The 142,789-nt window shown below is 45.7% G+C and overlaps 5 protein-coding genes and 1 non-coding gene across 12 annotated transcripts in view; 4 read left to right on the plus strand and 2 right to left on the minus strand.

The window, feature by feature from the left end:
- The first annotated feature begins 17,101 nt into the window (after positions 1–17,101).
- Positions 17,102–17,179, plus strand: TRNAT-UGU (transfer RNA threonine (anticodon UGU)). The gene has a single exon. It is a non-coding gene; the product is annotated as a tRNA-Thr (tRNA).
- Positions 17,180–36,923: 19,744 nt separating this feature from the next.
- Positions 36,924–53,148, minus strand: CCNE1 (cyclin E1). Its single transcript, XM_053271371.1, has 12 exons — positions 53,001–53,148; positions 52,090–52,140; positions 51,485–51,575; positions 50,804–50,872; positions 45,903–46,045; positions 45,615–45,750; positions 43,542–43,688; positions 42,308–42,403; positions 40,206–40,340; positions 39,080–39,191; positions 38,835–38,992; positions 36,924–37,475 (listed from the first exon to the last, which is right to left on the minus strand). The coding sequence occupies exons 2-12, from the start codon at positions 52,101–52,103 to the stop codon at positions 37,329–37,331; spliced, it is 1,248 nt and encodes a 415-aa protein (XP_053127346.1). The 5' UTR covers positions 52,104–52,140; positions 53,001–53,148; the 3' UTR covers positions 36,924–37,328.
- Positions 53,144–96,940, plus strand: LOC128334499 (uncharacterized protein F13E9.13, mitochondrial-like). 3 transcript variants are annotated; one of them, XM_053271373.1, is made up of 8 exons: positions 53,144–53,270; positions 55,932–56,007; positions 57,411–57,493; positions 67,954–68,134; positions 77,833–77,983; positions 79,571–79,698; positions 83,188–83,361; positions 95,874–96,940. In XM_053271373.1, exons 1-8 carry the CDS (start codon positions 53,265–53,267, stop codon positions 95,987–95,989), a joined length of 915 nt encoding a protein of 304 aa, XP_053127348.1. In that variant the 5' UTR covers positions 53,144–53,264; the 3' UTR covers positions 95,990–96,940. The 3 variants fall into 3 exon arrangements, with proteins under 3 accessions (XP_053127348.1, XP_053127349.1, XP_053127347.1); XM_053271374.1 differs by lacking the exon at positions 53,144–53,270 and adding an exon at positions 53,378–53,415 and having other exon boundaries at positions 95,874–96,939; XM_053271372.1 differs by lacking the exon at positions 53,144–53,270 and adding an exon at positions 53,425–53,683 and having other exon boundaries at positions 95,874–96,939.
- A 7,066-nt stretch (positions 96,941–104,006) lies between these two features.
- Positions 104,007–112,732, plus strand: C9H19orf12 (chromosome 9 C19orf12 homolog). Of its 4 annotated transcripts, none has more exons than XR_008311328.1 (4): positions 104,007–104,345; positions 106,354–106,529; positions 108,950–109,567; positions 110,118–112,732. XR_008311328.1 is itself a non-coding variant. In XM_053271517.1 (3 exons), the coding sequence occupies exons 2-3, from the start codon at positions 106,370–106,372 to the stop codon at positions 109,213–109,215; spliced, it is 426 nt and encodes a 141-aa protein (XP_053127492.1). In that variant the 5' UTR covers positions 104,007–104,345; positions 106,354–106,369; the 3' UTR covers positions 109,216–112,732. The 4 variants fall into 4 exon arrangements, 2 of the variants coding, with proteins under 2 accessions (XP_053127492.1, XP_053127493.1); XR_008311327.1 differs by having other exon boundaries at positions 110,147–112,732; XM_053271517.1 differs by having other exon boundaries at positions 108,950–112,732.
- Positions 112,733–114,414: 1,682 nt separating this feature from the next.
- Positions 114,415–121,286, plus strand: LOC128334426 (protein C19orf12 homolog). Of its 2 annotated transcripts, XM_053271258.1 has the most exons (3): positions 114,415–114,671; positions 116,687–116,862; positions 119,943–121,286. In XM_053271258.1, the coding sequence occupies exons 2-3, from the start codon at positions 116,703–116,705 to the stop codon at positions 120,206–120,208; spliced, it is 426 nt and encodes a 141-aa protein (XP_053127233.1). In that variant the 5' UTR covers positions 114,415–114,671; positions 116,687–116,702; the 3' UTR covers positions 120,209–121,286. The 2 variants fall into 2 exon arrangements, with proteins under 2 accessions (XP_053127233.1, XP_053127234.1); XM_053271259.1 differs by lacking the exon at positions 116,687–116,862.
- Positions 121,287–134,614: 13,328 nt separating this feature from the next.
- Positions 134,615–142,789, minus strand: part of PLEKHF1 (pleckstrin homology and FYVE domain containing 1) — a 16,065-nt gene continuing 7,890 nt past the window's right edge. Inside the window, exon 2 of the mRNA XM_053270386.1 lies at positions 134,615–139,038. Coding sequence (XP_053126361.1) covers positions 138,207–139,025 — 819 coding nt within the window. The 5' untranslated portion in view covers positions 139,026–139,038 and the 3' untranslated portion in view covers positions 134,615–138,206. The remainder of the gene's footprint in view (positions 139,039–142,789) is intronic.

Genomic DNA, 142,789 nt, shown 5'->3' on the forward strand with positions numbered 1-142,789 from the left:
TTTTTAAAATTGACTCGGCAGCCGTTAGAGCACAAAAGCAGCATGAAGTAAACAAACGAGACAGAGTGCCATAAATTTATGTCAACAAACGCCATTTTGCATCTGTTGAATACAGTGAGAATGCACACAAATGGCTCCAGTTCTACCAATGTATAGAACTTTTCACCAGTAGGTGTGCCACTAATCTTTGGTTTAGTGACTGAAATGCACTGCTTTTGTACTGCATTTCAGCACTGGCAATTGGCAAAATGTGCAAGGTGTGTCTCTTTGTCAGACTAGTGACTATATGGCCATCAATCTCCGAACCATGGGGTGGTTTCTGGAACTGTCTTTACTTAATCTGCCAAAGGAAAAATAAATAGCTGTGTCAGGCAGATGCCACTTAAGAATATGAAACATGTCTTTAGGCCAAAATCCAGTGTGTACTTAGTTTAACCCGTGAAATTCTTACATGCAGAGCTTGTAAGGATGGGTTCTGCTTGGTCTAGAATAAAGCAGATTAACGCAGGGACTTATTTTCAGCCTCTTAGTCTTCCTTTGCTAATAAAATCTCATACAAAGCATTAAAAAATAAAGCTTCAGAAGTAACACAAAACATGCCAAAATGTTTTTATTCCCGCTCCAACAACATAATTAGTGGTTAGTCCACACTGAACACAGGAGACAGGATTGTTGAATCCAGTTGATTATTAGGCAGATGGGATGAAATGGAAATCAGACTTGGAAACCTGGGGGAAATGTTTACACACCAATTTGGCTGATTGGCATGACGTTTGAATCCAGAGTTTGGGGTTTCTAAAATGTAACAGACCACCCCAGTCGCACAGGTAACCATTTCCATGCCTGGCGAGTGCCTCTAATTCCATTTGGTCCTGATTTGCTATCAGTGTGAAAACGGAGTGGTTAATTTGTATGCCTTCTAGTTCCTCTGGGTCTGATTAGTATCACCTGAAATTCCAGCTTTTCTATATTGAGTCTCACATGGGAAGAATCCTGTTTCAGATAAGATTAGTGTCACTTTAGTGGTCCTTTCCCATATTTTCTGTGTTAAAGAGGCAAACTGCTTGAACTTGTCAGTTTCTTTCAAAGGTAGACAGGTGGACATATCCGAAAGTGGTCTAAATCTCTGTTCACTTAGGATGGATAGGCTTTTGTGGGGGGCAAGAGCTTTTCATACACAGCTGGGTAGCTGGTACGCCAGCTGCAACCCGACTTGGAGAAGTCGGACCTGACCTCAGTCACTCATGTTTTGGTAACATCCAGATTGGACTACTGCAATGTGTGCTACGTGGGGCTGCCCTTGAAGACAGTTTGGAAGCATTAACCAGTCCAGAATGCTGCTGCAAGGGTGCTCATATGAACACATATGAACCTGCCAAGGCCCTCTGTTCACCATCTCAGGCCCTGCTCATGGCCCCGCCATGAACAGAGATCCAGTTGACAGGAACTAGAGACAGGGCCTTTTCATGTGTGGTCCCTCGGCTTTGGAACGCCCTCCCTGAAGAGCTTTGTCATGCTCCCTCTCAGAGTTTTTAAAACAACAACTAAAAACACATCTTTTTAAAGAGGCTTTTTAATGCTCCATCTTTGGTTATATCTAGTAGGTTTTTTAGTTTTTAGTTTTTATAATTCTTAATTTTTAAAATTTTTTAATTAATTTATTATAATTAATTTTGATTTTATAATTCTTAATTTTAAAATAACTTTTTATTTGAAACTTATTTCTGATTGTGGTTTTAGCCTGGACCTTTAACTCGTTTACTTAAGTTGGTTCATTTTATTAGTTTTATTTTACATTGTAGCTATTTTATTGTTGTGAGCTGCCCCGAACAGCAGTGTACTGGAGTAGTGTATTTTAAAATATTCTAGAATAAATATTTTACATACATACATACACACACAGTGCAGTCTCCGAGCCTGCTATTTGAAATTTATTTTATTGGGTCTACTCATGAGTAACTTAATTTGGATGCCAGCCAGTTAAATTCATCATGTGCCATAGCTGGGCGCCAAAAAAACCCCCTCCTACGTATTCCCTGTTGCCATAATTCAAATGGGACTCCCAGAAAATGCCCTATGACATGGTCAGACAGGCGTATTTGGGGGAAATGGCCCTTCATTCGTGTACTTGAAATTAAGCTTGTGTGGAGTCTAGTGTGGGGCGGATGGAGTTTCCCAACTCCTTTCCACATGTGTCCTTTGCACACTGAAAATGGCTTTCCAAAGCTGTGCTTTCCCCCCCAGGGAAAAAGATACAAATACCAGTATCTTTTTTCTAGGAGGGGAAAAGCAGCTCGGTTGGGGGTAGTTTTCTCCCCACTGCCCCAAAGATAACAACAGTGCAACAGGAAAGGGTTCAGAAACCATTCTCCACTATGTAGGCTTTCCACTTCAAATTGCAGTCTCAGTGGCTGCATTGTGTTTAAAAAGGCTTTTCAAGAATCACTAAACGACACATACTTCCACTCTTGTATTGTATTTCAAAAACTGCTTTTAGCTGATGCCACCTGTTCAGAGTGATGTAACCGAAACAAAAGCTGGGTCTTGAGCTCTCCAGGAGGATACTTCAACACCTGTGCTAGTTTTTAATACCTTACAAATATTGCCCAGGACAAATACTCCTGGTCACCTTAAGTGGCACAGCAGGGAAATGCTTGACTAACAAGCAGAAGGTTGCTGGTTCGAATCCCTGCTGTCAGCAGCAATATAGGAAGATGCTGAAAGGCATCATCTCATACTGCGCGGGAGATGGCAATGGTAAACCCCTCCTGTATTCATCCAAAAGAAAACCACAGGGTTCTGTGGGCGCCAGGAGTCAAAATCGACTTGATGGCACACTTTTACTTTAAATATTCCAGGCATTTTAGGACCTTGAAGATAGAGATGCTTTGCAGGTGTTCTTTCATTTTGCTATAGGGAAAACGAGGTTTTAAAGAAGGCCAGATGTGTGGTGATGTGTCAAGGCCGTTTGCTGAAAAATAACCTTCTGCCCATGTATAGAAGATAAAACATTTGCCATCCCAAAGAAGATGTGTGATTGCAATTGTCACTATACCAAAGATCTGGCTGCTGCTGCTGCTGCTGATGATGATGATGATGATTAATTTGATTTCTATACTGCCCTTCCAAAAATGGCTCAGGGCAGTTTACAGAGAGAAATAACAAATACATAAGATGGATCCCTGTGCCCAAAGGGCTCACAATCTAAAAGAAACATCAGATAGACACCAGCAACAGTCACTGGAGGTACTGTACTGTGGGTGGATAGGGCCATTTGCTCTCCTCCTGCTAAATAAAGAGCATCACCACGTTAAAAGGTGCCTCTTTGCCCAGTCTGCAGGGGATGCATTTACCAATGCATTGTGTGAACTAAGGGAGAAAGTGATACACCATCTGCTCTGCTTATGGATCACCAGGTGCAAGCCCACGAGGTTAATCAAACCCAAGATGTGGGTGCAAATTGGTAAGACCTGCCACCATCAAGTGGATGCAAGACGCAAGAGCTTTTTGCGATGTTGATGGTTATGGATGCAGCTGTAAGTGGGTTCCCTTACAGCTGAATGAATGAATGAATGAATGAACTGTCATTTCATTCCAGGCAGTTAGGATGATTCCACGTTCAAAGGGTTGACTCTTTAATTTGTATTTCTGACTCACGAAGACTAGGGCTGCCTAACCAATAGTCAAGCTGCTGCTTCTCAGGCACGCAAGGGTCTTCTTTTCAGCAAGGAAGTTCTCAAAGAGGTTCACAAAGCCAAATTATATGAAAATGGCTCCCTCTTCCCAAAAGGCCTGTTTCACAGCTGCTCCCCTCATAGACACAAAGACATCTTATGTATATTTAACTAAGAGTTTATTCAGAAACCATTCCATTCTCTCCTTCTCCTTCCCCTCCCTTTTCCTTTCTGACCCCACCCCCATACTCTCTACAGGATCCCCACTGGGACAAATTTCTAATCAACAAAACATAAAGGACTGCTAGACAGAATACAACAGGGTCCACTATCTAAAATGAAACACAAGTTGTTCGAGTAAGAACTAATCTGCCTACTTTCCTTTCACTATCCCTACAACTGGACTAAACTTGGTTCAAATCAGTTAGGTGGTCCACAAGTTAGAGTTCTTGTGCCTCACCTGTTCAAGCTTCTGCCATCTTGGATCAGGGTGAATAACTTCATCACACACTACGCCACTGAGATGTCCCTGTGGGTCACTCACTACAACTGTACCTAATTTGGTTCAAATCGGTTAGACAGTCCATAAGTTAGGCCACTTGTGCCTCAAAAGTTTACACGTCCGCCATCTTGAATTGGGCTGGATGACATCACCACAAACTATGCCATTGAGGCATTCCTATGTGTCCCTGTTCATATTGGTCCAGGTGTTGTGAAGTTGATGGTGGGGATGCACACACAAATGGACACACGGACACACGGAATGACAGGTGATCTCATAAGCCTACTGGAAGGTAGGCTAACAAGGGAGATGCCAGCAATAGCTACTTGAGCAGTGATTCTCAAACTTGGGTCCTCAGGTGTTATTGGACTTCAACTCCCATAATCCCCAACCAAAGGCCACTGAGGCTGTGGATTATGGGAGTTGAAGTCCAATAACACCTGAGGACCCAAGTTTGAGAATCCCTGCACTTGAGCAATAGCTACACAGGATTGGATAGGGCCAGTTGCTTGCTCTGGCCAAATATAAGAGAATCACCACTTTAAAACGTGCCTCTTTGCTCCATTAGCAGGGGGTTGAGACCAGCCCCTTGAATTGTGCTTGGAAGCTAACATTCAACCCATGCAGCTCCATAAGAACAGGTATAATGTCATCCCTCCTGCTATCCCCTGGTAACAAGCCAAAGAAGCACTTTCCAAAGTGGTGATGCTCTGCTATTTAGCAGGGGGAGAGCAACTGGCCCTGTCCAACCCCAGCACAGCATCCCTCCAATGGCTGTTGCTGGTGTCTACCTTATGTTTCTTCTTAGATGGTGTACCCTTTGGCAGGCATGTACTAGAGGGGGGGACGGACAGGGACAGAGCGCCGGGACTTCTTGGCTTCTCTGGCTGCTGGGGTGGACATGGCCATGTGGGCTGTCATGGAGAGTGCCCTCACTTCTGAATTTGCAACTACATCACTGCCCTTTGGGGACAGGGAACCTCCTCCTCCCTTTGTAAATTGCTTTGAGAGCTTTTTTGTCAAAAATTAATAATAATATATGATGTCAAAAGATAGTGTATTATGTCGAAAAGAGAAATAATAGTAGTAGCAATAGTAGCAGTAACTCAAGACAGGAGCCTTCGTGACAGTGCTACCTTCTGAACCAGCTGTAGTTTCCAAGTAGTCTTCAAAAGCAAGATATCTCTATTAGCAGCATACTGGAGAACAGGATATTTGTTGAAATAAGGGCCCATGAGACGTAGAGGGGAGATCGGGGGGGGGGATTTGGAAAACTGGATTTTCAAAAACATGGGATATATATTTCTGGAGAAAAGGTCTTTGTTATGGCTAATAGTTGAGGCAGGACATAATTCTCACCCATGGCATGCTGGCATATGATGAAGCAATGCTGAACCTAAGCAGGTCTTAGTCTGGCTACAAGTGCCTGAATGGGAGGGTAAGGCTGCTTAGGAACCCTTTCTCTGCCGCCTTGGAGAAAAGGCTATACATGAAATAAATACAAATGAAAGTGTTTGTATCTTCTGGGGGCCAGAGGTTTAGCAGTGAATTGCTATTGAAGCACTCTCTCTCTCTCTCTCTCTCTCTCTCTCTCTCTTAAACATGCAGTATGTATTCTATGTAGAGCTGGTCTTGTGGCAGCAAGCATGACTTGTCCCCATAGCTAAGCAGGGTCTGCCCTGGTTGCATATGAATGGGAGACTAGAAGTGTGAGAACTGGAAGATATTCCCCTCAGGTGATGGAACAGCTCTGGGAAGAGCAGAAGGTTCAAAGTTCCCTCCCTGGCTTCTTCAAGATAGGGCTGAGAGAAATTCCTGCCTGCAACCTTGGAGAAGCCGCTGCCAGTCTGTGAAGGGCACCTTCCAAATTAGACCCTGCAACAGGATCACATCATATCTCAGAAGTGTGCTTCCACACTTCCTGCATCATGACACCGCAGTCCCTACATGGACAGCAGGGTGCTGTTCACATTTCCAATGCCTTGTTTCGAATTTAATTGCTGCGGTATAGAGCTAGGACGTCATATATCAGCCGTAAAAAAGTTGCTGTTTTGGGGGGTTGTTCGTTTCTGCAAGACTGCTCCCCCTGCTGTTTATGTTTCGAATGCGGCTTGCCTGAACAGAGGCATTTTGCTGCTGTTGAGCAGCTAGCCTGGAACTCACCCAGACAATACTGAGCTTGATAGACCAATGGTCTGACTCAGTATATGGCAGCTTCCTATGTTCCTATGTACCTGCTGGTGGACTGGATCATTCACATGTGACAGCACTTGCAAAATTACAAATTTCTTTCTTGCACATCATCTCTTTCCAAAGCTTCAGAGAGAGATGCTTTATATGCCTCCTCCTTTCTTTTTCTCAGCTCCAAAGGGAGGAATGTTGTGATCTAACCAGTTGCATCTGGTTGCAATCTATTTGCAGAATAGGATGATAAGTTCCAAATGTACATGGTTGTGACTTCACTTTAAGGAAAAGCTGGAACAAGACGTCCCCAGTAAATAAGGTAACAAAGCCATTTGCCTGGGACATCATGAATTCACACTAGCACCTCGCCCGAGAGGAGCAAGAATGGCAAATTCCCAGTTTTCTCGCCTTGAGGCAAGCGTTCAGAATAAACCGCCTCGATGCTAAAGTTTCATTGTTCACTGTTTATTTTTAAAAACTCTTACCTATCCTATTATTTGCGCATTCATTTCTGACAATGACGTGTGCCCTTTGTATATCTTTCCCCTATTCACTTGATATAATATATTCATTAACAAACCCGGTGCTTTTAACAGCTAAAATTCAATCTATTTCCCTTAGTGCCCACTACCCCTTTTATTTCTTTCACCTTTTGTATTGTTCGGGACCATCTGTTCTGTTCTAACAAATCGTATTCTCTTGCCCAAGGCTTCTCCTATTTACTGACTCCCTACCAGTTTTGTTTAATTCTTCCCAGTCAACTTCCAAGAGCGACGGAGTGTTGCATTAATCTTTATTAAAAACAGGAACTGTACTGAGGCTGTGAAACAAATTGAGAGAAACCACATATTCTGTTCTTCTTTATGCCAATACTGAACCCAGTTCGGTGGGTGGCATTTATAATCATCATCATTAAAAAATAAATAAATCCTGAGAAGTGATTTAAGAGCACAAGCCCTTTCTGTCCTTTATAAATTTTGCGGGAAAACAAACACATTTTGCTTGCACAACCCTTGCAAGGTCTTGCGGGATAAATCGTTTTGACAACAGCTTTTCGGGCTTTGCGGGGGATGAGGATTTGCCCGATAAAGATTGCAAAAACAGACTGTGTCAGGAGTAAAGTAAAGGTAAAGTGTGCTGTCGAGTTAATCTCGACTCCTGGCGCCCACAGAGCCCTGTGGTTGTCTTTGGTAGAATACAGGAGAGGTTGACCATTGCCATCTCCCACGCAGTATGAGATTATGCGTTTCAGCATCTTCCTATATCGCTGCTGCCCCATATAGTACCAGTGGGGATTCAAACTGGCAACCGTCTGCTTGTTAGTTAAGCATTTCCCCACTATGCCATTAGGTGGGTCTGTGTCATTAGTACTTGAGTCCAAAGAAAGTCTTGAATAGAGTCTTGAGTCCAAAGAAAGTCTTGACCTGAGGGATGTCAGCCTGAGCAGCATCGGCCAGGGGAAGAACTGCAGAGGGTCCAACCAAGGCTGTGGTTCAGTGGTAGAGCAACTGCTTTGCAGGCAGGAGGTCCCAGGTTCAATCCCGGCTGCCTCCGACTAGGACTGGGAAAGACCCCTGTCTGAAACCCTGCAACCAATACTGAGCAAGAGGAATGATTTGACTTGGCAGAAGGCAGCTTCATATGTTCTTTGATAGGCAAAGCAGATCAGGTTGGCCTAGCGGTAGAAAGCATGAATTGTCCCCTTTGCTAAGCAGGGTCTCCCCTGATATTCATTTGGATGGGCAATATCCCCCTTGGGGGAATATACTGTTTGATATTCCCCTTGGGGGATGGGGCTGTAGCTCAGTGGTGGCGCATCTGCTGGCATGCAAAAGGTCCCAGGTTCAATTCCTGGCAGCATCTCCAGGTAGAGGCTGGGAAACACTCCTGTCTGAAACCTTAGAGAGCTGCTACCAGTCAGTGTAGACAAAACTGAGCTGAATGGACCACTGGTCTGACTCAGTAGAAGGCATCTTCCTCTGTTCCCCTGGGGACAGGACAGAAGCTTTGCTGGGAGGCACCAAGTCCTCCAAGCTCCAGGGCTCCTCTGAGGGGGTCACTGCAGGGGAGACACACACACACACACACACACACACACTCTTCTTGCATATGAGAAGGAAACATGGTTTTGGGGTAGAGAAGTGCCTCATTCAGTTGTTATCATCTCTGGCTAAAGAATCTCAGGTGGTAGGTAGGGCTGGGTGGAAATGCCCAGCTGATTCCCTGGAGAGCGGCTGCCAGGCAGAGCAGACCGACATCTTGACTCAGTATGGCAGCATCATATGTTCATAGGTTCACTGCTTGGTGAAAGTTTCTTCTAAATATGGTGAAAAATAGACCTTGAATGCTGAACGCCAGTCTCCCGGCTGTATGTATGCACAGCATTGATATTTTTATGCAGAAGCTGCGTTTGAATGCTTTCTACGTGCAATTCCTTAATGCATTTTTGCTTTTATATATTTCAATGTGTTATTCTCCTAACACATTAGTAATTTCCCCATAAGCATAATATTACAGCCAACTTCATATTTATACATTGAAAATCCAATAGCACCAATACAAATATTATGAAAGAGATTCATTTGTCTTCCAGCCTTACTCATTTTCTTTGAAATGACCTGTCCTAGATTTTTTAGATTAAAAATAACAAGTATGTAATTCATAAATACCACATGAATTTGATATTTTTTTTAAAAAAATTAAAACCTTACCTACGGTACTTTAGTACCTGACTTGTATATTTATGTGACTATTGTTAGAAGTGACTAATTGGGTTTGATTAGCTTCATCATTAATATTCTGTCCATAATTTAACATGCTTCAATAAAATACCCTAAAGCAGTATAATGATTAGATTTCAGGAATATGTGTTTTGCAATTAAGTTGCTCTTGATTTTGATATGCAGATTAAGAAATGGTGGTCTCATCTAAAAAAAAAAATACTGCCCTTATTAACACAGCAGTATACTCTGAAGATTAGGTAAGAAATCCAAGATTTTCTCTTTGTATATGCTAGTTAAAATGTATTTCAATCAAGCATATGTGAGCAAATCAGATTTGATTAGTTAAGTTCACAGTCATTCTATCTAAATGAATAATGTGTCAGCTAACATTGCAAAAATTTGATTAATAGTTTATCAGTTAATTAAAAATGTGGTTTAATTTTTCTTTCTTTCTTTTTTTTTAGGATAATGCAAGGTAGATAGTCCTTGTGTTCATCACAAATGCAAATAACTTTATCTTGAATCTATTGTTCTTTTTTCATTCCATAGCCAACTGGCAAAGAAATAAAGATCTGAGAGTGATTTCTTTAAGAGCAAAGCAGTAAAACTTTCTTTGCTTACACATATGGTTGCCAGTTGTCTAAATTCAAGCTAAAGAGTCAAAGATTTTTAATCTGTGTCTGGAGTCCGCAGAAATCTCTATTCTTTCCCTACGTTTTCTGGCTCAATTTTGGTGACCTTTAAACATTCTCCCAACCACATGGGAGCCACTTAGCCATGAGCGAATCCCTTGTGGTTAGTGGCCGCATCTAAATGGCTCAGCCATCTGGATAGGGCCATTTGGGTGGGTGTTTCCCAGGGAATCGACATCCATAGAAAAGGCCCGTATGGTTCGCTTCGCACACATGTTTGAGCCATGTGGCACCCAATGCTGTGCATGTTCACTCGGAATTTAGGCCCACAGTCCTCAGTAGGGCATATTCTCGAGTAAATATGGTTAGGGTTACAGCTTTAGCTGTTCTCACATAGGATCCACACATGGATAAGTTGTTCCCACAGCTGGGAGAATGTTTAGAGCAGTGATTCTCAAACTTGGGTCCTCAGGTGTTATTGGACTTCAACTCCCATAATCCCCAACCAAAGGCCACTGAGGCTGGGGATTATGGGAGTTGAAGTCCAATAACACCTGAGGACCCAAGTTTGAGAATCCCTGGTTTAGAGGGTACCCTTGCTAACTGAACAAAGAGGCACCTTTTAAAAGTTGTGATTCTCTTTATTGAGCAGGGGGAGAGCAACTGGCCCTATCCCTCCCCAGCACAGCATCCCTCCAGTGGCTGTTGCTGGCTTGACATAGGTCAAGTCAAGTCAAGTCAATCTTTATCACTGTCTATGCCCAGAACTCAATAATTAGAAACCTCACGATACCTTCTCTCTCTGACATAGCTGCTTACGCCATAAAATTATTCCACATGTCCATGTGTCTTATACATCCAATATATTCCATCTTATGTTTCTTGCGCAAGGTATGCTGGGGCTTCCGGGGACCGGAAGACCCCCGCCACCCCAGCCAGCTCTGTGACAGAGATGTGGGCGGCTGATCCGGCAACCCAGGGCGGACTGCCTACTCGTGTGCAGGGAGAGTGGGTCAAGCCCGCTCTCCCCACAAAACCTTTTCTGGCGCTATACACTGCTCATGTGAAACGCCTCATGGAGTACCAGAGGTCAAGAGGCCCTGCCTTAAGTCATGATCGATCTCATAAACGATAGTCCTTGTTCAAGGACAGCAGCCATCCCAAGTCAGTTGTGAACGTGAGGGTCTTTACCCCATAATTCAGTGGCCAATCTCTTGCCTTGGGTGCACAGCACGGTTGCAAGGATAATTCTGCGTCTGCTAGGGAGGCCTCAGCATCGACAAGACACTAACCGTGGCCTGTGCACTTCAGCTGGGTAGATCTAATCTATGCTGGGCACTTATCCCAGCGATCAATAGGTTGTAGCCTTCCTCTGCTAGGTGGAGCCTGTCTTTTCAGGACAGAGGATGGTCCAGCACAGGCCGCACATGTAAAAAGTCCCAGGTTCATAGAAGACCTCAGCCAATCAGAGTAGATGATACTGATACTGAACTGCCCTGAGCCATTTTGGAAGGGTGGTATACAAATCAAATCAAATCAATAAATAATACTGGACTAATGGTCTGACTTGATGAGGAGAGGAGAGCTGGTCTTCTGGTAGTAAGCATGACTTGTCCTCTTAGCTAAGCAGGGTCCATCCTGATTGCATATGAATGGGAGACTTGATGTGTGAGCACTGTAAGATATTCCCCTCAGGGGATGGAGCCGATCTGGGAAGAGCAGAAGGTTTCAATTTCCCTCCCTGGCTTCTCCAAGATAGGGCTGAGAGAGATTCCTGCCTGCAACCTTGGAGAAGCCGCTGCCAGTCTGTGAAGACAATGTGGAGCTAGATAGACCAATGGTCTAACTCTCTATATGGCAGCTTCCTATGTTCCTATGTAAGGCAGCTTGCTTCATTCAACTGGAAGCCAGAAAGACTCATAGGAACATAGGAAGCTGCCTAATACCGAGTCAGACCATTGGTCCATCTAGCTCAGTATTGCCTACACTGACTGGCAGCAGCTCTCCAAGGTTTCAGGCCAGAGTCCCTCCCAGCCCTACCTGGACATGCTGCTAGAGATTGAACCGGGGACCTTCTGCATGCAAAAAAGATGCTCAACCACTGAACTATGGCCCCACGCCCTAAGGGGAATGTCTTGTAGCAGACAGTACTCATGTGTAGTCACCCATCCAAATGCAAACCCAGACAGATCCTGCTTAACAAAGGGGACCGTCCATGCTCACTACCTGGCTCTCCACTCAGAAAGCAGTGCTGAATTATCTCTGCCAGTGCCACCTCTTTCTGGTTCCTAGAGTTAGAAATGGCATGATTGTCACAGTAGATATGCTGAGAAGGGATGGAAGAGAATTCAACCATCCACAACTGCTACATGGAACTTCATGTCTTAAATGTCAGCATGATGGATGATGGATGATTTCCTCTTTAAGAACATTTGCATATATTTGATTCAGTTTGATATAGTTATATGGTAAATCGGACTTGCATCTTTTGGCATAGTCTTCCTCTTCTCCCCCAAACTAGAAGTGTACCAAGCGGCTCATCATTGAATCCCATAGACAGGAACGTCAGAAGCTGCCTACATTGAGTCATGATACCACTAGTCCATCTAGCTCAGCATTGTCTTAAGAGCGCGTTGGAAGCTCTTTAAGCTCCCCTCTTTCTCTAGCTCAGCGTTGTCTTAAGAGGAGCCTTTCCCAGCCCAACCTGGAGATGCTGCGGTTGAACCTGGGACCTTCTGCATGCAAAGCAGACACTCTCTCTAGGACTGAGCTGCCGCCCCATCCCCAAAGGTGTCATCCATGGGTCTCCCATCCAGGCACTGACCACATCAGGACCTGCTTAGCTTCAGCAAGGTGGTTGTATTGTGTGCCCTGAGACCATGCTCTGGGTCCCTCCATCCTTAAGCATGTCAGAAGACACAGATCTAACAAACCCAAAATGCTATCTATTAATAAAGAGAGACATTTTGGGGCACTGCTATGGTGACTGGGGCACTCTATAGTCTTCCCAAAAATGTGTGCCACACTCACTGTTTTCTCAGGAAAGACTCTCTGATATGATCACTGGCATCTCTGTAGTGTAACTGGAGAGATGAAGCATTCTCTTTGATATGTTTATTAGGTGGACGTATGTTTATATGGACACACACTGAAGCAATCATGCAACTTTCCAAACTTTCTTTTCTTTCAAAGGTGTTCTGACTAAACACCATTAATTTTCATAGTGGTTCCCACCCCATTTCTTTGGCTAGACAATGAAAGACAGACAGATGTTCTGCTTCTATGTATGTAATGCTATCCATGTGATGCTTTTGTTTGCTTGTTTTTGACTTGCTATTAAATTAGCATTCAATTATTGAATAATTATATATATATATATATATATATATATATATATATATATATTCCATTGTAACTGAATAATTTTATTCAAGTATTGAATAAAATTAGCCTTTTAATATTTTTTTAAATACCTATGTAAACTGCTTTGGGAACTTTTGTTGAAAAGCATTATATAAATATTCGTGGTATTCGTATTCAAATATAAATATTCATTTTTTCATCTTCATCATAGCATGGAGTCATCTACAATTACCCACCGACAGGGGGTACTTTCCCAAATCCCCAACTGGCCCTGGTTCTGCTCAAATTAAAATTGCCCAGAGCTGATGTCAGTAATTTAACAGCAAAGCAGAACTTGGGTGGTGGATATGTACGGGTGACTTCTATTTTAGGAGGTCTGGAATGTTCTGCCCATATGACACCATGGGATGGTTTACCATCTGGGTGCAATCTTGCCATATGTGTGTATGAAGAGGTGCACCAAGGTAATTTTGGAACCTGGACCTAAAGGTCTTTGGAGGCCCCCCTGCTGCAGATTAAGCAGCATTTTTTGACACGTAGATATCCGTGCTGGTGTGTTTCCCAGAATATTGGAAACTCCGATATTGGGTAGCAGCTATATAGGAAAGTGCTGAAAGGCATCATCTCATACTGCACGAGAGAAGGCAATGGCAAACCACTCCTGTATTCTACCATGAAAACCACATGGCTCTGTGGTCACCAGGAGCTGACACTGATTCGACGGCACAACCTTTCCTTTCCTTTTCATGAGGAGGGCACCACTCAGGACAGAGGATTTGGGGGGGCCCAGGTGGTGTGGAGGCCCTGGATTTTGGCCCTGAAGTCCAGCGGTAGGAACATAGGGAACATAGCTGCCATATACTGAGTCAGACCATTGGTCTATCTAGCTCAGTATTGTCATCACAGACTGGCAGCAGCTTCTCCAAGGTTGCAGGCAGGAATCTCTCTCAGCCCAATCTTGGCGATGCTGCCAGGGAGGGAACTTGGAACCTTCTGCTATTCCCAGAGCAGCTCCATCTCCTGAGGGGAATCTCTTGCAGTGCTCACACATCGAGTCTCCCATTCATACGCTTTTCCTCGAAGGAGCCCAGAGGAGGGCACATGGTTATATTTATCCTCACAACAACCCTGTGAAGTAGGTTAGGCTGAGAGATACATGACTGGTCCAGAGTCACCCAGTGAGTTTCGTGGTTGAATGGGGATTCGAACACAGGTCTTCCGGGTCCTAATCCAACACTCTAACCACTATGCTATGCTGGTCTGGTGGTAGCGAGCATGACGTGTCCCCTTTGCTAAGCAGGGTCTGCCCTGGTTTGCATTTGAATCGGAAACTACATGCATGCACACTGTGAGATATTCCCCTTAGGGGATGGGGCCGCTCTGGGAAGAGCACCTGCATGCTTGCATGCAGAAGGTTCCAAGTTCCCTCCCTGGTATCATCTCCAAGATTGGGCTGAGAGACACTCTTACCTGTAACCTGGGAGAAGCTGCTGCCAGTCTGTGTAGACAACACTGAGCTGGATGGAGCAATGGTCTGACTCGGTATGTGGCAGCTTCTTATGTTCCTATGCCTTAAAATTGTGGGTTGCTTGCAAATGTTTCCTTCATCCGGAGGAAGAACTCCTACGGGAGGAAGGGAACCTTGGGATACACTCCTAGATGTTTATGCTTCCCTCTCATCTAGGAATTGCGTGTCTCTCCTGTGTACAATTATAGAAAATGACATTGCAGATTATGTGGCGCACACTTCAGTGATAGATCCGTCAAGGTTTCCAGTTGATTTCAATCTTAACTGTGAGTATCCGGCCCTTTGAAAATGCCGGCCCCTAATGACTAGCACTGGATGTGTATACCTGCGACAGATAGCAACTAATTGCTCATGGATAATGATGTAATAGGTTTCCCAACCAACATTAATATGTGGCTATATTAATATATCACAACCTGGTAATGTGGTATGACTAGGATCTATATCAAATGATTATGTCAATGGGCCATTAAGCAAATAGTATATTAAACCCAGAGTACAGCATCAGCCTGTGAATATAAGTGTATGTTAAGAACTTAAGTGAGACGCTAAAAAACATAGAATTGAACATGCCGATGGAGGATAGCCTTGTGATTGTTTCCGCAAGTTCCCCAGGGAATTGCGATTGGATTCTGCCTCCATCCCGTGCAGATTTTAGAATGCTGGAGACAGGGGAGCAATGTCAAGGGTAAAGGAATCAGGTATGCTGCCACCTAATGGTGCAGCAGGGAAATGCTTGACTAACAAGCAGAAGGTTGCCGGTTCGAATCCCCGCTGGTATTATATTGGGCAGCAGCGATACAGGAAGATGCTGAAAGGCATCATCTCACACTGCACGGCAGGAGGCAATGGTAAACCCTTCCTGTATTCTACCAAAGAAAAACCACAGGGCTCTGTGGGCACCAGGATTCGAAATTGACTTGACGGCACACTTTACCTTTACCACTTTTTCTATGACGGTAGCCGTAAGCAAACCTTCAAGCAGACATTATGGATCTCCACTGGCAAGAGAACCTCTCCTACTATAAGATCTTTTTTTAATTGTTATTTTACAAAACCTTTAAATATTATGGATAGTGTCTGAAGCCTGCAAAATACACCAGTAACGAAATCAGAACTTGGGGGCATCATTTCTGATTCCGTTACCGGTGTACTTTGCATGTTTCAGATACTGCTTATAACATTTTAGAGTTTTGTAAAAATACGGCTGTGGCGTTCCTCTGCACAAGCCTCACAACCCCTGGGCATTCAGGCCTCAAAAGGATGGGGAGAGGGTTCTAAGCACCCTCTTCCTCCTCCTCCATCTGCCAGGGAGAGGGAATGCCTTGCTCCTCCCTGGGAGCCTATACAGGCAGCCACCCTCCGTCTCCACTGGCCTCCCCATCACTGGCTTCAAGCCCATTATATATGTTCACAGGGTCAGCCGCCACCCCCCCTTAGCCCCTCCCCTGCCTTCCATCCCCGCCCTCCTGGATTCTGCCTGTTAGCTTTTAAAGGGACGACCTTCCCGGACTCCATTTCCCCTCCCTGCATCACCCCACCCCCCGGGTCTCTGCAGAGCGGAGAGATCTACCAGCTCCTGGCTGCAGCCAGGCAACGGCTTGTGGGGCCATTTTGGCCCAGTCAAGGGCAGCCGTCCTCCTGGCTTCCTCGCCCTCCCCCGCCTCCCAGCATGGTTGCCATTGGCTTCGTGTGTGGCCAGGCAACCCCTGGCTGTTGATTTGTTTGCCACCCGGTCGGGTGAGTGCCCCGCCCTGCTGGGCATTGGGGGAGAGTCCCGGGACGGGCCTTATAGTAGGAGATGTTCTCTTTGTTAAGCAGAGCTCAAACCTTCGTTTGCATTTGGCTGGGTCGCTACTAGCGGTGTACTTTGGATGGGTCGCTACTGGCGGTGTACTTTGGATGGGTCGCTACTAGCGGTGTGCACAAAACTGGGCAGCTCAGTTTGGTTCGAGTTCGGACCATACTCGAACCGGACCATGCATGTTTGGTTTTGCCACTCCAAAATTCCCCCCCACACCAGTTCAGTTCAGTCCGGGTGTGTGTGTGTGTGTGAGCTTTAAAAAACATGGGTTTTTTTAGTTTTTAAAAATAAATTCCACTCACCATGGGCTTATATTCAGGCTGTGGGGTGTGTGTATCCAGAAGGTCCCCCCCCCCGGCCTCCATTATGTGCCAAATTGCTCAGTTCGGGCAGTCTTTGGCCTGTTTCGAGCCTCACCCCCGTGGCAGCGGCCATTTTGGAGGCCACCACACCATCATGGACCTCTGCGTGGCTGGGTCATGGCCCCGGGTTAATTTTTTTTTTAAACCCACAAACCTCCCCCCCCAAAAAAAATGGCCAGGGAGTGGGATCGGTCCGATTCCAAACTGAACCGGGCGGGTTTGGTTTGATATCAGACCATCAGACTGAACAGGTTCAATGTCAAACCTGTTCACCATTGAACCTGTTCTCACTACATGTGAGTACTGTCTGCTGTATGATTTTCTCTTTAGGGGATGGGGCTGGAGCTCAGTGGAAGAGCATCTGCTTTGTATGCAGAAGGCCTCAGGTTCAATTCCTGGCATCTCCAGGTAGGGCTGGGAAAGACCCTCTCTGAAACCCTGGAAAGTTGCCAGTCACTGTAGACCAGGGTTTCTTAGCCTTGGGCCCCCAGATGTTGTTGGACTACATCTCCCAGAATCCCCAGCCACAAAGGCCATGTCTGGGGATTCTGGGAGTTGTAGTCCAACAACATCTGGGGGCCCAAGGTTAAGAAACCCTTCTGTAGACAATACCGAGGTAGATAAGATAAACTGATGCTCTGACTCTGTGTCAGTATAAGGCAGTTTCCGATGTCCCTCTTTTAACGAACTGCTGGCTTTGCCATAATGAACCCAGGGGTCACATTTCACAGTTAGATGTGACTTGCATGATATGTAGGCTTGGCTTGGCTTTATTGGAACGCTTTTGAATCCATCATTAGAAGTTATTCCTGGACTAGGGATCATAATCTTACTGTCATGCTAATACTAGGCTGCCCGTTCCTGCTCCTGATAGGAATCGCAATCAGAGTTAGACATCATAATTGCCGCAACAGCGTATGACATACCTGCCTGGACAAAATCGATTGTCTTCTCGAAAGAAGAGGCTTGAATGATGGCAGACACAGCAGGCCCAGACACTTTGGCCAACTACACTCGCTGAATAAACTGGAAAAAATGTGTTAATTAGCCAGTCACTCAAGGCCTAGTTTTTCCACAGTTGGCCTATAACAAACTGGGCTTAATTTGAAACTGGGCTTAGCCCCAGAACCTCTTCTAGTTAATGTCAGAGCATTATCCTTCATCAGCTGATGGAAGGATACACAAAAAAGTATCTCTGAGTCTCGGCTTGACAAATCCCAGCCTCCAGGGAGTTCCGGTGCCTGGAAATTTAATCATAGTGCTTAGGCTAGGATATTCAGACGAAGGTCTATGGGGAGGAGAGCTGGTTTTGTGGTAGCAATCTGAATTATCCCCTTTGCTAAGCAAGATCCACTCCGGTTTTCATTTCAATGTGTGACTACTACTACTACTACTACTACTACTATTATTATTATTATTATTATTATTATTAATTCGATTTCTATACTGCCCTTCCAAACACGGCTCAGGGTGGTTTACACAGAGAAATAATATATAAATAAGATGGATCCCTGTCCCCAAAGGGCTCACAATCTTAAAAGAAACATAAGATAGACACCGGCAACGGTTACTGGAGGTACTGTGCTGAGGGTGGATAGGGCCATTTACTCTCCCCCTGCTCAATAAAGAGAATCACCATGGTAAAAGGTGCCTCTTTGCCCAGTTGGCAGGGGTTATCTCCATTATCCATTATGTCCACCCATCTGGTTGTCTGTTAACATCCCTCTAAGTACATGAACATTCCATTCCTTTGAGTTACACTGGGGCAGTTTGAGGGAGTGTTTTGTTGTTGCTCCCTTTAAGGTTTTAGGGTTCCCTGCAGGTTTCTCTGAATCTGAAGTATAATTGAACAGCCTTCCTTCCTTCCTTCATTCCTTCCATCCACATGACTCTTAGGGCCAGCTCCTATATTATCAGCATGGCATGGGAACCGCAGGCACAGGTATCACATGCACACCCGGATATATTGCAACATTTTTTTTGCAGGTCCATACATATGATTATAAACAACAACAAAATTGCACCTATTGGAAATATAAGACTCATAACACTCCATCGTTATAGGAGATTGTCAGATGAGAAAACAGAGTGGATTTTAAAAAAACTCAACCAACCAACCAACCAACCAACAAACCCACGTAACTGACATAATGAGTAGAATATCTCAGAATATTTAGGCCTGGAATTTGCAATGCAGTAACTCTCAAGAACTTGGAAGAAACAGATCTAGTAAAACGGAGACATCAGGACTTTCCTTTTGATCCAGTAAAGAAGGCTCCAGTTTTGCAAATCCAAAAAGGGTTTTTTTGAAGGTGTCGTTTAAAGTCTTCTGTGCCATTTATGGACCATTTCTGCATGTAATACAGGAAATTAGGGCCATAAAAATGACTTATGCCCCAAATTAGTCTGTTTTCATACTCACACACTCCCCAAGCAGCTGTATTTAACTTTGACCCAAACATTCACCTCGGGGTGATTTGCGTGGAGGGGCTGGAGTCAAATGGAAAATCATTCAGGGTCCTGGAGAGAATATTTTACAGAGTTGCCTGAACCATATTTCTTTTCTTCCAAAAATATAGGTCTTCTGTATGCTGTTTAGTGACCCCTGCTGAGAGCAGCAATGAGAGAGTCCTGAATACTCTTCAGTGCCATTTCATTACAGTATCTGACCATTTGGCTTTTCTTAAACGCATCTGGCTAAAAACTTAGGTCGTATAACATGATTTCCTTTTCCCCTCTAAGCATCAGTGGCTTAATGGAGACTCTCTCTCTCTCTCTCTCTCCCTCCCTCCCTCCAAAAGAAAATATGTCCTCAGTCACTGCATAATTAATTGCTGGACTTCTCTGCTACAAGATATAATGATGGCCACTAGCTTACATGACTTTAAAAAGGTATTAGACACATTCACAAAGGAGCTGGGGTCTATTAATAGATGGCTCTTCATTATGATGGCTACATGGGACTCCGGGAAGTTTCCTACACTGGGCTTTTAGCCTGCATCTCCTCGGGAATGGAGGGGGGGATGTTCACATTTTGGCCAGATTTCCCTCAAAGTCCCTGTGAGCTATCAGGGAGCACTTCACACACAATTTGGACTTTTCACTGCATATTAGAATGTAGCCTGATTTATATTCCAAGGTAAAAAGAAATCCACTTTTTGCTTGGGTTTTTTGGGGCAGCTTCGAACTCGCAGAAAAGCCTCGCCGTAAATCCTGCTGTTTGGGAAAGCTCCAGGTTGCCATTGGATGTCTCTTGCTGGGAATGAGCTATGTCTTATCTTTTCTTGTGAGTTTCCTGGGAGGATCTTGCTGGCCTTTGTCCATTGTGGCTAGGGGTGATGGGAGTTGTAGTCCAACAACATCTGGAGACCCAAGTTGGATGGGGGTCTCCATCGATCCCCTTTCTGGGCATACCAGAAAGCTCGGGCGTTTTTGTTTTTTTAAAAAAAGCTGCCGCAAACAGAGGATTTTTTAAATCCCTGACATAATTCGGGCCAAGCTAGAATGCGCAGCAGTAATTCTGGGGAAAGCAGAATCGTATGTGTACAGGTCCCTGATAGCTCATAGGGACTTTGGGGTAAATCCAGCTGATATGTGGATTCACACCCTCCAGTCCGGAGGAGATGCAAACTAAGAGCCATGTGTAGAAAAGTCCCTGGTACTGCATGGAAGTGAGAGGAATGCTGTACTTTGCTTAGTTTTGGGGAGAGCTCCTTTAAGGGAAATGGCGGTCTCTTGAGCCCCTGCAGCATCTTGGAAGGTGTGAATGGGGTGCTGGGAAATGTAGTCCTTCCCACCACTCTCCCGCCCCAAGGAGCTCTCTTCAAGGGCTCTCCCAGCACTGAAAAAAGCACAAGACTGTGCAGAGGTCAGCAGCTCAGTGGGAAATGACTCTCTTGCGTTGATTTCCCGCCCCCCACCAAAATCATCGCCCTCACCTGAAAAACAGTGAAGATCATTTTCTTGGTACCTCATATACTGCAGATATTTATATACTGTGGATATTTATATGCTTCTTTTCAACAAAAGTTCCCAAAGCGGTTTACATAGAGAAATGAAAAATAAGTAAAGGTGAATTCCTTGTCCTCAAAGGGCTCACAATCTAAAAAGAAACAAGAGATAGACACCAGCAGCCACAGGAGGAATGCTGTGCTGGGGATGGATAAGACCAGTTGCTCTCCTCCTGCTAAATGCAAGAGAATCAACACTTTTAAAAGGTGCCTCTTTGCACAGCTAGTATTGTCCTGAAGGGTTTGGAGGCAGGGTGACATAGTAATAATTTGAACACACACACACACACACACACACACACACACACACAATTTTATTTTGCAAATTAAATATAAACAAATCAATAAAGGATAGTGACTCATGCTGCGTCACTAGTCATGGTCAGATGAGACAGAACACCTTTAGCAACCTGTGAAATTCTTCCATTTGTGTTTTCTACTTAATAACTTTTGCAGAACTGAGTGAACAATGTGCAAGGCTCAGTACAGTTGCTCTCACTTATTCTCTTCTGTGTTACATTGAGATCAGCTCAGCGCAATACTTTATCCAACAGTATCATACAATGGACATGGGAGTGGGTGGGTGGAACTGGCTGAATACAGAGAGAGAACTAGGTATTCCTCGACTCAAGCAAGCCAGACCTGTTTGCCAGTCCGTTTATTAAAGCCAGCAGAGATCAAACAGCCTGATCTCCAGTCAAGAAGACCTGGGTCTAATAGCACATACACCGAGTGCCCTGGCTAATTCGACACCAAAGCGGGGAAAGGACAAGAGGAAATTTATGCGTAAGCTCTCGAAGTAATGAGACAAAAGTAATGTTGATTGGCCTCATTCATTGCAGTTCAAAACGCTGGTTGTCTCCGCTGAAGTGGTGAAGGATCAGCCAACGGTCATTCCCATCGCTGAGACAGTGGAAGGACCTCGGTAAGAGGAGTGTGAAGGCAACCGATGGGGGAGATCTTCAGTCCTGCTGTAGACGTAGCATGGCCTCAGGTAGGGGTGGCTAGCTTCTGCATCCTTAGGGGAAAGAACATTCAGCACCTTGGCTGATGGCCAGCTCTCCAATACATTGGCCCAATCCTGCACTGGTCTGGGGCTTCTGGGCGATGTATGTTCACTGACAATGGGGGTTCGAGATCCTTCTAAGGGGCCGACTGGCGAGGAAATACACATGGCAGGGCGTTCCCAAAAGGGAGATATTTTGAGCAAATTGTTTGCCTTCATTAAAATGCAGAAGAATTTGCTTTGGGCACTGATCCAGCCCTGTGATGGCCAGTTCGCCATCTCTGCTTACATAAGATCATATCTTGGATTAATCAGTTGAAATAGCAATCAGTCCCTGGGAGAGGAGCTGTCCCTATCCAACTTAGCATTGGTGGCTGCTGATAGGGTCTCCCTGTTGTGGTCTATCTCCCTCTCCTAAATCCAGCTTTCTAAATCCAGCTTTCTAGCCCTTGCACTATGCAGGCTCTTGGGAATAAGCATCTGCTGTGATTTGCACGCTCCTTTTCCTGCCACTTGAACAAGTTTTGAGATGGCATATGCAAAATCCCATTCTGTGCAGGCAGCGATGAACTGCTCTTATAATAAATCCGCCTTACTGCCAGCCCAAATTAAAAACTAGCAAACTCATCCTGCGACTTAGGCTCTACTAGCACTAAATTGACATGGGTGTATACTTGTCCACAAGATGGCAGTAGAATCTTTGAAATATCCAGATGGAGCAATCCGGAGGGTATCTGATTCCTTTAAAAATGAATAGTACTCCACTGGCTCTTTTGGAATAGATTGTCCCTGTACACTTTCCCTAACACCTCCCCAAGTTCAAGGGCTGGAGTATTTCTTAAATGAGCATTCAAGGAAGGGGCCTGAAATATCCTTTAGTGAGGCAGAGAAGTCTTGATAAACCTGGCTTGAAGTTGGAGACAAGATTATGGCTCAGCAGAGAGACCCTATGCTTAGAATTATGTGTTTAGGGTTATTTATTGAAAATAATTGTATCCCACCCCTTGTGCAAGACTTATGGAGACCAGTTCACCAATGAAGGACCAGGGTGCTTCTGAGCACACGCTTAGCCCAGGAATTGATTTTCAGTACCAGATCGGAACTCACAGTCCTTTTGTCCAAAAACCCACTTCTGGTTTTTCTCCAATCTCCAGCCTTTCTTCATTTCAGCTCCTGATCCCAAGGTGTAAAAAGGCATAGTGGTCAGTGTCTCTCTCCCCCCCCCCATATTTCCCGCTCCCCCTGTGGCTCTCCCATCCCCCACACTGAAACTTCACAGCAAACTGTCAGACAATACAGTCCTAGTATCTTATGGTCTTTTCGCCTGGATATTTCTGCAACCTTGAAAAAGACACTGCCGGTCTGTGTAGACAATGCTGCGCTAGATGGACCAATGGTCTGACTCAGTATATGGCAGCTTCCTACGTTCCTATGAATTAATCATTTTAAAAGGCCTCCGTTGCTCAAAGAGGCCCCACCCACTCACTCCTCTGCCCCGGACCATGCCACAGGAGTCAGTGCCGCCAGATCGATACAAGAGTCATTAACCACCTGAATTACATTAACTTGCTTTACCTCTATCAGTATGTAATATATAGCAAAATTCTCAGTCCCCTAATAATGCTACCCCTGTCCAATTATTCTAGAATCACTCTTGAAGGAAAGCTTTTTGTTATTGCCAAGTCACAAATTCTTGCAAATTTACTACAAACCAACCTCAGATCTACAGGTGGATCCCGAGCTGCTTTCTTCCAACCCCTGTAGGCTGCATCCTCTGCTCATGTAGGGCAGTGGCCCAAGTCTGTTCAGCTTCACTGTTGCTCCACAGGAACTGACCAAGGACAAACCTAAGCATGCAATGAGATCATCCACAAAATCAAAAACTGTGTTCTACCCAGGGTTGGGAGCTGTGTGTGCTCCCAGTTTTGAGTTGTGCAGAAGCAAGGTAGGAGGAAAACCTGGGTGGAAATGAATGAGAGGAAGCAAGGTAAGATGGAAAGCTACACAGATCTTCCTCCTACCTTGCTTCCGCACAATCACTTCGGCCGCCGGTTCGGTTAGTACCGACCCGGGACCAGGTTTTCTCTGTGGCTGCTTCGGGGCTTTTGGAATATGCTCCCCTCTGAAAGAAGAGCATAATAATTTGTTTTAATAACTGTTTTATGCTATTGTTTTTATTGTGTTGCATGGATTTTAATCTCTGTTTTTTTAAATATTGTTTTTAATTTTGTACACCGCCTAGAGATGTACATATCAGGCAGTATAAAAATATAATAGATAGATAGATAGATAGATAGATAGATAGATAGATAGATAGATAGAAAAGCTAGGTAATAATTAGGTGGCTAGCCATGTAATGGTGCAATGGGGAAATGACTTGCCTAGCGAGCAAGAGGTTGCTGGTTCGCATCCTCGCTGGTATGTTTCCCAGATTATGGAAACAGCTATATCAGGCAGCAGCAGTATAGGAAGATGCTGAAAGGCATCATCTCACACTGCGTGGGAGGCAGCAATGGTCAACCCCTCCTGGATTCTACCCAAGACAACCCAGGGCTCTGTGGTCGCCAGGCATCGACACCAACTTGAGGGCACAACTTTACTTTAATTATTATTCATAATGATGGCTGACATCTTGACTAACGCTGTGTGCTTTGAACAACCGTGCACACACAGCATTCATCCACCTGCTTCCAAAGCTCAGGTGCTTTTGTGCAAAGGTGTGATGGTGTGGGGCTCTTTCCCTGGCTTACTCTCTTGCAGTGCAGACCAGGCGAATAGAAAGCTTGGCCTAGCCCTGGGACCACTCTCAGGTGCTCTCCGTGACAGCCATACCCTCGCGCCAGCGTTGGGTCCGGACACGTGGCCTATTGAGCTCTTCCATCTGGTGAAGGCAAGCCGACTGGGTGCTTCTTCCTCTCCTCATCCTGGCAGCCCCAGCCGCCCACAGCCCAGGAACATTTATCCCTTGGGCCTCGCCCCTGTCCAATGGTGACTACTCCACTGGCGCCAAGATGTCATCAAACCTCGGGTACATGTTTTCATGGTATCAGAGTACTTCCACATAGGAAGCTGCCATATACCGAGTCAGCCCATTGGTCTATCTAGCTCAGTATCGTCTTCACAGACTGGCAGCGGCTTCTCCAGGGCTGCTGGCAGGAATCTCTCTCAGCCCTATCTTGGAGACGCCAGGGAGGGAACTTGGAACCTTCTGCTCTTCCCGGAGTGGCTCCCTCCCTTGTGGGGAGTATCTTCCAGTGCTCATACTTCTAGTCTCCCATTCATATGCAACCAGGGCAGACCTTGCTTAGCTAAGGGGACAAGTCATGCTTGTGACCACAAGACCAGCTCTCCTCCTCCAGAGTATGGAGAATGCACACAATAGTCATAGGAACATAGGAAGCTGCCTTATACTGAGTTAGACCCTTGGTCCGTCTAGCTCAGCATTGCCTACCCAGACCAGCAGCGGCTTCTCCAGGGTTACAGGCAGGAGTCTCTCCCAGCCCAATTTGGAGATGCCAGGGAAGGAACTTGAGACCTTCTGCGTGCAAGTATGCAGATGCTCTTCCACTGAGCTATAGCCCCATCCTTAAGGGGAATATTTTACTGCGCCCATGTGCTGTCTCCCATCAAATGCCATCCAGGGAGGACCCTGCTTAGCATATCATATCCCTTAGCATATCCCTTAGCATGAATATCCCTTTTTCATACTTGCGACCACAAGACCAGTTCTCTGTCATTCAGTTGTGCAAAAATGTCCATGCTTTGGGCATTATAGGGTGGCCAGAACCTCAGGGGTATACTCGTGAGTCAAATGAGCCGTAACCCAAAATTTAGCTTTTAAAAAGCCAAATTGTCGTCAGGGACCAGTATGGGGGCTAGCACTGTGTGCATACGGTTTCAAAAAGCAGGAATGCAGCATTAGTCAAGATGTTTGTTGATGATGATGGTGGTGATGGTGAAGAAGAAGAATATTTTTCACCAGAGTTAATGTCATTTTCTGGGAAATAGCACACACCGACGGCAGCTCCAGCATCCCGTGAGATCCCACGCTCTCATTTTTTGCTTCAGCGGATTCCTTTTTTTTTATTGAGTTGCAGAGTAAATATTGAAGTAAAACTAGTGTAAACTCTTGGCAGGTATGCCATGCTAAGTAGCAGTCATTTACTTTTAAATAATTAAAAGTCAATATCCTGGCAGAGCGTCCTCGTCTTCATGTCGAACGCTGTGCCGCAGGCTTGTCTACATGTTCATTTGGAGCCCAATTTGCACGCGGAAATATGCATCCCTTTTATCAGTTCTCCGACACTGCCGAGATAAGATCGCCCCGTTGCTCTCTGCGTTGATTGCTCTGACAGAGGGGCCTGTATTTCCATACTCCCAAGCCCTGATGCTGATTAGAACCCCATTTTAAGCGCGTCAGCGAGGTACAGTGATCCAAGTCTTTCATTAGGCATGGGGAGATCCAGATCCAGGTTCAAATCCTGGCTCAGTTGTGATACAAACCCGTAGCGAGCATGAATTGCCCCCCTTGCTAAGCAGGGTCCACCTTGGTTTGCATTTGAATGGGAGATGACAAGTGAGCACTTTAAGATATTCCCCTTAGGGATGGGGCCATCGCTGAGTGGAGAAGCATCTGCCGGCTTGCATGCAGATGGTCTCAGCTTCTCTCCCTGGCAGCATCTCCAGATATGGCTGGGAGAGACTCCTGCCTGCAACCCCAGAAAGCAGCAGCCAGTAGACAATACTGAGCTAGATGGTCTGATTCGGTGTAAGGCTGCTTCTACGTTCCTTGGGACAATAATTCATTCTCTGCTTAGTCTACCTCGCAGGATTGTTGTAACTCTAAAATGCCATGTATTCCACCTTGAGCCCCTTGAAGGAAGGAAGGGATGAAACATAGGGATAAATGCAAATAATAATAATAACATATGCGTGTGGAGAGAAATAAAGGATGTTAAGATGTGAATCTATGTTAGGCAACCTTAAGTATTCACCAAGACAAACTCGTCATATAGATAGATAGATAGATAGATAGATAGATAGATAGATAGATATAGATATATAGATATAGATATAGATATAGATATAGATAGATATAGTTCATCCTGGCCTTACTCCATGGAGCTTAAAGTGGTGTGTGTGTCTATCTATCTATCTAAACCCTGCCAACTGGGCATGACTCCTGCTAACTGGGCAAAGAGGCACCTTTTAAAAGTGGCGATTCTCTTCATTTAGCAGGGGGAGAGCAACTGGCCCTCTCCATCCCCAGCACAGCATCCCTCCAGTGGCTGTTGCTGGTGTTTATCTTATGTTTCTTTTTTTAGACTGTAAGCCCTTTGGGGACAGGGAGCCATTTTATTTATTTATTTATCATTTCTCTATGTAAATGACTTTGGAAACGTTGTTGAAAAGCGGTATATAAATATGTTATTGTCGTTGTTGTTGTTAAACCGATTCCATGTATTGCTTATATCCTGCTTTTCCTTCCCAGAGGAAGACCAAAGGGGCTAACAACAAACAAAACAAGACAAGATCTTAAAGCAACAATCAAAACTCCATTACGAAAATCTACCATCAGTTCATAACAGAACATGCCCATTACAATAGTGCAACAATTGATTTATAACCATTCATTTCGCTGGTGTAAACAACATGGTAATGGCAGCATTAACTGACAACCAAATTCATTACAAAACACAGCCATGAATCAGAGACGAGCAAAATCACAAAAGAATCCACTTTCAAAATCAATACAACAATAATATTCCCCTGATAACTGAGGCAACTTAAGTGGCGATTCTCTTTATTTAGCGGGGCGCGGGGTGACGACTGCAGGGAGACATGATGGAGGTCTATAAAGCCATGCATGGTGTGGAGAAAGTGGATAGAGAGAAATTCTTCTCCCTCGCCCATAACACTAGAACCAGGGGTCATCCCATGAAATTGATTGCCGGGAAATCTAGGACCAACAAACGGAAGTACTTTTTCACACAACACATAATCCACTTGTGGAATTCTCTGCCAAAAGATGTGGTGACAGCCAACAACCTGGATGACTTTGGATAACTTCATGGAGGAGAGGTCTATCAACGGCTACTAGTCGGAGGGCTAAAGGCCACCTCCAGCCTCAAAGGCAGGATGCCTCTGAGTACCAGTTGCAGGGGAGTAACAGCAGGAGGGAGGGCATGCCCTCAACTCCTGCCTATGGCTTCCAGCAGCATCTGGTGGGCCACTGTGTGAAACAGGATGCTGGACTAGATGGGCCTTGGACCTGATCCAGCAGGGCTGTTCTTATGTTCTTAGGGGGTGAGCAACTGGCCCTATCCAACTTTAGCACAGCATCCCTCCAGTAACTGTTGCTGGTGTCTAGCTTATGTTTGTTTGTTTTTATTATGAGCCCTTTGGGGACAGGGAGCCCTGTATGTATGTATGTACGTATGCATTTACATCAGTATAAACTGCTTTGGGAACTTTTGTTGAAAAGTGGTATATAAATATTTATCGTATTTGTATTTGTATAATCAATTATAACAACAATTCAGTGACTAGCACTAAATGTTGTAATGTCAACATTAAACAAGCAAGTACATTCATTATGAAACAGACAATATATATTTTTTAAACTCGATCATTTAAACACTGTGTTTGTCACTGCTTCTTTACCCGAGTCACAACTAGAAGCTACATAGGAGGGGTTAGGAACATAGGAAGCTGCCATATACTGAGTCAGACCATAGGTCCATCTAGCACAGTATTGTCTACACAGATTGGCAGCGGCTTCTTCCAAGGTTACAGGCAGGAGTCTCGCTCTCTCAGCCCTATCTTGGAGATGCTGCCAGGGAGGGAACTTGGGACCTTCTGCTCTTCCCAGAGCGGCTCCATCCCCTAAGGGGAATCTCTTCCAGTGCTCACACTTCTAGTCTCCCTTGCATATGCAACCAGGGCAGACCCAGCTTAGCAAGGGTCACAAGTCAAGCTTGCTACCACAAGAGGATCTTGGTTAAAATGCTAATCAGGATTCGTGAGCTCCGTGGATTGTGCAAACCTTCAATTGCAGGGCAGTTGGAATCAAGCCACTCTGGTTACCCAGCATTTAACCAGGTGAGATAAGCAGGAATCCATTCTGCTTCTCTGTCTTGATTAAATGCTAGTTCACCAGAGCGGATTGACCAGGATGTGTGAACCTATCTTGCCTGCCTGCCTGCCCTGGGGGTCTCTGCCTGCCATGAATCCATGCCTCTTCAGTCTTACATTTCCTGGCCCACTGCCTTCTAGCCTCGGACCACTGCGGACAATACACAACATGCGCAAGTGTGCACAGATGCCTAATTGGTTCTGATTACATCATGCACAGAATGTGTGTGCGTGTGTGTGCATGCACAGTGGGAGGTTCATCTTTCCCCAGAATTCAGTGCACCATTTCGGGTCACCTGGCAAAAATGGACTTGGTGTTAACATAAGGAAGCGGGGGGGTGGGATATAGAGGGAGGAAAAGGGAACCCCCCCCAATTTCCCTTCCCCTTCCTTCCTTCCTTCCCTTCCTTCCTTCCACATTATGCATCACAGAAGTGTCCGGGTGGCTCTGATGGCATTTAATTAAATATTTGGCCGCGTTTAATTAATTAAATATTGAAACACGGAATACGAAAGAGGAGGGCACCGCATGTCTGCTGTGAGGACGTTTGCGTCTCAGTCGCCATTAGTCATCTAATAGAAGTCAAATTGGTGCTCCAAGGCTCCCCTCAGCTAAGTGGAGTCTAAAGTGTCGGCACTTTGCAGCTTCATTAATAAGTAACCGACGCTGGGTTTCAGACTCCGGCGCGGCGAGGCCTATTAACGGAAATGTTAATGTTCCGCTGGCCGAGGCGAGTCTCGGCTCGCTAGACAGTACGCGGGACGTGTGCGCAGGGAACTGGTGCGCCTGGTTGCTTGGGAAGTTAGGGAGGCCCTGCGGATTCAAACAGGGAATTGTCTCCCGTCTGGATGCTTGCAAGATGCAGGGGCAGATCTCCAAAGGAGAGCTGGTCTGGTGGTAGCAAGCATGACTTGTCCCCTTAGCTAAGCAGGGTTTGCTCTGATTTGCATATGAAAGGGAGACTAGAAGTGTGAGCACTGGAAGAGATTCCCCTCAGGGGATGGAGCCGCTCTGGGAAGATCATCTAGGCTCCCAATTCCCTCCCTGGCAGCATCTCCAAGATAGGGCAAAATCAGTGGCATGTAGGGTTGGAGGAAGGAGGGTTTGGACAAAAAGAGTGGGAAGTTTGTCTGCCTGATCAGTACTTCCTCAAGACAGTCACAACCGCTTTGGCTTCTTTCGAATGGAGAAAGGGGCCTACAACTCTTAAGTTTTCTCATCAGCCACTTCACACCTTTGTGTTTCTGAGGGGGAAGAGGCTTGACACATTTAAGCTCTCGATGTTGGGGGGGGGGTAACCGCCCCCCCCCAATAACATCAAAAATCAACTGTATGTGTCTGAACTCTCCTGAGGAACCGAGTGGGAAGTTGTGCACTAAATCTGTTAATCTGCTGTTTGTTGTATGTATGCGCACACACACACACACACAGTCACACAATCAACTCACAGCATTCACCAGTCCCCCACCACCACCGCATCGGTGATATATTCCAACATTTTGTTATGGGTCCACACTTGTTCAAAATAATTTTAAACCACCAGAATGTGTGACGGACACATTGCAGGCACCATTCTGGGTTGATTAAAACATTTCAATTACTTTGTCTAGCCCATTCATTGACAAAAGGCTGCAGGTCCCATCCAAGCGAAGTGGCAGAGATTGGACGAGAGCCTTTCATCTCCGCTCATTTCCCACAGCTTCTTCCAGTTGCACGATGCCCAAACGGACCCATTTCTCCACTGACAGGTATCTTAAGAGAGATTAATTAACCTTGAAAGACAGGTGGTGGTAGAGGGGAAGTTCCTTGGTTGAATTAAAGCATCACTTTGCTGGGGTATTTTAAGCTGACAGACCCGAGCATATGGTCTTTCAAGAACAGAGAGTGCTGTGCATATGCATTCCGTCAGAGAGAGCGCACGAGAAGACAAGGGTGAGCATGTGACTCCGCCGGCATAACCGTGCATATGTGTGTATGTGTGGGAGAAAGAAGCGGAAATGAACTTCACACATGGAGGGGTGGGGGGTGGGCTAAGATGACACAGATTTATTTTCATCTCTCAGGCAGCCTGCCTCATAGCAACCGTGAAAGCTGGGGAGATGTAAACTTGAGAAAACAAGAAATATTTTAGCAAAATCCTCCCGAATGTATGGCAAGCAGCTAAAGTTTATGGCAGCTTTCAGATCAGGAGGAGGGAAAGGCACAAGGCAAGGGCAGAAGCACCCTGGGGCGGCCCTTTCAGGAGGCAGGGTGAGGCAGTGGCCTCGGGCGGCAGATTATTGGAGTGCCACCCCCCCCTCTGCTATCGCCATTGCAGCAGTTCTTTGGGACCGACTGGACACTTGCAGACTTTGCAGGAGCGCCTCTCCTCACGCTCCCTTGCAAAGCTTGCAAGAAGCAGGAGGAGAGAAGAGGAGGCTGCTGGCCACTGTCCCCATTCCTCGTGCTCTTCCAAAGCTTGCAGGAGTTGGGTTTGAAAGGGTCTGTCCTCCAGGGTCTGTCCTCCAGGTTTGAAAGGGGTCTGTCCTCCAGCAGGGGGCAGCGTTTGGCACCCAATTTCAGGCACTGCAATACCTCGAGGCACCCCTTTTTATCTCGCTCAGCCCAGGCCAGCATTCTCCCTTCCACCCTCCTCGGTAATCAGGATCATGAGTATCCACAGGATGCTCCCTGGCATCTCAGCCCAAGCTAAGGCTGAGAGAGACTCCTGCCTGCAGTCTTGGAGAAGCTGCTGCCAGTCTGTGTAGGCAATCCTAAGCTAGATAGACCAATGACTAAGCTAGATAGACTCAGACTAAGACTAAGCTAGATAGACTCAGTATAGGGCAGGGGAAAGGGCAAGCTAGGGCTGGGAAAGACGCCTGCCTGAAACCTTGGAGAGCCTCTGCCAGTCAGTGTAGGCATAGGCAATCCTAAACTAGACGGCCCAATGGTCAGACTCAGTACACAGCAGCTACCTATGTTCGGCCTCTGCCTCCTGACACCTGACTCCCAACCCCCTTTTAAGTTTCTTGTGACTCCCTGGTGAGTCATGGCCCACACTTTGAGAACCCCAGAGCTAAAGTCAATACACATGCCTAGGCCATGGCTGATCCTATCACAAAGCATCACAAGCAAGGAGAGGCACATGTCCGACTTCCCCTATCTTTCGGCTAGTACTTAGTAATAATTCCTCCCAGTCTGGGTTTGCTTCTGGATCCGAGCCTCTCCCTGGTGTCCCAGGTTGAGGTGGTGGCCAGAGGTGCTTTCTATCAGCTTCGGCTGATACGCCAGACGCGTCCGTTTCGAATGACCAAATGGTGGTATATATGCAGTGGGAACCTCCAGGCTGGATTACTGCAATGCGCTCTATGTGGGGCTGCCTTTGTACATAGTCTGGAAACTGCAGTTGGTTCAGAATGCGGCAGCCAGGTGGGTCGCTGGGTCATCTCGGAGAGACCATATTACTCCTGTGTTGAAAGAACTACACTGGTTGCCACCACGTTTCTGGGCAAAATGCAAGGTGCTGGTTATTACCTATAAAGCCCTAAACAGCTTAGGCCCTGGGTAGTGAAGATAACGTCTCCTTCGCCATGAGCCCCACCGCCTGCTAAGATCATCTGGAGAGGTTCGTCTGCAGTTGCCACCAACTCATTGGGCAGCTACTCGGGAACGGACCTTCTCCATTGCTGCCCCTAAACTTTGGACTACTCTCCTGGTAGAAATAAGAGCCTCCCCATCTCTGTCAACTTTTTAAAAGGCACTGAAGACATATTTATTCACCCAGGCTTTTAATTAGATTTATAGTTTTAATACTTTTAATGTTGGGATTTAACTGATTTTAGTGTTAATGATTTTAATGTTTAAATGATTTTAATTGTAAACCGCCCAGAGACGGAAGTTTTGGGCAGTACAGAAATATGTTAAAGCAAGCTTATTTCTTTATTAATGATCTCTCTCTTTGGTAATAAATAGTAATGCTTTCTTTAGCTTCTCCCAGAATTTTTCTTTTTAAGTTATGTAAAAACTTTGAATGCTATATGCAGGAGCTGATTTATGCAAATTTACGTGGCGCTAATTTTAATCTTATGTTAAGAGTGATTTACCTAGGATTTCATGAGGTCAGAAACAGGGTTAGGGTTAACCAATCAGCAGTAACCAGCCCAGTTGAATTAGCTGAAATCTGTCTGGAAAGGAGCCGTGGTGAGGGCATGCTTGAGGTATATTAGCACCAGATGAGAGAAACAGACCCATTTACACATTATTAATTAATTAAATAATAATAATAATAATAATTATTATTATTATTATTATCATCATCATCACACAGATACCCTCAAAATGTAGCACCAGAGCCACACCATGTTTTATGTGCATGCACATGTCTTTTTCTCTCTGTACTAAGCTCCAGATTTGTCTTATGAATCAGGATCAAGATCATAGCTGCTGTTTGATTTTTAAAAATATTTTTGCTCCACTATCGTAGTGTTACACCACTTGTTTTAAGATGTATTTATCTGTAATAGTGCTTGTATGGTCGCTTATTAATTTTATCATTATAAGCCACCTTGAGTGCTTGCTAGAAAGGCAGGCTATAAATCAAATATTAATTAGTTCATTTATTGTTACCATTATAAGCCAGCATAAAATAAAACCACCAATAATAAGAATCTATTATACAGAGAATACTAAAAATAATAATAATTAAAAAAACCCCATCGAAGTATACTAAAGCATCTTAAATTCTAATAACTCCACAATCTAATTTTGGTTGATCTTAGTTGATACATGCACCAGAGAGATCCAGGGACATTATGACACTGCACAGATGCCTACCCAGAGTAGAGAAAGAGCTAGGACAAGATGTACATTAAGGTGCATCTTTGAAGGTGCATGTTTGATTTTAAAGCTAAAACAAAGCTTTGTTTGCAGATGCCCAGTAGGGCTGTTCTCATGATCAACATTAGGAGAGGAGAAGCTTTGTACTCTAATTTGGGAGTCATGCATGCTCCTGATTGGCCATCGTGAAAATTCTACCAGGGCAGGAGAAACCTCCGACCCTAATATGGAACAATGTGTGCTTCTGATTGGCCATCGTTAGAATTCTATAAGCCAGGCAGGAGAAATGATTGGCTGGGAGCTGGGTAGGGAGGCAGGCACAGCAGTGAGCCCAGTACTTGAACCCATCTTCAGAGTGAGGGTGGAGGGAAAGCCCTCCTGGCACAAACACACCCATGACTCTTAGCGACCGCATAAATAGATTCTTTCCAGGATGATCTGTCTTGAACTTTGACCAGGAGATCCCAGTTTAAATGGATTACCCCCCAAAAGATAATGACCTAAAAGGCAATCCAAAGGGGGAGCTGCTATCTGAGCAAAGAGGCACTTTTAAAAGTGATTATATTTATTGAGTGGGGGAGAGTAGCTGGCCCTATCCATCCCCAACACAGCATTCCTCCAATGGCTGTCGCTGGTGTCTATCTTAGGTTTCTTTTCCAGATTGTGAACCCTTCGGGAACAGGGAGCCATCTTTTTATTATTATTATTATTAAAAACATTTATATCCCGCTTTCCCTCCGCATAGCTCAGTACATGCTTATTTTTATCCTCACAACCCTGTGAGGTAGGTTAGGCTGAGAGAGAAGTGACTGGCCCAGAGTCACCCAGTGAGTTTTATGCTTGAATGGGGATTCGAACTCGGGTCTTCCCAGTCCTAATCCAACACCCTAACCACTTTTCTATGTAAACCACTTGAGTACTTCTGTTGAAAACAAGACGGTATGTAAGTAGTAGTCGTATTTTGAAAAGCCAACAGGCGATTCTATTTGCTACAGCCAGGGTGATCAAACCTGGGTCCCCAGATGCTGTTGGACTACAGCTCCCATCATACTCAGCCACAGTGGCCATGATTGGGATGATGGGAGCTGTAGTCTAGCAGAATCTGGGGATTCAAGGTTGAGAACCCATGTGTTACAGTCACTGGAGAAAGCATGGAGTGTAAGGAAGCGATTGCCTTTTATGGCAGCATCCTTTGTAGCAGAACTTCAAGGGTTTGAGTGTTCTGTGTGCTCCTCATTCACAAGACCAGCCAGCCGCCTGCATTTACAGCAGCTACTAGCCGTAAGAAAGCAATCAAGTTGTCAGCCACCGACCTGCATAGCTGACATTTACACTCATTCCATTACTGTCCAATTTACAGCCACCTTTCATAAGCCTGATATATGTGTGGTACAAAACAGCATGGCTGTTCAAACTGCCTGAATGAGGACAATCTTGTTTTCTGCATCATACTCCTGCAGAGGAGACGTGGCCTTCTCCAAAACGGTGCAGGCTGAAGGCAAGGCATCTTAAGTATAAAACTGTTTTCCTTGAGCGTTTGTTAAACTCACTTTGGTTTCATTGACTCTGCTTTCATGGATCAGCAGCAAACAGCAAGGATAATGCAGAGAGCATTCCAAAACCAATATAAATGATTACAGAGTCATTCTAGACTAGGGACACCATGATGAAGAAGGCCACAACACCCAGAGCTTTAATCTCCTCCTAGCAATGAAAGTGGAGAAGCGATCGTGGGTTCTCTCTCACCCAGCATATTCAATTCCACTGCCAGTTCAACATAGGAAGCTGCTTTATACCGAGTCAGACCATTGGTCCATCTAGCTCAGTATTGCCTACACAGTCTGGCAACAGCTTCTCCAAGGTTTTTGTGGACCACTTAGAGCCTTGGACTCGGGCGGTATATAAATTAAATAATAAAAAAAGGTTGCAGGTGGGAGTCACTCCCAGCCCTACCTGAAGATGCTAAAATCCACAACGGATTGTGAAGAACTCCAAAAAGATCTCTCCAAACTGGGGGAGTGGGCAACAAAATGGCAAATGCGGTTCAATGTAAGCAAGGGTAAAGTGATACACATTGGGGCAAAACCCACCAACTTCTCATATACGCTGATGGGATCCGAGCTGTCGGTGACTGACCAGGAGAGATCTTTGGGTCATGGACAGCTCATTGAAGCTGTCGTCTCAGTGTGCAGCAGCTGTAAAAAAGGCCAATTCCATGCTAGGGATCATTAGGAAGGGGATTGAAAATAAAAATGCTAATATCAGAATGCCCTTATACAAATCTATGGTGTGGCCACATCCGGAGGACTGCGTACAGCTTTGGTCACCATATCTTAAGAAGGATATTGTAGAACTGGGAAAGGTGCAGAAGAGGGCAACCAAGATGATCAGGGGCCTGGAGCACCTTCCTTATGAGGCTAGGCTACAGCATCTGGGGCTCTTTACCTTGGAAAGGAGGCGACTAAGGAGAGACATGATCGAGGTGTATACATTATGCATGGAGTGGACTGGAGAGGGTAGACAGAAATTTCTCTCCCTCTCTCACAACACTAGCACCAGGAGTCACCTCATGAAACTGAAGGGTGGGAAATTTAGGACTGAGAAGAGGAACTACTTTTTCACACAGCGCATAATTAACCTATGGAATTCCTTGCCATGGGATGTGATGATGGCCACCAGCTTGGATGGCTTTAAAAGGGATAGATTCATGGTTGATTCATAGTATCAGTGGCTACTAGTTTGGTGGCTGTGGGCCATGTGCAGCCTCAGAGGCACGATGCCTCTCAATACCAGTTGAAGGGAACAAAAAGGCAGGAGAGAGGGCCTGCCCTCACCTCTTGCCTGTGGGCTCTCCAGAGGCATCTGGTGGGCCACTGTGTGATACAGGATGCTGGACTAGATGGGCCTTGGGCCCGATCCAGCAGGTCTGTTCTTATGTTTTACTGTTGAGCTAAGGCCTAAGGGAAATACCTTACAGCAGACAGCACTCACAGTCACCCACCTAAATGCAAACCAAGGCAAACCCTCCTTAGCAAAGGGGGTAATTCATGCTTACAAGAAACACAAAGCTGTTGTAAGTCTATACTTCAGATACTTTGAAATTGTGAAATTTGCAACAACAGAATCTGTTTTCTTAAGAGTAGCTACCAATCCTTCCAGAGTCATCACAAAAACACATGAAACCCAGTTGGCATCATCTTTATTTAAAAATCAAGTACATATAAGAGCAAAGTGTTTAAGTTTCAAGCTGTAAACTAGACCTGAAGAGAGGCTCGCCTTCCGCAGCTAGACCCAACTAGCTCCCCGCTCTCCCCCGTGGTCACATCAAGTATCACCCTCCTTAGCAGCAATCCAGGCCAAAATGCCTGTTATTTGGGGCGGCTGGTGTACTCAATCCATTCCTTTAGAAACCCAAGTGTTCAATAAAAATAGTTTTCATAATGCAAGTTTCTTCCACAGTATATATATATATATAAAAAGCTTAAAATTTTGTCATTCACAAGTCTTAAGACTTTCAAGTCACTGGCAGCATTTCACAATGAAGAAGAACACAGAATCAGCCAAGAGGCACCTTCAGCCAAGCCCTCTTAAGTGCGGGCGGCTGACACAGTCAGAGGCTGCTTGGATGGAAGCGGCAATTTCTTGCTGCTCTGTGGTGGGGTGAGGACTCCCAAGGGCAAAGGAGAACTCCTGTTTTTCTCAGCCAACATGGCCTTTTTCAATTCAGCTTTGTCCTAAAAGAGAAGGCAACAGAAGGATATTAAACATCAGGGTTCACACAAACGTACAGAGGGTTTGCATTGCTTTAGGTTTTGGAAGCAACCCTGCTAGAGGTACCCAAATACAAAATACCGAAGGATTGCATCAGTAAGCTCATGTACTGGCTAGCATCCTGATCAAAAACGGGTGCTTTGGATAAGCAGTGGGGGCAATTCTGCAGGCTACCTTTCCCCAGGAAGGGCTCTGTGCCACCTGAAAATCTAAGAAAATAGGAAGCTGCCGTATACTGAGTCTGACCATTGGTTTAGCTAGCTCAGGATTGTCTACACAGACTGGCAGCGGCTTCTCCAATGTTGCAGGCAGGGGTCTCTCTCAGCCTTATTTTGGAGATGCTGCCAGGGAGGGAACTTGGGACCTTCTGCATGCAGGCATGCAGATGCTCTTCCCAGAGTGGCCCCATCCACTAAGGGGAACTTACTGGGCTCACACATGTAGTCCCCCATTCAAATGCAAACTAGGGCAGACCCTGCTTAGCAAAAGGGACAATTTACACTTGCTACCACAAGGCCAGCTCTCCTCCCTGAGAGGAAAGGGGAGGTCACTGAAATCGCCCCCCAGCCACACGGTGTAGGGGTTAGTGTGCTGGACTAGGACCAGGGAGAATTGAGTTCAAATCCCCATTTAACCATTCACTGGGTGACTCTGGGTTAGCCACTTCTCTCTCAGCCCGATCTACCTCACAGGGTTGTTGTGAGGATAAACATAACCATGCACACCACTCTGGGCTCCTTGGAGGAAGAGAGGGATATAAATTTAATACAGGAGGCCCTTGTTATCCATAGGAAGCTGCCATATACTGAGTCAGACCATTGGTCTAGCTAGCTCAGTATTATCTTCACAGACTGGCAGCAGCTTTTCCAAGGTTGCAGGCAGGAATCTCTCTCAGCCCTATCTTGGAGAAACCAGGGAGGGAACTTGAAACCTTCTGTTCTTCCCAGAGCGGCTTCCTCCCCTGAGGGGAATATCTTGCAGTGCTCACACATCAAGTCTCCCATTCAGATGCAACCAGGGCAGACCCTGCTTTGCTAAGGGGACAAGTCATGCTTGCTACCACAAGACCAGCTCTCCTCCCTCTAGGTATTCCTCTGTTGCTGTAGCCCCCACATTTTCTTAAGGACCACCACCATTTGTTGCATCATGAGCATGCTTAAAACGGACACTGGCTGCCATCCCTTAACAGGCGTTTCCTTGTGCACAACAAGGAAACGTAAGAGACGTAAGTTTGGGGCGGTATAAAAATGTTTTAATAAATAAAACAAACAAACAACTCCTTCTCAACCTCTAGGCCTCCAAGTGGTCAGCGTGAAACTTACCAGCAAGTCAAAGGTGCTTATGTGCGTTTGTATATTGTGCAAATCTTCTGAAGGGATGCCCGGGAAGGGCCTGAGAGTCGAGGTCCCCTCCTCGCCAATAGCCATCGCAAAGGGAACCATCCACCGCACACAGTCCTCTATGTCACGCAACTCATAACCTGGAAAATTCAGAACCCTCTTGTAACCAACGCCTTTGACTTAACCCTCTTCCCAGATTTAGATTTTTTTTTAAAGCCACTGCTTACCTGAAACTCTCTGCATCAACTCACAAGAGGAGAAGTGATAGACAGCAGAAGCAGCTAGAACACCGTACGTATACTCTAAACAGCCGACATCCATCACGCAAAGATCCAAAAGCTACAGAGAGAAGAGACAGAAAACTAGCCGGACAATTCTTACCAACAAAAGGGGGACACAGCATTGTAAGGGAGAGGAATTGTGTTCTCTCTAAGGCATGTGCACGCGCACATGATATTTTTAAATAATTATATATTTTAATCTAATTTAATCATATATATATATATATATATATACACACACACACACACACACACACAAATATAAAAAATATAAAATATATAATGAGATGAGAGCTGGTCTTGTGGCAGCAAGCATGACTTGTCCCCTCAGCTAAGCAGGGTCTGCCCTGGCTGCATATGAATGGGAGACAAGAAGTGTGAGCACTGCAAGATATTCCCCTCAGGGGATGGAGCCATTCTGGGAAGAGCAGAAGGTTCCAAGTTCCCTCCCTGGCAGCATCTCCAAGATAGGGCTGAGAAAGATTCCTGCCTGAAACCTTGGAGAAGCCGCTGCCAGTCTGTGAAGACAATACTGAGCTAGATAGACCAATGGACTGACTCAATATATGGCAGCTTCTTATGTACCCCACCCCTCCAGTACACTACTGCTCGGGGTGGCTCACCACATTTATTAAATAATTAAAATGTCAATTCAGACTAATAAAATTAACCAAATTAACTTAAACAAATTAAAAATCCAAGCTAAAACCACAATCAGAATTCTAGTTTTTAGAGTTTCAGATTAAAAGTTATTTTAAAAGCTAAAAACAAAGAATGATTTAAAAAAACCTAAAAAACCTACCAGATATAAGCAACAGGTGAAAGATTTAAAAGCCTCTTTTAAAATATGTTTTTAGTTGTTTAAAAGCACTGAGGGAGGGAATTCAAAAGCTGAGGGGCCACAACCAAAAAGGCTCAGTTAATTTTAGCTCCTGCTCAGGTTGACTCAAAAAGGCCCCCACTATGAATGCACTGAATACACACGGCCTTGATGCGGCCACCCAGAACTAAACCCATTCTGCACACAAGACAAAAAACATTGAGCGAATACTGTAAAGGAACCCATGCTTACCTCTGCTATTTGCACAAAGATTTGTTGGGGATACTGGGGTAGCAGTGCCTCGTAGATCTCATTGAGGTATGCGACCTGCATGTATATGTTGAGCCAGGACACCACTGTGAGGGGACTCAGGTTCCAGTTGAGTGCCTAAAAAGACACACCAAGGGACAAAGTGTGACGCTCCAGCTCCTCAACCGGGCAACATGCTCGCTTACGATTCTCAGCCACACTACAGCCATATTTACAGAGAACCACCCACACATTCAGCTGTGACCTTGAGAGATGGCCCTTCAATAATGCCATGATGGGGCCCATTACAGCAAACCTACAGAGATCTCTCCCCCTTCCGCTCTGATATAGAAGCTGCAGGGGCCTCAATGCATGCTTTTACAGAGACTCCTGCCTGCAACCTTGGAGAAGCCGCTACCAGTCTGTATAGACAGTACTGAGCTAGAGGGACCAATGGTCTGACTCGGTATATGGCAGCTTCCTATGGAGTGTGCAAATGAGACATGGAGATTCATTACATAGGAAGTTGGCATATACCGAGTCAGACCACTGGTCCATCTAGCTCAGTATTGTCTACACAGACTGGCAGTGGCTTCTCTGAGGTTGCAGGCAGGAGTCTCTCTCAGCCCTATCTTGGAGATGCTGCCAAGGAGGGAAAGCAGCCCCATACCCTAAGAGATGGGGATCTCTTAGTGCTTGCACATGTAGTCTCCTATTCATATGCAACCAGGGCAGACCCTGCTGAGCAAAGGGGACAAGTTAAGCTTGCTACCACAAGTCCAGCAATCCTCCCATCCATTACGGTGTGCATATGCTGGCAAACTTTATGCTTTGCCCTCAGAGCACAAGGTAACAGCTAACATCCAGATGAAATTATTCAAGAGACCATTCAGGAGTTACAAAAGGACCTCTTAATTTCAAATAGGACATCCATCAAGTAATTCAGTCAGGTCAGCCAGTATTTCATCTAGCATTCATATATCCATGGTATGTCTGATGGCGTATGTAATCCTGCTGCTGGACACATGCAGAATACCCCGCTATGAACAAGCCCTGAGAAGAAGGCAGCACAACTTCAGCTCTCCAGCAGTTGCAGGACTACAACTCCCATCATCCCCGATTATCGGCCACTGAGGCTGCAGACGATGGAAGCGGCAGTCCAGCCACAGGTGAAGGGTTGCAGTTGGGCAGGCCTGCCCTAGAATCTAGGTTCTGGATTGGAGAAGTTCAATGCACCAATAAGAATATACTGCAGTGCATAGAAGTAGCATACAGAAGAACCTTGCTTCATCTTTCACGCCACACTTTTCAAGTTGACTGTTGTATGTCTCACCCTTGCTAACTAGGCAAAGAGGCACCTTTCTAAAGCGGAGATTCTCTTTATCTTGCAGGGGCCAGCACAATATCCCTACAGTGGCTATTGCTGATGTCTATCTTCTGTTTCTTTTTCAGATTGTGAGCCCTTTAGGGGCAGGGAGCAATCTTGTTTATTTATTTCTACATAAACCGCTTTGGGAACTTTTGTTGAAAAGCAGTATATAAATATTTGTTGTATATTATTATTTCGATTTCTATACCGCCCTTCCAAAAATAGCTCAGGGCGGCTGACACAGAGAAATAATAAATAAATAAGATGGCTCCCTGTCCCCAAAGGGCTCACATTCTAAAACGAAACATAAGATAGACACCAGCAACAGTCACTGGAAGTACTGTGCTGGGAGTGGATAGGGCCAGTTACTCTCCCCCTGCTAAGTAAAGAGAATCACCACGGTAAAACGTTCCTCTTTGCCCAGTTGGCAGGTGTATATAAATATTTGTCGTATTTGTTGTCTCAAAATGCCTTAGCACGGTGTGTGGGGTTCAAGCTATCTCTCAACAGACAGGAGACTGTATCCACTCAACTATCCCTCACCGCTCCTCTCCCTCCCTCCCACCTGGTTATAGGGAGTGGTGGTTTTCACCAAGTAGTCTGAGGGTCTTAGAAAGGCTTCGACTACCACCTCCAAGGACGCTGGAGTAAAAAACCAACCAACCCAGAATAACGCCTTCCATATAGCTACTTCCTTTGGGGTCTTAAAAAAGGCACACCAAGGAGCCACACTCACCTTCATGATGATGAGTTCCATACTAAGAATTTCTTCTTCTCTGCAAGCTCCATCTGTAACATATGCAAACTGACGCAACTTTGGAGGATAGATTTCCTGAAATATGAAGACGACATCAATACGTTGTCAACAGGGGTGTTTAGAAGCACGGAAATGGTGAAGCCAGATGGCTTCAATACTATGACAGCCATCGCCATCGGCATTCTGGGTAACAAATGCTCTGACAGAAGAAGAGATTTCCTGCGCTCCAATCTACTCAGGCAGGTGGTAACTGCCGATACAAGCGCAACAACCATGATGGCTAACACATGATCAGTTGTCAAGGATCATGGCCTCTTGTGTCAAAGTTGCTAGGAGGGCAGGCAAAAGAGCCCATCACTAAAAATCAGTGCCAAAGCACAACCTTGCTCTTTCTCTGCCCAATCTCTAATCGGTATTTGTTTCTACAGCAACCATCGCAACATAGTATGGTGGGGCTGCAGCTCAGTGGTAGAGGATCTCCTTCGCATGTAGAAGACTCCAAGTTCAATCTCTGGCGGCAACTCCAGGTAGGGCTGCGGAAAAACTCCTGCCTGAAGCCTTGGAGAAGTCCCTGCCAGTCTGTGTAGACAATACTGAGCTAGATGGACCAAAGGTCTGACTCTGTATAAGGCAGCTTCCTATGTCAGGATTTTACCCAGGACTGAACACCCATCTTTATTTATTATGCATTGTTAAATTTCTATACTGCTTTTCATTAAAAACAATCTCAAGGCCGTTCACACAAAAGTTAAAACAAGACTATAACAATTCCCTGGAGAGAATGCATCTCTGTGGTCGCTAAGAGCAGACACCAACTTGACGGCACTTAATCAATCAACAACAATTACACAATTAAAATATTAAGCTAAAATATAGAACTACAAATCAGGATTTTTTTTGCATCTTTAAGGTTTGAAACACAATTTTACTTTTCCTTATATGTACATCTGCAAGCTTGTGTTTACCCTCACAACCACCCTGTGAAAAGGATTAGGCCAAGAGATAAATGAGTGGCCCTGAGACACCCAGTGAGTTTCATGGCTGAGCGGGGATTTGAACTCTGGCCTCCCCAGTACTATTCCAACGCTCTAACCATTACACCACACTGGCCCTCTACCATATGTCACTACGTTTCTTTAAATTCGACTCACACATAACACATCTGGTAAGTAACTTTCAGATTCTTTTTAATTTCAAGACTAGATCATTTTACCTCAAGCTTTGCAGCTATGAATAACGATGAGATCCCTATAAGTTGAAGCAGTGTCTTCACAATGTTATGCTGTGTCGCCATGAACCGATCGAAGAAATCTTGTGCTAAATAAAACGTTTCTCTGTGAAGCTTGTAGACCTCACAAACCTGCAACCAACAGAACAACAATGAGTATCTAGTACTCTTCCCTCTCTTAGGATTACCAGTTTCACAGAAACACCCTCTAATGCAGGGATTCTCAAACTTGGGTCCTCAGGTGTTATTGGACTTCAACTCCCATAATCCCCAGCCTCAATGGCCTTTGGTTGGGGATTATGGGAGTTGAAGTCCAATAACACCTGAGGACCCAAGTTTGAGAATCACCTAATGGATGTTCATATTGGTCTTCATCTAACCTATAATACAGCTAGGTTTTGCTGCCTTCAGATTTTTACCCTTGTAACAGAAATTAAAATCTCTAGCAACTTTCTGGACACTACAAGTTTTATACCCAGACAATCTGCATTGTAAGAAGTAGACTAAATTGCAGGAATGTGCATCCTTATGGATTCAGATAGGCTCTCTAGTAGGCTTTTGTCATATGGAGATGTAATGTCTGTCAGAATAAAAGCTAGCCATTTATAATAAAGGGTAGAACAGCCTCAGAGGTAGGATGCCTCTAAATACCAGTTGCAGGGGAGCAACAGCAGGAGAGACGGCAAGCCTTCCCCTCTTGCCTGTGGGCTTCCCAGAGGCATCAGATGGGCCACCGTGGGAAGCAGGATGTTTGGACTAGATAGGCCTTGGGCCTGATCCAGCAGGGCTGTTCTTAAGTTCTAACAGGGACTGAAAGGTCTTGCACTTATTTTGTTTTTCCCAGTTAAGAGATCCGTAATTTGTTAAATTCCTATTCTTGCTGGAAAACAATACGTAGGAACATAGGAAGCTACCGCATATTGAGTCAGACCCTTGGTCCATCTAACTCAGTATTGTCTACACAGACTGGCAGCAGCTTCTCCAAGGTTGCAGGCAGGAATCTCTCTCAGACCTATCTTGGAGATGCTGCCAGGGAGGGAACTTGGAACCTTCTGCTCTTCCCAGAGCGGCTCCATCCCTTAAGGGGAATATCTTCCGGTGCTCACACTTCTAGTCTCCCATTCATATGCAACCAGGGAAGACCCTGCTTAGCTAAGGGGACATGTCATGCTTGCTACCACAAGACCAGTAACAAGCAGATTACATATGATTCTTTAATGCAGCACAAGGCCACTGGTTCAGAAAGATGCAAGCCAGGAAGCCTAGGGTGTCCAGTCTAGAAAGCAATTCTGTAGTAATTACTGTTAGCCTAGGAGAAGTTTCATATAAAGGAAGCCTAGGGCTATAGCTCAGAGCGAGAGGCATTTGCTTCGTATGCAGGAGGTCTTGGGTTTAATAATCCCTTGCATCTCCTGGTAGGGCTGGAAATGGCTCTTGCCTGAAACTCTGGAGAGCCATTGGCAGTCAGTGTATACCAGGGCTCCACAACTCCAGTCCTCCTACAACTCCCATCATTCCAGACAATTGATCACGGTAGATGAGGAAGATGGGAACTGTAGTCCAAAAACAGTTGGAGAACCTAAGTTGCACAGCCCTTGTGTAGACAATATTGAGCTAGACGAACCCCAACGTCTGACTCAGAATAAGGCAGCTTCCTGTTCTGGGATGCTACATTTCCCCACCCACCCTTGAGGAATTGTGGGTGTTTTATACAGAAGTAAATGCATCTATAGCCCAGTGGAAGGACATCTGCTTAGCCTGTTTAATCCCCAGCACCTCCAGGAAGGGCTGAGAAAAATTCGTGCCTGAAGTCCAGCGGAGGAGCCACTGCCAATCAAAGCAGACAATACTGAGTTAGATGAACCAATGGTCTGACTCAACAGACGGCAGCTTCCTATGTTCCTCCCTCTGAATCCAATGCAAGAACAAAGTAAAGGTACCTTTCACCACAGATACAAAAGGATATCTGGCAACGAATGCTCTCAAGTCAGACAATTGGATGACTAGTCTACAGGGGAGCGGAATATGTCAGCAAAAACCAAACAAACAAAAGCTCACCTCCATTAGCCAGTCTAGGAGAATTACCCGCATTTTAGGTTGCAAGACTGGGTGCCTTTGCATATACAGCTTATCCCTCACATAGGTTTGTTCTTTGTTTAACATGTTTTTCCATAAGTCGTCCTTATTTGCCCAGCTATAAGGGGAAGGGGTAACAACAAAAAGAGGCACAGTTAAAATTAAATTTACAGGAAGGGCCATCACTAAGTAGCAAACCTGCTTTGTGTGCACACACGGTCCTAGGTTAACGAAGCAGATTGTGAAATGGGGGGGAGAGAGAGAAATTACCCCAGCATCGGCAATGGTGAAGCTCTAGCTGACGGAAGGCTTTGGTGTACGAAAGAGAAATCTGGACCTCCCAGCTCATCTTCCTTGTCTGGTGTGGGGATCAGCATATGGGGACGCATTTGTGCTTCGTAATTTGAAGGCGGCTATTGAAGGAAAATAGGAGGAAGAATATTAATGTTTGCAGCTATTAAAAAAATTATTTAACAGTTGATTAATCTATGCAGCATTTTTTTTTAAAAGGATAATTTCCCCAGACAAGGCAACTGTTTTTAGCCATTGTGTTTAAGGATGCCTGTTTACCTTTTTGTATATTTATTTCCAAGAAGTCAAAGCTGCTTCAAGGAAAGAGACAAAACAGACACCTAAACAGTAAGCAGCTCTTTCATTAAAAAAAATAGCACTTCCTACACTCTGTTTGCTCTTCCAGAGCAAGAGGTTCTGCATGAAGGAAGACAGGATCCCAGTTTAAGAATCCCATCTGCTTGTTTTCCACCTTATGGTGGTATTCTTGATCACAAAAAGCAAGAAACAGAGGGATTAGGACTTCAGGTGGGGAGGAGACAGATGGAAGCCCCGCACAGTTATTCTGTTTTCACAGAATTTCGGTGGCAAAGGAGGTTAAAAAAAAAAAACGCACTTCCTGCTTCTTCTTTTCTTTTTAAAAGAAGTCATTACTCCTTAACGCAGGCTTGAAATGTATGTATTTTGTCCCAGGCTTACAGTTATGCTAATCTACATATAAAACCATGGATGCCAACTGCAAGCTGGCAGCCCTGTGTATCCCTGCCCCCCATTACACACACACACACACACACACACACACACACACACACATTCTGGAATGGTACACTCTGGAAAACTACACTCATGTAGAAGCTAACACAAACAGAAACCAAAGTAACTTGGCATTTACTTATACAAAACTAGGGTGTGGCCACATTTGGAGCACTGTGTGCAGTTCTAGCCACCTTATCTTAAGGAGGACACTATAGAACTGGGAAAGGTGCAGAAGAGGGCAAGCAAGATGATCAGGGGCCTGGAGGACCTCCCTTATGAGCAGTGTTCCCTCTAAGAGGGATTCCCAGATGCTGTAGACTACAACTTCCAGCATCCCCAGCTGCAATAGCATTTACTTGGGGATTATGGGAGTTGTAGTCAACAACGTCTGGGACTCCCTCTTAGAGGGAATGCTGCTAAGGCTAAAAAGCATCTGGGGCTTTTTAGTTTAGAAAAAAGAAGAGTGAGGGGAGACACGATAGAGGTCTATAAAATCAAGGTTTAAGAGGGTTTTAGATAAATTCATGGAGGACAGGTCTATCGATGACTACTAGTCTGAGGGCTATAGGTCACCTCCAGCCTCAGAGGCATGATGCCTCTCAATACCAGTTGCAGGGGAGCAACAGCAGGAGAGAGGGCATGCACATGCCTCTTGCCTGTGGGCTTCCCAGAGGCATCTGGTGGGCCACTTTGTGAAGCAGGATGCTGGACTAGATGGATCTCGGGCCTGATCCAGCAGGGCTTTTCTTGTGTTCTTATTTGCAAGCAAAGAACCAAAAGCCACCATTCCAAGCATCTGAGAACTTAAGCAGGAAACTGAAGGCACATACATTTTAAAGTGGCGACTCTCATATTTAAGCAAGGGGAGAGCAACTGGTCCTATCTAACCCCAGCCCAGCATCTGCCGCTGGTAGGTCTACTTTATATTTCTTTTTAGGTTGTGAGCCCTTTTGGGGTAGGGAGCCACCTGATTTACTATCTGCTTTGAGAACTTGGCTGAATACGTTTAGCGATAGCATACAATGAAGAGTAAAGCAGCAACATGCTTCAGCGCAACAAAAAATTTAATTCCAAGCGTCAAAGTAATTTCGCTTTTCTTTTTCCCATTCTGCAGCCACATAGGCTTTTTCTGAACAGTGGCTTCCAACAGAAAAACATCCGGCACCTTTAACGACCATCGCTCACAGCTTTATCATAGCGAGAACTGCTGTGTGCCATTTGCTCAACTAGAGTAGAAAAGCCTGTAGCAAGGATTTACATATGAAACTGCTCAAAAACACGGATGCCTATGACAACTACACCACTGAAAATTACCATTGAGAGGGGTGGTGGGTGAATTGTGACTAAACCTGAAACCAAAACTTTTCCAGGCCATCTTTCTGGAGTATATAGTCAGAGTATATTTCCTAGCAATACCAGGAGGACAAGATGTCAGACGAGGCAGAATGGTACTTCAAAGGTATATTTAGCAAGCGATTGTTTGCTCCTTCCGCACCCGACAGTTGTGCCCCTTGGCTTTGGATTCTTCGGGTCTGCCTGTTCATTCTACCTTGAAGATTTACTCTGATATCACACACTTGGGGAGGAGAGCTGGTCCTGTGATAGCAAGCATGAACTGTCTCCTTTGCTACGCAGGGTCTTCCCTGGTTTGCATTTGAATGGGAGACCACATGTGCAAGCACTGTAAAATATAACCTTTAGGGGATAGGGATGTGCATGGACCGGTCTGGAGCCCATTCTAAGGGCCTCCAGGTTGGTCCGGCACTGGGGAGGGTGGATCTTCAAGGGAGGGGGAGGGTGTACTTATTCCTCCTGATGCTTTCCCCCCTCCAGCGTTCCCCGTTATGTAAGCATTAGGGGCGGCAGGGTACCTTCCTGCCGCCCCAACCCCGTTCCTCGTCAAATGGCTTCAAAAGCCTCACTGCGTGTGCACATTACATCCTGCGCCATGTGCATGTGTGCGTTGGGCACGCGCGACACGCAGACATGATGCACGTGAGGTGCACATACGCAGTGAGGCTTCTGAAGCCATTTGACGAAGAATGGCGATAGGTGTGGTTCCGTGCACACCACTATTAGGGGATGGGGCCGCTCTGGGAAGAGCACCTGCAGGCTTGCATGAGGTTCCAAGTAGTGTTCCCTCTAACAGGGATTCCCAGATGTTGCTGACTACAACTCCCAGAATCCCCAGCCAAAGGCCACTGCAACTGGGGATGTTGGGTGTTGTAGTGAACAACATCTGGGAATCCCTGCTAGAGGGAAGAACGGTCCCAAGTTCCCTCCCTGGCAGCATCTCCAAGATCAGGCTGAGAGAGACCCCCGCCTGCAACCTGGGAGAAGCCGCTGCCAGTCTGTGAAGACAATACTGAGCTAGGTGGACCAAGGGTCTGACAGTATATGGCGGCTTCCTATGTTCCTAACTGCAGGGACATTCTTCTCCAGTCAGAGAAGTTGTTTCAATATAGTAGAGTGACTGCCAACATTTCCAAGAGGGGGCCGTTCCACTCCCTCCACAGACAAGTACCCCAAGCAAATTCTTAGCAGAGACCTCAAGACCAAAGCAGACCTCGAGACCCACTTCACATGAATAAGCCATGCTGCATGAAATCCACCCGTGCTGCATCTGGCATGCCAGGCCACTGTGTGAGATGCTACAGGGGAAACGGAAGGGGGGAGCCATCTCTTAGCCAAGGCCTCATCCCACCCTATTAGTCTTTACATATCATTTGCGGCAAGGAGAGCAACGTGGCTTTTTGGGAATAAGCTTCAAGCTCTCTCATTCACCTCCAGTGGCCATAATTCATAAGGTGCACCAGATTTTGGATCAATCCAGTCCCTGGACCGCTATTTCCGCAGTTTAACCCCCTGCCCCCCCACCCCAGTACTGCCACAGTAAACAAGCTAAACAGCGATGCTCTTTAAACTCCAGCCAGACTTAGTCTTCCAATGTTCCTGACCTCTATATGCAAATATACTGCATTCATATTTCAACAAAATATTATTATTACATTTCTATCCCACTCTTCCTCCAAGGAGCCCAGAGCGGTGTACTACATACTTGAGTTTCTCTTTCACAAAAACCCTGTGAGGTAGGTTAGGCTGAGGGAGAAGTGACTGGCCCAGAGTCACCCAGCAAGTCTCATGGCTGGATGGGGATTTGAACTCAGGTCTCCCCAGGCCTAGTCCAGCACTCTAACCACTACACCACACTGGCTAGTTGAAATATGGCATTTCAATCAGCCCCTCCTATTTGTGCCTTATATCAGAACTGGAGAGGTCTTCGTACCATGTAGTCCAGGGACAGGCAAAATTTATCATGCCTGGGGATGATGGGAATTGTAGTTCAATATCTGGAGAGCCAAAGTTGCCTACCCTGGACTAGTCTAACTCCTCTGCTCAATACAAGACATTTGAGCAATAGCACCCCCAACAATAGGCTGTCCAGCTTCCACTTAAAAACATAGGAAGCTGCCATATACTGAGTCAGACCATTGGTCTATCTAGCTCAGTATTGTCTTCACAGACTGGCAGTGGCTTCTCCAAGGCTGAAGGCAGGAATCTCTCTCAGCCCTGTCTTGGAGATGCTGCCAGGGAGGGAACTTGGAAACTTCTGCTCTTCCCAGAGCAGCTCCATCCCTTAAGGGCAATCTCTTCCAGTGCTCACACTTCTAGTCTCCCATTCAGATGCAACCAGGGCAGACCCTACTTAGCTAAGAGGACAAGTCATGCTTGCTACCATGAGACCAGCTCTCCTCCATAGGGAAACCTCCAGCAAGGGAATAAGAAAACTGAAACCCATGTACCCAAATACTTCTGGTGTCTCTCTTAAAGTACTTTAGCATGGTGAAAGCCAGCACCTAGGAGTCATGGTTCTCTAGGAAGAGTGGAAGTTCACAAGACTTTCCTTGAACCTTTTGATTTAGCAAAGAGAGTGTCTTGACTAAGACCACATGTAAAGTTCCCAGCAGAGGCAAACCTGAACCAGACCAAGATCACAGCTCATTGCTTGGCCCCTATGGGACAGCATCCTAATATGTGTAGGACTCAAGTAGTTTTAATGTTTTAGGATCCCAGAAGGTTATAACAGTATGATTAGGTACAAAACCTGTGTTCAAACAGATTACCTGGCTTTCATTCTGTTTCTTCTTGGTCATTTCTATCTTCACAATTTCTTCATCTGGATCCAGCAAAAACTACATGGATAAAGAATGAATTTAGGAGTAAAGTCAGTTTAACATAGGAGAGACAGAGACTCCAGATCCTCACTCCTGTCCTTGGTAGGAAATAACACAGTGAAATAAAACCAAGGTACGATGCCACCTACACAGTGGCATTCTTGGCTTCACAGGATATTTCATGAGGGTCAAATAATAAGTGACTGGCTGACAATATCCAACCCGGAAGTTGACTGGTATACCCACTCTATCTTTAAAGGTAAAGTGTGCCGTCGAGTTGGTTTTTGACTCCTGGCACCCACAGAGCCCTGTGGCTGTCTTTTGGTAGAATACAGGAACATCTTCCTATACTGCTGCTGCCCAATATAGCTGTTTCCCATAGTCTGGGAAACATACCAGCGGGGATTCGAACCGGCAACCCTCTGGCTTGCTAATCAAGTCATTTCCCTGCTGCGCCGTTTGGAGTTGTTAATTTCATGGGGGGGGGGGTGTAGGGGGAGAAGGCAAGAAAAAGGAACCACAAAGCCATTCTTTCAATGGAGACAGATTACACCAACAGGACTGGGTTTAGAATACTACCAATGAGTGACTGGCGAGAGCCATTTTCCTTTCCTATAACTCTGCACTTACAGTTGCAACATCGGCTTTTCTCTTGCGGGTTCGAATAGCAAAGTCAGCAGAGTTCTCATCCTCAGAAGGAATTTTCTTGTCTTTGTGCTCACTGCCAAAAAAATGCAAGAAAGAAGGGGCATATCATCTCATGCCAAGCATATAAATTAACATGCTTGAATCCCACGTTAATGAATTCAAAATAACCACCACCCGACTTTCCCAAGTACCATCCTGGATTCTAGGCCACAGTGCCCAATGAAATCTCAATTTCACCCTTAAGAAGTCATTTGCAAGGGGAGAGAAAGCATTCATAAACCTGGTTGCTGATATGGCAAGGTGTATCATCAATATTATGCTATATAATATTATATAGCTTTATGAACTATAAAGCTATGAATACAGTTTTGCTGAAGTCCCCGTTTCACCCTAAAGAAGTCATTTGTCAGTGAAAACTTCCACAATCTCGACAATCAATATGGCAAGATGCATCCACAGCATAAATCCACACCCATAGATCTTGCACACACAACTTCATCAGACTTCTTTGATATTTCCAGGCCTACAAGTTCTCTTCCTGCAACAGGCCTTAAATGGGGAAGAGCGCAGAGGGGCAGAGAACTCACCTCTCGCCGGGCATGGTGGTCTGAAGGGGTCAAGACAAGCTGACTCAGACCCTGAAAGACAAGATTTGTGGCAGTGAATTAATCAAAGTTCAACCAATAATCCAAACGTGGCGGCAGCCAGGTTTTAAAAGGTGAAGAAAAAGTAATCCTCCCTAAGAGGAGATGCAAGCACAGGATCAATGCAAGCTTGAGCATAGCAAGAAAATAAAAGCAGCATTAATTAATAGGCATTCTAACAAAAAAGAGAAATACAATTGTTAGAAGGTCAGACAGGAAAGACAATACCACCCCCCCTACCGCAAAAGGCTGAAGGCCCAAACAGGCCTTGTGCAAGAAGAGGAGGAAGAAGGAGCATAGATACAGCCAGAGGAGAAGAAGAAAAGCACGCAAGCCCAGATTTTGAGATATTATTTGTGCAAAACCGAGAGACGGGGCACTGGGGGGGAAAGTATGGTGGAGAGGTCACCTGCCTCCTTGAATCTCCATTCATGCAAAAGTGAGCAAAAACCTCAACCCCCACCCCATCCAATCCACCCTTAAACCAACTCTTAGGTGCAATGCACTAGAAGGCCAATTGCCCCCCAAGGACCCAAAGCACTACCCCCAAAGGAGACCCCATTTTGCCCCCCCCTCCACCCACGAGAAATAAGATCCTCAAAATAAATAAATGCAAAGCGTTACACCCCCACTCTTTTGTTTTGCAAAAAAAACCAAAACACACAGCCCCCCATCTGGGGGTGTCTATGGTGGGGAGCCCACCCCCAACCCCCCAACTGGGACGCCCCTACAAGAGCCCCTGGGAGACCCCTTTCCATTCCCCCCGGGGGGGGCAGGTGCGGGGGAAGCACCCTCTTTGCTGCTAGGACCGGGGGCTGGGGGGCCAGGACAGCGACCCCCACACACGACGTTACCCAAGGCGGGCGGCTGCTGCGTCTGCAGAGTTGGCGGGCGGGCGGGCGTGCTGCGGGGAGGCGGGCTCGTCTCGCCTGGGCTGGGCGCCTCCTAGCCGAGCCCGACCAGCCAGCAACAAACTCGCGCGGCCTCTGCTGCTGCTGCTGCTGTGCACGCGGGGTGGACGCCGCCTCCTCCCGCGAGGGCGGCATTTATGCAGCGCCCGGGTCGTCCCCGCGGCTGCCCCCGCCTCAGGCGGGTCCTGCCAGGGCGGAGGGGGGGGCATGCAGGTGAGGCCGGGCGGGGATCCGGCCCGGGCCGCCGCGCGGGGGGAGGGGGCGCGCCCGGGAGGGGGGCGGAGCCTGGGCGGGTGGGGGCGGGGCCTGCGCGGCGACGCTGAGCGGGAACGGAGCGGCGGCGGCCTCCCTCCCAAAGGTCCTTTCCCGGAAAGAGCAAAGAGAGACTGGTTTATGGGGTGGGAGGGGGGCTATGTCGCTGCAGAAGGCTCCGCGGTGTTCACCACCAACCTTGGGTTCTTTTTCGTAGGGTCTCGGTGCTGCTAGGCATGTACAGAGTGCCTACGCCGCAAGGACAGACTAGCGCCGCTGGTTCCTCCCAGAGCGCGGAAAGAGCCCGGAGGCGAAGGGGGAGGCTGGCTTATGGGGTGGGGTGTGTCAGTAGGGCTCTGCCCGTGGAAGAGGAGGTGGGTCTACTTTTTGCTGCTCGGAGATGTTGAACCAATAAGTGGGCTCGCTCTTGGTGCCTCCAGGCATGTGCAGAGTGCCTGCGCCCATGAGTAGTGCCGGGGCTGGTTGCTGTTCTGCAAGAGGGCTGAAGTTGTGCCGCCCTGCTTTGGGGTTTAAAGAGATTGGTTGGTGCAAGGATTGCCAGCCCTCTGAGCCCTATTCCAGGGGTTCTCAGACTGGAGTCCCCTGATGTTGTTCGACTACGACCTCTGTCATTCTAAGCCTCTGGCCATTGTGGCTGGGGATGATGGGAGTTGTAGTCCTATAATATCTGGGGACTCCAGTTTGAGAATTTCTGAATAGGTCTGCCCTGTTCAGAAACGTTGAATGGGTGTATAGATGTCTTCACATTTTTGTGTGGATGGCTGTACCTCTCTCTTTCTTTTTAACATTTTAAATCTCGGATGCTGTTCTTGTCTGTACAAGAAACCTGAGTTTGTGGATTGGGCAGTATATTAAATCTCTTAATTAATAAATAAAATAAATAAATTTTAAAAGTGAACCTGGGTGCAGGCTACCTGAAATGCAGGATACAGATAGGAAGTGGACTGCATTACCTGCAAAAATAACTGTACATATGTACACTGCACACTCATGAGTGTTCATTATAATGTTTGAATAGGGCTCTTAAGTCCTATTCTTGGGTGTTCTGCTATATTATTCACAATATCCGGGCATGAAAAATTTCTAGGATTGCTTCCAATACTAACCTGGAGATTGGGTGTCAATTCCTGGAGATTCCAGGCCAGTTCTGGAGGACTGAGAATTTCAGCCCAATCCTAAATATTTCCTCAGTGTTTTTCGCAATATCAAGCCACAGAAATTTCCAGGATTAGTTTCAGTTGTCATCTGAGAGATAGATGCCAATTCTTCGAAACTGCAGGCCAATCTTGGAGGGATAGCAACCCTATTTGGTGCCTAGCTGCCTTTTAAGCATCAGGCAAAAACTTTGTTCTCTGTGGGTGTTTTTTTTAAATTTTAGAAATGATTGTTTTAGTTGCTTTTATTTTGTATTTATTTGTTTTTAATTGTCCTTTACTTTATTGTAGGTTGCTCATTAGATATATATGTGTGTGTGCATGTGTCTGTGTATGTATGTGTAAAAGCAACCCAAAACTTTTGGAAGTAAAATTGTTCTGATAAGGACAAAGCTACTCTGTACATGCTCAAAGGCACACTTTGTCATTATGCTTCAAGTTGCTTTTTGTTAGGGTGGGGAAAGTACGCTACATGCTATTTCAGAAGCACTTTGTTTTGGGTTTTTAAAAACCAATAGCAAAGTGCTTCGGGGCTAGTACCTTTCCTTTCTGACAAGAAGTAGTTAAAACAAAAAGCCAGTGTGTTTTTATTCTCAGCAGAATAATTTTGTGGCTGCTATTTTCAAACCAAAGGGTAAAATGTCTCTGAGAGAATGCAAAGTACCCTGAAGGGAAGTAGGTTTTAAAAAACCACTATAAGGTCAGTGTATTTCAAATATGATTAAAAGAAATTGCATTAAGTGTGTGCAGAGTACTTTCCCTAGCTCTAAAAAGGAATCATCTTTTGTTTGTAGAAAGTTGGAAAATAACAAAAACATTACACAAACTTTTCTGGATTTACGTGCTCTTCTGTCAAATTAAATTCTGGTCAAATCACTAAGGTTCTGGCCAAGTGGTAATTCTTCAGGCTAATGAGCAGGGGAGGAGAGTAGGGACAGATAGGATTTAAATCCTATCAGGATGGGTGGAGGAGATGTCTACAGCCGGGAATTCCTTTGGGGCAGGCCTGCACCCTACTTAAAATGGCATGTAGAATTAAGTGCCTTTAAGCACATGCAGAATGTCCTGCTGCTGCCCGCAGTGATTAAATCACAGCCCACACCTTGAACTTTCTGAGATCAAAAGATAAGGCTTTTTGGTGTCAAAGGACACACTGATATGGTACAGTTTAAAAGAAATGTATAGATAGCTACATTTGTTTAGTCCATTTAAGTGGGCCTGTCCAAGTGGCAGAGAAACTTGGCCAGTCAGCAGTTATTTGTAAGGGGAGGGCCCCAGGGGGTTGTTACCCCTCTGGGAAGTAAACAAATAATTAACCCAACCCAACCCATTCTTATATGCATATTTTTGTTTTAAGACTGACTTGATTAAAGAAATCTTCATTGATTAACTGAATACCGATACTTGTGTGAGAGAATTTATTTGTAATCTTTTTCCCCTGCTCTAGATCATGAAGTTTTTGCAGCTTTTTGGGCGGTTGAAATCAGTCGTCATCGGAATGGTCCATGTGAAAGCATTGCCAGGTAAATCTTAGTCAGTGGTAGAAAGCTGTTCATTATGTGCTTTCAAAGGACTGGGGAACTATTAGCTACCTTAGAATTTATATTTTTTTAAAAACACAAAGTGAATAGGAGCTTCAAGATAAAATCATCCTTACAAAATTACGCTAGGCTATCTCTTCAGAAAACTCTAGATAAGTAAAAGAGATTTTGTGAAGCTATGATTGTGTCAACTTGGTTCTAGTTCATTTTAAATGAAGTGTTTGAATTACAAAGAGAACAAGCCCATCTTTTTGATCCAATCCCCTACTCTTTTTTTTTTAGAAGACTACTGGGTGTGTGAGCGAGAGATAGTTAAATTGGAAAGAGTCATGGGTAGGGCTGTGAAGTCTATTAAGCCTCCCCTCCACATATTCTCCCATTGTTGGGGTGCTAGTCTGCATTTGACTGGATTAAAGCAACTCCAAGGCTGTATGCAATATCCACATTAGTTAATCATTACTAAATAAAGTGTGCTATCGAGTCTGGGTCAACTTCTGGCGACTACAGAGCCCTGTGGTTGCCTTTGGTAGAATACAGGAGGGGTTTACCATTGCCATCTCCTGCACAATGTGAGATGATGCCTTTCAGCATCTTGCTATATCGCTGCTGCCCGATAGAGGTGTTTCCCATAGTCTGGGGAACATACCAGTGGGGGTTTGAACTGGCAACCTCTGGCTTGCTAGTCAAGTCATTTCCCGCTGGGCCATTAGGTGGCTAAGCACCCCTGAAATCAAGGAGGCAAGTTAGTCATGATTTGCTAGTCTGGACTGGAGCTGATGTGTATTGTGGAATACAGAGAGCTTCTGTATCCTGTTACAATGTACAGCAAGTAAGTGAATGCACAAAGCTCTTCACTGAGATGGTTTGCCCTGGCTCTGGTGAATCTTTCTCTATCGTGCTCTGGCTATGTGCAAATACAGCTAGTCCATATGAAAAAGAACTGTCATTTTTTCAGATGCACCCCACACACAGACACACACAGACACTCTCTCTCTCTCTCTCTCTCTCTCTTTCTCTCTGCTGGTTGTATGCAACTCATATGTTAAGTTAAAAAGAGCCTGTGTGAGAGGATTTTAGAGGGGATGATAAAAACACGTGAAGGCCATTCTGTTCACTGTTTGGTCACATGATTTTAACTCTGCTTTGATTTGGTGTGCTGTGGCTATATTTTAGCAGGGTAGTAATTTTGCTGATTGGTCGATTTATTTTTGTTATGATTTTGTAAGTTGCTTAAGGAATCCCAACATTGCAGGGCAGGGTATTAAAAGTTTAAAAGAGACATAACTAGATAGAGAGGTTGACTTGTCACCCACTTTCTAGAGTATCAGTAACCCTGATGGCTCCAAATATTACTTGTGGATGTGTGTGTATGTATCCTGATGCAGGAACCCCAGGGAGTATGTTACCATTGGCCCAGATTACTGAAGACGCCTGCCGGGAGGCTGAAATTTACAGGGCTGCAGGAGTTGTAAGAGACCTCTCTCTCGCACGCAATTTTTGTTGCTTCCCGGGGGTTAAATTTTCACGTGATTGAACCCTGTCCCAAATAAAAAGTGATGATGGCATGTTTGCATATCAAACAGAGACCCATATTTTGCAAAGAAGTCCAATCCAGCAATTGCTTGCTTGCTCAGAACTGAAGGAATATCAGAAGCTTGGCATCCCCTGGAAGGCTGCAGCTGGTTGGCTTGCATGGCTACATGTATTCTGAAGTAACATACATTGCATGGGTTTCATGTGTAGCACTACACAAATTCTGTAATCATCATCTTAATTGTGGAAAAAATATTAAATCTGTCTAAACTGTATCTGCAAACTTCTGCAATTCACAGCTGATTGTGCAGGAGCGACAGTGTATGTGGTTTATGGGGGTGGGTGGGAGCTGTGGAAAACTATATTTGATTCCAAGAGCCTTGCCTCAGATTTGTAGGAGCCTAGGCAAGCAGGTGCCTGCGATATTCCCAGTATTGTTTGGATACAAAGTGATTTTTTTGGAGGCAAAGCTTTCCAGCAGAGATTGAAGTGTTATTCCTGAATCTTATAGGAACATTGTTTCTGCATAGCTTCTGGTCCTCAGATCCAGTCTGTTCTTGCTTCTTTCTCTAGGACAGGGAATTCCATGAAGAAAACCATGCACATAGTTGACAGTTGAATGTTTACTAATTGAAGCACCAGACCATGCTAAATGCAGCAAGAGTGAATATGGTTCTGTATTTCAAGGCTATGCATGCTATTCAAGGAATAGATGAATAAAATAGTCCAGACTCCAGATCAGTGTTCCCCCTAAGGCATCCACGTGCGCGCGTGCTGACATGTTTTTTAGGTGTCCACTCAGTTAATTTTAGATCCCACTCAGGTTGAATGAAGAAGGCCCCACTCTGAATGCAGCTGCGCACACACTGCCTTGTACACTGTACACACTGTACAGATAGAGGAGAGCTGGTCTTGTGGTCACAAGCATGACTTGTCCCCTTAGCTAAGCAGGGTCCATCCTGGTTGCATATGAATGAGAGACTAGAAGTGTGAGCACTGTAAGATGTTCTCCTCGGGATGGAGCCGTTCTGGGAAGAGCAGAAGGTTCCACGTTCCCTCCCTGGCAGCATCTCCAAGAGAGGGCTGAGAGAGATTCCTGCCCGCAGCCTTGGAGATGCCGCTGCCAGTCTTTGTAGACCAGGGTTTCTCAATGTTGGGTCCCCAGATGTTATTGGACTTCAACTCCCATAATCCCCAACGAAAGGCCGCTGGGGCTGGGGATTATGGGAGCTGAAGTCCAATAACATCTGGGAACCCAGCGTTGAGAATCCCTGGTGTAGACAATAGTGAGCTAGATAGACCAATGGTCTTGACACGGTATATGGCAGCTTCCTATGTTCCTATGCCTTGATACTTCCACCTAGAACAAAACTCATTCCGCACACAGATTTCACAAAAAAATTTAGAGAGAACATTGGTAGTGAGCATGAATTGTTGCCTTTGCCAAGCAGGTTTTGCATTTGGATTGGACATGACATGTGATTCCCTTCAGGGGATGGGAACATTGCTCAATGGTAGCATGCAAAAGACCTCAGCTTCACTCCCTGGCATCTCCAGGTAGGACTGGGAAAGACCTGCCTGAATCTCTGGGGAGCTGCTGCTGTTGCTCAGTGGTGGAGTATCTACTTGGCATGCAGAAGGTCCCAGGTTCACTCATTGGGGAAAACTCCTGCCTGAAACCTTGGAGAGCCTCTGCCAGTCAGTGTGGATAATCCTGAGCTCTGTGGGCCAATGGTCTGACTCTGTATAAGGCCGCTTCCCGTGTTCCAGTTCATATCTTTTATGAAGTGCTATATCTCATTTGTTCTGTCCCTTTCCTGTTTATCATGCTAATGCTCACACCCTGGGTGCGTGGTGCAAGTTAGGCATTTGCAGGGCAATGGAGCATTATATCTTGTCCAAAAGCAGCACGCCCGAGTTCAGCTTAGACTCTTCTCTGCTGCAGAGAAACGACAACTCTTCTATACGGTCTCCTCTGACAGCAAGCAGCCTTCCGCTGTGCATATTTAGAAGGCGAGACCTAAAAGGCCACTCTCAGCCAGAGGCAACAACACTCCGATACCAGTTACTTGGAATTTCCACTGGTCCTCAGGTGTTGCAGTAATTTCCATAGGTCGGCAAGTTTTTAACGGGGCGTGTGTCCTTTTAAAAGGTCAGGCTCTACTTTGCACATTCCATTGCACCCTGTATCCCTGCGTTGCCACACATTTCCTCTTTGGCCGGCCTGCCGCGAGAATATAAATTGCTGGTGCAGGAGTGATGGGATGCCCTACTAACTAGCCTTTAAGCAAGGCTTAAACAGACCAGTAGTTCCTGCTTCGGGTGTTACGTTCTGGCTGGTTTTATTGGAGCCGATTATTTTTTGGCCATTAAGCATTCTGTAGCGGTTCATCAATGCACGGCGCTTTACAACCTGAGTTGGGTGAAGGACCTAAATTCAAGTTGGCAAAAGACAAAAGGGGGGGAAAGAGATCAAAGATAGGATCAAGTTATCTAAACGGGGTGTGTGAAGATGAGAAGCTGGCAAAGAGATGAAATGGGGAAGATTCTTGGGGGAAATGGCATGAGGCGAAGTGAAAGGGTGGGGGAAATACAGGGAAAACTCATAGCTGAGTTTACACGGAGCTTTGAAATACAAGTGAATTATGTTCTACTCTTTCGCCATAGAACTGAGAGTGGCTTATATCTGCTTCCCCGGTTACTCTTCCTTCCAGGCACTGTTTGAGGGACATATATCCCTTTAACTTCAGCAGTTGAATTATAGCTTGTGCCAGTAGGCCATATTCATGTAGCCATTCTCAAGGTTTTACAGGACTGAGATGTCCCCACCCCTGAAAACTTGTTTTGATCATTTCCCTCCCTCTCTGTTAAAAACTAGCATAAAATACCATGCATTCCTGTTGATTTTACAAAATTAAAAAGCGGGGGCAAGTGGTGATCTCAGATTTGCTGTCTGAAACAGATACACACACACACACACACACACACACACACACACACACACTTCAAAAAGCATTTAATCCTTCCCTCTTGTGCCATTTCCCTGATTTAAATCTTCCCTTCCCTTAAAAGTTGTGGTTGACTCTTTGGGAGAAAGCATATGGGTCTTTTGCAAAGCTACCACTTTGAAACAGAAGTTCCCAAAGCGGTTTACATAGATATAAATAAAATTGCCCCCTGTCCCCAAAGGGCTCACAATCTAAAAAAGAAACATCAGATAGACACCAGCAACAGCCACTGGAGGGATGCTGTGCTGGGGATGGATAGGGCCAGTTGCTCTCCCCCTGCTAAATGAGAATCATGCCCAGTTAGCAAGGAAGCATTTCTGGAAGCACAATTAAAACAATTAAAAATTAGATGTTTGCCTTAACATAGCACTAAATTTACCATCTCTCAAAGCTTTCTCTTACTGTTCAGATCTTCACATGCTGTGCTGGGGATGGATAGGGCCAGTTGCTCTCCGCCTGCTAAATAAAGAGAATATAGGTAAAGGTAAAAGTGTGCCATCAAGTCGGTGACCACAGAGCCCTGTGGTTTTCTTTGGTAGAATACAGGAAGAGTTTACCATTGCCTCCTTCCATGCAGTATGAGACAATACCTTTCAGCATCTTCCTATATTGTTGCTGCCCGATATAGGTGTTTCCCAGCGGGGATTCGAACCAGCAACCTCTTGCTCACTAGGCAAGTCATTTCCCCACTGTGCTACTTTAAAAAGTGGCTATTTGCTCAGTTAGCAAGGGACCTGAACAACCACTTGAAGGAAGGTGCTGTCGATCAGCGAAATGCATGAAAGGATTCTGTGGTGACCCGACACTGTCTCTAGAATCCTTCCATGCAATTGACAAACCATTTAACCCACGGATCTCAAGGGAAACTATACTAATGTGATTGGGCTGTGAATTGCTGCCTTTTGTAGCTGTAACTCTTTCCCCGTCCCTTTAAATTTTTTGCTGAAACTGTGAAGTAGAATAGAAAGGATTACAAGTACATCTTGCTATTTCAAAGTGGTATGCAGACATGACTGATGAAAGCAAATCCTCGGGTTTTTTTTTTTAGAAGGTGGCTTGTCTGATGCATTAGAGAGTCTTCTTTAAAAAAAAAAAGAACATAATAAATATGGAAGATTTATAATGTTGGAGCATATTAATGAAAACAAGTGAATGCTCAGACATGATGCCATCTGTGCTGAAAAATTGTAGCTGCTATAGGCTTGTTTTGCCAAACACAATCAAATTGCCATGACAAGATTATATGCAGCGACAGATTTGGAGAGTTTAGAACCGCCGCTCTTTCCCGCTGTTCTGCTTTGCTTTTTATAAAGAGGGGAATAGAGCAGTGTTCTTGCCTTTGTGTCAGGGCTGCACAACTTCGGCCTTCCGGCTGTTGTTGGAATACAACTCCCATCACCCCTGATGTTTGGTCACTGAGCTGGGTATGATGGGAGTTGTAGTCCAACAACACTGGAGGACCAAAGTTGTGCTTTATGTGATCACTGAACTTTTTGTCTCCTGCTTGGGCACAATATCTGCCGCTAAACATCTGTGTTGTCCCAGAGTCTGGTGGTGCCTTATCTCTGGAGCATCTTTATTGCCTCCCTTTAAAAAAATATATGTTTATCCTCTCTCATGATTTTAGAACTCTGGGTCACCAAGGAAGCTCCCTTAGCTAAGCAGGATCTGCCCTGGTTTGTCTTTGAATGGGAAACTGCATGTGTAAGCACTGCAAGATATTCCCCATAGGGCTGCTCTGGGAAGAGCATCTGCCTGCTTGCATGCAGAAGGCTCCAAGTTCCCTCCATGGCATCTCCAAGATAGGGCTGAGAGAGACTCCTGCCTTCAGCCTTGGAGAAGCTGCTGCCAGCCTGTGTAGACAATACTGACCTAGGCGGACCAATGGTTTGACCTGGTATATGGCAGCTTCCCATGTAAGCTGATTGGCAGTAGGTGCAGAACTGACAAAAGGAAGTATTAGTCCACACAATACCTAGTTAGCTGAATAGAATCCACTTCCATGTCATGTAGTGATGGCTGCTACCTTGATTGATTGATTAAGTGCCCTCAAGTTGGTGTTGACTCTTAGCGACTACATAAATTCTCTCCAGCATGATCTGTCTTCAGCTTGGCCTTTAATGTCTCTCAGTGGTGCCTTCATGGCTGTCGTAATCGAGTCCATCCACCTTGCTGCTGGTCGTCCTCTTCTCTTGTGTTCAACTTTTCCTAGCATTATGGTCATCTCAAGGGAGCTGGGTCTTCACATAATGTGTCCGAAGTATGATAGTTTGAGCCTGGTCATTTGTGCCTCGAGTGAAAATTCTGGATTGCTTTGTTCTAGGATCCATTTATTTGTTTTCCTGGCTGACCATGGTCTCCTCAAAAGTCTTCTCCAGCACCAAAGTTCAAAAGCGTCAATACTTTTTCTATCTTGCTTCTTCAAAGGCCAGCATTCGCATCCATAGAGTGTCATGGGAAAAACCATTGTCCGAACGATTCTAATCTTTGTAGGTATAGACATGTCATGGCATCTAAATCTCCGTTCCAAGGCCTTCATTGCAACCCTACCAAGTGCTAGTTTGCGGTGCATTTCTTGACTGCTGGATCCTTTACTACCACCTTAGCTCATGAGTAATTTGGTTTAACTTTTAAAAAAAAAAAAGATTAACTAACTTCATGGGGAATTGGCCTATCAGCCAGTGCAAGCTAAACAGAACCGTCTTGCACAGAGCCGATAGTCAGGCATCTACAAATGCACTTGGCAGCTCTCCAGTGGCAAGTGTCTCCACAGCTCTCTGGTGTGCAGGACACCCAGCATCACGCAGATCTCCTCACCAGAAGTCTCACTTCCCCTGCCATTTTTGAGAAGGTAAGACACTGCGGGAATTCCTTCTGAGCAGTAGGAGAGGGCGTCCGCTATTACTTACCATCTCCATATCCCCGGGCAAATGACAAGAAGACCCATTTCCCTCCTAAGTCCTCTGCTTGTGTGCGAGGAAAAAGATTTGAGTAAAAAGAGAAGGGGTTGGTGGCTCCCACAAATAATAGCTGGGCAGTACGCTTAATCTGAATGTGTAGATCCCTGTCAGTAGAAGATCCTATCTGGGGGCAGGCAGCAGGGCAAGCCATTTATTTTCAGGCGTGAGAGGTATCTCACTGGCCTTTGGTAAACACAGTGGCCACATCCAGACTGAAGTTGTGTTGGCAGAAGAGCCTTTTTCGTCAAGCGAGGAGGGAGCAGTGCTTTTGCTCCCCGATTCTCTCCTGTGCTTCCTTAAAATATGGCCCTGAGGGTCCCACAGTCCTCAGGGATAAGTTTTTGGGAGGCACAGGAAACTACATAGGGAGGAGGGGATAAGCAAAAACCGCCCCCTGTGTGATAGAAAACACTCTTCTGCCTCCCCAGCAGTGGTCTGGATGTTGTCCAGTGTCGGCCAAGGTAAAGCTTGGTCAGATCCAGCAAGGCCGTTCTTAAGTGAGGGTTTGGCAAATCCTAAGCACCAGGGAGCTGTGGTACTTAGAAATTTAACTGTGGTGCCTGGACTAAGCTATGCAGGAGGTAGAGTTTTAATAAAATATGTTTAATAAAATATTTGTATTTGTCACAGGCAATCCTACTTATGTATGTTATTGGTAAAGCAAATAAAGAGAAGACCACCACCACAATGTCTATGACTAAATCTGGCCGTTTTGTCAATTGTCTGGCTGCTAAGTTTTTGGGCTGGCTCCCAAATCCAAAGAAAATGTGTCAAGGCCTGTCTTCAGTGTTTCCAGACAGTTAAAAGCAAGCAAACAAACAAACAAGCAAACCCGTATGTTATTGTCAGTGCTTGTGGTACTCCAGATGTTGTTGAACTACAAACCCCATCATCCCCAGCAACAATGGATTGAACTACAACTTCCATCACCACCAGCTACACTTTATTGTATTGGGAGTCGTAGTTCAGCAACATCTGCGTATCACAGGTTAGGAGCCCCAGGGCTAGCCTATTCTAGTGAGAATAGTGTTGTACTCCCTCCCTAGGTAATGTGGGGAGGAATTCATCATGTTTACCAATGTGATGATGCTTGAGCCTGTTTGAGGTGCAGTCTAATCTCCAGTTAAGTGGTGTGGTATGTGGAGCCCATCTGTCTATGACATCACATGTAACGAGGAAAGTTGACATAATTTGCACAGACATTTGCGACAATTAAAATCGGTGGCTTGTGATGGATTGTTGATGGGATTCTTGGAACTGAACAAATTTCCTACCAGATTAAATGTGGAAACGGGTGCAAGAATTCTGCTTTAAAAATGATGGTTATTAATGATTGATGTTACACTGTTTGCATGCGGTTTTGCAAAGAAATGAGAGGCCAGATCATTGTTTTGCTCTAAATTCTGTAAATACAGTACAAATGAAGCCTTAATTAAAATAAATATAATCACTTGAACTGTTTGTGTAAATTATTCACTCTTACCTCCCTGAGGGAGGTAAGAGTGAATAATATACACAAAAAGTATTAATCGTGTTCAGATTAAGCAACAGCTTCTTCTGCTACTGTCTTGAGTCAATTGTGCTGTGGAATGTGTGTTATATGGATTTAAGCTCAGATAATCACCAAATTATCTCTGCTTTCAGCTTCTTTCTTAATATAATCAGTTCTTTCCTTCTGTACTGTCTGCCTGATAGTACAGAAATATATGTTGTGCCCAACATAATACTTCTATACTAACTGAGTAAAATACCAATTGGGTAAAAGCAAAAATTGGTTGCAAATGTTATACTTTTGGTATTAAAACATATGAAGTCAAGGAAATCTGTATGTCAGCTAGCTAAATGGTAGAACATAGGCTATCCAGCTTCTAATTTTTTTTAAAAAATGCTATGATTCAAATGCATACAGTCTTATTTGAAAGTACCTGGGTGATTAAAAAAAGAAATCACTGTAATACGTGGAGTTGTCCTCGACAGTTCTGTGCTGTCCAGAGTTGGATTGGCCACCCATGGCAGCATGAGCTAAAATCTTAAACTGACCTGCAGCTGAATATCTGAGCAAGGAGAGAGGGCTTGACTCTTGGGGCCAGACTTGCATTCATTTTTCAATTAGGCCTGAGTGGATCTTGGTTTAGGATGTTTCCATTGATGGAAGAGGCTGCTATAGCAATAAAATATAAAATGTCTATTGATTTTCTAATGGGTCCATAAATAGTATACACAATTGGCTGTGCTCACAAGGGATAATGTTAGAGGCTTTCATTTTCAATTTTTTAATGAATAAGAGGCATTCTTGGGTGACAATATAAGTGCTGTCAGAAGAATTTAAAGACATTTTGAAAATAGTGATGATTTGCTCTTTAGAATTTTAGCCGTAGAAGGTGGCTTTTTGCTCTAAATCACACAGAACACTGTGCTGATTTATAGAATTCAATTTTTTAAAAGGCAAAAAAGCCCTTCCATTAAGCAGGTCTGAATCCAAATATATGTAATGCTGGAACCTTGTTATAGGTACCAGTATGAGTAAAAGGAGAGGCAATGCTAGTGGACAGTGTTAAACTTGGGCCAGGCAGATTTGCATTCAAATCTGAGCCACCATAGTGTAGTGGTTAGAGTACTGGACTAGGACCAGGAAGACCCGGGTTCGAATCCCCATTCAACCATGAAACTCACTGGGTGACTCTGGGCCAGTCATGCATCTCTCAGCCTAACCTACCTCTCAGGGTTTTTGTGAGGATAAAACCTCCTTGGAGGAAGAGCAGGATAGAAGTGTAAAAATAAATACATAAAAAATAAAATTCAAATGTCTTCTTAACTGTGGACTGTTAACAGGAAGAAAAAAAAGATGGCAGCTGCTCAAATGACAAAAACAGAAGAGAGGGCAAAATCTCGGAATGATGGTATCTAGTATTGTGATATAACATGCTTCAAGGGAACTGCTCCAGTGAGGCAGTGTTCTTGCCTCTAAAGAAGATTGCAAGTTGAAATGCTTGGGATATTACATACCTGTAATAACTTCTAGGCATTATTTTGAAGCTTTGCCTCCCACTTTTGTTTTGGGTGACTTTGGGCAAGTTACTATCTCTCTACATCTCTACAGTGTAACAGGCTCGGTGCTTTTAAAGGTAAAGTGCGCTGTCAAGTTAGTTTCAACTCCTGGCGCCCACAGAGCCCCGTGGTTTTCTTTTGGTAGAATACAAGAGGGGTTGACCATTGCTGCCACCCGCACAGTATGAGATGATGCCTTTCAGCATCTTTCCTATATCACTGCTGCCCGATGTGGGTGTTTCCCATAGTCTGGGAAACATAGACTATGTTTAGTCTTTAGTTCCCATAGTCTGGGGAACATACCAGCAGGGATTCGAACTGGCAACCTCTGGCTTGCTAGTCAAGTCATTCCCCCACTGCGCCATTAGGTGGCTAAGCACCACTGAAATCAAGGAGGCAAGTTAGTCATGACTTGCTAGTCTGGAGTTGCCATGTATTGTGGAATACAGAGAGCTTCTGTATCCTGTTACAATGTACAGCAAGTAAGTGAATGCACAAAGCTCTTCACTGAGATGGTTTGCCCTGGCTCTGGTGAATCTTTCTATATCGTGCTCTGGCTGTGTGCACTTTTACATATATTCGGAGTATAATTGAGCTCAAAGTTAATTCATTGTATAGTTGCTTTACAAAAATCACACTGTTGGTGGAGCATATTTAGTAAGCAGGGATTTGTACCAACAAGGGTGCTCGTGCTGCTGATTTTATCTCATCTTTGGAAGGATCAAGGAAAAATAGTATTGGGGTTTGTTCAATGCCAATGTCTTAAGGTTGTTGGCTGAAATTATCCACAGTGAGACTACAAGCACCAGCGCCCTGTTAATGAGTGTGCATGAGCTTGGCTGTTGGGGCCATGAGCATTGGGGCTTCTTAACTGACTTTCTTAAAGGCTTGCCTTCTTGCACTGAATCACAAGCCCTTTGTGAAATGTAGAGGGATTTTAAAAGTTTCTTGTGACATGGCAAGGGGAAGAAACCTGGGGGCAGCTGCAATTCAGAGTAGTTAAAAGCGTGTGCAGAATTTGTCTCTTTCATCTCTAGGTTACTGGAAGAAGACCCCCAGGCTCTGTGCATGCATTTATTTATTTACTTTTACTTTTACTTTTTTTTTTAAATCCCGCTCTTCCTCCAAGGAGCCCAGAGCGGTGTACTACATATTTTATGTTTCTCCTCACAACAACCCTGTGAAGTAGGTTAGGCCGAAAGAGAAGTGACCGGCCCAGAGTATTATGGCTGAACGGGGATTTGAACTCGGGTCTCCCCAGTCCTTGTCCAGCACTCTAACCACTATACCACGCTGCGCTAGGCATATAGACCGGGGTCTGTTTATTCTTGAGTTCCTCTTCTGATTCTAATATACTTGCTCTGTATTAATTTCCACAGGATGGCGTGATTATAGAAAATATGCACGATCGGCCCTATACCGTTGGTGTTGGTCCAGAAATTACCGCAGCCATGAGTGTCCTTTGTGCCTCGGTGAAGCAGGCATGCCCACGGCTCCCCCTGGGGGTCCAGATTCTGTGTGCTGCAAATTCACCGGCTGTCGCAGTTGCTCTTGCTTCCGGTAAGTGAGAAGACTTTGGGTTCGTTGTGGCCGGACACCCGAAGGGCTGCGCGACCCTCAGGGGCTATTACTCCCATTATTTATATACAGTCACCCCTTGCCGGCCACGGTTTTACCCGCCGTGGTTTTAGGTATATGTGAATGGGAAATTGTGACAGGTCTTGCCAACTGCAACCTGAGTCTTCACGGGTTGGTGAAGGATTTTTAGTGGGGTTTTTTGGCGGGGGGGGCGTTTCTTACCTCTCTCCACCGCCCCATGTAGCTTCCTGCTGGGATGGCGCGTATCCCAAGTACCCGCGCGTGGTGCCAGCACACACATGGCGCCATTTGCGTGGTCAGCATGGGGTTGCCGAATAACTAGGAGGAGGAAGAAGTGATTGTGTGGGAGGCAGGAGCTGGGTAGGACAGCGTTTCCTCCTGCCTTGGTCAACTGCTGGGTACGGAAGCTGGGTTTGACCGTGCTGTCCTCTCCAGCTCCTGTCTCCCGCACAATCACTTCTCCCTCCTACCTAGTTTGTTTGCTCCCATACAACTGAAGATTGAGAGGCTGTACTTCTTCCAAACCTGGTGTCCTACCCAGTTGTGTGAACCGCCTCAGTGTCTGCACAGATGTAGTTTTGCAGGGAAGGCGAAATCCATGGCGAGGAGGCTGCGGGCAGGGGAGAGCGTAGAAGTTCATGTCTCCACGCTTTTGGTTGTCCAACCATGGGATGGACCCAAAGAGGCGAGGCCTGGCTGGGAGCTTGTGCGTGCCTAGTAGGATCCTTGGCTTCTTCAAGTGGCAGTTCCCCATTCCTTGTCACAAAGTGCTTTCTGAGCTTTCCTTCATTTCATTTCTGTGTGGTGGGAGGAGCTGCTGTTCAGGAAGCACAAGTCCCAGGCTCCGTTGGGTGTGCAGAATTAGTCACACAGACCTTTGAATTCAGGCCCTTGGTTAGGAGAGAAATAGGAGACATTTTTCCTCCTAACCATTTCTGTCTAATCGGAGCCCAGGCCATTCTATTTGACTCTACCAGTGGATTTTTCCCTATGCTGTGGAGAAAAGCATGTTGTAAGTCCTTCTGACTTGTGATGAGCTTCCTTCCCATACCCATAGTCACAATAGCTTTCACCTCTCTTCCATTTAAGGTCGATAAAATGGTCCTAGGGATTAATTTAAACCATCATGATTCCCCATCTCATTCCAGTTATACCTCAGGATATCACAGTCCTCTCCTGTAATGAACTATTCCATCTCCATTTGAATTAATGAAAATCACTTAAGAACAAATTAAATTAACCTGAACTTAACAAGAGCGACTGTGTCCCAGTGGATAGGAGGGTCCCCTTCGACTGAGGTTCAAGTTTGAGCTCCTCTGTCCCGTAGGGATGTGCACGGGAACCAAGACCTGCACGAAACCAGTTCTGTGCACACCTGGTTGATGGGGAGGGGTTGCTTTAAGCAGTGGGGAGGGTGCCCTTACCTCCTTCTCCGCATTTCCCCCTCTGGTGCCACTTCCGGTGTGATGCTAACCAGGGCGGCAAGAGGGTGACAGCTGCCGCGTGATGGCAGTTTTGGAAGCAGCACCGGAGGGGGAAACGCAGCAAGGGAGGTAAGGGCTTAAATCAACCGCCCCCCACACACACACCTTCGAACTGGCTCGAACACGTCTTTCAAACCGGTTCGACAGTCTGTGAATAGAGTGCCGAACCGGTTAATGGGTGCAGTCTTGAGAGCCAGCGTGGTGTCGTGGTTAGAGTGCTGGACTAGGACCAGGGAGACCCGAGTTCAAATCCCCATTCAGCCATAATACTAGCTGGGTGACTCTGGGCCAGTCACTTCTCTCTCAGCCTAGCCTACTTCACAGGGTTGTTGTGAAAGAGAAACTCAAGTATGTAGTACACTGCTCTGGGCTCCTTGGAGGAAGAGTGGGATAGAAATGTAAAAATAATAATAATAATAATATAGTTTTCTCTCTGCGTCTCTTTTCCCAGTCTGTAAAATGGGGATAACAGTAGCCTACCACGTAGGGATGTGTTCGAAGCGTTTTGGCACTTCTCTTTCCAGGTGTCGAAACGCTTCGAGCTGCCTCGTTTCGGCTTGGGGGGGGGTCTGGGCACTTTAGAGGGAGGAAGGCAGGTCTGCCCTGCTCCTCCGTTGTACCGCCCCTGTCCCCCGTCCCCCCATCATCCAAGAGCAGCGCTGTTTGTATTACGCATCCGGGCTCTCTGTTTGCCTGGCAGGATTTGCAACACTGTGTTGCAACACCGACCACACCAGATGGCATCCACACATGCTTAGATGCCATTTCCTGTTGGGGAATTTCCTGCATTTCCTGTTCCTAAGGAAATGCAGCCGGGCACACAGAGAGCTCAGTATTCTGGGGCATGGAGTGGGGTATTGGAGCTGCAACGGAGGGGCTGATAAGAGCTGCCTCCCTCTTTCTAAAGTGCCTGCTCTCTGCTGCCCTGGATGTGCACGAAACCCTTCATGCACACCCCTGCTCCCACAGTCACAGAGCTGTTGTGAAGATGATGAGAATACGCGCTCTTGAGCACTCTGAACAGTGTTGCGCACCTGATTAACTGTACAATAAGGACTCTTTGTGGGTCTGAAACCTATTTTTTAATGGGCTCTGTTATTTCAGTCAGAGGCAAACAGCTAAAGTGAGGGTGGGCAGAAGGCAGATTGGGATCTGCTGGTAGATCTGTGAATGCTTTCCTGCAAATCGGCAAACGCTTCTGATTCTCAAGTGTTCAACAGTAGCAAAAACAAAAAGGTTGCAATCCCAGGTATGTTTACTTGCCTGATCCTGCCTGTGATTTATTTAGGAACATAGGAAGCTGCTTTCTACCAAGTCAGACCCTTGGTCCATCTAGCTCAGTATTGTCTTCACAATTGTCTGGCAGCAGCTTCTCCCAGGTTGCAGGCAGGAGTCCCTCTCAGCCCTATCTTGGAGGTGCCAGGAAGAGAACTTGGAACCTTCTCTTGCCAGAGCATCCCTGCCCCCTAATTATTCAGAAACAACTCCCATTTTCTCCTTCCCCTCCCTTTTCCTTTCCCACACTCCCAACAGGTTCCCCACTGAGGCAAAATTCTAAACAACAAAAACATAGAAGATACTGGATAGAATACAGCACATCCCTTCCCTTTACAACTACCAGAACTGAATTGATTTAAAATTCACTGGCAAAGTATTCAAGTCTTTTAGATGGTCTCCTATCACACACACAAGTCTCCTAATTCTTGGGTTCTCTGGCACAGGAGCTGTTAGTGATGTCCTTTCTGGTAAAGAGGATTGAAGATACGGATTCTCTTCCCAGAGCAGCCCCATCCCTTAAGGGGAATCTCCTATAGTGCTTCCGTGTAATCTCCCATCCAAATGCAAACCAGGGTGGTCCCTTCTTAGCAAAGGGGACAATTCCTGCTTGCTACCACAAGACCCGCTCTCCTCTCCTTCTCAGCCTCTCAGATGTAGATTTGTACTTGTGAATCCACCTAAGGATGCAGCGGGGAAATGACTTGACTAGCAAGCCAGAGGCTGCTGCTTCGAATCCCCGCTGGTATGGTTCCCAGATTACGGGAAACACTTATATTGGGCAGCAGCGATATAGGAAGATGCTGGAAGGCATCATCTCATGCTGCGCGGGAGGAGGCAATGGTCAACCCCTCCTGTATTCTACCAAAGACAACCACAGGGCTCTGCGGGCGCCAGGAGTTGAAACCGACTCGACGGCACACTTTACCTCTATCTTTATGTACAGTATATATTATCCCAGGTTAGGGTTAACTGTCTGCAGCGATGGCAGCTCAGGGCCGCTGTGAGCCTGAGGCAGGATGTCAAATGCTGCCCCACCCCCCGCCCTTGTGTTCACTTTTTAAAAAGGAGGGGTCAGAAGGTTATTTTGCCACCTCACGGGTACCCAAGTAATTGGTGCCTGAGGTGACTGCCTCGCCTCTGATCATGGAAGGCTCGCCCCTGGTGAGCAGGAGGTAAGTGGTGCTGCACTTTGTACCTGCCTCCTCCACTCCTGTAAGGCACGACTATTTTGTTCCTGGCTGCTGTTGGTGGACAAAGCAGATCCTACCAGCCTGGAGTTTGCGCACTTCTGAATCTGAAGCATATTTCAAAACAAGTCAAATTTCTTGTAATACATCACGAGCATTAGTAGAAGCTATTAAGCCAAGATGGCCTTGTCTTTCGTTGGCTGGGAATGCCCATTTAAAAGTTTTAGGATTTCATTTCCAGTGTGTCTGATTCAAGAATGGTCGGTGATTAATACCAACAAATATATTACCTTTATACAATCCTTTTAATGTAACTTGATGCAAACTGTGACAGATATATTGTCTATTATATCTAACATCTGTTTCCTAGATTGGCACTAGCTTTTCATGTTACCTTCTTATTTTCATAACACTAGAGTGTCATTTTTCCCCTCCTTCATAGTTGTAGATGAATGCCTTGGCTCACCTAAGCCACTAGGTCTACAGTCAATAAGCAGAATTGATTAGACAGCAGACATGTCTCCATATTAAGCTGAATTCCATATTTTTAACTATTTTTCTCCTTCTCTCTTCTCTTTGGCCTCCTTCCTCTGTTTTCAGAAAAGGCTCCTTGAATAATTGTGCCCTTTTTCTTCTCTGCGATCACACTCTCTTCCTCGTTTATTTCAGATTAAATTGGCCTCTGAATTTCTTTTCAACCTCAGTGCCGTTTTCAGTAACTTGGTTTTATATGCAGATTTGTAGCAACCCATATCACCCTCATAACCTGATCCTGTGCAGGTTTACGCAGAAATGAGTCCCATTGAACTCGAGGACTGACTTCTGAATGTGCTGTAAGATTTCTAGGCATGCATAAATCAACAAACACAATTGTACTTGCACTTGTCACAGCTAACCACTTATTTCATTTGGCACAAATGCTTAGGCCTGGTGCGTCTGTAATACTGGCTCCTTGACAACCCTGGTTTGCAAATCTGATGCCAGCTTTGGGAACGTGAGCTTCCTCACTGGGGCAAATTTCTCCCCCAATTTCCTAGTCAGTTTTAATCAAGGTTTAACATTAATCTGCATCAAAGCTAACATCTCTGCTTTCTTAACCAGGGCTTAACCTGGTTAAGAGGTAACCTGGTTAATGTTTACCATAGTTGGTGTCAGTGCGGATGTAACATGAAGATATAGTTAAAGCGGTCAAAGGAAGCATTCACCCTGTTAGAATGTTGGACTAGGACCAGGGAGACCCGAGTTCAAATCCCCATTCAGCCATAAAACTAGCTGGGTGACTCTGGGCCAGTCACTTCTCTCTCAGCCTAACCTACCACACAGGGTTGTTGTGTGGATAAACACATCACTATGTACACCGCTCTGGGCTCCTTAAAGGAAGAATGGGATATAAATGTAGAAACAAAATCATAAATTCCTGGGACTGCCATTTGTGCTGCTATTATTATTATTATTATTATTATTATTATTACATTTATATCCCGCTCTTCCTCCAAGGAGCCCAGAGCGGTGTACTACACACGTAAGTTTCTCTTTCACAACAGCCCTGTGAAGTAGGCTAGGCTGAGACTGGCCCACAGTCACCCAGCTAGTCTCATGGCTGAATGGGGATTTGAACTCGGGTCTTCCCTGTCCTAATCCAGCACTCTAACCACTACACCACGCTGGTGCTAGCTTAGGTGATTTACCCAAATGGCAAAGTAGTGGAGTAATTCAGGAAAGGAGGAGAAACCTTCAGGAGAATCAATACATTAACAAAACAAAAACCGCTCTTAAGCCATCACTGCCGCCCCACTCCTGAGTCACCATATGCCCGTAGTTTTAAACTTTTCCATACCTGGGAACCACATTCTTTGATCGTCTGGGAGGGAAGGTAAATTAGACTCTGCTTTCCTCCCGTTCGCCTGTGTGGATGGGCTTAAGTGTCTTTCTGGGTTTTAAACTTGCTCTTCCATTTTATCTTTGTGTTAATTATATATATTTTAATTGGCAATTGCTGTTGGATATTTGATATAAAGTGCTTCGTGAAATCCCCCAGAAAAGCTGTATAGAAATGCTTTAGATAGATAAAGTTTAAGACATTTGAACGATATAAAAGAAAATGGCGGGGATGTGTCTGGTACAGCCCGGCTGAAGTTGAGGTTGTAGGGGTAACCCACTAGTGATGGAGAACACTGAATATATAGCAAGGTGCGCTCTGTAGATATGCTGCTCTTTTTTCCGTGACTCTAGAAAGAATATATACAAAGCATAGGTTTATTTTCCCTCATCACAACACAAACGTGGATAAACCTGGCTCTTGAGCAAATTTCTGTTGCTCCCCGTAATGCCAGTTCAAATTGGATCTTAAAATCTCGACTGAGGCTTTCTTTTATTTTTAAAGAGGAGAAGTTGTTATGGATAGATCTTTACTGAGCTGTGATTTGCTTTCAGGGTTCTAAAATGTGGAACTGCCAGTTTAAAGGCTATTCTGCTGTCTGGTTAACTGGCAAGCAAAGCCCATTTTCATCGCTGTACTTAAAAGCTCAATATAAAACTATATAAAACTATTGCTGCAGTAAAAATCCCCTCTGAACAAAATCCAGCTTTCTCGCAGGTATCAAAGTTGGGTGTAGTGTCTCTTGGACTGTTTATGGGGTTCCGAAAACGGCCTCCTAGCCACTGATGTTGCTTTGCCTGATGCTATGCCTGCAGGTTAACCGGCTCCTGTTTGGTGCAAGGCAGGATCTTGAGGTAGCAGCGTGACTTGTCCCATTGCTAAGCAGGGTTTGCTCTAATTGGCATATGAAAGGGAGACTAGAAGTGTGGGCACTGTAAGATATTCCCCTCGGGATGGGGCCGCTCTGGGAAAAGCAGAAGGTCTCAAGTTCCTTCCTGGCATCTCCAAGATAAGCTGAGAGAGACTCCTGCCTGTAACCTTGGAGAAGCCGCTGCCGGTCTGTGAAGACAATACTGAGCGAGATGGACCAGTGGACTGACTCTCGGTAGAAGGCATGTTCCTGTGTTCATGTGCATTTTCCAGCATGGTTCTTGTCTGGTTATCTGCTCTTCTAGTGCTCCCAGGTAACATACTACATCCTGTTTCTCTTTGGGGCACCTGAGCTTGACTTTAGGCATCCATTATTAGTGCCCCCCCCCCTTTTAAGGGTGACTAATTGTTGTGATGAACTGAGCTAACAGAGTAATGGTGGTGGGCGGGGGGTGGTGAGGATACTGTGATGAAATAAGAATACTGGAACATAGGAAGCTGCCTTATCCTATTTATACTGGCAGTGATTCTCCTGGGTTCCAGGCAGGAGTTTCCCCCAGCCCTACTTGGAGATGCCAGGGAGTGAGCCTGGGACCTTCTGCCTGCAAAGGGGGTGCTCAACCCCTGCGCTACAGCCCCAGCCCCAGCTATGTATTGATTAAGCTCCTCCTCGTCGGTTCTTACATGGCACTTGCAGGGGTCTCCTCTCCTGTCCAAGGGAATGCCCAGATCCAACCCTCCTTAGCTTTGGGAACGTCGCAGTAGCAGATATCCAACCTCAGCACAGCATCCCCTCTAGTGGCTGTTGTAGGCATCTGCCTTATGTCTCAATGTGATCCCTTTGGGGACAGGGAACCATCTTGTCTATTTTTCTATGTAAACCGCTTTGGCAACTTGTTTTAAAAAGTGGTATATAAGTACTAGTAGTAGATACTCCTAAGCCAGTTACTGAGCCTCTAAAAAATAAATCACATAACACAAGCTAATTTGATACTTAAAAAAAAAAAATCAACGTCTTCAGGCTCTATTAGAGTTCAACATTATCTTCGAGGTCTTGAGTTGAAGAATTGCTTCATAACATCACTTTGCTCCTTTAGTGGCCAGAAATAAGGTATGCCGTCCTCTCCGCTAGAACTGCCTGCCGTCCTGAGCTCCCTTTCAGAGACAGAATGGCAGAGCTCTCCCATGACAGAAGCGCGTTGCCAAGCTTGGTTCACAACCGCTTCATTATTAGCAGGTGTACCATGTGTTCTTCAGTAGTGCATAATTTCCTGTGCCTAGATCCTGATTTAATTAACTGCATCTGTTTGAGGTTGCACAAAATGATGCCTCGTGCCGACTCTCGGGGACATTTATGGAGGCGATAAAGATCCAAATAGAGATGCTTTCTACGCTATCCTTTTGCTATCTTCTTGGTAATGTTTGCAAACACCCAGTCAACTTGCAAGATTTGGCGTTTTCCAGCCGCATTGTTTCTTTAGTATCGGATTCCTTGATATAACTATTAGCATGGCGGTGAAATGCTCCCGTTTTGCATTCTGCTTCTCCTTAGCCTTCCTACTGCAGTGCTGCACAGCTGGCCACTTGGTTCAGTTAGAGTAATGCCAAGTTATGCGTTTGAGCCCCTTATGAACCCGGTACTCTGCTTCAGGGACGGCTGTAGATGGGTAGGCGAGTACATACTCTGTGTATATGCAAGTCGCTGCCATTAAAGATCTTGGCTAACAGGTCTGGTGAAGTCCTCTGAAATCATTGAGGAATATTGCCTGTCGGTATAAACGATACGGCTCTGACTCTGTATAAAACCATCCCTTATAAAGCAAAAACAGAAGGCTCTCTTGAAAACGAAAAATAGCTGCCATGGGTTGTAGAAAAAGTTCCGTAAATGGGCAGACTGCTGAAGGTGGAGATATCACAGAGATTGCTGGACAGTGCTTCCTGTATCCAGGGGTCAAGAAACATTGGCTCTGTTCACCAGCCAGACAAAAATGTTTTACGCGCCATGCTATGTTTGTACATCACTCGTCAGGATTTCCTCCCACTTGTCAGGCATCATAGGAACATAGGAAGCTGCCATATACTGAGTCAGACCATTGGTCTATCTAGCTCACTATCGTCTTCACAGACTGGCAGCGGCTTCTCCAAGGTTGCAGGCAGGAATCTCTCTCAGCCCTGTCTTGGAGATGCTGCCAGGGAGGGAACTTGAAACCTTCTGCTCTTCCCAGAGCAGCTTCATCCCCTGAGGGGAATCTCTTCCAGTGCTCACACTTCTAGTCTCCCATTCATATGCAACCAGGGCAGACCCTGCTTAGCTATGGGGACAAGTCATGTTTGCTACCACAAGACCAGCTCTCCTCTCATCATTTCCCACTTGTCACAGACAAGTGATGTTGTATTTTAATTATGCTTTTTATTGGTTTTATTGTAACCTGCTCTGAGACCTCTGGGTATAGGGCAGGCTAGCAATGCAATCGATCAGTCAAATAGACTTGTGGGTTTCCTGAGCCCCGCCTGCATCCAAGGCTCTCTTTGCTTGTTTGTGCAACATGCACGACATTAACTTTACTCCCAATCGTTGATTGATTTTAACTGTTTTGTGATATTTGTGAACCGCCCTGAGCTATTCTGTAAGGGCGGTCTAGAAATCAAACAAACAAACAAGTAATAAATTTGGAGGGAACAAACAGCCTAGGTAAGGCCTGAAGGATAGGGTCTGTAGCCCAGTACAGCACATGTTTTGTGTACAGAAGGTGCCAACTTCAGTCTCCAGAGCTGCTGCCAGTCAGTGTAGAGTAGACAATATTAAGGCATTTGGGCCAATGTCTAACTTGGCATAAGGAAGCTTCGGATGTTCCTAACGTTCTACTTGGCCTTCCTGTGTCTCATTTCGTATTTGAGATCATCTGGTAACTAGCGACGATGGCCTGTTTCTCCCTAACGTTATCCCTGTAATCTTTGCAGGTCTTGACTTTATTCGGGCGGAAGGCTTTGTTTTTTCTCACGTGGCAGATGAAGGGATGGTCGATGCCTGTGCAGGTGACTTGTTAAGATACCGCAAGCAAATTGGAGCAGAACACGTTCAAGTGTTTGCTGACATTAAAAAGAAGCACAGGTAAATGGGAACTCTCCTTAAAAATATGTGTGGAATTCATAGTGGATAGTGGTGACTTTGTTTGGATAATTGAGACCACAATGGAAGCTTATTTGGCAAGAATAACTCAGGTCTTGCCTCCAATGAACTGTACATGGACACCAGCTAACAAATGACCAAGGCACGGCTGTTGGTGTGAGCTACAACTCACTTAAGTGAGGAGAACTTGGTAGGATGAATGAAATGAATAAATGAGTACATAAATAAATAAATACTTTATTATGGTCCATGACCAGAAGGAAAAAACAACAACGTTTTCATCCATTATATCCTTCTATTATAAACGGGGGGGGGGGGGGAATCGATCACAAGAACCACTATTAACAGATCTAATCTTACAAGGAGCCGCACAGAATTTAGCCACTTTAAAATTAGTATCAGGATTTGCTCCAGAAAGTAAATAAAGATAAAGTGTGCCGTTGAGTCAGTGTCGACGCCTGGCGACCACAGAGCCCTGTGGTTTTACTTTGGTAGAATACAGGAGGGGTTTACCATTGCCTCCTCCTGTGCAGTATGAGATGATGCCTTTCAGCATCTTCCTATATCGCTGCTGCCCAATATAGGTGTTCCCCATAGTCTGGGGAACATACCAGCGGGGATTCAAACCAGCAACCTCTTGCTTTTGAGGCGTTACTTCCCCACTGCGCCATTAGGTGGCATAAAATAACTCTGAATGCTAAGGGAAAGGCAGTACAAGCAGAGCTATAAAAGAATTTCTTATTGACTGATAAAATAGACAGTTGAGAAGGACATGTTCAATTGACACAACTGCACCAGAATTACAAGGACAAACTCATGAATCATATGGAATATTCCAAAATGTCCCAGACACCACGGCAGAAATCAGAGCCATTCCAGTGAGCGAATGGGAAAGCCCTGTGAAGGCTGAGGACTGTCAATTCATAGAGATAATTTGCTTGTTTTAGCTGACTATTAATTTTTTCCAGGATAAGGTTTTTTAGGACCAAACTAATCCTTTTGATGCGCCATATTGCAAATGCTCTGCTTAAGAGCCTTCTTGGCACCATCAAAACCCAAGGATAATAAAAACTTTGGAGAAAATCCTTAAGTCAATGGTTTAGATTCCACTTTTGTACACCACCAGGTGGACCTAAAAGTATCCGCTAATGTCAAAGGGTTCAAAACCGCTTGGGAGGAGGTTAAGTTTCGACCACAAGTTAAATATTGGAAGCCAAATTTTAGTTTCCCCCTTTACAATTCCGGAGGAGGTTTTGTAACGTAATGACATGAGGTGTGTGTGTACACAGGATGCAAAAATGTCCTTGTTATCAGATCAGCAAGTGACTACAACAAAACAAACTGTAGGTGTGGGCAGTTGCTCCAAGAGCGTGAATGGGCTGTCATCAAAACTGAACAGAATGCTTAGCCGCTAGGTAAATGGGTGGTCCCAAAGCCTGCTTTCCTGTGTGATGACAAGACCGACAAGCTGGCCTGCTGCTATTGGGAAGAGAGAATGGTTGGAAATGAAGTTTTAAAGCTCCAGGTAGGCATGCTAGAAACAACAGGTTGTGCTTCTGCTGTTGACAGTGCTCATGCCCTGACTGCTGATGTTGGTGTGGCAGAGACGGCGAAGGCTGCTGAATTCTTTCTGGCTGATGGAGTTGTATTGACTGGAACCGCAACTGGAGTGGAGGCAGATCCTGAAGAACTGCAAGGTGAGAGATGCAGAGGCTTGTGGAATAATTTCCTTGAGCTCTCTCCAGCCCTGGAAAACCTGGTATGATTCCAGGTTCTATTTGGGTATTGATTGATTTCACTTGTCGTAGTGTGTGTGTGTGTGTGTGTGTGTGTGTGTGTGTGTGTGTGTGTTTGAGATGGTGGCGTGAAAGCTGAACAGAGTTCAAATGTGCATAATATAAATACTCTAGTTGGAACTGGCTGTGGCCCAGTAGCCAAGCAGCTGCTTTGCATGCAGAAGGTCCCAGGCTCCAAGCCCTGGCAGCATCTCCAGGTAGGGCTGGGAGAGACTCCTGCCTGGAACCTTGGAGAGAGCCGCTGCCAGTCAGTGTTGGCAATACTGAGCTGGATGGACCAATGGTCTGACTCGGTATATGGCAACTGCCTATGTTTTATGTTTAGATGTGAACCCATTTTATCAAATATTAAATGTGGCTGTTATCAGTACTACCCTCCCATTGCCAGCCGAAGCAAATGTTTGGCTGCTTGTTTCAGTAGCTGCTTTAGTAAGTAGCTAGCCATGCAAGTGGATGTACGCACTATTTTTCAATTTGACATGTTGTTTTTAATTTTTAAAAAGCTTCATTCTTGATAGCTGTAGCTCATGAATGATGACATTCTTCTTAACCTTTTAAAAAAGGTTATTACTAATGAAGGTAAATTAAAGACATAACTCTTTATATGGGAAGAAATGGATATTTAGCTTGGGAACTGACATTCTAGCAGGGAGAACAACATCTGCATGGTGCGAAAATGATGACTGGTGGACACCAGTGGGAGTTCTGCTTTGCTGGTTTATTACATAGGCTGCAATTTAGATGTCTGCAATCCTGAATTCATGTAATAGAGAGTAAAGGTAAAGTGTGCCATCAAGTTGGTGTCGACTCCTGGTGACCACAGAGCCCTGTGGTTGGTAGAATACAGGACAGGAGGGGTTTATCATTGCCACCTCCCATGCAGTATGAGATGATGCCTTTCAGCATCTTCCTATATCGCTGCTGCCTGATATAGGTGTTTCCCCTAGTCTGGGAAACATACCAGCAGGGATTCGAACCAGCAACCTCATGCTTGCTAGGCAAGTCATTTCCCTGCTGCGCCATTAGGTGGCTGTAATAGGGAGTAAGTCCTATTAAATTCAAGAGGACATGCCTCTGAGTAAACTTGCAGCACATGTTGTTTTAAAGGGGGTCTCTGTTCTGGGACAGAATACTTGGAGTAATAACACTCAAAGTGTTTCACTGCAGGATGCCATCCTTGGTGGTGGTTCTTCAAATAGTCTATAGTAATAACTTTTTACTATGTAGTGGCTAGAGTGCTGGACGAGGACCGGGGAGACCCGAGTTCAAATCCCCATTCAGCCATGATACTTGCTGGGTGACTCTGGGCCAGTCACTTCTCTCTCAACCTAACCTACTTCACAGGGTTGTTGTGAGATGAAATTTAAGTATGTAGTACACCACTCAGGGCTCCTTGGAGGAAGAGCGGGATATAAAATGTAAATAATAATAATAATAATAATAATAATAATAATAATAATAATAATTTAGAGCTAGAGAAGCGAGATCATAAGACCAGGAAAATAATGACCATCAATCATGCTCTGCACCCCCGCAGTGATGTAGATAGGCTCTACCTCCCTCGCAGCTCAGGTGGAAGAGGAATGCTGCAAGTCCATCAAACAGCAGAGGAGGAGAAAAGAGGCCTTGAAGAATATATCAAGGACAGTGAAGAAGATGCACTTCAAATGGTCAATAACGAGAAACTATTCACCACCAATGAAACAAAGCAGGCCTATAAGAAAGAACAAGTCAACAAGCTTCTCCAAGGCTGCAGGCAGAAGTCTCTCTCGGCCCTATCTTGGAGATGCTGCCTGGGAGGGAACTTGGATCCTTCTGCATGCAAGCCTGCAGGTGCTCTTCCCAGAGCAGCCCCATCCCCGAAGGGAGTATGATCTTACAGTCCTCACACATGTAGCCTCCCATTCAAATGCAAACCAGGGTGGCCCCTGCTTAACAAAGGGTCAGTTCATGCTTGTTACCAGCTCTCCTCCCTTTTTAATCCTTCAGGATAGGTGGAGCTAGAAACTGCTCGCGCTGCTGTGCTCCATCACAGAGCCCCTCTTTCCGCGACCGATTCCTGAGCTACATCACAAGTACCATTCCTCCTCTATATAAACACAAGATATTCAGCAGCCACGGTGTGAAGACTGCTCTGCGCAACACACTGCAGTATATATATTTTTTAATTGCTCCACTTAACTTGAAGGAGGATAGTCGTGGAAAGAGCAGCCAGTTCAGCCTTCACTCATTCTTCCAATGGCCAGCATGCAATAGCCAAATATTGCTGGAAATGACATGGTACCATCTCACCCACCTCCTCCTCCTGTTCGGCTTTCAAAGAGACAAGCAATCAGATCAACACACAAATTGGCTTAGCTGTTCAATGGGGCTTATTTTGTAATATGATGAAAGGAATCCCATTGTGTCTACACTCCGGCAGCAGCAGGGTTCCGCCGGCTCAATTTCCTGTCCCTGCTCTCCCCGGCAAGACCAAAGAACACTCCCACCCCATCCACGGCTGCTCTGCCTTCGCTCTTCAGAACTGTAGCAGCACCAGGATGTGGCTAGATCCCGTCTTCTACAAGGCCACACATGAGTCAGGGGAAACGCTGTCTTCAGGGCCAGTTACGGAGAAGGTCCCCCTCCCCGCACAGTGGCAGCATTTGGTGGCTTCTTTACTCTGCTTTCCTTTATGGGCTTAGCATCTGTGTATTTCCAGGATCGCCTCTCTCAGCCAGTTGTATCCCGTCCTGTGAGGTCTTCTCAGTTGGCCCTCCTTAGTGTCCCGGGCCCTGGTGTAGTGCATGGTGCCTGGGCCCATAGGAGGGCCTTCGTTGTGGCCACCCCTCTTCTTTGGAACACCTTTCCCCCCCAGATTGATTGATTGATTCATTCATTCATTCGATTTCTATACCGCCCTCCCCAAAATGGCTCAGGGCAGTTTACACAGAGAAATAACAGACAAATAAGATGGATCCCTCTCCCCAAAGGGCTCACAATCTAAAAAGAAACATAAGATAGACACCAGCAACAGCCACTGGAGGTATGCTGTGCTGGGGGTGGACAGGGCCAGTTACTCTCCCCCTGCTCAATAAAGAGAATCACCACATTAAAAGGTGCCTCTTTGCCAAGTTAGCAGGGGTTAGCAGATTCATTCAGCCCTCTCCTTAGTGGCTTTTAAGGCCCTTCTTACCTTTTCCGCCAGGCTTTTGCCCTTTAATTTTTTTAAAAAATTATTGTTGCTGTTGATCACCACCTAGAGTCTTTGGAGGAGGCGGTATGCAAGAAATTTTTAGTAAGTAAATAAAATAAATTATCTCACTTTCCAGTACCCAATAATGTTGATGGCACTATACTCCAAATATGGCTCTCATGCTATTTATCTTTTTTTATTTTTTATTTGTTTAGAAGTTGGACGTGCTGTGAAGATTCCCGTGCTGGTTGGATCAGGAGTGACTCTGGAGAATGTGAAAGATTACCTGGGTGCAAATGCTTTGATCGTTGGTTCCTATTTCAAGAAAGGAGGTTACTGGGTGAATGACCTGGATCCAGATCGCGTCAAGAGGTTTATGGATCATATCGGTAAACTGAGAGAGTGAAATGGTTGGCATTTATTGCCTCAGGTTGTATCATACAGTATAACTTCACTTACCTGGATGCCTTCTCTGTGTTTCCCAAATGTTTGATACCCAGGGCGTAGCTTTTCTCCTGGATTTAAAAAATGGAGGCACACATCACTCAGATATATCTTTATTTTCTCCGCTCCCAGGCAGGCGTTCTCCTTGCATATGTAGGATTCTCCAGTTAATATTGTGTCTCAGTGTCTCCCTTTTGCCCGGTCATTTGGGGTTGAGGGAAAGGGCTGTGCTTTCTGGGCAATGGTGTTGCATCAGGGATTCTCCTCCTTCTGTCAGCTGTAGCACAGGCTGCATGGGAGAACCCCGGGGCACTCTTACTGCCTCCCTTGGTATTGCAGCGCCTGAAGCGAATCAGCAAATTCACCTGAAGCGAGTCCCCTGCTAACTCAGCAAAGAGTCGCCTTTTTAAAGTGGTGATTCTCTTTTTTTTAGCAGGGGGAGAGCACCTGGCCCTATCCATCCCCAGCACAACATCCCTCCAGTGGCTGTTGCTGGTGTCTATCTGATGTTTCTTTTTTAGATTGTGAGCCCTTTGGGGACAGGGAGCCATCTTTATTTATTCCTATTTCGCTATGTAAACCACTTTGGGAACTTTGTTGGAAAGTGGGATATAAATCCTTGCCGCCTTTTCAAATGCCGCCTTGCCCACACCCCTTCCAGAAGGGACCCTTGCAAACTCTGCAAGTGTCATGGAGCCAAAGAGGAGGAAAGCTTGCCAGCAGCCCCCTTTTTTTCTTCTCATGCTTTTTACAGGCTTTGCAAGGTCTGTGAAGAGAGGTGGTCCATACAACGCTGCTGGGGGCAGAGTGGTCCGGAAGAGCTGCTCTGGTGGGCGGTAGCAGCAGGGGGACATCTTGTTGGGCACCTTGTGCAATCTTGCAGTTTACCCCAGTAATCTGCCTTGCCCTGCCCTATGAAAGGGCTCCACTGTCCCTTGGGGTGCTGTCACTGCTCATATATCAACAGGGTGAGAGATTTGGTGCTCCTTCCTTAGGCGCATAGAGTCATAGATGCATCCAGCATGGTGCTTGCTTTTTCAAGGCACTGTTCAGTCCCTCTTGTACACATTCATGTGCCCTGGCACACTGTTTGGGAATCACCGCCTTCATGCAGAAACGATTCCGTCGAATCAGAAATCCAGTACAGATATTTATAGTGTAACAACATTGGGGCAGAGAATGGAGCGAGAAACCCGATCCAAAAATCTGGGAAAGTGTCATTTAGGAAATCTGCTGTATGCAGTATTCGAGTGCGTTTTTATTTATTTATTTTTCCGCGGATTTTATTTCCCCCACCTTTGCTGTAATCTCGGCCCAAGACAGCGAAAACCCGGCAATATGCAAATCGTATTAAAATAAAATACAACATAGTAAAAGGCAAATGAATACTGGGAGTGTGCTAAAAGCAGCAACCAGCGGACGGGGGCGGAAAGGGCCAAAACGCCACTCAGCAGAGAGAACGTTTTAAAAGGCTTTTCAGAAGAAGAGGAGATTGCTATCACGAAGAACAGAAGTTGTATCGCACACTTGCAGTCTTGATTCTAGGCGTGTTTACTTAGAAGTAGTCTCATTCAGTTCCATAGTGATGCTTCTTTCCTCTTGTGCCCACAGATAGGGCCTTCTGACACCCTGGGACCCTTCAATATACAGCATTATATTATATTGGAATTCTAGCTCATCTTGAGCCTGCATACTATAGCACAACTATTTTTTATAAAATCACGTTATGCAGAAAGCTTGCAGGGTGACCGTGTTCTGTCTTCTTTAAAAACTCAAATTCTCATGCTCTAAGTTCAGCAAGAAGTTTCCCATTCTTCTTTGTCTGCAGTTTTCACGCCCGCCCTCCCAACACTTCAGAAGTTACTTATGCTTGTCATGTTGCACTTTTTCTAATGAAATCATCACCAGCTTTGAAATTGCGTCTGCAAGAAATCCTGGCCATTAGAACCCCCAAAACGTCAGCTTATAAGCAGCCTAATGTTTTCCCAGTGTGACAAACACAATTTTAGGAAGGCATTTAGAAACTGCATTAGAGACACGGATAATGACTGCTCGGGGGTGATGATGTTTGTGTTTTTACAGATGCTGACTTGCTAGAAGTCACATTCATTCATTACTGGGAAGGTGAAACTAATGTGTTACTGCAGCAATTCAGGTTAACAAGGAAAAAATAAGAGTCCTTGATTCCCTTCATTTTTTTTTTTACTCCTTTGAGTTGTTGTAATGGCTGCTGCTGCCTTCAGAGTTGTGTCAAGATGAAATGGGTTTGGGTGGCGAAGCCCAGTTAGTGCGATAAAAATTAGGTTTTCAGAAACACTTATGCTACACAGAGCCTCTGGGTTTCTTGTGCGATTTATATAGTGAAAATGCAGCCTGTGAAGTGTGCCTTGATTAAAGGTAAAGTGTGCCATTGAGTTGATTTCTACTCCTGGCGCCCACAGAGCCCCATGGTTTTCTTTGGTAGTATACAGGAGGGCTTTACCGTTGCCTCCTCCCGCGCAGTATGAGATGATGCCTTTCAGCATCTTCCTATATCGCTGCTGCCTGATATAGGTGTTCCCCATAGTCTGGGAAACATACCAGCGGGGATTCGAACCAGCAACCTTCTGCTTGTCAGGCATTTCCCTGCTGAGCCTCTTACGGTGACTATGGGCCTTGATTACTCTTAGTGAATGTGTGGATTGCCTTCATTGATGAGGAATAACCAAATCTGAACCCAAAAACCAATTCAGAGAGGGGTCCCCCCTCCACAAGTGAACCAAGGCTGTTAGTTTGAATCCCCGCCGGTGTGCTTCTCAGATTGTGCCTAGCAAATATATATTTGTAGTCACCTATATTGGGCAGCAGCAATATAGGAAGGTGCTGGAGGCGGATTCTGACATCAGTGACAACAGCAAAGGCATCGTCTCATACTGCGCGGTGGGGAAGGCACTGCTGTATTCTACCAAGAAAACGACATGGCTTGGTGTTCGCCAGGAGTCGACACCGAGTCGACGTCACAATCTTTCCTTTTTAAAAAACTTGAACTGGAAACAAGCTCTGGAACAAAAAGGTGGTAACCAATTTAGAGTAAGTGGTTCAAGAAATTGGACACGCAGGTTCTTGTTTTCAAGGATGGTTAATTCTTCTTTCTGCTCCAACTGTATATGAAGGAAGTTCTGTTTCCCCGGAAGCCATCTGGAAGCAGCAGCAGCCGCATTTGTTGGATGGTGGGGTCTAGGGCTGATAGTCTGGTGCTCAAGTAGAAACATCAAGGTCTCAACCAAACCATATTGCAAGGAGTCGTTTTTGTAGTTTCTGCTCCCGAAGGAAGTGTAGAGAGAGCTCAAATTCGTCGAATTCAAATTTCTGGGCTCAGATTCGTTCTGTCACCTTGGCAATCAAATTCTGTCAGTTATAGTAGTATTAGTGTGGACAAATAGCCAACATGGTGTAGTGGTTAGGGGAGACCTGAGTTCAAATCTCTGTTCAGCCATGAAATTCACTGGGTGACTCTGGGCCAGTCTCGTATCTCTCAGCCTAACCTACCATTGTTAGGATAAATATAACCATGTACACTGCTCTGGGCTTCTGGGAGAGAAATATAAACATAAAGATACTTTCCCTTTCATTGCCTCTTTCAGTGTTTGTTTACTTTCTTTTTTCCTGCTTGCTTATCTTGTTTTATTGGTGTTAACAAATTTCAGCATCAGTTCAATCCTTTTCCAATCAGATTCGGCATGGAACAGCTTAAAAACAACCCCCCCTCCCAAGGTTTCATTCTACTGAACCCACATTTTTGAAGGTTTGACACCCCCCCTTGTACAAAATTTCTGTCTCTGATGGCAGACTTGATATGGCAGGCTTGATCTCACAAATGCATCAGAATGAGGTGGTCCTATAGACTGCTGCTTCAGACTTCACATGGAGCTTTCCCAGACAGCTGGCTTTACCACGGGTTTACCGTGATGCTTTACTGCGAGTTCGAAGATTCCCCCCCCATGACACAAAAAGTAGTATTCCCCCCCCCGATACAAATCGGGCTACACTCTTAATGTGTGGTGTAAAAGCCTAATTGTGTGTGAAGTGTTCCCCAATAGCTCACAGGGACTTTAAGGTAAATTTGGCCAGTATGTGAAGTTTGGCCAGTATAGGGACCACTTCCCCCTTACAGAACTAGAATTCCCGGAGCTTTTTGGGGAGGCGAAATGTCAGCTAAACCAGTTTAGGTCTGCAGTATAGGCATGTCTACAGACAAACCAGGCATTTGCATGCTGCAGCAATGCCTAGAAGAGAGAAAGTACTGCACCTGGAAAAGCATCCATCTCCCAAATGTGCGCAGTGTTTAGAACATGCATCAAATGCTTCGCAGCATCTCTGTTCAATTACAGCAGCCCCACGTCCTAGATCCCAGCACTTTAGAAGCTGCAGAAAGGCCCATAATTTGGTCTTAAATTATGAGACACCAAAAAAGTAACAGCAGGATTTAGTGGGCTAGCATCAAAGCAAATCTGATTTTAAAATCCACAGGGGAAGATGGATTGCCTCCCCTTCATCATGTTCACTGCTGCAAGTATTTGTGTAGTAGCGTTAAGCATCTGCTTGTCTGTTGCAAACAGATGCTGTAAGTAGGATTTGACCTTTCTGTTTTGGAAAATCGCTTGAATGTTTAATGTTAAAATATTAAGTTATCAGAAAGGCTCGTCTCTTTGGGAGAGAAGAATGCTCCATTTTACACCACGCAGGTTCTTAGAGGACCAGAAGAAGCATGAATAACTTTGTAGAAGAACAAAGCTAGCAATGTTCATGTAGAGAAACTCTGGAAGTAAATAACAGCTGTTCAAGGAGACATGTCTTAAATATGTATTAATTAATTTGAAGTGCATCGCTTAAATATGCAAAGAGATTATCTTGTGTTAATTTACATTAAAACACTCCAGCACTTTGCCAGGTTTGTTAGAGTATCCTCAGCTCTCACCCCAGCCCACACAACAGTGTTGTGCTGGGTGTTGATTGCTTTCGATTTGCCCTTTTAAAAATGTCAGATGGCTGCCTTGTGTCTGGTAGGATCTGTCCTTGCATTTCAGTCTTGCAGAGTGAGAGTAATTTCTACCAAGCGTAACTAGCATGGGTCCAGTGGAGGGTTAGGCAACCTTTTTGAACTACAACTCCCATCATTCTCGGCCACAGTTGATGGTGGCTGGGTATGATGGTAGTTTTAGCTGGAGAGCTAAGGTTGTCCACCCTTGGTCCAGCAGCTAGGAGAAAAATCTGGCTAGAGAGTCCGGTTGAAGAGTCCTGGAAGAAGCCCCTTCCACAGAGGAGGCCTTGGGTTTTAGTGCCTTGAAGGACTTAAGATCTCAAGGTAAGGAGGCTTGTTTGCCTGTAGGACACCATTATGAGGGAGTGTAGAACAGGGTTTCTTAACCTTGGGTCCCCAGATGATGTTGGACTACAATGCCCATCATTTCTATCCACAAAGGCCATGGATGGGGATTGTAGTCCAACATCTGTGGACCCAAGGTTAAGAAACTCTGCTGTAGAAAGTAAGCTGTCAAGTGTGGGGCATATCCCTTATCTTGAATTCATGGCATTCAGAGCCTTGTATTTAAATGTATGGATTCTTGGGGCTGGGGTATTGGTCTGGCCTCATTCGCTGATATGAATCAGGCCCTCTGTTCTACATCTCAGGCCTTGCTCGCCAAATTCTGAATTTGGTCTTAACTGAGTCTTGTTTTAAGTTCATTTCTATTAATTGTATACTTGATCTATTTTTACTGGTTTTGTGAGCCACCCCCAGCAGTGGTGTACTGGAGGGTCAGAGAACCAATACTTTAAGAAAGTTTTTCATTAACTTCTTGGTCGCTTCTCTCCTACCTAAAACAATTGCTTTGAGACAATGGATTTGCCTGAGTTACTTGGCCCTTATGTATACTATCAGAACATTTTCAAGTCCTCTACGTTAGCCTTGAGGACTAGAACCTTTTAAAAACTGATGGATACCCTCAGGAGTTCCAAAACACTCAGGTTGTCTCTTTTAAATGATTTCCAGCCATAGAGTGCAGCAGTTTGCCATTGCACCCTGGCTGTTTTCTCTTCATCTGAAGCAACAGATGCCATCTCTAGCAAGATCTGACATGACCATTCTCCAGGCTGTAAAATTTGGTAGCTGTGGTACTTCAAATGTAGCTGAAAGCAGGGGATGTGGGAAAGAAAAACTGCTGCTCTGGTTGTGGCTTTCATTTTCAGCAGCATATCGAGATTTGAGAGCACAGATTTCCTTGGGGGGAAATTAGTTCTTAAGTTTACAAAGCGCCTCAGCTGTAAATACCCATAAAAACGACAATTTGTTAGATCATATTTATTTTTTAGCAGGTCAAAGGATATTAGCATGTTTGAGTACATAAATCTGTCAGGTACAGTTCAGAATTTCTCAGGCCTCCAAATCGCAAGAGCCACTTGAAAATGTCTTGCCAGATGAGGAGTGATAGAAAGGGATCCCTGTATTTTGATTCTTCTTCTTCACCCACTGAGGACTGAGTCACGTTACCGATGTCACGTGTTGACCTATGTGTAGTGAAGCAGAAGCAAACTGCCATTTGGAAAACCTCTGGAACATACACATCTGGTATGATCTTGTGGTAGCAAGCATGAATTGTCCCCTTTGCTAAGCAGAGTCTGCATCGGTTTGCATTTGGGAGACTACATGTGAGCGCCAAAAGATGTTCTCCTTAGGGCATGGGGGCCATCGCTCAGTGGAAGAGCATCTGCATGCAGAAGGCCTCAGGTTCACTCCCTGGCAGCATCTCCAGGTAGGGCTGGGAGAAATTCCTGCCTGAAACCCTGAAGAGTTGCTGCCAGTCAGTGTACAACAGGGATTCTCAACATTGGGTCCCTAGATGTTATTGGACTTCAACTCCCATAATCCCCAACCAAAGGCCGCTGGGGCTGGGGATGATGGAAGTCCAAGAACATCTGGGGACCCAACATTGAGAATCCCCGGTGTAGGCAATACTGATCTAGATGGACGCAAGGGTCTGACTCAGTATAAGACAGCTTCCTATGTTCCTAGGAAACCTTTAAATAGGGAAGCAATTTTTAAAAGACTGGTTTCTGGAGCAGCTTCAGCTGCTGTTTCAACAAATCGATTCGAGGATTTTGCAATTCGTTTTGAGCTTGAAACAAATCCCAAAATCCGTCCGTGCCCATCCCTCATGGGCTGTTCACAAGCTCTAAGGCAGGGTTACACAGCTCCGGCCCTCCTGCAGATGACGAACTACAGCTCCCACAATCCCTGACTGCTAGCCACTATGGCTGGGGATGATGGGAACTGTAGTCCCAAACCACCTGGAGGGCCAAGGCTGTGCTGCCCTGTTGTAGGGTGCTTGCAGTGCTCAGATGCACAGGATGGATCGATGCAAGGCTTCTGCCATATGGAATGCCCCCTTAAAACACTCTGAGAAGACCCATGCAAAACCAGGCTACTAGTCTGATGGCTATAGGCCACCTCTAACCTTGGAGGCAAGATGACTCTCAATACCAGTTGCAGGGGAGCAACAGCAGGAGAGAGGGCATTCACATACCTCTTGCCTGTGGACTTCCCAGAGGCATCTGGTGGGCCACTGTGGGAAACAGGATGCTGGACTAGCTAGGCCATGGGCCTGATCCATCAGAGCCATTCTTAAAAACCAAGGATGGTAGATGCTTCATTTGCATGACTTCCCCATCTTAGTGGTATTGGAAACCCATTTGCGAGACGATCAGCCCCTGAATTAGGATCGGTTCCTTCCTGCTCCCCATCGGCACTGTAGGATTTCCTTTTGATTTCTGCCCAACCTTTAATTTAACTGGAGGTGATGACACAGAAGCAGTAATAGCCCCAACCCCCCGTGTGTATACACAAAATAATATCCATTTGCTGTGCCATCTATCTACTTTGATCTAAAATACAGAACCTGATGGATGCCTTAGGTAAATCAAACACTTTCTGTCTGCCAAAAGGGTTTTGCAGAAGCTTATTTCATGCCATTACCATTTTTCTGTTTCTCGCAGTAAATCAAAAAAGTATCAACCCATTCATCCACTTTAAAAGTAATGCCTTGCCTCTGCGTAATTACCCAGGCCCAGTGGAGATCTCCATACACAGTAAATCTGTTCCTTTAAAAGGTTTCCCTTTAAGTACAGCAGTGACATCAATTGGCGGAGTGCAAATTTATTTATCTAATAGGTTTATTTTCTTAACTGGCCTGATAACTGTTCAGACTTCTGCTGTTTCATTTGCGGAGGCTCTTGCTAATGTCCCTGATTTATTCCTGCAGCAGATATTTATGTATTGAGGTCTAACTCCATGCAGGACTTGTGGAAATTGGTATATGGTTGTGATTTATTCTCGCTGCTAACGTGGACTTAACCGGTGTTCAGGGGATCTTCACTGTCTTTACACCAGATCTCTGAGAAATTAAGTAGCTTGACAAGCATGATCAGGAAAGCCGGAGGAAAACAGAAGTGTGAGGCTGCCCAATCAGTGCCACTCAGAACATGGGCGGCTGTCGTATACTGAGTCAAGCCATTGGTCTCTTGAGCTCTGTATTGTTGGCACTGACTGGCAGCAGCTTTCAGGCAGGAATATCTCCCAGTTCTAGCTGGAGAAACCGAGGATTGAGCTTGCTGACACATGCTCTACAGCTGAATAATGGTCTATCTCCCCTACCCCAAATAACTGGATCGTAGGAAGCTGCCTTATCTGGCATCAAGATCATGGGTCCAACTGCCAGGGGCATGCCACAATTTTAAACGGGGTCTTTCCCAGGCTGCTTGGAGATGCCAGGTACTGAAGCCAGAACTTGCCTGCAAAGCAGTTCTGCACCAGGTGCGTGGGAATGTCCAGTGAAGGTTAGGACTGAGCCTCATTGCTGCCGCCCAATGTGTTTTCTTGGATGTCCAACTCTGAGCAATTATTATTTTGCATATTTGTATTATTTAGCATATTTGTATAAAGGATATCTAGATGCCGGGATGTGTCTGTACCTACAAAGATTAGAATCGTCCGGACCATGGTTTTCCCCGTGGCACACTATGGATATGAAAGCTGGACTTTGAAGAAGCAAGATAGAAAAAGTATTGCCGCTTTTGAACTTTGGTGCTGGAGAAGACTTTTGAGGAGACCATGGACAGCCAGGAAAACATGCCAATGGAGCATAGAACGAACCAATCCAGAATTTTCACTCCGGGCACAAATGACCAGGCTCAAACGATCATACTTCGGACACATCATGCGAAGATCCACCTCCCTTGAGAAGTCCATAATGATGGGGAGAGTTCAAGGAAATAGAAAAAGACGACGACCAGTAGCAAGGTGGATGGACTCAGTTCCGACAGCAATGAAGGCACCACTGAAAGACCCTAAAGGCCAAGTTGAAGACAGATCATGCTGGAGAGAATATATCTATGTGGCCGCTAAGAGTTGACACTGACTTGATGGCACTTAATCAATCAATACCGCCCACTTCTGAAGTCTCTAGGCGATTTCCAACATTAAAACAAAACAATTTTTTAACACAATAATTTAAAACATATAAAAGTTCAAAACTGAGCCAGTGCGGTGTAGTGGTTAGAGTGCTGGACTAGGACCAGGGAGTTATTTGCACTTGGCTTCAGACTTCGGGATAAACGTTGAGTGAAGCTACTTCGAAGTACCCTCGCGGCATTGAGGGAAGCAGCCCGACCCCTCTGTTCTCGGATTTGCTTTTGAAACAAGTCCACATGGCATGCGCCTGTGTTTTCCTTCTAGCCGGGGGGGGGGGGGGGGGAGAAGAGTGAGCTCCTGTAGAGATAGATCTGCATTTCTGAGGAAAGTGTGCCTCTTATCATGCTAATGACTGTACATCAGTGCCTCTCCCATTTGCTCCTGCATTTTCAGAAAAAGTAGCTTAAAACCAGTGTTTTAAAAACCCGTTGAGATGAGCTGGAATTCGCATCACAAAGCCCGGTTTGTGTGGGGAGAGGGTCCAAAAATCTCAAAGGGACTTTGAGGTGGGTTTGGCTGGTGTGTGAACACACACACTCTCTTCTGAAGGAGATTCAGAGCAGAAGCCCTGTATGTATAGCCTCCTGGGAGACCCGAGTTCAAATCCCCATTCAGCCATGAGACTTGCTGGGTGACTCTGGGCCAGTCACTTCTCTCTCAGCCTAACCTACTTCACAGGGTTGTTGTGAGGAGAAACTCAAGTATGTGGTACACCGCTCTGGGCTCCTTGGAAGAGGAGCGGGATATTAAAAGTGTTTGGGTTTTCTTAAGTAACTTGCCTAGGGCGCAAGAGGTTGCTGGTTTAAATCTCCACTGATATGTTCCCCAGACTATGGGAAACACCAATATCAGGCAGCAGCAATATAGGAAGATGCTGAAAGGCATCATCTCATACTGCGTGGGAGGAGGCAATGGCCAACCCCTCCTGTATTCTACCAAAGACAACCACAGGGCTCTGGTCACCAGGAGTCAACACTGACTTGACAGCACAACTTTACTCTTAACCTACTTTGCAGGGTTGTTGTGAAGCTAAATATAACTATGTGTACATCACTTTGGGCTGCGTGGAGGAAGAATGGGATATAAAATATAACAATACATACTCAGAATTGACCGTGGAAGCTTATGTCTGCTACTCGGAAGCCATTCCCACGATTTCCAATGGGGCTTACTCTGTAGAACGCATGTTTAGCAGATTGCATCCTCATGGACAATTAGAGGCAGTAAGCGCCATTAGAGGCAGTAGAATTTACCTGAGAGTAAACCTGCCTAGGGCTTACCATAAGACTAGTTTGATCAGAAGACAGCCCTGCTTGAAACCAATTTGACATGTAAGGAATGGAAAAAAATGAATGTATGCAACCCAGACACTTGTGGCTTTAGAAAGTTATGTCAGGTGTTGAAAGTTCTGCAAATGTTCAGAGGCATTTTCAGCTTTGTTGCTGTTTTATGGGTTACATGTCCTTGCACTGAAGTTAGATTTTGGAGCTCATCCTACAGACACCTGAGCCTTGCTTTTTGGTAAGAGGTCAAAACCAAGCTGGAGAACTTGGAATATGCACATATAAAAACTTATACACAAAACCTGCACCTGAGTTTCATAATGCATGCGTAAGTGTATTAAAGAAAACGGGGAATTTAAAGAAAAAACGGGGAAATCAAATCATCAATGAACGCAAGCATTAAAATAAAGGTGCTTTACGAAGAAAGGGAACCTTGTATGGTATTTTGGTAAAACTGAAATTAAAAAGGGATCTGTTTGTCATCCTTGCAGAAACGATCCCCCCTCCCCGCTAAATCCTATTTGTAATTCTCAAGGGTGTCAGTTCTAAAGCAGACAGGCCCAGCTGGTGGAAACTTGAGAGTGAAATGCTGCATTTTTTAGCAGCTCGGGGGTTATTTTTAGAAAACATCTTTAGTTTCTCAATAAATTAAGATTGAAAAGCAGTGCCTTAAAAAATGGAGGGAATGGATTAACAATACCAGAGCGTAGGGACATAGGAAACTGCCATCTACTGAGTCAGACCCTTGGTCCATCTAGCTCAGTATTGTTGACACTGACTGGCAGCAGCTTCTCCGAGGTTTCAAGCAGGAGTCTCTCCCAGCCCTACTTTGAGATGCTGCCAGGGACTGAAACATTGAGCCATTTCAGGGATTGGCCATTGTGACTGGGGATTATGTAAACTGAAGTCCAACAACATCAGTCCAAGAACTCCTGTCTTAGAAGCATTCCCCATCTTTTTAAATGGGGCTTGCTATCGGCTGGGGCGGAGCCATCATTTAGTGAATGGGTTCAAAGAACCCAGGCCGCCAATGAAAAGGGCTGCTGGAGCCCCCTGTTGCACACGAAGTCAGGTGTGAAGGGGCGTGGCCTGGCTGCTCAAAGGCCCGCCCCAGTCCTCGCCCTCTAATTTCCAGCCAGTGCTTGCTGCCTGACAGCATTTATTTCCCTTCCTCTTCCTCCAGGGAGAGAGAGGAAGGGAAATAAATGCTGTCAGATGTACAAACCAGTTCGAATTCAAGCTGATGCGGTTTGATGGTTCAGATTTGAACCAAACCAGCCATTAGGTTCAAGCTGCCTGTTCGAATTTGTACTGAATGGGGGGGGGTTCGATTTGAACTGGTTTCAAAATTTCATTAAAAATTGTACAAGTGTCCGATTGCTTTGGGGGTTGGGTGGTAGTAACCCATGGGTGCCAACTATCACCCCACTCAGTTTGGGAGGTTCAAACCGGTTTGAAACGATCTGAATTTGAACCAAACGGGGGGGGGGGTTCCGAGCAAAACCGAACCACCTCCTCCCAGTTTGATTACTGACACAATACATTAGGATAATATAGGTAAAGTGTTTCCAACACTTAAACCAGCTATATATGGTTGGATTTATTTTTTTGAAAGCTCAAACAATGCAGTATAAGCCTATAAATACATTTTATCTTATTCTCTCTCCAGATCTCACCCTTTGCTTTAAAAGCAGATGTTCAACTGAAGTTATTTTCCAAGCAATTAAAATACTACCGAGGAGCGTGGTGGCTTATGACGAACACTGCCTCTCTGAGATTCCATGAGCTGTAGCACACCCTAGTGAGCTCAAGAAATTACAAAACAGACCTAGGTGGTTTTCGGGTGTGGGGGGCAGATTTCACAAGCTGATGCATTACTTGAGTTCTTACAGACTAGCAGAGTGAAGGGAGACACCAGTTGAGGGACTAGGATAAGGCCATGGGGACGACCAGCCCATCTCCAAAGGCCATGCAGCAATTTATTTCATTATCCATTCACCCAACTCTTCCTCCCAGGAGCTCAGGGTGGCATTTAAGGTCCTCGCCCTCTTATTTTATACTCATCAACTACCCTGTGAGCCAGCTTAGGCTGAAAAATGGTCTCAGACCGAGAAGCCCATGGTTACGCCATGAGTTTTATGGTTGAGGAGGGGGTGAAATTTGAACCCAAGTCCACCTAATGGCGCAGCCAGGAAGTAACCTGAGCAGGAGGCTGTTGGTTTGAATCCCAGCTGGTGTGTTTCCCAGAATATGGGAAACTCCTATATCAGCAATATAGCAGCGATATATAGGAAGGTGCTGAAAAGCATCCTCTCATACTGCGCAGGGAGAGGCAATGGTAAACCCCTCCTGCATTCTACCGAGAAAACCACAGGGCTCTATGGTCACCAGGAGTCGACACCAACTCGATGGCACAACCTTTCCTTTCCTTTCCCTCCCTTGTCCAAGTCCACTGCTCTTACCATTTTATAAAAAAGGACTCTCTTTACAGATGTTTCAAATAATGTTTTCATTTTAGTGTGGATTATTTATTTACTTACTTACTTGACATATTTGTATATTGCCCAAAATGTGTGTTTCTGGGCCGTTTACAATGAAGCAATCCAAACAAAACACAATAAAAAGGTTAAGAAACATTACAATAATTTAAAATTTAAAACAATGTTGAAACCGGCCTCTAAGTGAAAGCCTGGGTTTTTCTATTTCTGTTTCTGTCTCTAGACCACCCTTTGTCCCGACCCCCCAGGACGGTTAATTAAAACAAAAATAAAATTTCAATTAAAAATAACCTAAAACTTGAACAAACACAGCTAAAATTAACAAGGGATCAGGGGGCAACTCATTGGCTGAAAGCCTGAATAAAAAGGGCAGTCTTCACTTTGACTATTTAGACACATTTTCAAGGTGGTGGTTGAAAAGACAGATTGCTGCTTGCTTGGAGGCTTAAGAGCGCCTCCTGGGACATTTACACACAGCAGGCTTTGCCGCGAGTTTACCGGGAGGCTTTACTGCGAACTCCAAGTTGTCTCAAAAAACCGAAGCAAATAGTTGTTGATTTTTTTTTTTTACCCCAGATATAAATCGGGCTATACTCTAATGTGGAGTGAAAAACTCGAATTGTGTGTGAACTGCTCCCCGATAACTCGCAGGGACTTCGAGGTAAATCTGGCCGATGTCTGAACGCACCCCCTCCATGCCAGCGTGCCAGCGTGGTGTAGTGGTTAGAGTGCTGGACTAGGACCGGGGAGACCCGAGTTCAAATCCCCATTCAGCCATGATGCTTGCTGGGTGACTCTGGGCCAGTCACTTCTCTCTCAGCCTAGCCTACTTCACAGGGTTGTTGTGAGGAGAAACTTAAGTATGTAGTGCACCGCTCTGGGCTCCTTGGAGGAAGAGCGGGATATAATATGTAAAATAATAATAATAATAATAATTCTGGAGGAAATGAGAATTAAAGGGCTTTACAAGCCCCATGTGAAAAACTTCCAGCTGAATAAAGAGACCCCTTTTAAAGTCGTGATTCTCTTATATTTAGCAGAGGGAGAGCAACTGGCCTTGTCCATCCCCAACACACCATCCCTCCAGTGGCAGCTGCTGGTGTCTATCTTATGTTTCTTTTTAGAGTATGAGTCCTTTGGGGACAGGGGGCCGTCTTATATATTTATTATTTATTTTCCTATGTAACCCACTTTGAGAACTTTGGTTGAAGAGTGGTATATAAATATTCACAGTTCGTCGTTTGAGAGAGCACTTTTTCAGTGTCATGATATCATCCTTTCTGTGCCCACAGCCTAAGTCAGTAAAGCAGTTTGACTCAGTATAAAGCAGCTTCATATGTTCACAGGGAAGCATCCCGCAGGGGGAAAGGGCAGTTCACATAATTGACATTAGAAGCCTTCTACCCTAATTTGGGAGCTCTGTGTGCTCCTGATTTCCGGCCATGTGTCAGTTAAAAACAAGGTTGGAGGTGGGAAGCTTGATCGTGAGCAATGCCCCACCTGGCTAGGATGAACAGGCCCTACCCAGATTCCACCCTCAGCTTCAGAATTAGGTTTGTGCCCGATCTGCGGTTCGTGCACTGGTTCGAATACAAGCGGGTTCGTGGATCGGTGAACTGGTTCATCCGGCCCACAGACCAGTTTGGCATGGTCAGCAACACCATGCCGACCATGCAAATGGCTTCCGCGCATGGGCAGAGGCCATGTGCATGCTGGCGCCACAGGCGGGTTGTTGGGGGTAACGCCACCGCAGCAGAAAGCTGCACGGAGTGGCGGAGACTTGGACTTGTGCTACTCACTTTTAACGGTGCCGCTTGCTGCCCCTGTCGGTGCCTCACTCGAACCTCCGAACCGATTCGTGGGTTAGCCGAACCGGGACGAACCGGTGCACCAAACCGCAGTTTGTGCACATCCCTATTTGGAGCAAGGTAGGAAGAAAAATGGTCCTACTCAGCTGGGGCTTAGCTCACAATCAAACTCCCAGCCTCTGATCATATCTGTACCTGATGCATGACTGGAAATCAGGAGGGAGATTTCCTCTGTCCTAACGTTGCTTGTGTGAACTGCCCTCATGCATAACTGGGGCATTTGATTTTGGCTGGAATAATGGCTCGTGAGACCAATCCGTGGCCCATTGGGGATGGGACTGTATCTCAGTGGTGGAGCATCTACTTTGCATGCAGAAGGTCCCAAGTTCAATCTCCAGGTAGGGCTGGGAGAGACTCCTGCCTGAAGCCGAGGAGAACCACTGCCAGGCAGTGCAGGAAACAATGCTGAACTAGATGGACCGAGGGTCTGAGTGTGCAGAAGGCAGCTTCCTGCGTTCCTATGGCATTAGCAGAAGTCAGTAGAGTAAAGGTAAAGTTGCGCCCGTCGAGTCGGTGTTAGCTCCTGGTGACCACAGTGTTTTTCTCTGGCAGGAGGTCTACCAAAGGAAACCACATGACTCTGTGGTTACCAAGAGCCGACACTGACCTGATGGCACAACTTGATCTTTACTTTATCATTGCCATCTCCCGTGCAGTATGAGATGATGCCTTTCAGCATCTTCCTATAGACTGGGAAACATACCAGCGGGGATTCGAACCAGCAACCTCTTGCTCCCTAGGCAAGTTACTTCCCCACTGTGCCATTAAGTGGCTCAGCAGAAGTCAGTAGTGGACCAAAATGGAAAGATGCTCAACACTTGGCCCCGTAGCAGAGGATGTTCTTAACTTGTGCCTCCTTCCCCATACCTCTGCTGCAGTACCATATTTTGTGCAGAAACATCCAAAGGCTTACCTGCAAACTGAACTTGATCTTTGATGCCGAATTATATCCATAATGAAGCACTCATGTGTTTATGCCAATACATCAACATTTGCAGCCATGCCGCGTGTTTATGTTAATGCCATGCAATTTTTCCCCATTAAAAAACCACCTGTGGGGTTTGGTGCTAGAGGAGAAGGGACGCCAGCCCAATGGAAGCAGCGGAAATTATTGCTAAGAAGGTTTTCACATCCATTTTCAAATCCACGTACCGATATTCCGCTCATCCTTAATTACCTCCCCAATGGTAAGAGAACTGCCGTCCTTTTGTTCTCTGGTTTTGCATGCAGTGTGATTCGGCGAAAATAAATAAGTATAAAAATAAATATATTGAGAATATAAATAAATAAATAACGTTTACATATTTGCCAGTACACTAGCAGCTCTTGACACACACATGGGGGTTGACCCACATTGTTCGAGGGATAGAGCAGCAAGTGAGAGGAGCAGGAGATCGTCTGCTAAATATCACGACACGCGAGAGGTCGCCGAGGTGTGCATTCACGGCGCTTCCCTTTCATGGGAATCCCCTCGCCTACTCTGTGTGGCTACCAGAACGGTAACCCTATTGTCTGGGCCGCATTATCAGAGATGGCTTTTCTCCCAGTGTTTGGGCCCTCTAATCTGTTTGGTGGCCGTAGCCGTCGTGAGAACCTCGGCTTGAAAGGAATTGCATAGCACTGGCAGATGATGCGCTCACACCAGCTGGCAAAGACGCAGGCTTTGACTAAAGCGCCAGGCCTGTGATCCTACTGACGGTGAGAAAGAGGGAGAGAGAGAGAGAGAAATCTCTTCGGTGGAGTTCATAATTTGTTGCTTTCATGGTGCTCTGTTCTCAGTGCTTGTACTCAACGTTATCTCCTCTCCCCTGTGGATTTTCTACAAAGCATGATGGGAATGTGAGCTCAGGAAGGCAAAATTAATACTGACTGCTGGTGTTTGCCTAACGCACATGCGAGAGGCATCACAACCACAAGCAAAGGGAGACATCTACTGTTTGATAGATAGTAAAGGAAGTTATTTACTTATTCATCTCATTATAGTATACTGCAGCCTTGGCGAGGACTTCTATCCAGAAGGAAAGATGACAATGGGAATTTCGGCATCGCAGTGGGTTGGTGTACAGGTTGGAAAGATGGCGGAGATGATAAAGGACCTGGAAAGTCAGTTCTGTAAGAAAAGACTGGGAGAACTGGGAGGTGTTGGAGACAGGGATGTGCACGATATTCACATGAATCGATTCAAGTTCAAATCTATTTGATTCAAAACCACTGAACAGAGTGAAGATTTGTTTGCATCAATCTGAATTAGCCCAAAGTTGAATTGGATTCAACTCTGAGTGAATTTGAATCGATTCAAATGAATGTCTGCTCTATTCAATGGTTTTGAATCGATTCAATTTGAATTCAATTCGAATCGGTTCATGCTAATTTTGTGCACACCCTAGTCGGAGATATTTGAGGCTACTTTGCACAGAAAGTGCTAGCGTTCCGTGTACAGGGAGGTTTTTTTAATAGGAAAGTATATGCAATGGTAAGAGCATTAGTGGTGGGGTGGGTTCACCTATACCTGATGATCTTTCCTGCCCACAAGGGCAACTTACATAATAATCTATCTCCCTGTACATAAGAACAGCCCTGCTGGATCAGGCCCAAGGCCCATCTAGTCCAGCATCCTGTTTCGCACAGTGGCCCACCAGATGCCGCTGGAAGCCACAGGCAGGAGTTGAGGGCATGCCCTCTCTCCTGCTGTTGCTCCCCTGCAACTGGTACGCAAAAGGCATCCTGCTTTTGAGGCTGGAGGTGGCCCATAGCCCTCCGACTAGTAGCCGTTGATAGACATCTCCTCCATGAAGTTATCCAAACCCTTCATAAAGTCATCCAGGTTGTTGGCTGTCACCACATCTTTTGGCAGAGAATTCCACAAGTGGATTATGTGTTGTGTGAAAAAGTACTTCCGTTTGTTGGTCCTAGATTTCCTGGCAATCAATTTAATGGGATGACCCCTGGTTCTAGTGTTATGTGAGAGGGAGAAGAATTCCTCTCTATCCACTTTCTCCACACCATGCATGATTTTATAGACCTCTATCATGTCTCCATGCAGTCGTCTTTTTTCTAAACTAAATAGCCCCAAGTGTTGTAGCCTTGCCTCATAAGAAAGGTGCTCTAGGCCCCTGATCATCTTGGTTGCCCTCTTCTGCACCTTTTCCAGTTCTACAATGTCCTTTTTTAGATGCGGTGACCAAAATTGTACGCAGTACTCCAGGTGTGGCCACACCTTAGTTTTGTATAAGGGCATTAGAATATTAGCCGTTTTATTTTCAATCCCCTTTCTAATGATCCCTAGCATGGAACTGGCCTTTTTCATAGCTGCCGCACACTGAGTTGAAACTTTCAACGAGCTGTCCACCACGACCCCAGGATCCTTCTCCTGGTCAGTCACCGACACCTCAGATCCCATCAGCATATACTTGAAGTTGGAGTTTTTCGTCCCAAAGTGCATCACTTTACAGTTGCCAACATTGAACTGCATTTGCCACTTTGTCGCCCACTCCCCCAGTTTGGAGAGAGAATTAGCTCACCACTCCAGGTTCTCCCTGCCCCCCCAGTGTAAGGCAGAGAAATAGAGTGTTGAACCTAGCAAATTTACAGGGGCTGGTAAGCACACAGTTCATTTTCTCTCCCTCCACTTCCAAATCTCCTAACTGGTTGACACTATTTATTTATTTATTACATTTATAGCCCGCTCTTCCTTCAAGGAGCCCAGAGCGCTGTACTACATACTTGAGTTTCTCTTTCACAACAACCCTGTGAAGTAGGCTAGGCTGAGAGAGAAGTGACTGGCCCAGAGTCACCCAGCTAGTCTCATGGCTGAATGGGGATTTGAACTCGGGTCTCCCCGGTCCTAGTCCAGCACTCTAACCACTGCACCACGCTGGCTCTCTAGCAAGACGACTGAACAGGACCTCTATCAGCAAGGCCTTCACACCTGCCCGTGGCCTCCTCTGGCGTTTGACATTGCAGCCCGACCCCTTTTAAATGTGCCTAGGACAGAGCTGTGTTTGGAGACAGATCTGCCACCGGCACAAAATGCTTGGGCTTTAAGCTAAGCAAAGCTACACTGGACACATTCTGGGATGCATTTTATTTAGCCAGCAGATGGGGCTATTCGTGAAATGAAATCCGCTTCAAAGGCATTTCTCACTTCCTTTCCTGCATTGTTATGATGGCCAATATTTGTCTACCAATACGTATTCAAATTTCTCAAAAACGTTTTCAAAGCAGTTTACAAAGAAAAAGAAATGAGATGGCTCCCAGTGCCGAAAGGTCTCACAATCTCACAAGAGGAGAGGAGAGGAGAGCTGGTCTTGTGGTAGCAAGCATGACTTATTTATTTATTTTTTACATTTATATCCCACTCTTCATCCAAGAGCCTAGAACGGTACATACTTAAGTTTCTCCTCACAACAACCCTGTGAAGTAGGCTAGGCTGAGAGAGAAATGACTGGCCCAGAGTCACCCAGCAAGTCTCATGGGACTTGCCCCCTTAGCTAAGCAGGATCCGCCTCAGTTACATATGAATGGGAGATGTGATGTGTGAGCACTGGAAGAGATTCCCCTCAAGGGATGGAGCCGCTCTGGGAAAATCATCTAGGCTCCAAATTCCCTCCCAGCTTCCAGTGTTTCTGTGTAAAGTCATGGAGGATTTTGAAGATGAGCCAAGAAGCTTGCCTTAGATTCAAGAGAGGAGAAAGATTGCCAGAGGGAGTGACCGGAGAGGTGAATAAAGTTGGGAGCTTTCCCCATTGCTTCATTTGCAAAATGGAAAAGAGAGGCAGCACCTGCAGATATTCTGAAAGGTATTTAAAGCCACACACACACACCCCAAAAAATCCACCGGAAAAGAAACACCCCACAATCCTATTCAAGATAAAATGGAGGGGGGATGATCATGTTTCCCAGTACACAGGAAACTGCCTTATACTGAATCAGACCATTGGTCCATCTATCTTGGAGCTGTCTGCACAGGATGTGGCTTGGTATTGTAATGTCTACCCAGACCGGCAGCAGCTTCTCCCAAGGTTACAGGCAGGAGTCTCTCTCGGCCCTATCTTGGAGATGCCGCCAGGGAGGGAACTTGGAACCTTCTGTATGCAAGCAAGCAGGTGCTCTTCCCAGAGTGGCCCCATCCACAAAGGGGAACAATTTACTGGGCTCACACATTTAGTCTCCCATCCAAATGCAAACCAGGACAGACCCTGCTTAGCAAAAGGGACAATCCAGGCTTGCTACCATCTGACCAGCTCTCCTCTCCTACAGCCAGACTTGCCTGTATTGTATTTTATTCTGGCAATGGCCGTGCTTTTTACAGCAAGGCAGAAATTCGGGAGGTGAAGCCAGGCAGGCACCCTGCTAACTCTCTGCGCCTGGCTAGGAAGTGGTGCCTCGCCGATCCCGTCCTCCTCCTCCTCCTTCCTCGGCTTTTCCACCGAGCTTGGGCGGGGATGGAGCCCTTCTTGTCGCCGCCGGAGGCGCAAAGGCTGTGCGCTGGGAGTAGATCGGTGGCGGCTGCGCGCTCCTCCTGCAGGCGGGCTTCCCTCCACCGCCGCTGCGGAGAGGGAAGATCCGCCCCGGAGCCCAGCTGGTGACCGGGCCGCCTGGTGACGTGTCCCCCCGGATCCCGGCGCACGTGGGGTCGCCCTTGTGATCGGCGTCAGGCGGGGCGGCGGGAGTGACCTTCTCCGCGGCCTAGGCGGGCGCGCTGCCGCCGCCGCCGGGTGGGTCTTGGGCGCGTGGGTACCGGGCAGCAGCCGCAGCTTGCAGCGCGCCTCCGAGGTAGGCAGGCCGGGGCCGGCTGCGCGGAGAGGCGAGGGTGGAAAGCGGGACCCGGGGAAGGAGGACAGAGGCAGGCGTGGGGAGAAGAAGGGACGCCCTGCCCTCCTCCCCGCTGGGCGTGGATTCTGGGAGCCGGCGGGGCTGTTTTCAGGGCTGTACCTCGGGGCGGCGGAGGGAAGCAAACGCAAAGGCTCTGATGGTCCTCGCTGGGAGCCAGCGGCCGCCTATTCCAAGACCATAGGAAGCTGCCATATACTGAGTCAGACCATTGGTCTAACTAGCTCAGTATTGTCTACCCAGACTGGCAGCGGCTTCTCCAAGGTTGCAGGCAGGAGTCTCTCTCAGCCCTATTTTGGAGATGCTGCCAGGGAGGGAACTTGGAACCTAGAGGCTCTTCCCAGAGCGGCTCCATCCCCTACGGGGAATATCTTACCATGCTCACACAGCACATCTCCCATTCAGATGCAACCAGGGCAGACCCTGCTTAGCTAAGGGGACAAGTCATGCTTGCTACCACAAGACCAGCTCTCCTCTCCTAAAAATAATATACTGAGTCAGACCATTGGTCTAACTAGCTCAGTATTGTCTACCCAGACTGGCAGCGGCTTCTCCAAGGTTGCAGGCAGGAATCTCTCTCAGCCCGATCTTGGTGATGCTGCCAGGGAGGGAACTTGGAACCTAGATGCTCTTCCCAGAGTGGCTCCATCCCCAAAGGGGAATATCTTACCATGTTCACACAGCACATCTCCCATTCATATGCAACCAGGGCAGACCCTGCTTAGCTAAGGAGACAAGTCGTGCTTGCCACCACAAGACCAGTTCTCCTCCATCTCATCTGTACCAAATTGGGTGGTCATGTGGTAAGGGTAAAGTCTGCCGACTCCTGGCGCCTACAGAGCCCTGTGGTTGTCTTTGGTAGAATACAGGAGGGGTTGACCATTGCCTCCTCCTGCGCAGTATGAGACGATGCCTTTTGTCAGCATCTTCCTATACGCTGCAGCCCAATATAGGTGTTTCCCATAATCTGGAAAACACACCAGCAATCTCTTGCTCTCTAGGCAAGTCATTTCTCCACTGCGCCATTAGGTGGCACGGTCTTCTGGTTGCATGGATTGTCCCCTTTGCCAAGCAGTTCCCTCCCTGGCAGCATCTCCAAGAGAGGGCTGAGAGAGACTCCTGCCTGCAACCTTGGAGAAGCCGCTGCCAGTCTGGGTAGACAATACTGAGCTAGATGGACCACAGGTCTGACTCAGTATAAGGCAGCTGCCTATGCTCCTGTGCCTTGTACCGAGTCAGACTCTTGGTCCATCTAGTTTAGTATTGTCCACATAGACTCACTGCTGCTCTCCTTCATGGTGAATTCCCCTTTCTCTTTGGTTTCTGTTTGCTCCCAAGGTTTCAGGCAGGAGATGCTCGCAGCCCTGTTTGGATATACCAGCGATTCGACGTAGGACCTTCTGCATGCAATGCAGATGCTTTACCACGGTGTGCATTGGAGCCAGCCAGAGTTTTTGGACCATGTCAGATGCCACAATGAAAGGACAGGAGTCCCCCACTTTGGACCCTGCCTTCAGTCTTTCTCCCTTATCCGCCCCCCCCCTTTGATTTCTAAATAAGTACATTGTCATTATTGTGTGGGCAGCCATGTCAGTGTAAATCCAGTCTATTCTATTACATCACATCAGACCATGGGTCCATCTAGCTCAGTATTGTCTTCACAGACTGGCAGCGGCTTCTCCAGGGTTGCAAGGAGGAGTCTCTCTCAGCCCTATCTTGGAGATGCTGCCAGGGAGGGAACTTGGAGCCTTCTACATGCAGATGCTCTTCCCAGAGCGGCTCCATCCCCTCAGGGGAAGATCTTCCAATGCTCACACTTCTAGTCTCCCATTCAAATGCAACCAGGGCAGACCCTGCTTAGCTAAGGGGACAAGTCACGCTTGCTACCACAAGAACAGTACACAAGGATATCATGACCGCTCTGCAGACAATTCTTTTCCATCTCTCTCAGGTGTAAATGCGGCAAGATGCCCATCAGCGTGAATGATGTGATGCACCTTCTGTGCCGTGTTTCGGAAGAACAGAAGATGAAAGCCGCCTTCAAGCACTCAGGACGAGGGGCGCTGGTAGCGGGTGCGACCGCCTTCGTCGGGGGCCTGGTAGGAGGTCCCCCTGGCATAGCCGTGGGTCAGTGAGTCCCTCCTTATGGAGGGGAGGGCTTCCCAAAGCCACCTTGCCCTTTTAACCAAAGCGCAATTGAACTGATGTGGTGTGTTAAGGATATTTTAATATGATGAAAAGTTGGCCACTTAAAAGCTCTGGAAGCTTGTGAGATTTTCTGCGGTGCAATATGCCCTGCCTTTGGGCCTCCACAATGCAAAATCTGGCATCCTGTTTTCTTGGCTCCCCCTGATTTTCTTGGTTGTGGAATTTGCATCTGGATATGGGGAAGGGACGTGGGAAATGTTGCCCAAAGCCTCTTGAGCATGCCCTCACCATGCATATTCCAAGCCAGGATTCAGTTATGCATGCACAAACATGCGACTGAGATGGAATTAGTTTGCATCAAGCTGGGAACGCAGCATGATAGCAGGCTATATTAATTTGGCTCTCTCCCCCGATCGGTGGTGTGTGAACTGGTATACTCAACCGGAATCCCCATGTGCTGAATTGAGGGCGGGGTGGGTGGGAATACAGAGGTGTGGTGCCATCAAGGAAACTTTGTTTGTTTGTTTGTTTGTTTGTTTGTTAAACTTCTATACCGCCCAAATGTTCATCTCTGGGCAGTTAACATAAAACAAAACACATATAAAAAGTTAGAACAATGCAACAATTTAAAATCAGCCATAAATTTAAAAACAGACACTTTTAAAAAGCTGAGAAAGCTTGGATGAAAAGATGGGTTTTCAGATGTTTTTAAAAAATTGCCAGAGATGGGGAGGATCGTATCTCAGCAGGGAGCGCATTCCACAATCTCGGGGCAGCAACCGAGAAGGCCCGTCTCTGTGTAGCCACCAAACAAGTTGGCAGTAACTGGAGACGGACCTCCTCAGATGACCTCAATGGGTGGTGGGGCTTGTAATGAAGAAGATGCTCTCTTAAATACCCAGCGCCTAAGCCATATAGGTCTTTTAACTAGCACTTTGTATTTTGCCCGGAAACCTATTGGCATCCAGTGAAGCTCCATCAGCAGAGGAGTAATGTGGTGTCTCCTAGAAGACCCAGAGACCAACCTGGCTGCCGCATTCTGAACCAACTGAAGTTTCTGGATTATGTACAAAGGCAGCCCCACCTAGAGCGCATTACAGAAGTCCAGTCTGGAGGTTACCAACAAATGTACCACTGTTTTGAGGTCATTGGTCTCGAGAAAATGTAACACTTGCATCTGTGACTTCAGATGCATTTCTCAGCAAATTGGAGTGTGTTTGTGTGAGATAGATAACTTGTTTTGTTTGGAACTTTTGTGGAGGATGGCTTCTCGGTAGATATTTTGTAATCATATGGAACAAGAATGGACACACAACAAAATGTTGCAGTATATCCCTGATGTGCCAGTGTCTCCTGAGCTTGTGGCTGAACATGGTGGAAAGCCAAAGTTAGCAAGAAAGTGTCTGTTCTAACTTTGGACTTGCTGCATTTGCAGCTCTAACCCACCCGCTCACCCAATTTTCTGGTGACGATATACCAGCGATGGAATACGCATTGCACTGCTCCAAAGACAGACTTCAAAACGGACTCTTTAATGCGTAAAAGATAACTTAAAATAACTTGCAGATTTTTACGCAAAACCTAAGCTAAAACAAAACCGAGCAAACGTTTTGGTGTGATAAACCACCCTCGGTGCTCCATTTAGCATGCCAGCTGAAGGCACTTAAATGTAGAACCTGAGAAATGGAAAGCAGCAAACAGATATGAAGACGGCAAATCTTTATATACCGCTTTTCAACAAAAGTCCCCAAAGTACATAGAAATAAATAAATTAAATAAATAAAATGGCTCCCTGTCCCCAAAGGGCTCACAGTCTTAAAAAGAAAGATAAGAGATACATATCAGCAAAAGCCACTGGAGGGATGTTGTGCTGGGGATGGATAGGGCCAGTTGCTCTCCCCCTGCTCAATAAAGAGAATCACTACTTTTAAAAGCTGCCCCTTTGCTCAATCAGCAGGGGCTAATGAGGGAGGAGAGAGCAGACCTTTTGCCAAGAAGGTCTCTTTCAGTTACCTCTGTATCTCATGGCTTCTTTCATCTCATCCTTAACATTAATATTAGGTTTTAATTGCTTCCTTGCTCTTACGTCTTATTAAATTCCCTTCAACAGCTGATATTGATACAATATTGTTTTCTGGTGATTTTGTGAAACCTTGAAGTGCTGCTGCCAGTCAGTGCAGAACAGGGGTTCTCAAACGTGGGTCCCCAGATCAACTCCCATCATCCCCTGCCACTATGACAGGGGATGATGGGAGCTGTAGTGCAGTAACATTTGGGGACCCAGGTCTGAGAACTCCTGGGGTAGAGAGTACTAAGCTAGACGGATCAGTGGTCTGACTCAGTGTGAGGCAGCTTCCTATGAGCCTATGTTCAAATAAGTATTTCTCTTGCTTTTCTAGGAGGCGCAGTTGGTGGCTTACTTGGCGCCTGGATGACCACTGGACAGTTTAAGCCCGTCCCTCAGATTATTCTGGAGCTGCCTCCTGTGGAACAGCAGCGGCTTTATGATGAAGCCTATGCCATTATTGAGAACCTAGACTGGGTTGATCTGGTGCAGCTGACGGCACTGGTCATGGGCAATGCCACTGTTCAAAAGCAATTGCTCGGGGTGTTGATGAACTACCTCACAAATGAGCTCAGGGCTGAGATCCAGTATGGAAACTAGATTCTGCCCCTGTGGATTTGAGTGTGTTTGAGTCTTCTTCTTCTTCTTCTTCTTCTTCTTCTTCTTCTTCTTCTTCTTCTTCTTCTTCTTCTTCTTCTTTTGTTTGAGTGAACTTTTTCTTTTTTTCCTTTCTCTTCTTCTTCTTCTTCTTCTTCTTCTTCTTCTTCTTCTTCTTCTTCTTCTTCTTCTTCTTCTCTTTTGTTTGAGTGAACTTTTTCTTTTTCTCCTCCTCCTCCTCCTCCTCCTCCTCCTCCTCCTCTTTTGTTTGCACTTTACAGTGAAGAATATTTTTATCTATTGGAATCATTGATCTCACAGCAAGAGCTGGAAACTGCTGCCTCGTGAATAAAAGGTCCATATCTTCTCCGCAGAGTGCCTCAGACTAGTTTGCTGACCTCCACTCTTTCTGTCCTGTCATTGGCTCGGTGTTTTTCTTCTTCTGCCCTGTTAATTTCTATGTAAACTGCTTTGAGAACTTGGGTTGAAGCTCTTTGGACTTTTGAGCAGTCTGTAAATATTTGCAGGAGTAGTAGTAGCTGCCGGTGCCCCACTTCCAGACCCCCAGGGCACCTCGAGCATTGTTGACCACAACTCCCAGCATCCCCTACTGCAGTGGCCTTTGGCTGGGGATGCTAGAGGTTGTAGTCAACATCAGGTCACCCCGCCCTAAGGACAGGCATGACTGGGATTCCCTGTTGTAGAGAACACTGCCCTGCACTGGGTGAACAGCAGGATGATGTTGGATGAACCCTGGTGAATAAGGTTCACCCATCAGGGTTAAGTATTAGATGAATACCTAATATTAATGGTTGATAATGGCACAGCTCTTTAAACGTGTTGCTGTGTAACCTGTGTCCACCAAAATCACCTTCATAAAGCAACTTGCAATTATGTTTGTCCAGTGGCCTAAACCTGCCTACCTCCTGTATAGAGAAAGACAATTCTGAAAAATGAAATGCTTGTTAGCAGTGAAGTGGAGATCATTGCAGGCGTCTGATGTCACCGAGCAGAGCTTCACAACAGCTGAATGGGCGTTTGGTGTCACCTTTGGAACAGAAGATGAGTGTTGAGATTTTATTTTTATTTTATATATATCTGTATCTATATGGAAACCTGGTACCACTGGAATTGGTGTTTTAGAATCAGAATTCCTCTCAAAACGGCCTTGTAGAATTTTTTTTTTAAGTATATGCCTTGATTACCAAATTGTTCTCAATTGCAATATATGTACAGAGTCCTCTATCTTAATGCATCGTGACATTTTAGTGTTTGATTATTTCCCCCTCTTCGTATGTCCCTCTTCTTCATAACTCAAAGAATCTTGTCATTTTAATGCACAAGCTTTCAGGGGTTATAACCCGCTTCCTCGGATGCAGAGAGAAAGCAAGGATGGTTAGTTAAAACATGGAAATATCAGCCAGTCTACAAGATGGTGCCTTATCCTTATTCTGAGCTTTATAATTGACGAACCAGGATATTACATTTATTTTTGCACAATTCAAAGGATCTTGTTTAAATTTAGCCCTTTTAAAACCTGAGGTTGGCTTTCCTGGGTTGTTGATGATCAGTCTCCATGTGCAGACCGCAGAATACAACTCTCACCAGGCCAAGTAAGAGTTCTGCCCTTTTTCTCAGCTAAGGGATTTTGCCTGCTGTGTTCCAGTCAAGGGGCAGAGATGGACACCTTCCCATTTAACTCCTTTTCTGATAGCTGCATGTGGTAAAGGTGAATTGTGCCGTTGAGTCGGTGTCCTGGCACCCACAGAGCCCTGTGGTTGTCATTGGTAGAATACAGGATGGGTTTTACCATTGTCTCCTCCTGTGCAGTATGAGATGATGCCTTTCAGCATCTTCCTATATCACTGCTGCCCGATATAGGTGTTTCCCATAGTCTGGGAAACAGACCAGCGGGGATTCGAACTGGCAACCTCTGGCTTCCTAGTCAAGTCATTTCCCAACTATGCCATTCGGTGAACCAGCCACTAATTCTTCTCAAGAGGACAGCTCCTTGTTTCTCTCACCCCTCCCTCTTGTATTATGGGGCAATGTCTTTTAAATTAAATATTGTCACATCAGTCAGTCCTTTCTTTCTTTCTTTCTTTCTTTCTTTCTTTCTTTCTTTCTTTCTTTATTTATTTATTTATTTATTTATTTATTTATTTATTTATTTATTTATATTGTTTCTTCTTGTTTCCACTCTCGATTGAAAAAGTCAAAAAGTTGAGGTCTCAGTGCCTTGCGTTTAAGTGCAAAAGGCTAGAACGGGTTCCCAACCTGTGGTACTGCAGATGTTGCTGAACTACAACTCCTATCCGACTCAGCTACAATTTATTGTGGCTGGGGAGGATGGGATTTGTAGTTCAGCAACATCCAGAGCACCGCAGGGTTGGGAACCAACCCCTGAGCGAAAAGACAGAAGTTCTGTGTTCCATGTTACGTATTTTTTGTTAGTAGCTGAATACAAACAAATGAACTCTGCCTGAATTTCAGTGTTGATTGTTTTTTTTAGAAATATTTATATACTGTTTGCCTCATGGCTGATTTTCCTTCACAAAGCAGAATGGCAGCCTCATGTGATATAAAATCTGTGAAGTCAAAGCAAGCAAGCCTCTCACCCCCAGCCCTGAATTTGGGAAAGGGCTGTGGAATGCAGAAGATCCAAGATTTGACCCCGTTAAAGGCTCCTAAATCTAAAACATGTTTGCTTGAAGGAGCTGCTGCCAGTCAGAGAAAACAATGCTGGTCTAGATGCACCAATTGTCTGACTCAGTAGAAGGCCGCTTCATGTACTCGTAGTTTTAGAAACTGGAGCAGAGAAAGACAAGAGAGAAAACTGGGATCAGCCTTATGGTGATACAACTGCAGTCAGTTGCTATACGATGTCAAGCATAATGGGTGTGAATAATAAATAAATGGGCTTTTGTGGAATGAAGTTGAACGGGTTTATAATATTTTCAGCCACTAGGTTGCCGGTTGACTTCTTTTATATAATTTTATGTATCTAAAACTAAAACAACTTTTCTTTTTTCCAACAGGCATGATGATTTTTGCAGCATCATTTTTGACCAGTTGTGCCTAATGGGGACATATTTCTGTGCTACATTATGGAAAATCCATATATTACTATTCGTGATTTTTCAAAAAACAGTAGTGTAGCAGTTGATACTGCATGGTGCAAAATTAGACTTCAATTTAAAATATTTGCACGGTGACTCATTTTGGCACTCTTTAAAAAAAAACAACTTCTTAATTTCAGTATTCTAGTGAATTTGTACACCTCAACTCTCCTATGGAAAGGATTACAACTACTGATAGAAATACACCTGAAACCTTTATTCATTATATTTAATTTTTTGTTAAAAAATTATATTTAATTATATTTAATTTTTTGTTTAAAAATTATATTAAATTATATTTAATTTTTTGTTAAAATTTTTTGTTAAAAAGCATATGAGAAGACAAATTCAATGTATTGTGGTGATGAATTTGCCAGAATAAACAAGGGTCCTGATCATTATTAGTTTGAGTGTCTCTCTTTTAAGTTCTTAGCCTGTCTCCTAAATAAATAAATATGTTATAACCATCCTCTGTCTGATGGGTGAGCAGAATCCACAATGCTTTTACTGGAGTTAGTGAAGAGAACACCCAGGATCTTCAAATGAGACTTATTTTATTTTTAACATTGTCCTGTTCCTTATCAGCAATGAGTATACTCTTTGATATAAATAGCCCTGCTTTCTCTGAACTCAACCATTGTTATTTTAAATTCACTGTGTCAAGGGTTCTCAAACTTGGGTTTCCAGAAATTGTTGGTTTACAATTCCCATCATCCCCAGCCCCAATGACCATTGTGGCTGGGGATAATGGGAGTTATCCCAACATCTGGGGCTTCAAGTCTTGAGAATCAAGTCTTGAGAATTTATGTATGAACTTGGCACCTGCATCAGTCAGGACTTCCCTTGGCCACCCAATCCTCTTGAAAATGTCCAATAGAGCCTGACTGACAGTCCTGGCATCCTTCCGGCTCATGGCAATTGCCTCGGGCCACCTAGTGGCACAGTCCACTAGAGTCACTATGTATTCCTTCCCCCTAGGGGTCTTGGGTTGGATGAGTCCCTGGATATCTATTGCCACTCTGTGGAAATGGCGTGCCTAAGCCCGACAAGGATAGTACAGGTGTCTGCCCCTGGTCCTGGCTCTTACCCACCCATTGGCAAACATCACGTGACTTAACACACTCAGTCACGTCCTGGCCAAATCCAGTCCAGTAAAAGTTTTTCCTTACTCTTTTCTTGGTTTTCCCCACCCCCATGTGTCCATTTGGGTGGGCATGCGCCATCTCTACGATGCACAAGGATGTCTGGAAGGAGACTCGTTACCCCGGTGAAATTCACTAATTTTCAAATGGGGGCCACAGTGGCAAAAGACCTTTGACGTGCGAGCCTTTCCCCACTGTGCTGACTACACAGCACTTTTCTTAGTGCTGGGAGGGTCTTTGAAGCGAGATGGAGATGCCCGTGGAAAGCATTGGGAAAGGTGCTTCCAAAATGGCGCAAGGGCTCTCAAGAGGACTCCGTTTCCCTTAAAAGAACACCCCCTGGCATTGGGTCAAGCCTAGCACTGCGTTGAGGGAATGGTCAGCTCCACATGGTGCCAGGGGGGCTGTGCTGGGTATTCAGCTTTGGCCAAAGCTCCCCACAGGTGTAAAAGCAGAGCAGGGAGGGCAGAAGGGGACTAGAGAGGAAAGGGTTAAGCCGTCTCTCTCCATGTAGCCTTTCTCTTCTCAAACCTGCAGTCCTTCCAGGCCAATTTGGGTTTGGGGGGAAAATAATAAATGCGGGGGTGGGAAAAGACCCCTTTTGGGCCTGCAGCATCTAAGGTGATTGCCTCACCTGGCCTCATGGAAGGACCGCCTCTGTCTGGAGATCTTAATGGTGGGAAGTATTGAAGGGGGGGAAAGATCTCCAGGTATAGCTTCGGTCAGAATTGACAGCCCCAGCTGTGAGAAAGAATTTGAATGGCTTAGGACTTCAGGGTAAGTTCCATGGAGAAGCAGCAGCGAGGCAAGTATGGTGGGGGAATGCCAGGGAGCAGGAAACCTTTGGCCTCATGAAGGTGGAGGAGCTGGAGGGGCGAAGGTCAGAATGATATTGAGATACAAGGGTGGGGAGGAGAGATAAGTGGGGGCCAGGGCTTTGGAAGATTTAGAAGGCAGATGTTTGCTGCTGCTGCTGGTGGATCCAAATGCCACAAATGGAGACTTTTTGATGAGGGGCGTCTCAAACATGGAATGGAGCAGCAGTAAAGAAAACGATGAACAGCCGTTTGGGTCAACCAGATACTGAAGAGAGCCGATCATTTTCACTTTCTTTGTTCATCTGCTGGAATAACAGAGCCATTCCCCGAAGTGCTCCATTTTGAGGTCCTGTGTCGGAAGAGGCAGCTTTTGCTGTCGGGTGAGTGAGAGACTAAACATCCATCTTAAGATGTATTAATGGAGGCCCTGTTCACACAGGACGCTGAACACACAGTCAGCAGGACAGTTCCAAGCTGTACCCTGCATCTGAGAGGGCCTCCAGTGGTACTCTTCCCCCTGGACTTCGGGGCCAAGGTCCAGGGCCTCCACACCCCCTGGGGCCCCCCAAATCCCCTTTAGTCTGTCCTGGGTGGCGTGGTCACCACTGGCCTGCACTGCGTCAGGCAGCTGAGAGTGATTGTGCCCTGTGCCAGGTGCTTTAGAGACAGAGCGGGGAGGGGGGAAAGAAATAGGTGGGATGGGAATACGTTAAATTGTGTGCTGAAATGTTTCTGCTAATACATATTTGCATAAGTATACCTGTTTATATTCTTACACTCTTGTGAGTTCAGTTGTTGTTTGTGCCCTCAAGAACCCACATGTTAAAAATACTGTGTGTGTCACAGTGTGTGGATGATGCTTAACTTTGGGTGGGGGGTGTCCAACTCCAAAGGCCTTTAGGTCCAGGCTCCAAAAGTAGCTAGGTGCACCTTGGGGCCTTCAGCCAAGCTCAGATATGTACATGTATCCACACAGAAACATGAACTTGTATACAGGCAGCTGTACATGCGTACATTATAATGGCTGAATAGGGCTTGTGTGTGTTGGGTTCCCCTTATTTATACTTTGTTATTTGCTTTAACCCTTTTCCTAACTTGCTAATTGTATACTGCTTCTGTTTTATTGTTAGGCTTTTTTATATTGGTGTTATATTTTTAATATTTTACTATGATTTCACACTTATTTTGTGAGCTGCTTGATATTATTATTATTATTATTATTATTATTATTATTATTATTATTTTGTTGTTGTTGTTGTTGTTGTTGTTGTTGTTGTTGTTGTTGTTATATTATGATGAATATGATGACGACGAATATTTGTAGATCGCTTTTCAACAAAAGTTCCCAAAGCGGTTTACATAGATACAAACAAACAAATAATAAAATGGCTCCCTGTCTAAAAAATCTTACAAGGGCTCACAATCTAAAAAAAGAAAGAAACATAAGAAAGACACCAGCAACAGCCACTGGAGGGATACTGTGCTGGGGTTGTTATTAAAATATATTATTCAAAAGAAGCATATACTATTTCTTAGCAAAATGAGTTCTCCAAGTGATTTACAAGGGGCATGAGAAAATGGTTCCCCACAATCAAAAAAGAAGCAACAGCCCTTGATGGAGGCACTGTTGCTCTTTCACGGTTACATATAAGAAAGAGAGCCACCATTTTAAAATATGCCTTTTTGTGGGCATTTGTCAGGGGTTAGCAACCTGTGGCATGGGTGCAGAAACTGCAGGTGAAATGACTATGGGTGGCACTAACATTGGTAGGAGGACTGTCTTCTACAATGCAGCAGGCAGTGGAGATCCAGGATTGGTGGCCGAGGTCTCTGTGGCTGTGTCCACTGGCTGGCTGATTCTCTTTCCGGAATGTGCATGTGTGAGCCGACAAAGCCAGAAAGACTGCTGCCAGTCCGGGATGTCCGCTGCCTGCTACAGCAAGCAGTGACATCCCAGCCAGAGGCAGGTAGCGGGCGACATAGCGGCCAGTCTTTCTCCCTTACTTATGCGTGCTCTCTCTGCCCTCCAACAGTTAACGCTCCATTTGGGGAGCGCTGTCTGCTCCCCAAATGGAGAAACACACACACAAAAGTCTGCTTAGGTCTTCTGTTTAATGCTGGCTGGAGAACAGCACAGAATTCCACCGGGAAAAAGAGGGGTGGGTGGAGATCAGCATCCAGCCCTGCTGTGTGTCCAGCAGCTGGGGGCAAGGCCAGTGATGTGGGGCAGCATCACAGCCTGGCTGATGCAGGGGGCAGAGGCAGGGGAGCCAACTTCACTTCAACTGGCACCCTTCCTTGAGCTTGACACACCGCTTCGACCCCTGGCATTGAGCATGAAAAGCATGTATTAAATGAAAATTAAGTGGAACTGTCTTTAAAAACTCTCTTTCAGGTGTAAACTAGGCAAGATGCCCATCCGTGTGAATGACATGATGCAACTTCTGGGTTATGTATCTGAAAAGCGGGAAATCCGAGCCGCCATCAAGCACTCGGGACGAGGGGCGCTGGTCGCGGGTGCGACTGCCTTTGTCGGAGGCTTGGTGGGAGGGCCCCCTGGCATAGCTGTAGGTAAGTGTGTGCTTTGTTATGAAGAGCAAGGGTCTGTTCTGTTCAAAGCCCTCTTGCCTTTTGCCTGAAAGCATGGTTGACCGGGTACAGCAACCAGCCTCAGAATAGATAATGAAGACACTGAAGTGGTGGATAGCTTCTGCCTTTTAGGATCCACCGTCAACAGTAAACAATCCAGCAGTCAAGAAATATGCCACAGTCTAGCACTTGTTAGAGTCACAATGAAGGGCTTGGAAAGTATATTTAGATGCCGTGACGTGTCTATATCTACAAAGATTAGAATCGTTCGGACAATGGTTTTCCCCGTGACACTCTATGGATGCGAAAGCTGGACTTTGAAGAAGCAAGATAGAAAAAGCATTGACGCTTTTGAACTTTGGTGCTGGAGAAGACTTTTGAGGATACCATGGACAGCCAGGAAAACAAACCAATGGATCACAGAACAAATTGATCCAGAATTTTCACTCCAGGCACAAATGACCTGGCTCAAACTATCCTACATCGGACACATTATGCAAAGGCACAGCTCCCTTGAGAAGTCCATAATGGTGGGGAAAGTTGAAGGAAATAGAAGAAGAGGATGACCAGCAGCAAGGTGGATGGACTCCATTACGACAGCAATGAAGGCACCACTGAGAAACCTTAAAGGCCAAGTTGAAGACAGATCATCCTGGAGAGAATCTATCTATGTGGTCGCTAAGAGTCGACACCAAGTTGACGGCACTTAATCAATCAATCAATGGTTGATCTTACGGAGCTGCCATCTACTGAGTCAGAATCTCCGTCTCTCTATCTCAGAACTATCTACACTGACTGGCAGCAGGTCTCCAGAATTTTGGACAGTCTGTAGGAGCCTGCTGAATTAGGGTGTATTTGTGAGCAAAGCTGTTAAGAAGAGTTAAGTTTTATGAAGAATTCATGGGCATGCAACAATGAACTTAGGTATCGACTCCTAGGGAAGGAACTGCCAGATCGCACCTGGGGTGTTAGGATAATAGGAAACTGCCTTATACGGGGTCAGACCATCAGTCCACCCAGTTCAGTATTCTCAACACTGACTGGCAGCAACAGCTCTCCAAGATTTCAGGCTGGAGTCTTCCCCACCCCTACTGGGAGATGCTGGGAATTGAACCTGGGACCTTCTGTATGTGCTACTTTCCTTTTTTACAGGTCCACTGATCTTATATCCGAGCTCTTGTGTTGTTATTGTTGCTGCACTGTACATTAGTTGGTTTGTTTCTTGCAAATTCTTGGTCGTTATTTCTGCAAGTGCAGCATTGACATCTTTTAATGCCTGAGCAAGTTGTTTTTTGGCAACTGTTTTTAGAGCTGGAAGTCGAACCTTGGTGGTAGTTTGGTTCATGTGCTCAGTTATTTTTTGCTGTAGTTCTTGTTGCCTTTCTGTTAAACGGCATTCGGGTTTTTGAGGTGAAGGCAAAGGGCAGGTTGCCTGGTTTTGATTATGAAACAGTTCAGCAACAGTGGCATCCTCTATTTCCAACACCTCCTCCACCTGCGCCTGAGCAACTTCTTCAGTTGGTGGTAATTCTTCTTCCACATCCTGAGCCTCTGCTCTTTGCAGTTCTTCCAGCTCAACTTCTGTGAATACTGTATTTCTTATTATGAATCTTCTCTGGTCTGCTAGCCTTTGTTCTGTTATTTTTGTATCTGGATGCTTCTCTTTCCAAATTTGGTACATTCTTTTTAAATAACCTCTTCTAGTTGGACGAGACTTGTAATAGCAGATCATTATTTCCTTGCTGGCATTTTTCGCATATTTTTTCCGGTTAAGCGACGTTTCTTCCAGTAACCCCGCAGTTTCCAGTCCTGGTTGCTCAACTGAAGATCCTGAGTCCTGTAGCCCACTTGCCACCAGATGTCCAGGGACTATAGTACCTGGCGCGGTCCTTGTTGACCCGGGCGACGTCTGATCCTGTATAGATTTATTAAAGTTATGTCTCACTGTATTGTTGATGGAAGAGGCACTCTTCGTCTGGCTCCTCTGGTGAGACCTGTCCAGTATGGTTGGACCTCTGGCATAGCTCTCACCTCCTCCTTCTTCTTCTTCTTCTTCTTCTTCTTCTTCTTCTTCTTCTTCTTCTTCTTCTTCTTCTTCTTCGTCTTCGTCTTCTTCTTCGTCTTCCCTTCCTCCCTGTTTCTTCTCTTCCCATTGCATGCTTAAATTAGTTTTTGTTCCTGTCTTGCTTCTTTATCCTGCTAACTGAGCAAAGAGGCACCTTTTTAAAGCAGCGATGATTCTCTATATTTCGCAGGGGGAGAGCAACTGGTCCTCTCCATCCCCAGCACAGCATCCCTCCAGTGGCTATCGCTGGTGTCTACATGATGTTTCTTGTTTAGATTGTAAGTCCCTTTGGGGACAGGGAGCCATTTTATTAATTTATTTATATCTATGTAAACCGCTTTGGGAACTCTTGCTGAATAGAGGCATATAAGTATAGGTCCTCTTTTGTCGTCATCGTATTTGTATTTATTTGACTACCTTAACTTGGCCACACACACACACACACACACACACACACACGCACATGGATAGGAGAGCTGATTTTGTGGTAGTGAGCATGAATTGGCCCTTTGGTTAAGCAGGGTCCACCTTGGTTTGCATTTGGATAGGTCACTATATGTTAACACAATCTGCTGTAAGATATTCCTCCTAGGGAATGGGCCATAGCTCAGTAGAAGAGCATCTGCCTGTATGCAGAAGGTCCCAGGTTCAATCCCTGGCAGCATCTCCAGGTAGGGCTGGGAGGGATTCCTACCTTGGAGAGCCACTGCCAGTCAGTGTAGATACTACTTAGCTAGATGGATCAGTGGTCGGACTCAGTATAAGGCCGTTTCCTTATTTCTAAATAACTTTGATTATTTCTAAATAACTTTTCAAGCTATTTCTTGGTGTGCTTGCTTCACTGGATACTTTTCTTAGTAGGTATTTCCCTGTTGTGCTCCTGCATCTGTTCCTATACCCCAATTGGGAAAGCCATGATGCTTTTTGATCTGGGCCTTCCTGCCCTTATTATCCAGGAAAGCAAGCTTAAAAATGAATCTCCCTGTTTCTTTTTCAGGAGGTGCCGTTGGTGGCTTGATCGGCTGCTGGATGACCGCTGGACAGTTCAAGCCAGTCCCTCAGATCATCCTGGAACTGACTCCCAGAGAGAAAAGGCGGCTTTATGACAGTGCTTGTGCCATCGTTAGGGATCTAGACTGGACCGACATGGCACAGTTGACGGCATTGGTCATGGCCAATGCAGCCATTCAAGAAAGATTGCTAGCCATGCTTGTCACTTACCTCACCAATGAGCTCAAGGCTGAAATCCAATACGGAAAGTAGACAAAGCAAGATAAGCAGCTGCATGTGCACATAGTGGGTTACAGTTTGCAGTGATTAGTGTTTTACTCTTATTATGGCAGGGGTGGATGTAATGGATGTTTTAACCCAATAGGTTCCCATTTTTTTTAAAATCAGGTGTACCCCTTTTGTCACAAACCTTCAGTTCATCTCCCTTCAGCGAGGGGTTGTGTGTGCATGCGTGCATGCGCAGACACACAAATGTGTGTATGCACATTGAACACACACAGTTTTGAAACAGGCTTCTCCAGTCCCTGGCTGACATCCTGATTAAGTGACTCATCAGTACTCTCATTAAAGTTAATGGGGTATGTTTACTTGTTAATTTCAATGGGAGCGAGTACTCGGAACTAATTTTCTGAAGCTTGTCAGTCATGCTGAGCTTCAGCATGTAGCCAGCCAATCGGGAGCAGAGGGGGAGGGTCGTCATACTTCCCCTTCTGCAGCAGACACATCGTGGGCTTCAGCCCAGTGTCTTCAGATGGGGACCTGATAGCATGGCTGCAATGTGGGGAGGCCAGAGGGCTCTGGGTACCAGAGTGGGAGCCCTTCAAGTGCCCTGGGGTACTAGTAACCCCTGTTGGGAACGGATTAAGGTAAGGGTGAATGATTTACCTGCATTAGTAAATCATTTCATTGTACTGTATTAGGGTGTATTAGGGTAAAGTGAATGATGTCACTTTAGTAACTGAATATCGTGGCAAAGGGTAAATTTGCTGCCCCCTATTCCTTAGTGAGGTCCCTATCTTAGTGAGCAGGGAACCACAACTGATCTGCTGACTGAGCCCCCATCTTTTGCTTCCCTCACATGCCCCAATGCTCTTTTTGTCCCCCTTTTCGTATTAATGGTGTTTCCTCATATTGCTGCATTTTTCACTTCCAAAAAAAGAAACACTGCTTTAGTGCACAATAAGGGACCAGAAAAGCAGCACAGAAATGTCTCAATACACATAGTTTTGAAAGTCTGAATGAGCCTTTTTTAAAGTGCAAAGCCAACAACGTAACAAATCTGCATTTTCTATTCCTAGTCACTGCATTCAAATAAACTGTCTGCTCCTGAGTTCCAGTGCGATATTTTCTTTTTTCTTTTCTTTTAAAAAACACACAACCAGATTGTGCTTGTGTGACAGCAGACTCATTTGTTTCCAGTCCGAAGAAAAACCCTCCTGGACAGCCCCACTGCTGGCCTGTGACTGTATCAATGCAGACTGATTGATTGATTTAAATCTGCTGAGTCATAGTAAACTCCTATTTCTGACTCTGGGGAGGGGCTTTAGGGTTCAGATAATCCAAAATTCAGTCCTTAGCATCTGCAGTTCTTAAGTACGACTTAAAAGTTCTTAAGTTCTTAAAAGCAAATGACAGGCTTCTCCAGTCACTGGGTTACATCCCAGATTGTTACTCATGAGTACTCCCATGGAAGTTAATGGGACAAGTTTACTTGTTGACTTCCATGAGAGTATTCAGTGCTAATTTTCTGAAAAGTCTCAGTCAGGCTGAGGGAAATGGTATGCTGAGCTTCAGCATGTAGCCAGCCAATCGGCAGCAGAGTGGGAGGGTTTTTACTCCTCTCCTCCCCTCCCCTCTTCTGTGGGAACCTGGGACTTTTTGCCTGAAAGATGATGCTCTACCACTGAGCTATAGTTATTCTCAGCCACAATAGTCACATAGGATGATGGGAGTTGTAATCCAACAACATCAGGGGACCCAAGTGTGAGAACCCCCTCAAGTAGCTGGCAGTCTAAATCTGCTCCCACCTCTGGCCAAGATTTCCAGGTAGTCTTTCCCAGTTCTACCTGGAGATGCTGCCAGGGAGTGAACTTGGCACCTGACCTTCTGCTTGCATAGCAGATGCGTGGAGGAGAGCTGGTCTTGTGGCAGCAAGCATGACTTGTCCCCTTAGCTAAGCAGAGTCCACCCTGGTTTCTATTTGAATGGGAGACTACATGTATGAGCACTGTAAGATATTCCCCTCAGGGGATGGAGCCACTCTGGGAAGAGCAGAAGGTTGAAACCTTGAAAGTTCCCTCCCTGGCAGCATCTCCAAGATAGGGCTGAGAGAGACTCCTGCCTGCAACCTCGGAGAAGCCACTGCCAGTCTGTGAAGACAATACTGAGCTAGATGGACCAAGGGTCTGACTCAGTATATGGCAGCTTCCTATGTTCCAGATGCTTTGCCACTGAGCTATGTTGCAGTGCAGACGTGCCAATGTAAAGGCCATGAAATGCAGATTATCTGGCCATTGGCTGCCACAAAGTGAAGCAGCAGCGTTGGGGCAAAACAGAGGGTTTTTCCAAAGTGGTGCTACCTAAACAGCTTTGTTCCACCTGGGTTTAAGAGTGAAATGGCGAAATAATCGGTGTCTTATTTCGCACTCCTTTCCTGCAAGCCTGGCAGCAGTATTTGTTCAAATCTGAGGTGAAGGGTGTGTGTGGACACACACACACACAGAGGGGGAATCTTCCTGCCAGCACGGTAGCCTGTCTCAAGGCCGTTCGGAATTGCCAGGGAGAGTCACCATCTTCCCAACTTGTGCAGCCTTAGTGCCACATGCCAGACAAGACAGGTGTTGCCTTGGAAACCGAAAAGTGCGGTGCCAGCAGTTTTTGGAAACAGCTGAGAAAGAGCGTGCGGGAGAGGCACATATTTATCCCATCTGTTTCGGTGACGGTTATTAACCTGGTGGTGCTTTGCGTATGGCAGATTCAAGCTGAACTTTAGCAGGCAGATGGTGTGGCTTATTTGCCTTTCCCTTTCTGCCGAAGGAGAACTCGCTTCTTTCCGCGCCTTTCTCTCAGTCACCTGGTTTGCAAACCAGTGGAGGGAGGGGTATGGAGGAAACTAAGTGGATTTTTAAAATTAAAGGTGAAGCGTGCCGTTGGGTCGGTGTCGACTCCTGGCGCCCACAGAGCCCTGTGGTTGTCTTTGGTAGAATACAGGAGGGGTTGACCATTGCCATCTCCCGCGCAGTATGAGATGATGCCTTTCAGCATCTTCCTATATCGCTGCTGCCAGATATAGGTGCCTGGGAAACATAGCAGCAGGGATTTGATTCGAACCAGCAACATCTGACTTGCTAAGTCAAATCATTCCCCCCCCCCCCCCCGCTTGCCCATTAGGGTTTTTTAATTCCCAAAGTGTAGATTTTCAATTGAAACGCACCATCTAGTGGCCAAAGGTTTAAGTGATCTTAAGCTTTGAGAAACAAGGCTGTTAAGGGTACTGGCAACTTGGACATTGGTACAGTAAGTGACAGCAGCCTGAAGCCTAAATCCAGCCTAGTGAGGGTCACTGTGGGCCCACTACTCAGCACTGCCCTTCTAATGGTGAAAAGGAAACTGTTCGTCTAACTTAGCAGACCTCTTCAGAGGCTATGGAGAGAGGCATGCTAATGGTCATGGGAGTTTTTCTCCCAGGGTGAGCAGACATGGGGGGCAGGGTTTATCCGGATTTTTAAATTTTTAAATTAATATACATTTACATGCATATTAATTTTATTTATTTATCTATCAAATTTATACCCCGCCCTGGGCGGCTAACAACAATTAAAACACACATAAAAGTTAAAACAGTAACTTTAACAATATTTAATTTGTACATGTATATAAACATTAATATACTTATATTCCTTCAAGGAGTCCGGATTGGTGTACATGGTTATGTTTCTTCTCACAACAACCCTGTGAGGTAGGTTAGGAGAGAGAAGTGGCTGGCTCAGAATCACCCAATGAGTTTCGTGGCTGAATGGGGGTTTGAACTCAGGTCTCCCCGGTACAAGTCCAACGTTCTAAGCAGTGCTCCTTCTAACAGGGATTCCCAGATGTTGTTGACTACAACTCCCAGAATCCCCATGCAAAAGCCATTGCAGCTGGGGATTCTGGGCGTTGTAGTCAACAATATCTGATTCTAAGCCCTACACTACTCTGACCATGGTGGGAGACCACAGAGGGAGGACCAGGTTAAAGCTTCACTACCGCTCCACCTAATTTCACAGTGGGGAAGTAACTTGCCTAGGGAGCAAGAGGTTGCTGGTTCAAATCCCTGTTGGTATGTTTCCCAGACTTTGGGAAACACCTATATCGGGCAGCAGCGATATAGGAAGGTGCTGAAAGGCATCACCTCAGACTGCGCGGGAGGAGGCAATGGTAAACCCTTCCTGTATTCTACCAAAGAAAACCACAGGGCTCTGTGGTGATCAGAAGTTGGCAACTTTACTGCACTATGACAACTTTACTCAATGTTGCCTCAATGGCAACTTTACTGCACTTTGGTCCTGATCTGGATTGGGCCTCCCAGGGCTCCTATTTAATAGAAACAAGCTAAGCGCATTAGCTGTAAAGAAGCCCTTAATGCAACATGTGGTTTGGCCCTCAATTTTCAATAATCAAAGGCTGCAGAATCAAGCGACTCAAGTGATGAATCTGTTCCTGCCATTGCTTTCCTAGGATAGGCTGCACCCTTGTTCTGCAGAGAGAATCCAAGGATGTAGACAGAGAGAAAGCTTGAAGATCAGCCCCTCGCTTAATTTTTTGTGGGGAGTGGGGGTGAGGGAAAGACACTTTGTAGGGGGAAGTTACAGGTTATTCTGTTTGATGGGAGTTCAATAAAATGAAGAGGAACTCCTCAAATTCTTGGGGAGGGATCTGCACCGCTGAGAGAACCCATGAGGTTGGCAAAGAGGGTCAGGGTTGCAGCACCACGGATAGCTCCCAGAGACAAGTTGTCCCACACCAGCCAAAAGTAATTCCTCTCCATAACTGATCATGTGGGCCAGGGCTGTACAAATTTAGCCCCCATGCAGCTGTTGGACTACAACTCCCATCATGCCCCATCACAATAGCCAATAGTCATGGATGATGGGATTTGTAGTGCAACGTCTGCCCTGGCCCACATGATTAGTTATCAGGAGCATGCACAACTCCCAAATCTCAGTTCTTCCACGGACTTCATCTTCTTCCTCTTCATCACTCAGCATTTCGTGCTGCATTTCAAGAACAAGAATATGGGGAAGGCAAAGCGGGCTTAGGATTAGGATCATGAGAACCAGCCGTCTGATACAAGAAAATGCACAGCAGAACCCAGCAAAATATCTATGCCTGTGGGCAGGTCTCACCTCAGGACAAATTGCCAGGTCTTTACAAGCTGTCAAAAGGAGAGCAGGGTGGAGGAGCAAACGGGCCTTCAGGGCGGTGGAACACTGAGACCATCACCAAAAAGGCCCCGCTCTAAGTGGATGCCTGTTTAACATCAGATACTCCTAGCACCCAAAGCAGGGTCTCAGATGAAGCACAGAATGTATGAGGAAGCAGATGTGAGGAGACACCCATCACCATTTAATCTGAGCATTCTGTTTCCCTCTGGAAGCTGACAGGTAATGCTGGAAAATGGAGGCTATCCTCTGGTCTCACCATCCACTATTCTGAGATATACTGCTTCTGTCTCTGGAGGTTCTCTTCAGCTATCAAAGCTTCACAGCTTGCTAAGCTCTCTCACCTGGATCAGGCTTCTAGCTGCAGCAGACGTTTGAGGAACCAAAAGAAAACAGAGTACTCTTTGCTTTGGAATTAAATCTGTTTTGTCTCTAATTAGGATGCAAGCTTTCATCTTTGCCTTTCAAGAGATCACAGAAATCAATGCAGCTCCCCAAGCTGCAAGCCAGAATACACACATTTCATCACTTAATTGCTGTTAACTCTCTGCTAATACCTCCCATTAAGTGTGATTTATGAGACCTGCTAAAACAGAGGGGAGATAAAATATAAATTCACCCTAAAATGTGCAGGAAGGCTGTGGGATTCCAAAGCCATGCAGCAGTGCAGAAGAATTTACCACAGACCGGCTGCTTGCTGACAAATACCGACAGCACTTTTTCAGTTTCAATATTGCTCGACAAAACTCAGTGATGTTGCCCATTGAGATTGGGGAGGGGAAGACGAGAGTCACTCTCAGCCCTCAGCTGCATTTTGGAAACTGCTGTTGGGTGAGGAAGAGGAGAAGATGGAAATGGACCATGGATAATGGGCCATGATGGAAATGAATAGGAGTCAGGGGTGGTCCTTCCATGAAAATGAGGCGGTTGCTCTGGCAACCGATTACTGGGAGCCCAGAGAAGTGGCAAGAAGACCTCCTGTCCTGACCCCAAAGAGGGTGCATCTATTTATTTATTTTAACATGTATACCCCACTCTTCCTTCAATGAACTCAGAATGGTGTACATGGTTATGTTTATCCTCACAACAACCCTGTGAGGCAGGTTAGGCTGAGAGAGAAGCGACTGGCCCAGAGTGGCGTAGTGAGACCACCATGGTGTACTGCTTAGTGTTGGCCTACAACCAGGGAGAACTGAGTTCAAACCCCTGTTCAGCCAGTGAGTTTCATGGCCAGACAGAGATTTGAACTCAGTTCTCCCTGGTCCTAGCCTAACACTAACTACACCACCTTGGCTCTCATTGAAGGCGGCGGCATCTGGTACCCTGCCTCAGGTGCACACAGGTCTGAAGCCTCTGCTGAGAGAAGCCACCAAGTGGGATCGCAAGGTCAAAAAGTGTGCAGTCTGGATACAACCCACTCTACCCTCACACTTCTGCAGGGCAATGCCCTGTTTGCCTGGCCTGCAGGCCCATTCCATTGGCAATAACTTCAGCTGGGAGCAGGAGGTGATCATCAAACTGCAGTGGGGCTCCTGGACCCTTGTGACTGCCCTTCACAGTTCATTAAGAAGTTATCCATGGATGCTGACTGACACCATTTGTGGAGTCACATCATTTCCCTGAGACTCATTAGCCCAATTCAGACATTATGCCGTATGAGTGCACAGATGTCTGTACTACAAACATAATCCATGTCTGTGTGAATGCCTGTGTTCATTTTGAAAGTGAACCTGGATACAGGCCCTTCAAATGCAGGGTACAGATAGGAAGTGGCCTTCTATACCTGTGTTGAACATTCGATGTGAATGACTGTACCTGTGTACAGATCCGTACCTCTGTACACACTTGTACGAGTGTTCAACAACAACAACAACAACTGTATTTGTTAGCTGCCCCATAACAAATTGTTCTCTGGGAGGCTCACAACAGAGGATTAGAACATGCAATAAAAACACATATCACATTAAATCATAACAGACAAGGAAAGGTGAAAAGAAAATACCCTACAAAGCAGCTTAAGAACTCATTTTAAAATTAGTTAAAAATCAGATCAAAACCGAAAACCAGAATTTAAAAGGTCTTTACCTGGTGTTCAAAAGAACAAAGTGATGAAGCCAGGTGAACCTCACTGGGGAGGCTGTTCCATAAATGGGGTGCAACCATCATAAAGGCCCTCTCCCTGGTAGTCACCTGCCTAACCTCATTTAGGAACTTAGGAAAGTGGCACTGCCATATACTGAGTCAGACCATGGGTCTATCTAGCTCAGTATTGTCTTCACAGACTGGCAGCGGCTTCTCCAAGGTTGCAGGCAGGAATCTCTCTCAGCCCTATCTTGGAGAAGCCAGGGAGGGAACTTGAAAACTTTCTGCTCTTCCCAGAGTGGCTTCATCCCCTGAGGGGAATATCTTCCAGTGCTCACACATCAAGTCTCCCATTCAGATGCAACCAGGGCAGACCCTGCTTAGCTATGGGGACAAGTCATGCTTGCTACCACAAAACCAGCTCTCCTCTCCAGTGGCAGGGGGTACCCAGAGCAGGGCCTCTGAAGAAGATCTTAAGGCACAGGTAGGGACATACGGGGCAAGGCCTCTCTCAGGTAACCTGGTTCCAATCTAGTTAGGGCTTTAAAGGTTAAAACCGGTGCTTTGAATTAGGCCCAGAAATGGACTGAACATAACGTGTGGATGGGGCTATTGGCTATCATAGATCTATGATATACAGCTATAATTCATAGCTGTACAGAGTATGTCTGTTTGTGTCTGTCTGTCCTTAATCAGAAGCCACAGAGCTGGTCAGATGGTAACTGATTCCAAATAGAGAACTACAACCACATATGCGGCTAGATCAAATCATGGTGTGAAACCCAGCTTCCACGGCAGCTGCTTCTGAGTCATGAACCACAGTTTTCCTCTCTTCCAGCCTCCCTGGCCTGGGCGCGCCTTCAGGCAACACAGCAGAACTTTTCCTGCCCTTATGATGGTGTGAGATAATTCTTTTGTCTAAAGGGAGCTTCCGTTTCCGCATGCAACCTGCACCATTTTTTTCAGTGCTACATGCATCATTCTCATTGGCTGCCGGTTCAGATGTCATGTGGAATCCTGGTTACATCTTGGTTCCATTGGCCATGTCTAAGCCTCGGGAATGTATGCCCTGCTTCTTCCCTTGCGTGTGCAATATGCTTCTCTTGGAAGACTACTTCCAGTTGCAGTTAGAAACAAAGCAAGGTTAGCTGGAACTGACAGATCTTGGCTTTTCCCAGCCAACTCCCCTAAAATAACGGAGATCTGAATCCAAGGTTTGAAGTGGGTTTCAGATCTAGTTTTGTTTAAAGGGAGTTGGTTAAAATAAAGCCACATCAGTCAGTTTGGATGTTCTGACTAATCTCGATTTGTTGCTAGCCACAATTGGAAATAGAATTTTTCTGAGGCTGGCAGGGCAGGGCAGAGGAGGGCACGGGTTGGCAGAGGGAACACTCCCAAAGCTTGGGGACGTTGCATGCAGACACTGGTGCCATGTGGCATGTGAACCATTTCTGGCAGGTGCGATGCTTTCCCAATGAGCAGAGGATAAATGCAACATAGGAAGCTGCTTTATACCAAGTCAGACTGTATAAAACTTGGGGAATATCTTGCAGTGTTGACATGTAGTCCCATCCAAATGCAAGCCAAGGTGAACCCTGCTTAGCAAAGGGGACAATTCATACTCCCACGAGACCAGCTCTACTCCCAAATGCATGAGGAACTATGGAAACAAGAGCCCTGTTCATACACCCCAACCTTCATGCATTTCTCCAAACCTGTGAACATGCTGCACGGATATTTCCCAAAAGCCATCTGGCCCATTTTCTGGATCAGTCTGGAAATGAGAAACAAGCTTCATTAATAAACCAACAGCATTAATGATCTTACCTCTATCAGGATTTCAGTGATGGGAAAATGCTTGCTCCCCTACTAATGTCCTCTGCCACCGCAGACTAGTTGTTCCGGAGTTGCCCCTGAGCCCATCAAAGACGTTTCCTTAACAGCTCCAACAGCTGGGTCCCTGGAGGGGCAGAAAAGAGGGCAGGACATGCAGACCACAAAGAACTGCTTCGTTCTTCGAAGGAGAGCCTTCCCTGTCTGCTCCCAGCAGAGGTCCCGGTTCCCCTTCCTAATGTGGGCATAAAGTTTCCTTCTTAGAATGCTTGTAGGCAAGTAATAGCTCAGGAAACAGCAGCTCTCTGTGTGTGGATCAGGACCATGGTGTGGGGGGGGGAGGGGGGATTTTGCCCACCCCATGGACCCAGCCCAGGTCGGCTGCCCCCTCCCTGTGGCGGCTATTAGGGAAACAAAACCACGCAGGGCCAAAGAAATTATTTACGTTAACACTGAAAGAGGGAAATCTTTTATTTGTCGTCTTGATGGAGGTTTGCTAAGATGGTTCATCCTGTCTGAAAAATTAATAAATATGCTCACAATATGTATTTTACAAGAAAGTAAAGGTAAAGTGTGCCGTTGAGTTGGTGTCGACTCCTGGCGGCCACAGAGCCCTGTGGTTGGCCTTGGTAGAATACAGGAGGGGTTGACCATTGCCATCTCCCGTGCAGTATGAGATGATGCCTTTCAGCATAAGAACATAAGAACAGCCCTGCTGGATCAGGCCCACAGCCCATCTAGTCCAGCATCCTGTTTCCCACAGTGGCCCACCAGATGCCTCTGAGAAGCCCACAGGCAAGAGATGAGGGCATGCCCTCTTTCCTGCTATTACTCCCCTGCAACTGGTACTCAGAGGCATCCTGCCTTTGAGGCTGGAGGTGGCCTATATCCCTCTGACTAGTAGACATTGATAGACCTCTCCTCCAAACCCCTCTTAAAGCCATCCAGGTTGTTGGCTGTCACCACATCCTGTGGCAGAGAGTTCCACAAGTGGAAGTTCCACAAGTGGAGTTCCACATCTTTCCTATATCGTTGCTGCCCAATAGAGGTGTTCCCCATAGTCTGCGAAACATACCAGCAGGGATTCGAACCGGCAGCCTCTGGCTTGCTAGTCAAGACATTTCCCCCTGCACCATTAGGGGGCTTTACAAGAAAGTATTTCAAGCCAAATCGAATTTAACTCTTCATTATGGAGATCTGGTGTAACCCCTTCTAAATTTGGAAAGGGTGTGTGTGTGTGTGTGTCTTTGTTCATACTTATTTTAATTAACCTTTCACGGAAGGCCTAGTTTCAGCTCAGCAAGGACAGAGGCGCTTGTAAGACCAACGCCACTTGCAGAAGCACAAACAATGGCCCCCGTCCTCTTCCCCCACAGTTCTAACCACAGCAGGTTCCTCCGCAGGGCCTTCTCCTCCTCACCCCGGCTGCTCGTAACCACTTTCCTGTGCTTTCGCTTGCGCGTGAGAGCGAGGGACTGAGGTGAGCAAGGAGGACAGCTCTCTGCCATAGTTTCTCACAGGTTAGCATTCTGTGGGGAGGGCAAACGTGGGCTCAGCCCGGCATTGTCCGGCACAGGTATGGGGCTGGAGCTCAGCGGTAGAGGGTCTGCTTTGCCTGTAGAAGAGCCCAGGTTCACTATAGGAACACAGGAAGCTGCCATATACCGAGTCAGACCATTGGTCCATCTAGCTCAGTATTGTCTTCACAGACTGGCAGCGGCTTCTCCGAGGTTTCAAGCAAGAATCTCTCTAGGCCTTATCTTGGAGAAGCCCGGGAGGGAACTTGGAACCTAGATGCTCTTCCCAGAGTGGTTCCATCATCCCCTGAAGGGAATTTCTTACAGTCCTCACACATCAAGTCTCCCATTCAGATGCAACCAGGGCAGACCCTGCTTAGCTAAGGGGACAAGTCATGCTTGCTACCCCAAGACCAGCTCTCCTATCTCCAGGTAGGGCTGGGAAAGACTCCTGTCTGAAACCCTGGAGCAGTGGGTTCCCAACCAGGGTTCCTCCAGATGTTGCTGAACAACAACTCCCAACAACAACTCCGGCTACAATTTACTGTGGCTTATGCAAGCTTAGGAACATAGGAAGCTGCCATATACTGAGTCAGACACTTGGTCCATCTAGCTCAGTATTGTCTTCACAGACTGGCAGCGGCTTCTCCAAGGTTGCAGGCAGGAAACGCTCTCAGCCCTATCTTGGATATGCTGCCAGGGAGGGAAATAAGTTGGGACCTTCTTCATTCAAGCCTGCGTATGCTCTTCCCAGAGTGGCCCCATCCCCTAAGGGGAAGATCTTATAGTGCTCACAGATGTAGTCTCCCATTCAAATGCAAACCAGGTTGTACCCTGCTGAGCAAAGGGTTCATGCTGGCTACTACAAGACCAGCTCTCCTCCCATAGAATTAATCCATGGGGGTCAACCCATACACTTAATGGGCCTTGCAGTTTGGCCGATGCTTCATCCATGTGGGGGAGGCTGTTCTTGCAATTCGGAACCATGTGGGGGTCGGGTTAAATTAGGTTAATCTAAATCCCTAATTTAGATTAAGGACCATTCTTGTGCTGCAGCGCCAGAACAAAGCACCATAAACAAGGCTGTTGCTGCTTTTCATTTTGAGCCGGCTGAGAAAGGAACACAAGAGAAAAGCTTGGGATCTTTTTGTTTTTAAACATGCTCTTAAAAACCAGAAACATCTGCTTTGGTCAAGGGTTTTCTGGCCAGTTCTCTGTCGTTTTGACTGTGGAGAGGGGGAAATACCATTTGAGTCGACACATCGCCCGCTGTGGGGAATTGTGAAAGGCTCAGGAAAAATTTAGTCACTTGGAAAAGAATAAATTTGACATTGGAAAGGCAAACTTGGCTGTTTTTCATTCATCTTCCCTTTCCAAGTTGTAAAGATAGAACTGGAAACATTTCACCTAGCTCCTACAGTTTGTTCGACACACAGCAGGGTAGACAGCAGTTAAAGCAAAACCACATGATCGGCTACTTGTTATGGAACATTTTTTTTAAAAAAGACAAATTAATTTTAATTGCAACTTCGTAGCTGCTCCTGTTAGCCAGCGTGGTATAGTGCTTAGAGCAGGAATAGGCAACCTTGCCTCTCCAGCTGAACTACAACTCCCATCATCCCATGCCACAATAAACTGCGGTTGGGAATTATGAGTGCTGTAGCTCATCAACAGCTGGTGAGCCGAAGGTGCCTACTGTTGGAGTAGGAATGGGGAGACCTGGGTTCAAATCCCCACTCAGCCATGAAACTCCCTGGATGCCTCGGGGCCAGTCACTTCTCTCACAGCCTAACCTACCTCACAGGGTTGTTATGAGGATAAATGTATGCTATGGGCTCAGAGCATAAATAATACTCAAGATATTATTATTCATACAGCTCTTGATCATATGTGCCCTAATATAGACAGAGCTTCATAAATAATCCTGTCCAGAGATTGATCGAGGCACATATTGAACATCCGAACCGGCTTTATTAGCACAAGAACCAGCTGGGTGTTTGATACCCAGGGGCGTATCTAGGGTAGGGCAGGCAGGGCACATGCCCCGGGCGCCACTTGAAGGGGGCGCGCCATTTTTTAAAATTAAAATTTCTTTAAAAGGGGTGCCAAAACCAAAATGACCACTGCGCATGCTCAAATGGCCTCTGTGAGGCCCTAGGCCATGCCAGGCCTCACAGAGACCATTTGAGCATGCACAGTGGCCATTTTGTTTTCAGCGGCCTTTAAAAAAATTATTTTTTAAAATGGCTGCCCCACATGCTCAAATGGTCCCTGTGAGGCCCTAGAGGCCAGTGAGGGGGAGGGGGAACCTTTGCAGACCCCCCCCCCCATGGCCTTTAGGAAGCCCCCTGAAAGGGCTACAGGTAATTTCTTTAAAAGAATTAATATAATATAAGTCACTGTACACATATTCAGATATGTGACTTGTATGTGACCTTCAGACTTGCATTTTTCAGCTGATGTTATGGTAAAGTTATCTGAAAGATGAATGTCAGATGTTTGGACAGGGGACGCAATTTCAGTGCTTGCCCTAGATGCTATTTTCCCTAGATACGCCTCTGTTGATACCATCTAAGGCGACAAATGCTCACTGTGATTTTTCACAAGGTCTAGAGACCCCTAGAGACAGCAGAGAGGTGATAGGATTGACTTACATCTTTCAGTGTGTTTATTGTGCTTTTATTGTCCTGACCATTCATGGCTAAATTTGCAATGGCGTTTTCAAAGTCCACTTGTGGAATTCTCTGCCACAAGATGTGGTGACAGCCAACAACCTGGATGGCTTTAAGAAGGGTTTGGATAACTTCATGGAGGAGAGGTCTATCAACGGCTACTAGTCAGAGGGCTGTGGGCCACCTCCAGCCTCAAAGGCAGGATGCCTCTGAGTTCCAGTTGCAGGGGAGTAACAGCAGGAGAGAGGGCATGCCTCCTGCCTGTGGCTTCCAGTGGTATCTGGTGGGCCACTGTGCAAAACAGGATGCTGGACTAGATGGGCCTTGGGCCTGATCCAGCAGGGCTGTTCTTAGGTTCTTATGTTAAAGTGTTTAGAAGTTTTAAAAGCACAAAAATTATATTGATGTTGCTGGAGGAATGGAAATGAAAATTGGGAGGAACGTCCTCCAAAGATTTCTCCACGGAGAGAGGACCACCAATTGGCCATTGCTCCCCTCACTCTGAAGCTAACGCTCTTCTCTGTGCAAAAATGATGGCAATTTTACCCGAATCCTTTGTGGGGAAGGGTTAAAGCGGAGACAACACAGAGAAAGATGTCAGCGTGATAACGCTATTACCTATTCCCCCCAAATCACTCTGAGCATTCATTCCCCTTCCCGATTCGAGATGGCATCGATGGCCAGATCCTGTGAGCCTGGCTCATGGAGTAGTGAACTCCTTCTCCCTCCCCTTTTATTGGCTACTAGTCTGGTGGCTGTGGGCCACCTCCAGCCTCAGAGGCAAGATGCCTCTAAATACCAGTTGCAGGGGAGCAACAGCAGGAGAGAGGGCATGCCCTAAGCTCTTGCCTGTGGGCTTCCAGGAGGCATCTGGTGGGCCATGGTGTGAAGCAGGATGCTCAACTGGATGGCCATTGGGCCTGATCCAGCAGGGCTATTCTTATACCATTGGTCTGCAAACTTGAAATTACTCATGGCTAATCCCGTTGAAATTAATGGGACACAGTCGTCATGACGAAGAAGTCCCATTAATTACAATGTGACTACTCATGAGTAATTTAGTCTGGCACTCAGATTCTGGGTTCCTCCCCATCAAGACACCCTGGTCTTCAATAAAACCCTCCAAACTGAATCTTATTGAGACATACTAATATTTAATCAGCAATGTATCCATTAGTAAAACAGGAAAAAAAAGAGAGCAGTTAACTGACGGAAAAAACTTTCATGGGCTGCTAGCCCCAATGTAAACATATTGGTAGATGGGGGGGAAAACCCCACAGATTAGGGGAGTGCAAGTTTAAAAACGCCAACTAATGTTTCTGCTCCAATATGACAAGAATACAAAAAACAAGATCATGCCAATATTAACACTCGTTACTGGTATAATTAAGGTTCCAATATAAAATGAATTGCAATATCAAAGTTGCTGTTAGCACTGAGAGGACAATGTTTTGGTTACGTACATTTCAATATAAAAATATGCCAACAGCCCTGTTGTGTTTGTCTGCAGAACCCAAGTTACAAGGGTGACCAAGGTTCTCAAACTTGGGCCCCCAGATGTTGTTGGACTTCAACTCCCATAATCCCCCGCTACAAGGGATCCACATTTGAAAACTCTGGGGATCCAGAGTTTGAAAACTCCTGTCCAAGTTGGTTTTCAATCTATCTCCAGCCTATGATCAAAGCACTCGTCAATGCTTAATTTTTAAGCATGGAGGGCCGAGTGCATTTGGAGCTATGCCATTAAACTCAGAAATTCTGCTCCTTAATCTGAAGTGCATGGTGAGCATGCAGAATTCATCCTATAAAAGGCACTTTTGAAGAATTTGCAGTCTTGCTAGCTCAGAGAAAATTATTTAAAAACAAAAAGCAAGTTTCTAGCCCTTCGTGATAAGTTTGAAAATGAAGTGGCTAAAATTGCCAAAGGACCCATTTTTGGTTTGTATTTCAGCTGTCATGATTGTCAGGTTAATACAGCGCAATGTGGAAACCAATACTGTATTTCCAAAGTGGTGGTCATAGGAACTTAGGAACAGAGAAAGCTGCCATGTACTGAGTCAGACTATAGCTCCATCTAGCTCAGTATTGTCTACCCAGACTGGCAGCGGCTTCTCCAAGGTTGCAGGCAGGAATCTCTCTCAGCCCTATCTTGGAGAAGCCAGGGAGGGAACTTGGAACCTTCTGCTCTTCCTAGAGCAGCTCCATCCCCTAAGGGGAATATCTCACAGTTCTCACACATCTAGTCTCCCATTCATATGCCACCAGGGTGGACCCTGCTTAGCTAAGGGGACAAGTCATACTTGCTCCCACAAGACCAGCTCTCCTCCCCACTGGTCAGTGCCAGTGGTTGCCATTTTTCAGCTCATTTCTCTACACCCTGAAAACCAAAATCTCCTTTAAACAAATCCTTAGCAGGATTGAAAAAATCCTTAGAAACACTGAAAAAATAATAATCTACAGATACTTTAATTTGAAGACTATGTGTGGTATGGTAGGGATTTTTACAGACCCTTCTGTTTCAAGGACAATTTTTCTATCAGACAGTAGCAAAATTTTAAGTGTGCATAGTTTTTTTAAAAAAATGTAAATCGTAAAATAATGTGTTTCTTTCCCTTCTAGAAAATCCAGCACCACTTTACCAGTAAGCCTTTTCTAGACTAGTTATTTTGAGTTTTTCCAAAACATGTCATTTTTTATGATTTCCTGCATGTGGAAGACATTACAATTACAGGACCACATTCTCTGCTTACCATATAGACATTGAAGAATCAGTGTCTCTACTGTTTCTTTTCTTATTTTGAATATCCCCCCCACCCGCCAAAATCAAGATACACCAACGCTAGAAAACAAAATCCAAGTTTACACACAGACGCCTAAACTCATAGAAGTCATCCACGCAATCAAAAACTGTGTTCTACCCGGGTTTGGGAGCTGTCTGTGCTCTCAATTTCTGGTTGTATGGAAGCAAGGTAGGAGGAAAACTAGGGTAGCTTTTCTTCCTACCTTGCTTCCACACAGTCACTTCTACCCAGGTTTTCCACACAACCAAAAATTGGGATCACACACAGCACCAAAACCCGGATAGAACATAGTTTTTGATTGTGTGAACGGCCTTCAGGAGCAACAAAGAACAAGTTTGCTCCTTCTAGGTGACAGCCCTTCAGATATTGGAGGGTGGCTTCCCAACCTCCCCTTGGTCTTTTTCTCTCCAGGCTAAACATATCCATCTCCTTCAGCGGTTCTTCACACACTTGATTTCCAGACCCTTCACATCTTTTATCAACATTCTTAAAATGTGGGGTCCAGGATTGGACACAGGATTCCACATGAGGTCTAAAAAATGCAGAACAGGTTGGAATTATTGCTTCTTATTATGCTTCTGTTAATGCACCCTAAGATTGCATTCGCTTTTTTAGCAGCTGCATCACACCACTGGCTCATATTCAACCAGCTGTCCATTAAGACACCTAGGTCCCTTTTACATGTACAGCTGTCAAGCCAGATCTCCCCTATCCTGTACTTCACCTTATCTCGCTGCCACCTCACAAACTGGACCTTCTGCTAAAGGATCAATGAGGTCTTTCACACAGTCAAGAACTGTGTTCTGCCCAGGTTTGGGAGCTGTGTGTGCTCCAAATTTTCAGTTGTGTGGAAGCAGGAGGAAAACCTGGGTAGAAGTGATTGTGTGGAAGCAAGGCAAGAAGAAAAGCTACCAGACTTTCCTACCTTCCTTCCACACAATCACTTCTACCCAACAGTATTCCCTCTAAAAGGGATTTCCTGATGTTGTTGACTACAACTCCCATAATCCCCAAGCAAAGGCTATTGCAGCTGGGAATGCTGGGAGTTGTAGTCAACAACAACATTTTGGAATCTCTGTTAGACGGAACATTTCTATCCTGGTTTTCCTCCTACCTTGCTTCCACACAACCGAAAACCGAGAGCACACACGACTACCAAACCCAGGCAGAACACAGTTTTAGACTGTGTGAATGACCTCAATGTATTTAAATTCTTCACTGCTCTCATGCCCTCCTTGTGGACTTCCCAGAAGATCAGGTTGGCCACTGTGGAAAGCAGGAGTTTGGATCTTTTATCTGATCCAGCATCCTGGATTGGATTTCCCCCGCCTTAAAGACTAAGTTGAAAATGGTTGGGTTCTTGAAAAATACTACTCCCAGCACTTGATGAACATTTACACAGTGCTTCAACAACAGGCTATCAGTACAGAGTTCCCCAAGTAGATCTCCCTGTGGATTTCTTAACCTGGGATCCAGAATTTGACCCTGCTTCAGAGGAAGATGGATTTCTGTAGCCAGTACAACTTTGGTTGTCCTAGTGTGCAAACCCGCAACATTCCAGAGGTGAATCTCAACATTTTAAGAGCCATGAACAGGGTTGTCTGTAGCACCACAGCTAATTAAAGGGGCCAGCATCTTCCGGCACAAACTCAGCATTGTGTCTGGGATTGCTGCAAGCATCCAATTTAGCCCTATTTCCAACTTCATTTAAAAGAAATTGCTTTTGGAGCAATTTCAGGGCCTGACCATAGTTGTTGGGTGTGGACAAGCCTTCTCCCTTATTCACAGAACAGGAAAGTGCATGCAACGTTTTAACACCACGATTAATGTCCTCCTCCGAAAAGTCTACCAATGCAAGTGGGTGGCCCTTGTACTCCTCAGAAATAAACACATGGCCCCTCCACTTAACGACAGTATCTCAAAGGTCACCTATTAAAAGACGACCAAGCCGCATCGGACGTGTAGAACTCAGTTTCTGCTGGCCACGGTTCCACCTTGTCGTCATCGGATCGATCACTGTCATCCCCGCTGGAAGGTTCGTAGCCAACCAGAGGCGAATCGATGGGTCTCGATGGACTCTGGCAGTCTTCGCTTTCCCTTTTTTCGGCTACCAGCTGCTTGTAGCAAAGGTTGCAAACCCTCAAGGGCTTGGAAGACAAGCGCGGCATGAGGAATCTTTGGCGGGAGCATTCCCCGCACACCACAAACCCACATTTCCGACAGTGATGCCTCCGCGTGAGCGTGGAGAACTTGGTGTGGGTGCAACGCATACAGATATCGGTGGCCTTGTCAGGGATCCAGGGGGCGGCGTGCTCCGTGGGGGGCTGCTGGCCCGTCTTGGACAACAAGTGCCGGATGCATTCCTCCAAGTGGCTGATCCACTCTTTCCTCTCGGTAAGGGAGGCGGCCGAGACGACAAAGGACTTCTTGGTGGTCCTGATCATCCACCGGTTCTTCATCTGCAAGGTATCGGGCAAGGTTTCCAAGGTGACTTCGTCCAGGGGGATGATGTGCTGGGAGCTATACCTCCGCTTGTTGATCACAATGCTGCCGTACACCAGGATGTCGTTGAAGAGGAAGAAGATGCGCGGCTTGGCTTTCTTGCGGCATTCTTTGGTCAGGATGCCTTCCCCCAAGAGGACCCTGCCGGTCACAGCCAGCGGCTGGCCAGATGCCCCGAAGCAGCTCTCCACGGCAGCAATGCGCTGGCTGTTTATCTCTGTGTTCGCCAGGTAGTCTACCATCTCGATGGATCTCCTGGAAGCAAGGAAGAGGGAAAGGGAGTGGTAATGTTTATTGATTTGATTGATTGATTGATTTGATTGATTTGAGTGGTAAATTGGTTTGATTTATTGATTGATTTGATTGACTGATTGATTGATTGGAGCCAAAAATGGCTCAATTGATTTGAGTGGTAAATGGATTGATTGATTGATTTGATTGAAAAATGGCTCAATTTGAGTGGTAAATTGATTTGATTTATTGATTGATTTGATTGAAAAATGGCGCAATTGATTTGAGTGGTAAATTGATTTTATTTATTTATTTATTTATTTATTGATTTGAGCCAAAAATGGCTCAGAGAGGTTTACATGGAGAAATAATAAATAAATAAATAACGGGACCATACCTTCTCTCCTCAACGGAAATGAGTTACCTGGAAGAGTGCACTCGTCAGCACTCTTGGCCCAGTAAGCAGCCCTTGGCCCTGCTTACTGGACAAAGGGGCACCTTTTTAATGTGGCAATTCTCTATATTGAGCAGGGGGAGAGTAACTGGCCCTATCCAGCCCCGGCACAGCACCTCCAGTCACTGTTGCTGGTGTCTATCTTATGTTTTTTTTTAGATTGTGAGCCCTTTGGGGACAGGGAGCCACCTTATTTATTTGTTATTTCTCTATGTAAACTGTTTTGAAAACTTTTGTTGAAAAGTGGTATATAAATATTTGTTGTTGTTGTTATTGCCTGTGGGTTTCCCCGGGGCATCTGGTGGGCCACTGTGTGAAACAGGATGCTGGACTAGATGGGTTTGGGCCTGATCCAGCAGGGCTGTTCTTGTGATCCTGCACCTCACATTAAGGTAGTGAAGAGAGGTCTGTTTCCATCTGCCGGCCTGGCAGTGACTCAGTATTGGGCCTCCTCTGTAGGAGGAGAGGAGAGCTAGTCTTGTGGTAGCAAGCATGACTTCTCCCCTTAAACTAAGCAGGGTCCGCCCTGGTTGCATATGAAAGGGAGACTAGAAGTGTGAGCACTGTAAGATATTCCCCTCAGGGGATGGAACCGCTCTGGGAAGAGCAGGTTAGAAGTTCCCTTCCTGGCTTCTCTGAGATAGGGCTGAGAGAGATTCCTGCCTGCAACCCTGGAGAAGCCGCTGCCAGTCTGTGAAGACAATATTGAGCTAGATAGACCAATGGCCTGACTCATTATATGGCAGCTTCCTATGTAGTTGCCCCTGGGCTGTGGAATGTGCTCCCTATAGAGATCTGAGGCTTAAGCTCCTTTTTGGCCTGGCCTTCAGTGACTTGTTCAGTTGGGCTCCCACATCTTTGGTCTTCCAGCTCTTGCTGGACTACAACTCCCATCATCCCCAGTCACAGTGGCCAATCGTCTGCGCTGATCCAAGCTGTAGTCCAACAACAGCCAGAAGGCCAAATCTGTGCAGCCGTTTTAGTGGGTGATTTATTTTGCTTTTATTCATGTGAACTGCCTGGAGCCCCCTAGGTTAGGTGAGATAAACATTTAATACATAAAATGAACGGATAATCCCATAGACCAGGGTTTCTTACCCTTGGGCCCCCAGATGTTTTTGGACTACAACTCCCATCATCCTCAGCCACAAAGGCCATATCTGGGGATGATGGGAGTTGTAGTCCAACATCTGGGGGCCCAAGGTTAAGAAACCCTGCCATAGACCACCAGCCCTGCAAACCACATACCGTGTGTTTCCCCGAAAATAAGAGAGTGTCTTATATTAATTTCAGCCCCCCCCAAATGCACTAGGGCAATTAGCGGTACATCAGAAATTACTGCTAGGTCTTACTTTGGGGGTAGGTCTTACTTTCGGGGAAACGGGGTATATGTCATATTTATAAAGAGCCAGATTCACTACAATGGCAAGATCTTGAAAAGGGACCAGCTAACTAGCATGAGACGACACCAGTTACTATCCTGTACCATATCGCCTAGCATTATTCGACTCCAGGCCTCGACCATTTCTCTTTGGATCTAGGAGCCAGCCAATCAACGCTTGGCAAAATTACTGGACTGAGAGATGGACCTTGTGGAGAGGAGAGGATAAACGAGCTTCTCTAACATCACATACTTAACTTGAAGTGGTGATGTCCAGGAAAGACAAGTCCATGTAACATGAATAAATAATTGGTTTTCAGCATCTGAGCAAACACTCACAGGCAGTTCAGAGTGCAGCATCAGGCAATCTATACCCGCATAATTGTCCACTTCTGTTTAATAGAACACCGGTTCTTCATGCTGGCCACAGGCCAAATCAATCCACAAGTGAAGAGAAAGGGAGTGATTTCCTCATAAACCGAAGTTCAGTGTACAAATATGCTCATGTTTCTCGGGTTAAAATATAACTGGTCACTGACCGAGACAGATCCAAAGTTCTTAAAGTCATGAAAAGCAAAGGAAAGATTGTGCCTGTTGACTCCTGGCGACCACAGAGTCATGTGGTTTTCTTGGTAGAAAACAGGTCATACTGAGGGTTAAAAAAAACCCCAAAGCCATCCCTTTTACATGCATCAAATACTTCTCATCATAAATGAAAGATAAGCCAGTTGCTGCAATGGTTAGAGTTGGACTAGGACCGACGAGACCCGAGTTCAAATCCCCATTCAGCCATTAAAAATAGAACCTCACTGAGTGACTCTGGGCCAATCTCTCCTCTCTCAGCCTAACCTACCTCACAGGGTTGTTGTGAGGATAAACATAACTGTGTACACTACTCTGGGGTCCTCAGAGGAAGAGTGGGATATAAATGTAATATAGCAATATTTTATTTATTTGTTAACATTTATAGCCCACTTTTCCTCTGAGGAGCTCAGAGGCACATGCTCAAATAAGTACATGCTTATTTTTATCCTCACAACAACCTTGTGAGGTAGGTTAGGCTAAGAGATACATGACTGGCCCAGAGTCACCCAGTGAGTAATAACAGCAATAATAATAGAAATAAAATAAAATAATAATAATGACGTATAACTTCCAAAGTAGTTATCCCAAGTTATCCCAATGTTGGTCTCTCTAGGAATGTTAAAGGCCAAGGCAGCGGAACTGGGATACAGCAATTCTCTAAATTCCCAGGTAAGCCATTGGCGTTTTGTGTGTCTCTCCTTTTGTTTGACAATAATATTAATGTTCCTGTCATGGTGGCAAAATTCTGTGACATTGCAAGTTGTGTAAGGAAGCAATGGGTAAAATCATGAGTGTCGGTTGTATGATATATTGTTATATTCTGAACTCTGTTCTGTAAGAAAGTACAGGTAAAATCACGATTGTTGTAGGTCATTACTTATTGCTTTATATTTTTGTCTGGTCGATGACTGCAAAAAAAAAAAAAAAAAAATTCCATGATTCCATAGTTACACCAAGACTTTTCTTTAGAATTTTCATGTGGCAACAAAATCCAACTCACACGTTTGTAGCTAGAAAAGAGCTCCATCATCTCATACTGTGCGGGAGGAGGCAATGGTAAACCCCACCTGTATTCTACCAAAGGAAAGCACAGGGCTCTCTGGGTGCCAGGAGTCGAAATCGACTCGACAGCACACTAAGGCCAGCCAAAAGCTGTAGACCTCTGGCACCAGCACAGAGTTATTTTGAGAATCTGGCCAGCAAAGCTTTATAGTCCTTGTTAACTTATTTTCCTGCCATTCAGCAATGAAATAACGTGATGCTTAAAAGACAGAGAGGATGGGGCTGTAGCTCAGTCGCAGACCACCTGCTTTGCATGCAAAAAGCCCCAGATTCAAGCCCCAGTATCTCCACAT

This window comes from Hemicordylus capensis, chromosome 9, assembly GCF_027244095.1.
Source record: "Hemicordylus capensis ecotype Gifberg chromosome 9, rHemCap1.1.pri, whole genome shotgun sequence".
In the NCBI taxonomy this organism is placed as follows: domain Eukaryota; kingdom Metazoa; phylum Chordata; class Lepidosauria; order Squamata; family Cordylidae; genus Hemicordylus; species Hemicordylus capensis.

Coding starts and splice junctions, on each gene's coding strand:
- CCNE1 (XM_053271371.1), bottom strand. Junction 39,192..40,205: donor TCTTTGTGCAAATAGCAGAG/GTAAGCATGGGT, acceptor TTCTCTCTGTAG/CTTTTGGATCTTTGCGTGAT. Junction 37,476..38,834: donor TAAGCACCTTTGACTTGCTG/GTAAGTTTCACG, acceptor CTTCTCTTTTAG/GACAAAGCTGAATTGAAAAA.
- LOC128334499 (XM_053271372.1), top strand. CDS start 53,546: ATGTACAGAGTGCCTACGCCGCAAGGACAGACTAGCGCCGCTGGTTCC. Junction 68,135..77,832: donor CGCAGTTGCTCTTGCTTCCG/GTAAGTGAGAAG, acceptor TAATCTTTGCAG/GTCTTGACTTTATTCGGGCG. Junction 77,984..79,570: donor GACATTAAAAAGAAGCACAG/GTAAATGGGAAC, acceptor TGCTGTTGACAG/TGCTCATGCCCTGACTGCTG.
- C9H19orf12 (XM_053271517.1), top strand. CDS start 106,370: ATGCCCATCAGCGTGAATGATGTGATGCACCTTCTGTGCCGTGTTTCG. Junction 106,530..108,949: donor TCCCCCTGGCATAGCCGTGG/GTCAGTGAGTCC, acceptor TTGCTTTTCTAG/GAGGCGCAGTTGGTGGCTTA.
- LOC128334426 (XM_053271258.1), top strand. CDS start 116,703: ATGCCCATCCGTGTGAATGACATGATGCAACTTCTGGGTTATGTATCT. Junction 116,863..119,942: donor GCCCCCTGGCATAGCTGTAG/GTAAGTGTGTGC, acceptor TTTCTTTTTCAG/GAGGTGCCGTTGGTGGCTTG.